The sequence below is a fragment of the Dreissena polymorpha genome, chromosome 1, assembly GCF_020536995.1.
Source record: "Dreissena polymorpha isolate Duluth1 chromosome 1, UMN_Dpol_1.0, whole genome shotgun sequence".
NCBI lineage: Eukaryota > Metazoa > Mollusca > Bivalvia > Myida > Dreissenidae > Dreissena > Dreissena polymorpha.
This window is the reverse complement of record NC_068355.1, coordinates 192,133,079-192,258,219: the sequence shown is the minus strand read 5'-3', so window position 1 is coordinate 192,258,219 and position 125,141 is coordinate 192,133,079. Positions and strand designations below refer to the sequence as shown.

General features: G+C 34.6%; 7 protein-coding genes across 11 annotated transcripts; 1 reads left to right on the top strand and 6 right to left on the bottom strand.

Annotated features, from left to right (window-relative positions):
• Nucleotides 1–16,850: 16,850 nt before the first annotated feature.
• Nucleotides 16,851–19,689, bottom strand: LOC127864376 (tyrosine-protein phosphatase 10D-like). Its single transcript, XM_052404032.1, has 7 exons — nucleotides 19,562–19,689; nucleotides 19,327–19,456; nucleotides 18,480–18,547; nucleotides 18,162–18,264; nucleotides 17,749–17,838; nucleotides 17,354–17,441; nucleotides 16,851–17,055 (listed from the first exon to the last, which is right to left on the bottom strand). Exons 1-7 carry the CDS (start codon nucleotides 19,620–19,622, stop codon nucleotides 16,918–16,920), a joined length of 678 nt encoding a protein of 225 aa, XP_052259992.1. The 5' UTR covers nucleotides 19,623–19,689; the 3' UTR covers nucleotides 16,851–16,917.
• A 316-nt stretch (nucleotides 19,690–20,005) lies between these two features.
• LOC127865307 (uncharacterized) lies at nucleotides 20,006–22,302 on the bottom strand. The gene is made up of 6 exons (XM_052405315.1): nucleotides 22,139–22,302; nucleotides 21,649–21,792; nucleotides 20,875–21,026; nucleotides 20,596–20,670; nucleotides 20,346–20,412; nucleotides 20,006–20,190 (listed from the first exon to the last, which is right to left on the bottom strand). Exons 3-6 carry the CDS (start codon nucleotides 20,965–20,967, stop codon nucleotides 20,006–20,008), a joined length of 420 nt encoding a protein of 139 aa, XP_052261275.1. The 5' UTR covers nucleotides 20,968–21,026; nucleotides 21,649–21,792; nucleotides 22,139–22,302.
• Nucleotides 22,303–23,539: 1,237 nt separating this feature from the next.
• On the bottom strand, nucleotides 23,540–26,026 carry LOC127864373 (uncharacterized). Its single transcript, XM_052404030.1, has 5 exons — nucleotides 25,878–26,026; nucleotides 25,411–25,755; nucleotides 24,599–24,795; nucleotides 24,244–24,403; nucleotides 23,540–23,894 (listed from the first exon to the last, which is right to left on the bottom strand). Exons 1-5 carry the CDS (start codon nucleotides 26,020–26,022, stop codon nucleotides 23,884–23,886), a joined length of 858 nt encoding a protein of 285 aa, XP_052259990.1. The 5' UTR covers nucleotides 26,023–26,026; the 3' UTR covers nucleotides 23,540–23,883.
• A 526-nt stretch (nucleotides 26,027–26,552) lies between these two features.
• On the bottom strand, nucleotides 26,553–42,554 carry LOC127864375 (uncharacterized). Its single transcript, XM_052404031.1, has 8 exons — nucleotides 41,973–42,554; nucleotides 40,246–40,410; nucleotides 30,950–31,120; nucleotides 30,413–30,583; nucleotides 28,610–28,741; nucleotides 27,916–28,200; nucleotides 26,861–27,174; nucleotides 26,553–26,665 (listed from the first exon to the last, which is right to left on the bottom strand). Exons 3-7 carry the CDS (start codon nucleotides 30,954–30,956, stop codon nucleotides 27,059–27,061), a joined length of 711 nt encoding a protein of 236 aa, XP_052259991.1. The 5' UTR covers nucleotides 30,957–31,120; nucleotides 40,246–40,410; nucleotides 41,973–42,554; the 3' UTR covers nucleotides 26,553–26,665; nucleotides 26,861–27,058.
• On the bottom strand, nucleotides 42,125–56,029 carry LOC127865271 (TATA-binding protein-associated factor 2N-like). The gene is made up of 3 exons (XM_052405294.1): nucleotides 56,002–56,029; nucleotides 54,819–54,955; nucleotides 42,125–42,550 (listed from the first exon to the last, which is right to left on the bottom strand). The coding sequence occupies exons 1-3, from the start codon at nucleotides 56,027–56,029 to the stop codon at nucleotides 42,125–42,127; spliced, it is 591 nt and encodes a 196-aa protein (XP_052261254.1).
• A 15,162-nt stretch (nucleotides 56,030–71,191) lies between these two features.
• LOC127864378 (uncharacterized) lies at nucleotides 71,192–74,674 on the bottom strand. 5 transcript variants are annotated; one of them, XR_008041821.1, is made up of 5 exons: nucleotides 74,556–74,674; nucleotides 74,282–74,335; nucleotides 73,280–73,853; nucleotides 72,662–72,806; nucleotides 71,192–72,460 (listed from the first exon to the last, which is right to left on the bottom strand). XR_008041821.1 is itself a non-coding variant. In XM_052404035.1 (3 exons), exons 1-3 carry the CDS (start codon nucleotides 73,666–73,668, stop codon nucleotides 72,208–72,210), a joined length of 528 nt encoding a protein of 175 aa, XP_052259995.1. In that variant the 5' UTR covers nucleotides 73,669–73,821; the 3' UTR covers nucleotides 71,192–72,207. The 5 variants fall into 5 exon arrangements, 1 of the variants encoding a protein (XP_052259995.1); XR_008041820.1 differs by lacking the exon at nucleotides 74,556–74,674 and adding an exon at nucleotides 74,424–74,524; XR_008041822.1 differs by lacking the exons at nucleotides 74,282–74,335; nucleotides 74,556–74,674 and adding an exon at nucleotides 74,370–74,543.
• Nucleotides 74,675–102,304: 27,630 nt separating this feature from the next.
• LOC127864377 (uncharacterized) lies at nucleotides 102,305–106,897 on the top strand. The gene is made up of 6 exons (XM_052404033.1): nucleotides 102,305–102,488; nucleotides 103,273–103,339; nucleotides 103,809–103,899; nucleotides 105,790–105,841; nucleotides 106,036–106,092; nucleotides 106,490–106,897. Exons 3-6 carry the CDS (start codon nucleotides 103,831–103,833, stop codon nucleotides 106,669–106,671), a joined length of 360 nt encoding a protein of 119 aa, XP_052259993.1. The 5' UTR covers nucleotides 102,305–102,488; nucleotides 103,273–103,339; nucleotides 103,809–103,830; the 3' UTR covers nucleotides 106,672–106,897.
• The last annotated feature ends 18,244 nt before the right edge of the window (nucleotides 106,898–125,141 follow it).

Here is a 125,141-nt window from a genome sequence, read left to right as displayed (position 1 = left end):
CCAGAATAAGCATCGTGAGAATGAGTCCGTCAGCTGGAAACAACAAAGCAGCTTGTAACAGATGGATTAAGAGCATGGGCGAAATGCCTGCCAACTGTTTACGACACTACGTTAGTGATTGTGTGTCATACGTGCAAAAACTTTTTTTCGATGGTGAACTTTTGCCGTAGATGCGAGGCCCTCAGCTGTGTGTCATGTACGCGGATCGACGATCGCTGCGAATGGTGTGGCGAAATTCAGGGTACGGCCAAAACAGAGGAGTGAGGCTTTTGCATCTGTGATGGACTGATCGAGTGGACTATGTGGGCTGATCTAGTGGACTATGTAAACTGTTGTACGTTGTTGTTGCGAAAGATTGAATGTTTGAAATATTGATTGTTGCAGAATAAAATCGTTTGAAACTACATATACATAGTTGTTTGTATTTGCTTTGATTAGAGTTGGATAATATAGTTTGAGAAAACATACGACACTGGGTTTATCAATAACTAACGCAATAGCGAAATCAAACATTCGTGCACACAATAGTACTTGTTTTTCAACTCTGCGTTTGGTAGTTGCATGAATAAGTATATGTTACTACAAGAATAAGAACAAAACGAATTGAACGGTTCATGATATTTATTTACAACACGATCATACAAAACATACTCATGTGTCTATCAATAGTCTTGTACCTGGACCCACCATTCGCAAAAACTGGCAATTCGGTGAATGTTTATGGTGTTCAAAGAACGCATCGTCTGTAGATTTCCAATGATACAACACAATGCCACAACGAAAACATTTGCAACGGTCGTGTTGTCCCAAGTAGTACAACCCGCAAGAAGCAAGCTGGTATTTGTTTGGTTGTATTTGGGGAGACCAATGCTCAAACGTTTTCAGTCTATCGATATAGTTTTCCATGTACATACTTGTTTGATACGTGCAGAAAGCGTCGGTATCATCCATGATATGATATGATATTATATTACACATGCAATTGGTTATTTCAACATCTTTATACATTTTTTGTCTCAAAAATACTCTTGGTCAAACGTTACGAGTTTTGTTCTCTTGGCTTTTGAGCTCAACAAAATCCCATTAATGGTTTGAAGTCGTTTTGTGGGATCTTGGTGTGTCCAGCACAAATCATATTTCGGATTGATCAGAATAACCTCAATATCGACATAGTACACAATTTCCGTATCTGTCGCTTTCCAACATTGATCTCGCGTCGAAAATGTAAACTTCACATCTGGATAGAGATCCATGATGTACATTTCGACAGCTTTGTTCCACTGTTCGAGGTTTAAACGTAACATGTTGTCGAAAAAAACCTAAATCTTTGAGTTCGACGGCTAGCATTGTTTTGTGTGAAGTGTACTAAGTCAAATTACTGCTATATTACATTTTTCTACAAAACAAACAAACACCTGTGAACGTTTCAACAATTTTATTCAATACTTTGAACATGTACAATTGACCGGCACGCAGCGACAGGTCCAGCATCGGTTTAGTCTGTTAATTTGTCTCTGCGTCATTTTGCCCACGCTGAGAAAGAATGGAGGACGTTTCGCCACCGCAATTTCGGCATCCCAGTCCTCAGTTTTTGGAGTGACGGTTTCTGAAACAGAACAAGCAAAAGTTAGTTACAGCATTCAACGTTTACAATCAAACCTCCAACACTAACATATGAAATTCTTAACAACATACTTTTTATCTCAGACAGCCTAATCTCCATATCCCAGTCCTCAGTTTTTGGAACCCGGAATGTAGTTGCTGGCACAGACATGTTATCGCTTTGAAGGTTAGATCAAGAATGATTTGATCTACCAGTCATGTAGCGCCTTTTATTTGCAGCGACTCTTTGACAACCACTAACCCAAAGCTGTTGTTACTTGTTTCAGTATACAGAATATTTAGGTTTTTGTTGGCCGTATTGTATTCACAAGAAACGAAGTTGTACTTTGATTGCATCAAACGCTCAATTTCCTCACGAAGTGTCGCTGAGTCATCTTGCTGCGAGACCTCAAGAATGCTTCTCATGCGAAATGAGTCAAGTTGTTTGTTCCAAAAATCAGTAGTGCATTTGGGTACGAGTGTTTGACCATAACGTTTGATTAGACACGAAGCCAGTTTGTCATGCGTATTCTTTGAAAATGTTAGTACTCCAATCATACTTAAGGCTTGTGTCAAGTAATAGCTCGTAGCTGCCATATCTTTGGTACATGTTCTTGAAAAATAAAGGTGACACTGATGAACCTCATTGCCGTAGTTATCTTCGTAATCGGTTTGTTCGCAAAGCAGAAAATCAGACCCATTGCTTTGAGAACCAGTAAACCTGAGCTTCACAAACTGTATGTATTCAGGTTTAGATATATGAATGACAACTTGTTCTAGGTCTGTTTGTGTGAAATCAACAGGCAAAACATGTTTTTCTTTGATAACAATGTAACACGATGAATCGAAACCAAAGTTTTGATTAATGTGTGTTGCTAACAACTCGGGTTGGTTTGATTTGATGAGTGCATTTAATTTGCTTTCGCCTTTCCTTTCGATGCAACGAGCCATATCTGTTTTCAAAACCTACTTTTTCAAGCTTATAACACTAACTTTGTAACATGACGGGTTGTATATAAAGCCATGCAACTTATTCAATGCGTCTCATTGACAATCTGACAACCGAAGCGACAACATGTTCGTCCAAACATTGTGCGAAAAATTCATTCGCGAGAAAAGAAATTTCAATGCGAATGGTCACCAGAAGAAGTACATGTTTAGCGTTACATGTCCTTTCACAGATGTCGAGGGACTGCGTTTTACGTCGATAACTAACAGTCCGTATGACTACTTGAACTACAAGCCAACGCTGGACCATGTGTTTCTCGATGAACCGACACTAGCTGCGTTTGAACGATATGTTGACTTGATGTTTTCTGTTGCCGATGAAAAGATTGATATGTGCTACTTCAAAATATTGAAAACATTAGTACCAGAACATTTCGCAACTCTTAACGAGCGCATAAAGAAGGGTAGATACATGCAGTCGAATCCCACGTTAAACTACAGACTGCCGATATGCATAATACCAGTGTTGGAGTTGCATGGAATCGAGGAGTTCAGCAAAGTTTATTCTGTGAAATCGACTTGTCTTTCTTTGGAAAGGACTCAGATACGATTGAAGCTGAACACCTACTTTCGAGCAGTCATGACATTACTCGATTGTACGGAAAACGATATCGTGGAAATATTGGTGAAAAAAGGAGTGCTACCGAGTAAAAACTTTCAGCTTGTCAGTACACAGAAAGAGCTCACAATAGGTCTGAAAATTGTGAGAAGCTGTGGTGAAATATACGAAGCGTTGCAAACTGGCATCGAAATGAGAGAGATGAATGCTAACGTATACTCACTGCAACCAAAATATGGATATCCAAATACAAATTTGTGTCAGGCGTTAGAGGTTTTGTTTGTGATGCATCCTTTGTACCGCAAGCACATCAACAGTCTTCACATTGAAACGGAGCTGATCGATGGGGGAAAAGGTAGACTAGTCAATGCTATTCCTAATCGTAAACGCAAATTTGCTGAACATTCAAAGGATCAGTCCAGTCTCCCCAAAAAGATGCTTTGCAAAACACAAGAACAAACATGGAATGACTTGCCTTGTTCTGATAAGAAGGCGTGTTCGGAGCAAAACGAGATAATCAGTATGCCGGTCGATTTGGCAGTCGTGAAAGAAGAAATCGTGGAAACGTTCACCCCAGAACAAGAGGTACAAGAAAACCCGATGCCCGTAAGCGATATGTTGCCCGAAGAAGACCCATGTAAAGTTTACTTCATCAATCAGTGTCAAAACGAAGAACACGAAGATATGCTCTCTCAAGCGGTTAGAACATGCATTCCCAACATTCACATCCCACCGAACTTTGTCGCATTTTGTGTGTCGAAGGAATTGCTGACAAACGGCCTCGTTTTGTACATTCCTGCAGATTTTGTGTTGTAGTCTGTTGTGTGCAAATTTTTTGTTATATAGCTATTTCATGTGTTTTGTTAGATGAATGAAATAAAAACCAGCTATGTTGCGCTTCATACTATTTGTCTTGTTTGTGTCTCTATGTAGCTGTAACGATAACTGCTTCAAGAAATCGCCAGAGCGCGATCTGGGTATATACAATGGTGCATTCTCGATCGTTTCCTATGATGATGCGCTAGACAAGTTACGCAAAATTGTATATATTCCTGAGAGAATGTACACAACGCAATATGATATTCTCGAGGCCATACGAAAAGTCATAAATCAAAATTTGGGCGTGAAAGACAATTATTTGACCATTGAAAATCACAGGGACAGGTTTTGTTTCCAAATCAAAGGCAAACTCTTTTTGATTTTGACCCCGAATATAGGTAGGATGCTAGCTACTGATTCTCTATGGCGATTCTTGGTACCAGACAATACATCTAATCATGTTGCAGACATCGAAAAACGCAGTAGCGATAATGATTTCGTTACATCGACAGTTTCGAACGAAATTGACACACACACAAACAGCGAAATGGAAAACACAACGCTTGCTTATATCCCCAACAATGGTTCGACAACCACAAAGGTTAACAAAAAAAGCACGCAAGCAACACTGAGAGTTGCACACGAAAATACCACTAAAACATTAAGTAAAAAACATAACACATCAGTTGTCAATGCCCTTAGCGATGGTTCAACAACCACAAAGGTTGAAGAAAATAGCGATCTTGGCACATCGATAGTTGCAAACGAAACTAGCACACAACAAAACTACAGTAAAATCCATAACATAACGAGTGGTAATATCACAAATAATGGCTCAACAACCACAAAGGCTAACGAAAATAGCGAAACAGGATCTGTCCTTGTTATAATCGAAGTTGTGTTTTGCATTCTAGCCGTGTTTGCAATCGTTCTTGGACTAATAGGATTTGTGTATAACGTTATAAAAAAAACAAAGGAACTAAAATAAATATAAAACACACTCATATAAACGGATCTTGTCATTCTTGATGTTCTAAGCCAACCATGCGGTCGTTTATCATTTTGTGTTTTTTCATTGTTGTCCGCGCAGACACAACAGTTCAAAGCGTTTCTTCAACAACCACATCGAGAGTTGCAAACAAAACTAGCACACAACAGAACTACAGTAAAATCGATAACATAACGAGTGGTAATATCACCACCAATGGCTCAACAACCACAAAGGCTAACGAACATGGCGAAAAAGGATCTGTCGACGTTGTGTTTTGCATTCTAGTCGTGTTTGCAATCGTTTTTGGAATAATAGGATTTATGTCGTACGTAATAAAAAGATCATAAGAACTAAAATAAATATAAAACACACTTAAACAAACGGATCTTGTCATTCTTGATGTTCTGAGCCAAGCATGCGGGCGTTTATCATTTTGTGTTTTTTCATTGTTGTCCGCGCAAACACAACAGTTCAAAGCGTTTCTTCTTACGGTTTACAAAACTGTTATTGCAATGTGTGTGATCCGACTAAAAGTATTGGTAAAATATATGATGGATCTTGCTACTTTATCAGTATTGAGCAACAGTTCAAAGTTGGAAACCAGTTTTCAACGCACGTCAATGTACGTAAAACTGTAAACAGTACCGACTATAATGCATACGATGTGGTCATTTTTGGACATAAAAACATTCATCTAAAAACGGTTTTCACTCAAGTAAGCAACGAATTTATTTTGAACAACATTCAAGGTTCTATCAAGATAGCGCTGTTCAACAACAAAGATAGGCCTGCTCAATGCGTTCATTTGTTCAAACGAAAATATTTGGGCATTTCATGCGAAACGGCTAACGTAGCGCTGTTAAAAGCGGATCGAGGAGAGTTTGTGACTGTGTCACCTTTCAATCCGCGTGCGTACAAGACATGTTCATTTGACGAAAACGCAGCAGCGTCGATCACATCTCTTAAAACTTGTTTCGTGGTGAATGAAGATGGCCAGTGCTTACCAGCAGTGCTGCAAACAGAAGAAGAGTTTCAAAACGCTTTTGACTATCTGATTAACAGAACGCACGACCCGAAGGTGAATGCAATATCTCAAAATTTGATGTTCAAAATTGACAGTCTGAACGAAACGCTCGAATTAAACGATTACGCGATAGTCTATTCGCGAGTGTCATATGATGAGAACAATACGTGCTTGTATATCGACGTGAATGAAAAATCTATTTCGTATGAAGATTGTACAACAAAACGAACTCTGTGTCAGATTAGAATTCCTGGTATGGGACTGGATTCACCGAGTGACGATGATTCCAAAATAAACAGCTTTTGGGTCTTATTTATTGCACTAACATTTGTGGTTGTTTCTTTGGTTATAGTTATAGTTATTGCGTATGTGTTGCAAGGATTTCAATCTAGACGTTTACAAACTACTACAACAGTTCAAATAACAAGCGCCTAACTCGAGTATAAAAACCATTCACGCAAAGTCAGTAGTTGTCATAACGTAAAAAAATGTTCAGCTGTGAGTTTGTGGCTGCGATGGTAGCAAATTACTTGGAATGCAAGCAGTTTGAGGACTCAAATGACACTCTTTGTGACATCGTCGAATGTGTGATTTTGCTTGTAAATAGCACTGTTACGATGCATGTTCTTACAAAAGATGAACTGACCATAGCTTGTTTTGATGAAGACTATTTCGCCGAATTGCTTGAACAAAAGCTGAACAACGTTTTGAGCTGGGATGTGTTTGTGACTGCATTTGTTTTGTTTGCGGCCGTCGTACGTGAAATATCGAATTACAACGCTGAAGGCTTCTACCACCTGAATAAACTACAGAACGTGTTCCGTAAATATAGACTTACTGACTGGGTTGCAAATCAACCTGGTAAATGGACATCGTTTATACAGTATTGTAAGCGAGTTTGTTGAATAAAAAGTAGAAAACAGAAAAATACGTTTTTGGTTGTTTTATTCATATGTTCAATCATCACATTCACGGTCGCTCTGTAAACTAAACGATACATTTGATTCCAACTCTACAAACAAATCGTTTTTATCAAAAATGTTTTTGATACCAATCATATCGATGATTTCCTTGCACATAGCACAGCCGTTGGATTTCAGTAAATCATATTTCTTTTCAGTCTCGCCATCTCGATCAGAAATACTGAAAAGCAGTTTCGTTTCATCTAGTGTATCCCGTATTATTAGATCGACATCGGCGTAATTATCGTCGTTGATTTCGACGTTTCCAACAACATCTTCAACAAGCATTAAGTACACGCTAAGATGAACTGTGATTCCAAAGCACGTTAGTTTAATTTCGTACTTAAACTCAGGTCTTGGCTCGAAATAACAATTTGACCAACCCGGTTGAAACGTTTCAGATCTATACGCATAGAACTTCTTAACTTTGGGCTTTTCCGTTGATGTGATGCTCAAATACTTCGATACTATTTCCCACAACTGTTTTGCATCAGCTTGTGACTTGATTTTCCTTTTCCTTTTTTCAATGCGATCATACTTCGACATTTGCGGACGAGCATAAGATGACCATCTGCGTCCAAAGTACATGTTTTGAAATGTAACACTTTCCGATATTAACTGACACTTAAATGGTTTGTGATCGAAATCGTTACAAAATGTGCATATATATTAGCGCTACGCAGAGTTAACTTCATTTGTTGATGTTTGCGACTATATTTCTTGGCATTTTGCTTATTCAATTAATCATCGAAGAACGAAACCCAGATTTTTGGGATCGCAAAAAGACTAAACTTGACAACAACAAGAAGCCATGATCGGTGTTACAATGCTTGCGATTATCTGTATTCAAGACTTACGATGGTGGTTTTCTGTTAGAAAAATACGAAAAGAATGCATACAGGTTATGAAAGAACTTCGTGAACGCTTTCAAGCAAATAGTTGCTGTGATTGCAAAGACTGCAAAAAACGTATGGCTCAACTTCACCTGGAAAAAGAGCAAGCAGTGAAAGACTCGCGTACTTGTATAATTTGCTGCAATGAAGAGAAAACCTTTGCCGTAGCACCATGCATGCACCTTTTCTGCGTACACTGTTGCTGGCACATGCATATATACGGGAACAAATGCGCTGTTTGTAGATCTGAAATATTTGATTGGAAGCGGATTCATTGGACTGATTAGTGTTATGACTTTTAGTGCATGCTTGTGTGTGTATTTGTTTGAATAGTATCGTCAAATAAAATGTTGAAATGCATTTTATGTTTTGGTTGTTAGTTTGGTAGAGAAGATGCAAGTATATTGACGTTTTGGGTTTTATCTTGCTGCGTGAAGAAAACAAACACGCGTGTTTACTGTTTTTGCTCTTTATTTTCAACATACAACAAACAAAATACGACATTTAGTTCATAACATTTTCTTCTCTGCGCTTTCGGCTCAAACTACGACTGAACACTTTTGTAAAGCTTCTCTTTCTAGTTCTCGACCGCTTTTCATCGTTTTCGCTAGGTTCGTTGACAGACATTGGTTTTTGGTTTTCCTTAGACTCGTTTTCTCGTCTTAACAATTCGTTATCATACGCGGTTTTGTTGTGAAATGTAAGAAGTTGTGGAATGCGTTTAAGAAACATCACCACTTCTGTCATGCCTAGGTGCTCAGCGAGTTCGATCATGTTTACCAGACTAGAGATTGACTGCCAATCCGAGTAATCTAGCGTGAGACCGTTACATTGGTACTCAGACAGGTTCATGAGAATTTCAAACACGTTCATCAATTCTTGAACACTGTACTTCGGCTGAATCTTGACATGATTTGTCTTAACGTTAGTGAACATTTTCACAATTGCTGCTGGGTATGATCTTTGTTCTTTGCCCACATAAAATACAACCCTGTCTTTGCTTTGTTTAAGCGACTGAATGAGCTTTGAAGAGATTTCAATACCAATATCGTACTTCAGTTTAGTGAACAAGCGATTAGTGGCTTCGGTGTCAGTGACACGATTAATATCTTTAATGTTTATGGTTGACATGGTTGTTGGTTGTGTGCGGGTTTAGCGTTTCTATAGAAAAAACTATCCTTAAATAGATTTTTATCTCAATTTTCCAAACCGTAATTTGTGATTGCATAGACAGTTAAACATCCACAAAAAGTCGTGTTTTTTCTTAAGCTGGGCATCACCTCCTATAGTGTTGATCATGACAAGAAAAACATAAACGCCTAGAAGCGAATAAGGACATAGTGACGTGTTTCTCGAATGTTTGTATGTATCGTAAATAAACTTGATGTATGTGGAATTGTTAACCGTACTTTCGTCAAACAGAGAGAAAAAATTGTAAGCTTTAAGTCGGTTGTATCCACAAATAGGATCGCCAAATACTGAATCAAAATGGCTTGTAATTTCGCTAGTTGTCAATTTTTTGAACAACGACATGCGTTCATCGTCTTTGAACTCATTGAGAACCATTGTGACACACGTTTGAATTCCACACCCGAGTTTTGAGTTCATTTCTACTAGCTTGCTTTCGAATATTCGTATTGGTTCTTCATATTCTGTTATGTATTGAAAAATGCATAGCGAGCATTCGTGGTGATGTCTAGAGTACATGGGTGAAAGCAAGTAGGTGTTTTGTGCTAACTGTTCGTCTTCGTCAACAATCAAAACCTCGTCAATATCCATTGATAAGGCAACAAATGTTTACAGTTCATTGATACAATTTATTTACAACATATACAAAAAATGTAACACACACAAGTCAACATAATCATACAATATTGCAACAACGTAGTCATTCGTCATCATCGCTCAATTCTAGATCACTGAGTATAGTCTTTTCCTTTTTCGGTTTCTTTGCAGCTTTCGTTTCACCAGATTTGCGCATTCTTTTAACAGCCAGACCGTTCATAATTTCCTTTTCATCATCGTTTAGCGTATCTGAGATTTCTGTATCGGAGATGTCGATATCGGCATATTTGCGTTTTTCCTCAACATTGGAAGATTTTATTCGCTCTATTAGCGCAAACATGTTTTCGTCTTCCCCAGAACCGAGTATTTTGTTAATCACATCAATTGGAATTCGATCGAAAACGTTAGAGCTCACAGTCTTCACAACATCGTCCTGCAGGTTTTTTGTTTTCTTGATGCCCTTTATCAGATTCTGCGTTCTTACTTTGAGGCTTTTGTACTGCGCTAGTTTGGCATCAATCTGTTTTAGTTTCTCTGAAAGTTCTTTTATTTTCAAATAATCGTTAGGCGACAAGAAGACACCTGACTCGACTTCAGAAACCAAATTCCTTTTTACGCCGTGATTGAGTACAGTGTTCGCAAACTGCTGTATTCGTTCTCGGTTGTTCGTTTTTATAGCATAGCTCGAGGTCAACATTGCTTGTGCCATCGTAGAAAGTGATTGCGAGTGTGCTTATTTTGTTAACTGCAGCTATATATATACGCTTGAAAAATAATGCACGCCTTACTTGTTCATCATTGGCTTGAATAATCGAATGTAGTACGCCTCTTTGGCTTTACGCACGTGCTTGTCTCGCTCTGTCTCCAAAACGAATACAGTGTACCGTTCCTTAACATCGCACAAGTGTTTCCCACATTCTATCAAATGGTCAGTAGCTCGACACAAATGCTGCTCTGTTCGAATATGAGAGTTGTGTGTGTGAATGCGTTTTCTCAGATTAACGGTCTCGCCAATATACTCACCGCCGCAAGTGTTGCACTTCAGAACATATATAACATCTTTTGATTTACAAGTCAAGTTCTCTCCATCTTCCACCTTATACACAAAACCACATTTAAACTGAAAACTATTTCCACTCTTTATTTGAGAACATAGAGTGCAGCGCTCACCGTTACATGGTTTAACTTTGTAGTCCATCAACAACTCGAAATAGTGAAATTATGACTAAACATGTGTTTATGCGTTTTTTGTTACAAAAACATGAAGATGAGCTGGTGCTGTGAAATTGATTCTTTGTTCCTGCATAGCACAAGTAATGTCAAAACACGAACAGTTTTGCGAATTTAGCTGACTGATATGTAGAATTTTACTTATTGTTGTGAAACAAAACTCGATTGTCAAGTCGAATATGAACACGTTTTCGTCTCCAATATCGTCTAGTATGGTTTCAAAAATGCTTTCGAGCAGTTCTTGTTCATTGATCAAAACGCTGATGCATTTAAAAACGTGGATGGAAAATTCTTGAGTGTTACCAATGCTCTCGCGTTCAATGGTATACATGTTGTTATACGAAGTCATTGTGAGTTATGACAATAGCGGATACAAACGCTTTGATATATGTTAACTCTTTACAACAGTATCGTTATGCCGAGCTATGCTGTGTAGTACAATTATGAAGCAAATAGCAGCTATCACAAGCACAATGAATCCACCAACGCTAACAGCGACAGTTTCCCACAACGTTAGTTTTTTAAGTCCCGGTTCGTCATTCGATGCACTTTTACCAAACAATACCTCGCAAATTGTGAGTCCTTTTTTGCATTTTTCGAATGAAATTGTCTTTGATCGCATGTCGACAAACGTGCATTCGTGTTCACTGATTGCTTTTTTGTTGTACACAATGAAGTGTTCGCTTGTGACAGAACTGTCATCTATATTTTTTATTTGAAACTTTGCCTCACTCATATTGTGTGCCGTGTTCTGAGTAATGCTAACCAAATATGAAACTAACTTATCATCCAAATCGTAAACACTCGCAATACTTGAGTGCGAACAATTTGCATCAATCCGAAAACATTTGCCATTTTCCGCTTTCACAGCACCAATATCGCAGTATGTGAAATTAGCCAATTGTATTTGTGGTACGCGAATGAAATGACCATTTCTCGCTATAAGCACAGCATTCGTGCTCTCGGTACAATTCTCAATTTGATACGTATTTCTGAATAACGACATACAAATCTTATCAACAGTTGTGCCATCTTTGGTGCTGAAGACAGTAAGTCGATATGATGAAGCCTTTTTCGCGAGAATAACTTCGTTACTCACTTGTTTCACTATTTGACTTAGCATCGCACGTAAAGCATGATTACGTTCGTTGATAATCAAGAGTGTGTATTCACGAAACGGAGAAAAATGCGTATTAGAGGAAATCTTGAATGATGAATCCAAGTCGATGAAATAGCAACGATTGTTATGTACTTTGCCAATTGTAGTAGAACGATTACATGCTATGCAGTAACAATTTTGCAATCCATACGTAGATACTTCTGCAACGGTCTGCTTGTTGTGCTTAATTCCCATTTTATGCTTGTTGATAGCATCTTGCATATTTTGAAATTGTTGGTTAACGATGTTATCGTTTTTAACTGGCAGACTAACGTTGAGTTTTGGCTTGTTAAGAGCATTTTGAATTTTGTGAGAAGTTTGGTTAACAACAGTATTTTTTTTAACTGGCGGACTTATTTTGTTTTTTGGCTTGTTGGTAGAAGTTTGAATATCGTAAAATGTTTGGCTAACGAAAGTATTGGCATTTTGAATATCGTGAATTTTTTGGCTTACGATAGGGTCAACGATAGGTTTGTTTGTTACTGACAGTACTTTAGTGTTTTTGAAAAAAAAGTCAGAAAAATCGATAATTGGAACATTTTCAGCGCTTTGCTTTTCATCCAAATTATCGTCAGAGTAATCCTCATCAAAGTTATCCTCGTCAGAGTAATTCTCGTCAGATTGATCATAGTCAAAGTCGAACTTATCATCGATTTTTAAGCGGATCTCACTCATTTCTTGCTCTATTTGTGTAATTGTGTCTCGCAATTCTTTGGACTTAGAAGGGATTATTTCCAAACCTAGATCATATTCTTTGATATACTTGGCGACTGACAAATCATTCATTTTTCTCTTCAATAACGCATTTTTGATTCGTGTTAACGCATGATCCTGTTTCTCGGGACTAGCACCTTCTAAATTCACATCGCACCATGTTCCGAACGTTGTACACAGTTCAATATTAAATCTGATGAAGGCATGACCGTGCATCCCATTTGCACAAATTTCACTTCCATCATATGTCAATGAAAAATTGTACGGAAACAAAGGTATCCAAGCGTGTGTGTAAATTTCAGTAAACACAGATTCTACAAACTCACTGATAGAGTACGTTTTCGGCTCAATTTGCAATCTAACTAAAAGACTTGGTAAGTCGTAAGTGATAAACATTGATCCCGCTACAAAACCATCAACTACACTGTATACCGGTTTTGAAAACGCTTTTTTCTTGTTCGGACATCTAGATAGACCTATGGATTTGCATTGTTGCTCATGACCTTCTAAACTAAACTCTGGGTTTTTCATCCATTTGTTGAAAAATTGTAAATTTTCTTTGACATCGTCGTATAATGACAAATACTCATAGGTTACGTTTATCAACACATAAAATAAACCATTCGTAACGTCAATCGGTGTGTCCTGTACATGCTTGAAACAAGACGGTTCATAAAAATTTGGTTTAGGACGTCCTAACGCATTTGTATGTAAAACTAAGGGAAAAAACAGGGCAACTATATGCACAAACATATACATGACGAGTTTTTGATGCATTGTCATTTTGGAAAGTTCCTATATAAGTATTTTCAAACAACAAATTGAAGTTATTTGTCTTTCAGTCATTCACATGGATTACACCACAAATAGCATTCCTATGTGTCTGTGGACAGATTTCCAGCATGTAGAAATAAATACAAGAGAACATTTTGCACATCAATTCGAAACGTACGCAAAACTCAAAGCTTCTCTACAACCAACAAAGTTGATAATGTGTCTATTTGATGAAATTGTTGAATTCGTTTGCAGCAAAACAAACATAAGCAAAATCAAGATTCAACATGCGCTGATGGACTCTTGTACTTCAAGAAAAACCTTTTCAATTTGGTCGTTTCTGATCAAAGATGTGACAAAAGAAACCTTGAACGTTCTTGCTACGAAAGCGAACCGGTGCAGATTCGATTTATTGTATGGTTTCATTCATGCCGAAAACTGGATATGTGGTGCAATTGATTTTCGAGGTGCTGAAAAGTCAAAAGATATTGCCAAAGATATTCTTGAAACAGAGCACGTTTTTGAAATGTTTAGCGCGAATGCGATGACAAAATTTACCCATCAAATTGTGTCACATCGTGATTGTTGAATAAAATGTATTGTATTATAGCTTGTGTTTTTGTGTTTATTTTTTGATACTTCTCGAAAAACAAACAATACGCAAAATCGTTTTAGGGTTTTTTATTGACACATACATGCACAATCGAACACAAAAGAACAAACATGCCATAACTGTCAATGCCTGAGTCTTACATCTTCTTTGTTCATTTTCAATATCCATGTTATGATTGCTTATATTCAAATGTTTTGAGTCGTAGCGTTATCGAAAATACACCTAAACTTCCTATACAAATACATGGATGTTGCCTCTCATATTCATCCATGTATTGAACGAATGCCTCATAGTCAGAAAAATAAATATACTCGGTCTCTTCATCCCATAGACGTTCAACCTGATTTTGTTTTTCATCATCGATGCCACTGATTTCGTCCGCAAAACAATTGTCGAATTCTTCTTTATATTTTTCCTCCAAAAAACTTTCGTAAGATTGCAAAAACTGATCTTCTATCATATCATCGATATCACGGCTTCTGCAAACCCAACACATTTTTCTATCATGTATCTCTGCATCTTGATCATTGGAACCCTTTTGAAATATGTGATTATCATCGTCGATTTCGCCCCGGTAATATTTTTGCTTTTGATAAAACTGTTCGTAAGATTCGAAAACCTGTTCTTCCAGTATATCGCCAGCATCATTAGTTCTGCAAACCCAACACATTTTTCTATCATGTTTCTTTACATCTTGATCATTGGAACCTTTTTGAGGTATGTAATTATCATCGTCGATTCTGTCCTGGTAATATGTTTGCTTTTGATCTCGTTTTGCATTGCGTATTTTTGTTCTTCGTTTCTTTTTCAGCCTGTTTTCAGCCTTTTTACGCTGCTTTTCAGTTTGTTTTTGATAAGATTTGTAGCGGGTACGAGTACAAGTCTTGTCAATTTTCGCCATTAGCAGCTCATCCAAATCACTATAATTATCGTATTCGTCATACTTTTGGTCATCTTTTGTTTGAAGACTTTCTACCGATTTATTTGAATATTTTTGGTTATCATCGCTAGAATGAACATCTTGATCGCTTTCTGTTTCCACAATTCCATAATTATCTCTTTCATATTGCTTTTCAAACTCGTTTTCCAAGTACCTATCGCATAACTCATAGTCAAGAAATTCAAATTCAAAAGGACAAGCACGACCAAACCGTCGATGACTGAGTCTCACTATTTCTTCTTTGTTCATGTTCCAATCGAACACAAAAGGACAAGCGGGGCACAGCTGTCGATGCCTAACTCTCACATCTACTTTGTCCATGTTCCAAATGGAAATGTGCGCATTGCAAAACACGCATCTAACGCAATTAAAAATAGTGTCGGAGAAATTCTCTCTCGTGTCGGAGATGACACAAGGGTCGTAGATGAACCCTTGGCTAGCCAGGTCTTCCTTTGACACGCTGCGTTTGGATGGCCTGTCTTCAAAGGTTTGAAGTCTCTGGTCCATAGTTTGATAGCGACTGAAGGCTCGTGGTTCAGATTTTCTAAGCCTCGCAAAACGACTGTACACAGACATGTTTGCAAACAAACGTTCTTAGACTTACTAACGTATTCATCTCCTATTTATACCATTTTTTTGTAATGACTTATGCGATACAACTCTCGTAGTACAATTAGTGTTTGACATTGTATATTGAAAACAAAATTAGCCCGGCAAAATTAGCGGGGGGGTCTTTTTTAAAACCCCACCCCCCTTATTAAACCGTCAGAACATTTTCCGGGCATATCATATAGCGCCGCATCCCGCACCAAAAATGCACACAAGAAAAAAGTGGCTGTGGTATTTATATTCAGCAATGTGCGCATATGACACAAAATCGGATGTAACAGTAATTTGAAACAATTATACATCTACATACCCGTCCTTTCTCTACCAGTCTTGTCAGCATGACGATCGTGTCCACATTTTGCTCCCAGATCATGCGCCAGAAGTCATCAAACGTCATCTGCATAGGACCCTGTGTCGCTATGTATTCTATGCGAGAGGTGTATCAAGTCATCAAACGTCATCTGCATAGGACCCTGTGTCGCTATGTATTCTCTGCGAGAGGTTTATCCCTGTCATCTGCATAGGACCCTGTGTTGCTATGTATTCTCTGCGAGAGGTGTATCCCTGCAATTTGTTTTCTATGAGTCCAAAGCGATATTTTGTTATTTTATGTATAAACCAGTGCCAATCGTCATTTTGGAATATGTTAAGTTGTCAATAAACAAAAAGTGGGAACGATCCTTTAGACAAGAAGATAGACGTAGCATTCATAACGCCAGTAAGATTTAACACAGCAAAATCTAATTAACGAAACTAATTACAGGAATTCATGAATAAGTTCAATGTTTTACGGATATAACTGTGCTAGTTTAGAGCATTTAATGACACATACTGGAATATAGTTGGCATTGACAAAATCTGAACCTTCCACGTCATCAAGTGGACGAAGTTTAACTCTTGACTGATCATCTGATGAAATAACAGTAAATGTTAGGACATGGACATGTGTTTTGTATATCAAAAAACAAATTTAAATTAGTAATATGAATATAGTATTTAGTATGTAGGTTTTATGGAGTTAAAATATAATAGAAGTATGTGTATCGATGACGCTCATATAGCAAAAGTATTCCATATTCTTGGACTTAAACATTTGTTATACTACTGTATACATTCTGCACTCACGACATCATAGGGGTATTAGAAGTCGAATATTGAAAAGGTAAGGATCAATTAAAAACTGCTTGAATTTAAAAACACTATATTATTTTGACACGTTAAACACATGACAAATTCTATGTCTTGAGACACAGAACAGTAATCAATGTAAGCGAACACTCACAAGGCATGATGTTGGTGTAACGGTTCTTTGGCCTACTATTCTCGGAATTTGCGGCCGTCACAGGATGAGATGGACTTTGTTCTTTCAGCAGCTAGATACCATGTATATAAACACATTGAATACTACTACTGAATATTTCATTGATTGTATTATGTGTGGGTTTACTAAGTATATTGCTTTCTAAAGAAAAGCAACTACAAATCGTATACATGTTGAAACTGTAATTCCTTGGTTATATGCTGTAGTATATTAATATCCGAACATGCTGTAGTATATGAATATATACAAACATATTATTCATTTACAATTTGCTTCCAAATTCTTTTTTAATAATACGGTATACAGCAAAACATGTAGGTTAACAGTTATTACCACGACTAAATATTTACCTTGTAAGCCTCCGCGAATAAAAGATTACTGTCCTTGTGCATGTTTTCCACGTAAGCGGGGAACTCCGATAATTTCACTGGACACGGTCTGTAATTTAGCCTCAATCGTATCATTGTTGCATATAGATATAAAAATAATAGTCATATTTTATGATGCGGCTTATATATTAATGTCACAACTGATAGAAAGTAACTGATTATGTCATGAGTTAATTACAGCTTACCATCGCTATTAAATGAATCAAAAATTTAAATATAATTGTATGTTAAAGCCATAGGTTACACATTTCAGAAAGAATTATGCAATAAAGCCTTCTATTACAATCGAATACGTTCATTTGTAAAACGCTACACATGTTTGCATACATATAATAATTATTTAAAAAAATACTTGCTTGAAAATATGATCTGTATCAGTGTCTATATTTTGCATATCAACAACTCCTTTTCTGGTGCCATTTTCAACTTCCTTTCCGGCGAAACATCTGCGAACAAATTGAATTGGTGTATACTGACATATGATAATTAATGGCCGAAACACACAAAACAATCCATATAAAACCTAATTCAATTTAAAAGAAACAACACAATCGGACAAAGAACATAAACAATTCGGCAAGTACCGTGTTTGCTTTTAAAATATATGTTTACTAAAAAATTCGCTTAAAGGGGGCAAATTATAAAGCTAACAAGCTCTGGCGTTTTTCATTGAGTTTGTTTAAACACGACGTCCGTAGAATTTTAAATGTAATTGGTTTAAATAAAATAGTGTCACGTATTTGAATCGTTACACTTAAACGACTCTTACAGTCGCTTTTTCCGTTTCATGAAGATGATAACAACTCCTGCAATGACAATGGCTACAACAGCTGCCACAGCTCCGCCTATTATTCCTGCCGTTGGGTCAGGAGCTTAAACACAAAAAAGTATGTACACATATCCCTTGCAATATTTTTTTTTCTGTTTTTCGTTAAATTATTTTTCGGCCAGACCGTGTGTTGTGATAAGGTATTCATTAACTTTTTTTAACAGTTTTTGCATTATAAAATTGTTGTCGAAGGTGAATCATCAGTTATATTTATTCATTATTATAGTAAGTATTGAGACAATAAGTAATGTCACGTACCTGTCCTACTCGGTTGTGAATATAGTGTTTCTGTACATCCGGATGTCGTGCATGCAAATGATTTCACTCTGATAATAAACACATTGTAACGTAATCCATGAGGTTAGGTGCATTATGCACATCTTTTCGATATACTAATACAAAATGTCTACGAATGCAAAGACAAAGACGACTCTGCAGACAATAAGTTGTACAGTTTTACGAAACTGCTGGTGAAAAGAATGGAAATGTTGGAACAACGATTGAATGTGTCATATCGAAATCCTTAATTGCCAATGTTTAATTAGAGGGGTTTGTTCACAGGTTGGCTCAATGGCAAAATGACAAAGAATGTTTACATCACATTCAGACAAACGAAATAACACTACTGACTAAGATATCATTAAAATATCGTCAATATAAAGAAGTGAAACTCCACAAGCTGCAGCAGTATTGCATTTCTATCATTTATTTATGACAAGGAACCAATCGCCAAAACGGTTAAGTACGGCACAAAACGAAACAACATATACACATAGTAGAATAAAGCTTGGGTCACCGCCTTGGAACGGTCATATAGCGCTCAACCTCACACTTGGCCCAGCAATATGCATAATACATATAAGTGTAAATACAATTTAACCTCATAGCATTGCAACTTAAATTAAACAGCATTAAAAGGGAATTAAGACGCATTCAATTTAATTACTATTGAGTTACTCAGTGGATGGAATGAGACCAGAGCAACAGAGTTACAACTTTTTGAGGCACGATGAAATGAAATTACGAACACGTATCAACAACATCCCTTTTTTACAAAAAGATTGAAGCATATAGCATCATATAGTTAATAATTTAGAAAACCAACTTGTATGCTCTTCCTGCTTTCAGTGGCCCGTTGCAGTACTCTTGATTATTGGAACAGTCTTCGGTGCCTATGATGAAGTTCAACGGTTCTATTTCTGCAACAGCAGCACGTCGTCGGCGTTTGTTACCACCTAGAAAGTATTCGATCTCCATGTTAACCGCACTGATCAAGATGTATTGCTAAAGAACTACTTTTTCCTTGGTTGCAAAATAGTTTGAAACCGTACATTGTTTACCTTTAGGACATGAAGGGCTCCAATTAGGACCAGTTGCTAAATATGGTGGAATGTCATCCATGTTCTTAACTTCGGACCACTTCTTGTAAAGGGTATTTTTTCTGGCTTTGTACTCGCCGCGACTCCCAACGAAAGAAAGGTCTTGAAAAACAATGTTCATTGACATTTTCTTATGAAAGAAAACAGCTTTTGATAAGGCAAACGTCGACAATTTATATGTATAACGAAATTGCAGAAACATTACAGGAGGAACAATCTTGTAAACACCCGATAGATCATTTTACAATTAAATTGATAAATTGCCTATACAATACAGGACAATAACATACAACACGACACTAAGGATTTAATTATAAAAGCTGTGGTCAGCGCCTTTGAATGGTTTATACAAAGCATTGGAGGTTTAAATCGGTTGAGATACATACTAAAACTGATATGATGTGATCACTCACCTGTTGCGTTACTTTCCTGTGCAATAATTATCCTCCAGTGAACAAGTGTGCCAGTTTTATTATTACACAGGAAAGTCTTTGACAGTTGTACAGCAATCATCTGTTTGTCATCAGCGACCGTAACATGATCCTTTTTCGTCAGAGGATTTGACGGGGTCTCTGGAGGCTCTTCCGGTGCTGAAATAAGTAAAACTTGAAATGAACTATGAACTGTCAAATTGGTAGGTATAGCTTTAACTCAATATCGATTCTTTAATTGTGTATTGTTGTATAGCTTTATTTAAATTTAACAAGCGGAATAAATATAAGTCATGTGTTTAACGTGTGTATACCCCCTGGTTTAACTTCGACCGTCACGCTGAACGACTCTCCATGTCCAACACTCGTTGCGGCGCGAACCTTTGAATAATACATTAACATACAATGAAATTGAAGACTCCTGCGAAACAAATAAAACGTTCAGTAAATGCAGACAGGCCAGAAGCTTGGGTATGTGAGTCATTAGAAATATTGAGATAATGAAACTCTGATGAACTGAAATGAATTTTTAACCATTATTGTCAAAAACTTCAAAAATAGTACCTCAACGGTCAAGTTTGATTTGTTGTCGATGTATATCGGAATAGTATGATTCAGTGTTGAAGCGGTAACGTTAATCTGAAAAGAACACGGCCGAATGTTGCTTAAAGTATCACTGTGTGTGTGTGTGTAATTCATTGTTTATGCATGTTTGTTGATACAATGGTATGACTAAAATTGAAATGAATATATATTCTGAGTATCTAAGATATAAAGCAAACTAAATTATTACGGCGTACAAGACAATTTAAAGAAAATGCACTCAATTTAATATGTTTGTACCTGTTGGTTTCCATTTGAACAATATATTTCGTATCTAACAAGTATGCCATTAAGATCTCTATCTTTGGGAGCCTGCCACTTCACGTACAACATTGGCGGTTTCGTCACGTCTTGCTCAGATACGGCGATCAGACTCTGGAGTCTTCCCGGAACTGACATTTCAAAGAAAAAAACACACAATATTATACGATAGTTTGCATTGTTTGGTGTTTTTATTTGATTTGAATATAAATTTTAATCAGTAAATGTACTTTTCGTTTCTTCTTTCCTTGCATCAGGGGATAAATAGCAGAAGCAGCAGACGCAGCAGCAGTAAAAGAAGCAGTAGCAGTAGTAGCAGTGGTAGCAGTAGTAGTAGTAGTAGTAGTAGTAGTAGTAGTAGTAGTAGTAGTAGTAGTAGTAGTAGTAGCAGTAGTAGTAGTAGTAGTAGTAGTAGTGGTAGTACTAGTAGTAGAAGTAGTAGAAGTAGTAGTAGTAGTAGTAGTAGTAGTAGAAGTAGTAGTTGTAGTAGTAGTAGAAGTAGTAGTAGTAGTAGTAGTAGTAGTAGTAGTAGTAGTAGTAGTAGTAGTAGAAGTTGTAGTAGTGGTAGTAGTAGTAGTAGAAGTAGAAGTAGTAGCAGCTGAGTACTACATTTGTGGTAGTATATGTTTTGTTGTTGTACACGTTATAGTTGTAATTGTTTTAATTATAGGATTAGCAGTAATATGAGTAGTTGTAGTAGTTATTGTTGCCTGTTATGTGTGGATGTTGTCGTTTTGTGGTATCGAGTCTTACCGCTTTCAGCAGTCTGAACGATGATTGTAGAGGATTCACTTCGTAGAGGTCCCTGAGTTCCATACGATGTCTCCGCAGTGACTGCTATGGAGTAATTCCAGTAAGCATCGAGGTCAAAGAGATCGGCGTATGTAGCCAGTTGATCTGTTTATATTATCATAAACACACATAAGAAATATATAAAGCTGTCTTAATGACCTTAATTGGAAACATATACAACCTGAACATTAAAAGTGCAAAAATCTTATCCTTGACATTACACACGCATATACAACGTATTTGTTTCGAAACTATACATTGAGACAGCCTGTCATAAGTTTTATAGTGGCTGACCTATTTAGTTGTTTTTGTTATATTTAAAATATGTATAGAAGCGTTGTATGTTTTATGATTAAACGCATATAATGTTCTAAATAGCTGTTTTTCTTCCATAATTTTACAGCAAACAAGTGATCAGCGCCAATAAATGCCAAACAACACGAACGCTCACCGATCCACCATCCTTCGTTTGTGACATAACTCTTCAATTGTGAGTTATTACTAACGTCAGTTACACTAATGATATATTTGGTCGGTCCAGTAAACTGGATTGTACTGTTCCAATGAATCCTTACGGCGGACGATTCGATTTTGCCTTGGCGTAACTCACTTGGGGCAATCGGAACTGAAAAGTAGTATATATAATCTTTACAATCTAACGAGCAGTGTTTTCCTGTAAAGTAAAGTGGTAACTTGCCTTCAATAAACGAGCTTTTATCCTGAAAATTACTTTGTTTATATTTTAATTATTCTAGTTATATTGAGCTGTGATTTGATGATTAAAAATGGCAAAACATTAAATTTAATGCATCTTGTGTTAGCGCTTTAACAACGTGACATATCGGTAGTTATAAACACATTACCGTCGATTTTTGACGTGAAATTGAGTGAGATGTCATACGTGCCGTTACCAGCGTGTGTTGCCGCCTTTACACGTACAGAATTATTTCTAAACGGAAGCAAATCATTACAAAAATGTTCGTGTATGGAAGCGTTCGTTGCGAATGTAGAAACCCAAGTTTCATTTATGAAATCCACACTTGATGAATTCAACAGTTCCACGTAAAATCGTGTCAGTATTCCGTTTACATAACATGGATCCATCCACTGTATCGTGGCATTGCGTGCATGAACTGAACTGCTGTTGGTGGTACTCATACCACTGGGAGCTGTTTAAGACAAACACATTTTAATATAATTACACAATCCACTACAATAAAATTAACGTTTTGTTAAATTAGCTTCAAGTAAATTAAAACAACTATTTAAAGGGACTGTCAACCACGAATGACGAAAAATAAAAAAGTTCTAAAATGCCGTATTTTTTTTTTACAAGTATTAGTTTATATTGATTAAAATATCACGACTGGTATATTACATTACTTGAAAAAAGTTCATTTTTTCAGTATATTCGGTAATACAATTTCGCGATGTGAAATCGAAAGTACATCGCGAAAATAGGTGACATAACGATATACACACTATAAATAACGCAAGTAGATTGAACATTTTATATATAAAATATATGCAATTCACTACGCATGTACAATTTGCATTCCTGGGTTTACCACGTGACGATGATTATCAATCGACTTGCGTTATTTAAAGTTCACTGGTAGTTACCTGTTATGCATACCCAGTAAAAATAAATAAATACAAAAATAAAGTAAAAATAAAAAAAAACTTTTTTCATGTAATGATATATACCAATATAAACTAATAATTGTAAAAAAATACGGTCTTTTAAAACTTTTCTTTCTTTGTCATTCGTGGTTTACAGTCTGATTAAGACATTTGTTATTATTAAAACACGTGTTATAATTCTATTCAAATATAAATTACCTACGCAATTAAATTATTTTAAAGACGTTCAGTGTTCTTTTAAAAGACGACGTTCTTACTTGATTCGTGTGTTTGAACAACCAGCACATCGGAAAAATTCCCTGCCCCGATATTATTTGTTGCTCGGACTGATATATCGTTCCTCCAAAATGGAAATATATTTTCCGTCATGTTACTCTCGTGTGTGAGAGTATGTAGTATAGCTTCTTTTATGTCACCAATGTCACGACACTTTCGTTCTTTGTAAGCATACTTTACTGTGTAGTTCCTCACGATTCCATTGCGCTCATATGGTGGCAACCAATCCAGATCAATGAAGTGAGCATACAGTTTAGTGTATTTTAAATCTACGGGTTAACCTGGAACTATATAAGAATTGATTATTATTTCCAAATATTTTTTTGTATCGCACATCCTTAAATCTGCGTTTATTAATTTGTAGAATTAAATAGTTGTATACTAGTATTATTATTAAATTAATGTAGAATAAACATCATCTATTTGCACAAACAATTCCTTTACACACAGATTTACTGTATCACTTTATAACACTAAAAGAGGAAATAGTCTATATGTTATGAAGACGTTGTTTTGGCTTTGAAGTATATAGATACTCTGTTTAAATAAGGATAAATGTATATATGTCCTGTATATACACATAGTTATAGATATATATCCGTAAGCAAATGTTGTACATGTATGAGTTGTACTTACTATCTTCAAGAGTGGAAATGTTTACATCGGAGTACGACCCTATCATAATTGTATAGGCAGCTATATACACCGTGTAATTTCTGAACGGATGCAAGTTTGTTATGGACCAAGACAGCGGTTCCTCTGCTGAAAAGTTATAGGTGTTGACGACCTCACACGCCTGTATCCAGAAACAAATACTTTGAAGTTACTCAATTATCCTGAAAAGCACATAATATCTACTGCACAACTCGCCAGCATCTATACATGATGCATTCTAAACAACTTACCGAGTTTGTGATGAACACATAAATTAAACATCGAAATTAATTTCTTACATATTTGTTAAACTAAGACACTTTGGCTTTCTACTTACAAAGTTTGAATTAGGCGACTGATCACTACAATTAGAACACTTCCACACTGCACTTTGTACGCACGTGTTGTTTGTGTCATTAACCCACGCAATATAAAAGCGAAGAATACCGTTTCTAATGCTCGGTGGTGACCATTGAAGAGTCTTTGAGTTAGATGTTACATTGGTACTCCTCAGATTGTGTACATTCTCAGGAGCTAAATGGAAATATATACTTAAAATAAGATTTTCGGTAATATACAATAATGAGAATTCTCAAACACTTAGTAAGGCTTGAACACTTTTTCTTTGTTATTTTGAAAATAATTTTACTTTAATTACAATCATTACCTACAAAGTCCGCTTAAGTTGTGAATTAAATCAATTAGTCTTCGAAAACGACACGGGTATGATGCCGTATATGTACGTGCAACTTATAACTCGTGCATTTATATAGTTTTAATTTAGTTTCATCCGGCCCTACTCATAACAATATATAACGGATTCACGTTATAGCAATATAATTTAAACTTTGATTGTATGGTAATGTATCAATCCGTCACGTTCCTATAACTTAGGACAAATATGTTTATACTATAAAGTATGCAACATGTCATTAACAGACATCGACATGTACAGACCCCTTGGCATGCACTATGTACAGCGCACTTGCCATTGTCATTTTACAATCGTCTTCTTAGCTTAATGGGCTCGAGAGCTGAACTATCCCTGTACAGACCTCGTGTGAAATCAAAGGGAAGTTAATGCAAACAAAAATATTGCGAAGCATCTATCTGAACCAAACGACGAACACTTATACTGTTTAATAAAACCTGTTAAACGTGTCGTTGAAACTTGTCGATTGCCTGCTTTAATTGAGCTTTCCGGGAGTTCATTCGTCACCACTTCACCATAGAGTGTTCCAACATTCCCATTAATCAGATACGTTTGAACAGCTTGAAAACATAATGTCCCCGGGTCAAGGCCGTCAACGGTGGCTTCGTTTGCCGTCACCGTTGAGTTGAAACTCTGTGTATATGTGTTGAAGTTCGGGCTTTGGCACGTAAACATTACAATGTATCCGCTGATCGAGCCATTTACAGAAAGCCATGTCGTCTTTAACAAACGCGTTGTCTTTTCCATGATCTCAACATTTTCCTTACTTATACTGTTGGGTGCTGATGAAAAACCAATGTGTAATAATCAATGACATTGAAAGTACACCACATAAATTTCATCTTAATTCAATGCTAAAAAAAGCTACACCGTGTTGAATAAATGAGCAAAACCAGATACTTACCGGTATATGATAAAATAGTCTGTGGTTCTTTGCTTTCCATCCCACCAAATGCGGTAAATATGCGTATGCTATATAATGTCTCAGGTGTCAGATTTGACAAGTGTAGCTCTGATTTATTAGTTGGTTTAGCAAACGTGCAAGACATTACTGTTGTGTTGCATTGACCATTAAATTCAGCATTAGAATAATTGACAAGAACAGTAATATGTGTAAACGAAACATTAAATCGCCAGGTTTCAAAGGTCAGTGTTATTGTGTTTGTGGACACATTCCCAAGTAGAGCTGGCGATAAGTCCAGAGGCCCTGTAAACGTTAACATTTTATTTATTTATACACTGCAAAATAATATTTTTATCAATACTTAATTTGTAATGAGTGTAACAGAATAAATATGGTACAAGATTCAAATATAAAACACTTCAAATATAAAACTTGAAAATTCCTGTGAATGAAGAGTAAATACAAATTTTGTTTTGATTCAATGTTGTTGTGAAGTCAGAGCAGTGAGATTGTCACTACTCACTAGTATAAATGGTCCTATTTCTTGGTGTGCTTCTCTGTCCCGGCACGAGAGGAAACACGATACGTGGTAGCTGGGTTAATATGGTCGGATATGTTCATTTTGTTAGTGGTATTTGACTTAATCATATTGGTAACAAAACCAGCTTCATGGTACACGTCTACACGCCATTCAAAGAACTTTTTTGTTGAATTTGTTGCAAACTGGACCATAAAACTTGACGCAGTTATAGTGTCATTCGGTATGTCAATGTCCGGAAGTTCGGGCACTGAAAAGCGCCATGATGTAAAATAATGAAAATGCAATTTACATTACGTTAGTAAATTTTTTTTATAAGAAAGAAAGTTTTGTATGAGATATTGTGATGATACTTATAATTATACTTTCACTTCTAGTGTTAATTAATTCTAAACTTGGTATAACTATTTTAATTTATACGGATAATTATTGAGTGAATAAGTACCTGTATATCCGGTGAACGTCTGACAAGCAGTACTGCTAACTGCATAACGTGTATTTGACATTTTCCCATTGCCGTTTTAGATGAAAATCCACATTGTGATCCCGAGACAAGATCACTAACTTCTAACTCTGAAACATTCTTAGGGAACGCACAAGTCTGTGCCTGGTAACAAATATGTCCATTGACTGTGAATGTGGCTTAAGTAGGCACCTCTATGGCGGTAAACTCAAAACTATCAAATGTCGAGTTTTGATAAAATCTGAACGTTGTTTCTGTCACACTTTTTATATTCCATGCATGCTCGCAATTGGGCGCTACAAATAAAAAAAATGATGAAACGTTATATTAACATTACATTTATTGTCTTTATAAATTTGTAAATTACATGTGTCCGAACGCTTTTTATCAAATGTATTGGTTTCCTTATTGTTAAATTGTTCATAATTGTGCATGTTTTGCCCATTTGATACTTGTTGTTCTGTGATTATTGACATTATTTTGAGACAAATTATACATTGAAGACGAATTTCATAAAATGCAGCAAAGACAAATAAGATGCCTTCACATAGCGAGTGTGAAGATATTTCGTACATATTTTCCTACAATAACCGAAGCATTTGTCTTTTTATTAGGATATGAGTTAGTTTTCATGTGTCGTATAACAGATTTCGTTGCGGGAAATTAAAATCTGCACTTAAATAAACTTAGATTCACATCGTATATGCATGGTTAACATGCTGGCGAATTCGACTGTACAGACATTTTCAGAATTTAATATCTGGCTTATTTTGCATTTTTCATTACATGTTCGTCTTACTTTTTATTTTAATTTATATTGACATATATGTATACTAAGTTGTTTTCACATTTTATATAAATTCATAAATATTTGACAAAATCGTGCAGTCTCACTTTAACACATACACTTAAATCAAATTTTCAATTGATTCATTTTATCTTCTAATAAGAAAATGCAAAAATAATTTATATTTACTTTTACTCACGAATAAAATGTAAAGTGCTGTAAAAATGTATAGAGAATAGATAAATATTACCTGTGACAACAGCGACTGTTTCGCTTTCATTACTAGGAACTCCATTTTTTGAAAGAGACACGACGATGTTGTAGCGCTGAGCCGGCATCAGATCACGAAAGCGAATGGTTGAAGAACCGTTTGTAATTTTGAAATAATCAGTCCGGTTGTTTGGGTCATCAATGAGTTTCGCATAGAATTGGACGCCATCGGACGAGTTTTGGACGGATAGAGAAGCATTTATTTCAACTGAATCATTTCTTTCATTAATAACGTTCAAGTCAAAGTTGATCCCAAGCGCAGGTTCTGGAATAAAAATAAGAGTACCTCACGTTTGATAATAGTGATATTTCCCAAAGCTGTAGTAATCCATGTGTAATAACGATTTTTATCCATGCCAGATAATAGTAACCATCATATTTCGAACACAAAATCGCATTACAAGTTAACTGAAATTCATTTATACTTATACCTTTCAGGGTCCAATACATTACAGATATGTATCATTATGACACCAGAACATGCAACCTATATACATTTATTCGATAAATGTACACTTTTCAATTGTTGAATATAAACGCCGTGAAACTTACCAATGCATGAGCAAACAAACAACAATAATGCACGCGTTGTTTTTAAATATAAAATGATTGTTAATTGTAAGCCATTAAATAACACAAATTAACAAAGAAAAGAGGTGAAAATGAACACTCACTAGTCTGACAAGAGTCATTTCCATTCAAATAAAAGTCATGTAATTGTGGGCACTCACAATGGTTGTTGAGGCAATCCGCATTTAACGTCAGACATTGAATAGTCACATTGCACTGGCCCTTATACGGCACACCTGAAATAAAAGGTAGGGCGCAAGATACGAGTAGTAATTTACTGTGCGCAATATGCGATTGGTTATTTGCTTTTAATTACAGCCTCAAGTAAAACGTAGGTTATTATAATACAACAATCAATCTACGAATAGGAGAATAGAACTGAATGTTGAGAAGTACCAAAAATATGGTGTTGCATCCCATGTGTTAAACTATTGTATAGCGAAAACATATTTCCGAATTAATTACGAGATGTGCAGCCTGCATACATTAATACAAATTGACGTTATTTGTCGACATATAATAAACCTTTATGATTGTGAATTAATATGAAAACATTGATAGCAAGATACTTCAAATATATAAACCATTAAAACAAGTACATATGTGTTGCAATAACCTTCCATGCAATCGTGTATCACTTTAATCGCATCTTTGAAATAAACGAGATCAGTTTATGTCGCTGGTCTATGGGAGGAAATTGCTATTACATCTCATAAACAACCAGCACATATGTAACAACAAATGAACATATAATAGGACATGTAGTGTCACATTATGTTAGGAAACAAAGTGCAGATATGTACAAATAAGCTTATCGATGAGGGAGAGATTAAAGAATAGTATAGTTGACACTTGGCCGGGTATCTTTGTATTGGTCAAGCAAAAGTGTTTATACAGAAAAATCTCTCATCAAAAGGTTTGATAAAGCTTGTAAATATTTGGGTGGTTTGTTTATCCCGTTTCCAGGGCTTCATTGATTCAGTATCTTTAGTAATCTAGCCAACCAACAATAAGCACGGATAGAACACTGACCAATGGAATTCATAACTGAGTTTCACGGGGCAAATGTTAGAGGAAAATAGTCAGTAAGCATTTAGATCTAGAGTCGGACAGATGGAAAAAGACACAATCATGTAGCAATCACAACGTATTTGCACAACTGAAAATATTAATTATGTCAGACATTAAACTGGATTAGAAACTGATATATGTGTTGTTAAATATGTTATCCTACGTTATGCAGAGAAACCAACATTAAAAGAGAGGGACGGACTTGTCCCATGCGCAACACGAGAAAATGGTGGTTAATGCAAATCTCGTCATCATCGCAATACGCGCATGACGAGATATCGAATGATAGGCTAAACACCAGTTATTTAAGAGTAATGAACATTGTTATAACTATGTGTCGTTCATGAATTATGAGCGATTACGTGACAGTAGGTCTCGTCGAGCGACGAACGATTTTAAACGAGATGTGCAACCTCAGGGTACAAACATATCAAGTCAGTATTGTACCTAATCCAGAACATCGCTTCCCGTGTTATATCAAAAAATACTTGGCAAAAAATTGATCGTTTAAACTTGATTGATCCATCTGAGAGTTGCAATTATAATTCATATGCATATGTACACGAAAGGTCAAAACCAAAAGTTAAAGTAAACCAAGACTTACAAACCATATAAGTGTACGTTATTTGTCACAAATGTGATCTAATTAAAGTTTTCTAAACCCCTAAAGCGTTCGTTAGATAACTTACTAAATAAGAGAATAGCCCTTACCATTGTCTAAATTATATCATACAAATTTACCAACAGAAGACATCAACCTCATGTTTCTGAGCTGGCATTCGATGAATAAACCGTATGGAGATGCGAATCAAATACTGCACTACCTAACAACCTACTTATAAGAGCGAATGTCGGGAAACTGTCAAATCGCCCTGTGGTGTTACATAAAGCTGTTGAATTCCCTTCCATGGCAAATCCTGGTTTGCAAGTGAACGCTACTGTTGAATTCGCAGGAACTGGATTGTTGATGTTCACACTTCCGTTTACAAGAACGGGTACTGAACAATCTACAACAATGTACAATATGTATGATTTAAAACTTTTATTTGTTTATTTAAGAAATAATATACATCACACTTGTTATGCTAGTGCATTTCTTCAATAAAAAATTCACATAAAAAAAGATAATGCACATAATAAAGAAAGCGGAACAAAGTAAGAAGCTATGTTTTATACGCACCATTAACCTACATGCATATTTGGTATAAGCATATATAATAATATCATAAAGTATAGCGGAACTTTATAGGTACAATAAAGAACGTCCTTCACAACGATATGAGGCGCATACTAAACAAAGTCTGCCATATTTTGAGCTTTTTAAGTAAGCGTTCAGTAAACAGAAAAATACATTTTGTATAAGATAAACTTACTTATCATCTCTCACATGGGTGGATAAGTCCAGTTTCCGTTTTCTTGACACGTAATGGTTTTACCACCAGTTATATTGAAACCTGGGAAGCATGTGATCTCAGTCGTTCCGTTTAAGTATGCTGAGTTGATCTTCATGTTACCGAAGACGATAGGGGATGGTGTTCGGCAATCTTGAATAATTGCAATAAGATTTGTAAATATAGTGTTGTTATTTTTGCACTCCGGGTCATGATCTATTACGAACATTTTATAATAAACACAAGTTGTTTTATTTGAAATAACGTTGTTCTGGTATAATCCTCTTTTGATACACATCTTGTCTGTATATAGCTTTTAGAAAAAAGCATAAACAAAGACATAAACAGTTTAGTGTTCGTTATTTAGACAATAACACACGGCTGAGCTGGGCCGGACGTCTATAATCGGCCCGCTGCCGTCATAACGGCCCGAGCGCCTTTGGCCAGAGGGCCATTTTGCGGCTAGGGCCGATTGTAGACGTCCGGCACAGCTCAGCTGTGTGTTGTCGTTTATATTACATATCGTTCTATTATGTTTCCACACTAACATTTATTACAAAACCAGCTTTCCGTACTTTTACTTTCATTCCAATGATAACGCAATTTATGACGTATCTCGTGTGACGTAATTTCTGTGACGAAACACATAAGTTTAGGCTAGACTCTGGATTTAAGGACAAAAATTCTGACGTGATGGTTTATTTTACAATAAAATATTGTTTAAAGTATCAAACGAATCCAAAACGTATTTCGGATTGTATGTATGTCATGCATAATTGGAAACTTCGATAGGAATGAAAAAAAGAAAATCGCTCCGACCGGTCATTGACATTCTATTATGTAAAACGGTGATCAGAATAGTAAGCATTCGATACAAACACGTTTCGAACCAATAGAGTGGTTTTTATTTTAAAATAAATGTGTAGAAGAATGGATGGAAGAACGGAAAAAATGAAGTGCATTTCGTTATTATTTTATTGTTTTTAGCATTGGATTAACGTTGTTATTGAGGTAAGCGTGTCGGTAACAAAATTGTGTGCATTGATGACTCGTGTTAAATTTCAAAGAGTGTCATTAATCTAATTAACAGTACGGTTTCAGTTGCAATCGATAGTTTAATTATTCCACTTGTTTGCTACATTTTATTAGCATCATTTTCAATTCTTTCAAAGATGTGTGGCTAAATTTTAGTTATCACCGTTTGCCAAGATTAAATGTGGACGCCATTTTGTAACGTTGACGTCGCGCGATCCGATTCTTTTCTGATATAAAATCGGCCTGCGTAAGCGGGCCAATACAAATTATATTGACCCGCAAGATACGAATAACGGCCCGCTCGCGACGTCATTTTGTAACTTTTTATAATAACGATATGTAATATATGCCAAACATACCATATATAATTTCAAGTAGAGAAAATGACCAATTGAGAAATAATATGTATTTTTTTCTGTTTATATCAATACAATTTAATCATGATACATAATAGTCACCATCGTCGGAACATGCGTTTACTTCAATACAATATGATTATTGATTGGCCGGCGTGGGTGATAAGGTGAGAAAAAGTTTGCATTCCGTAATAAGTTTTCGCAAATGGTTTCAGCTTCTTAACATGACACATTTATGAAATAATTTGGAGTAGAACGGAATTAATTATACAAATGATTACACTTTTATGCGGAATGCTAAATTATTAAAATGACAGCAAATGTAGTTTATCATTTATTATTTGCCTAAGCTTAGTCTGTCGGTTAGATAAAAATCACACGTTAAAAAACAAGGTTGTTTATACTTCACGACAAAGGATGTTAAATCAAATAATAAATTTTAATCTGTAACACCTTCGGCCATGTTACAGTAATTTGTTATAATAGCTCACAATCGTATGCACGCACCTATCCTATTTATTAAATGTGTCTGCCAAACACGAAACTTGATAGTCAATACAATAATATATAATCAACGGTGTGTGTACAGCTAACGAATGCTGAGAATTAGTTAACCAAATGATGCCCCCATTACACGACATACTGCTGATATTGCCCGTTGTTTTTGTTTTAAAGGAGACACATTTAAGGTCATCATAATAGTGTTTCCTTCATAATGTGTCGCAGGATCAATTCATGTAAGATTATTATTTGAAAAGGAATGTCTATACAATACCTAAAACTTACGGGTACGAACGTTCAAAATGTTTGTATATTTTCGTGATTAAAAAGTCTATTAAAACACTTATAAGGTCATACGTATAAAACAAATACACAGAGTTCTTGTTGACGCTGTATTTAAAACATATTTCAAAGAACTAACGTATCAATGTATGCACATGATTCGTGTTCTGACTGTAGTGTTGTGTGTAAATGAATAGTTGAATGTAACCTGTGGTGTTTTGTACGACTAAAAGAGTTTGGGTAATGAACGCTTTCTGAGTAGCATGGTCTTGTTGTCTTTAAACCCGTAATTGGCCATTTATAACGTGCTTGTACGAGCTACAACACTAAACTGGCGACGAGGATGGCCAACCTTCCTCCATTTCCTTCGTTCAACATCCATGACAGCGGCGACACGTCAAATTCTTCGTCAAATTCAGCCGGCGTACGGTGGCGTAAGTGGACGGAAAAATTAGACAATTTAAACTGTGCACTGGACATTGATATTGACAAGCGCAAAAAGGCTCTCCTTCTGCATTACTGTGGCGAAGAGTGTTTCGACATATATGACTCGTTCACTGATGAACAAAAAGGGGTAGGTTCTACTAAAACTGTACAGAATGAAAACGGTGATAACATAGAAACCGCTGACGAATATGGAAAATTGTGTTCCTCATTCAAAAACTATTTCACTCCGAAACAGAATCTCACCTACGAAGTCTATAAGTTAAGGCAGTCGAAACAAGAATCTGGTGAGTCGATCGACACCTTTTACACAAGGCTAAGAACCCTTGCAGCGACATGTGAATTTCACAACAAGGACACTGAGATCCTTAACCAAGTTATACAAGGATGCACGTCTACACGCATCAGACGTCGAGCTCTGCGAGATAACTTTACTCTTGACAGACTTATTGAAGAGGCTCGCGCATTGGAGGTTTCCGAGGTTAGAGCGTCTGACATGGAGGGACGGCAAACAGCTAACGCTAACGCTATCCACACTATCCCTGGTGGTTCGCGTGGTCGTGGTGTATCTTCGCGTGGTCGTGGTGTATCTTCGCGTGGTCGTGGTGTGTCTTCGAGTGGTCGTAGTGTATCTTCACGAGGTCGTGGTTCCTACAACAACCCATCCCAGGCATCAAGAACTGGCACTGACTGTCGTAACTGTGGTGGCAAACATGTAGACCGGGGGTGTCCGGCATTTGGGAAGAAGTGTCATCATTGTGGCAAATTAAATCATTTTCAAACAGTTTGCAGATCAAGATTACAACATGTGAACTATACAGAAGCCAGTACTTCAGAAGCTACACAAAATAGTTCTAGTGATGAATCTGTATTTAACCTTTGTTGTACAAATTCTAGCATACCCTCTGTTTGTGTTAATATTTTTAACAGTGATGTTAAATTTTTGATTGATACTGGTTCTAGTGTAAATATAATGAATGAAAATATTTACAATAACATGGGCAGCAAACCTTCTCTTCAACAGCCTGTACCATTGATTTTTGCATACGGTGCATCTCAACCTTTAGATGTTAAGGGTTATTTTAGAACAACCATCAATTATAAGGGTAAAACAGTTACTGCTGACATGTATGTTGTAGGTAACACTGACTCTGGGCAGTCCAGCTGTCTCCTTGGGGCCAAAACTGCTCAAGCTCTGGATATTGTTCAGTTTGCATTTTCTTCGTTTGCAGCTTCAAGTTCTATTCCAGATCAGTACCCTTCTCTGTTTGATGGCAAGATGGGCAAGATAGAGGGCATCTCTGTGAAACCGCACATTGATCATGATGTTCCCCCAGTGACACAGCGTCATAGGCGAATTCCATTCCATGTACGCAAAGATGTTGAGGCTGAACTCAAGCGTCTTGAAGACCTTGATGTTATTGAGCCTATTTCAGGTCCCACACCCTGGGTAAGCCCCGTTGTAGTTGTCCCCAAAAAGTCAAAAGGTGTTCGTGTTTGCATTGACATGCGTGAGGCTAACAAGGCTATCTCTAGGGAGAAACACCCTATGCCAACTGTGGAAGAACTTATGTCAGATTTGAATAGTTCTACAGTATTCAGCAAACTTGATCTGTCCAACGCATATCACCAACTTGAACTTGATGAGTCCAGCAGGTACATCACTACTTTTGTCACTCATGTTGGTTTACGGCGCTACAAACGTCTATTGTTTGGTGTGAATGCTGCATCTGAAATTTTCCAGAAGACGGTTGCAGACCTCCTTGCTGACATCCCCGGTGCAAAGAACTTGGCAGACGACATCATTATTCATGGTAAATCTCAGTCAGATCATGATCGAGCACTTAGCCTTACATTGGAGCGACTGAACAGATGTGGTGCCAAACTCAACAGAGATAAATGTGTCTTTTCTGTAAACAAAATCTCTTTCTTTGGCCATGTTTTCAGCGATACAGGTGTTTCGGCTGATCCAGAAAAAATTAAGGCTATTGTAGGTCACTCAGCTCCTCAAAACCCAGCTGAAGTAAGATCTTTCCTTGGCATGACGCAGTATGTTTCTCGATACATACCTCACTATACAACCATGACTGAGCCACTCAGACGTCTCACTAGGCAAGATGTTCCTTGGGATTGGTCAAGTGATGCCCAAAATGCTTTTGATAGTTTGCGATCTGCTCTGTCTAGTACTAAGGTGATGGCTTACTTTGACCAGAACAAGTCAACTGAGGTTCTTGTTGATGCATCCCCTGTTGGAGTCGGAGCGATTCTCACTCAGGAAGGTAGAGTTATATGTTACGGAAGCCGTGCACTCACAGACGTGGAACAGCGATATTCACAAACAGATCGTGAGATGTTAGCTGTTGTTTATGGTGTTGAGCACTTCCATCTGTATCTCTTTGCTTCTGAATTCAAGGTGATCACAGATCACAAACCCCTTCTAGGTCTTGTGAACAGTCGTAAACCTGCTTCTGCGCGCATTGAGAGATGGCGTCTTCGGTTGATGCCGTATCAGTTCACACTCGAGTATCGTCCAGGTAAAGATGACCTGAATCCTGCTGACTATATGAGCAGGCACCCATTCACGAAGCCAAAACGTGATAATGCAGCTGAGGCTCATGTTGCTTTCATTGTCCAGAAGGCAGTACCGAAAGCTATGTCCTTACAGGAGATTCAAACCGCAACCAGAGAGGATGCTACACTGCAGAAAGTTATGACAGCCATTCAGTCCGGCAACTGGTCTCACTCCGATTGTACGTCCTTTGTCAGGTTTCGAGATGAGTTTTCGATAGTAGATGGTGTTATTTTGCGTGACCACCGCATTGTTGTTCCCACTTCCTTGCAGCAGCATGTTGTCGAAATTGCTCACCATACCCACCAAGGCATGGTTAAGACAAAGCAACTAGTTAGGGAGAAGGTGTGGTTCCCCGGCATTGATAAGATGGTTGAGGATGCGGTTAGATCTTGTATCCCATGTCAGGCTTCATATCCCGGTCCAAACAAACGAGAACCTATCTGTCCTACAAAGCTTCCTTCTAAGCCATGGGAAGAAGTTGCTGTTGACTTTGCAGGTCCTTTCCCATCTGGCCAATACTTGCTTGTTGTAATGGATGAACACAGCCGGTTCCCAGAAGTGGAGATTGTTTATTCGACAGCTGCCAGAGTTGTTGTACCTAGATTGAAGTCTATCTTTGCTCGACAAGGATTTCCCTCTGTCCTGAAGTCAGACAATGGTCCTCCATTTCAGGGACAGGAATTTGCAGAGTTTGCTTCTACCTGTGGGTTCAAACACCGAAGAATTACTCCTCTTTGGCCTGAGGCCAACGGAACTGTAGAAAGATTTATGGCCACACTTAACAAGTTTGTTAGGGCTGCAGTTGCTGCGAACCGTGATTGGAGAGATGAACTTCATGATTTTCTCATGCACTATAGAGCAACTCCCCATGCATCCACTCAGATATCCCCCTTTGAAGCCCTTGTTGGGAGAAAGATGAGTATGGGACTACCTGAAATCTCAAAGCCTGTCTATCCTGTTTTTGTCTCTACTCGTTTGGCGATAAATGATGCAAACAGTAAGCAAAAGATGAAACAGTATGCAGACAGCAGACGTCACACAAGTCCGTGTACATTGATAGCAGGTGACCAAGTGCTGGTCAAACAGCGTAAGGTTGACAAACTTACACCTCCATATAACCCTGACCCTTACACAGTCAAAGAGAGACGTGGAAGCATGGTTATCGCTGATAGGAATGGTCATACCATTACTCGCAATTCCTCACATTTCAGACCTGTTAATGCTAGTATTCCTGATCCTGATCCTGATCCTGAGGGTGAACCTGAAAGCATTGTTGAATGTCCAGTCCCTCAGTTACCTGACCTTGGTTCGAGTCAATCTGATTTGTCTCCTACAATGACTCCTGTTCCCTTGCGCAGAAATCCACCTAGAGCAGCGGGAATGCCTAAGAGACTCTGTGATTTTGAACTGACATAGGTTAGCAGTGTCTGTTTTATTCAAGATCATGGTATTTGAAAAACCATTGGAAGTTTTGATATAAGTTTAATTTTTGTTTAAATTGTTAACATTGTTAAATGATTGTTTTATCAATGTAAAATAATAATCATTTTACGCCATGATCATTTATAGGCAATGACAAGCTATTAAACTTAAGACATTAGGATTAAGTTAATAACATTATATTGTTGTATAATAATTAAACAAAGTATCAAAAGGATTTCCCATTAAGCATATGGCTGCTAATGTTTATTGTCTAGTCAAGTAATCTTTGATTATATGCCTGAACCATGAGTGTATGTTGAATGTGAGTTGTTTATTATTACCATTATGACTTACCTCCCACATAAATACTTATGCTTTGAACAATTGTGTGAAACTTTAGATTTCCTTGATATGTTTAAGTAAAGAAACTTTTATCAGAGTTATTATGAGAGTGGAGATTTGATTAATCTATAAGGACTGTGAAGTTTTGTGTTTTATTTACATGGACATTGAAACAAATTACTTTGATTACTTATTCCTTTAAAATGTTGCTCAGTAATTTGTTTAATTTAACTTTATGCAAGTTTTCTTTAAAGGTGGGGAGGAATGTAGTGTTGTGTGTAAATGAATAGTTGAATGTAACCTGTGGTGTTTTGTACGACTAAAAGAGTTTGGGTAATGAACGCTTTCTGAGTAGCATGGTCTTGTTGTCTTTAAACCCGTAATTGGCCATTTATAACGTGCTTGTACGAGCTACAACACTAAACTGACCATGCTCCATTTTAATTTCAGTCAATTTAGTGTGCGATTCTGTATTGTATTATACTCGTAGCTACATTTTACAGCAACGTTAGCGTAACTATTATAGTAATTGCCTATAGGTGGTGATTGGAGCTTCACGCACTATATAAATTATGCGGCAAAGAATTTATAACATAAGAGTTATATTATATTCATTGACACGATGCTGACAAATATCGGTGTATCATACAATAATTATAATAATAACAGTAACATAGGAAAACGATTGCTTAATTGATAAGACTAAATTTTCATGGAAAATGATCTGCTGGTTAGTCATCTATTGTACTTAATCCGACTGTTTTAATAGGAATCTTCCCGAAAACCCGCAACAATTAATAAGAGACGTTGGTTCAATTGCCTTGTAGTGACTGAGTTAGAAAAATAATTAAGAGAAGGCTAAAAAAAGAACCAATACTTTTGTTTGATGCGAAATGTTTAAGAAAAGGAAATTTCTTTTGTATGTGTTTGTCTCTAAAATTAAGTCCGTTAGTATAACAACAAGCTCATATTAAAGGCTCTTATACCTCATCCCCAAAACATATCAGATCAAAGAGTATATTAACCCTGTCGTATGACCGTTCGTTTTGTACAAATATAACACCACGTGATTACTTTTAGATTGTACGCTATCAGTTTCTCCAAATATGCTTGCGTTCGTAACATGTTCAAACCAAAATAATGTAAAGCCATATCTTGAAAATTGAAATATTTAACAATTAAAAGCATGTACATAATTAAAAAAATATAAGATCAAACGTCTCTATTAAATATGCACAAGGTGTGTTGTTCACAGTTTATTTTGATAAAATATGCAGAACCAACTTACCGATAAGTTCACACGCTGTGTGTCTTGACCACGTTTCATTTTTCTGGCAGGTTATTGTCTGTGTCTCGGTCGGTTAATACCCGTAGTTACATTGTACAGTAACGTTTGCGTTCATCGTGTAGTTTCTATATTGGTTCCGTTCGTGATATTTTGAGCTCCACAGACTGTAAATCATGCGCAAATCTTTTACTATTTATATGATGTATACATGACTGTTAAGGACATGATGCCGACATGATCTGCTAGCTTGAAATAATAACGTATTCATGATTAATTAGGAAGACAGTTAACTTGTCGAGACTGAATTTGCACGCAGAATGATCCACCCATTTAGTACATATCAACTGCGAAGTAATTACAATCTTTTCAAGAATATCTATTGTTACTATTGTTTAAATGATTTATAGGCGTTATCCTATTTAGTCTGCTGATTTTATAACATTCAAAAGCAAATGTTTAAGAATGTTTATACCTCACAACAGTATCATGCAGAACTTAACACTGAACAAGAAATAAACCCACGTGCTATGAACATTGGTATAATATACATATATAACTAAATGATTTCTGGCGAAATGCAGAATATCGTTATCTCCAAAACAGGATTGCGTTCGTATAATATAACTCAACACGTGTCTTCAAAAAATGAATGAAACAGAAACTTATATTTAAATATCAATTTATATAATCTACTATGGTGTTTATACAACGAAAGAAGCTTAGACTAAGTAAACATTAAGCAAACACGGCCCATATGAAAACAAACTACCGTCTCGTATTGTTCGTTGTTGCTTTCATTAAACCAAATAGATTTTAGGCCCCTTATAATAAATTGACATAGATAAAAAAGATAGGTTTTACCACATTTTATGGAGACAAGAGGTAATATTGATCCGTATGGAGTATGTCACATTGCTAATATGTGTGATAGTTAGTTAAAAATGCGTGCCAAAAAGAACAACTTTCATAACAAAACAACGATCATATTATTCTCCATGGTGCATTTAGACTTAATTTCCAGAAACAGCTTTAATACCGATAGATTCACATGCTGTGTGCCCTGACCACGTTCCATTTTTCTGGCAGGTGATTGTCTGATTCTCGGTCGGTTTATACCCGTAGTTACATTTTACAATAACGTTCGCGCCCATCGTGTTATTTTCTATATGAGGTCCGTTCGTGATGTTTACAACTCTACATTCTGTAAACCATGTGGCAATCTATTATTATTGATATAATTTCTACATAATTTTAATGGCATGATGCCGACATGATATACTAGCTTGAAATAATAATTTATTCATGATTAATTTAGACCACAGTTAAATTGTTGAGACTAAATATGCACGCAGAATGATCCTCTCTTTAAGTACATATCAATCGCGCAAAGTAACTACTTTAAGTTAACAAAAACACACGCGTGTGACTAAAACAAATGGCATGACGATGAATGGATCCAAGTGGTTATAGTCTTGTGAAGTATGATTAGTCCTGTATTAAATAGGCAACATGGAACTTGCTTTAACTAAAAAAAATAGCGCATGGCAAGAATTATTTACCTCCTTATAAATCATAGAAAATATAATATACTTACCAGTAATGTAATTGATCATTAATATCATTTTAATCACAAATAATGTATACGTGTTTTTTGTTTACTTTTTTCCGCGATAATTTGTAATGTTTTTAAAAGGTTTTTTCTTTGTCATTGTCAACTATTCTGTGTCAAAGTTGTATTGCTATTAACAATATAAAATTGCTGTTATTATATCAATACAATATATAACATTTAGATAGGGTTGTAACATCATCAACAAACACAACTATATTCAACCACTGTCTACATTGTGTTGTGTCATCTGTAACTGCGGTGTCAAAACAAATACTTCAGAATAAATTAATTGCAGGACAAAGTTGCTGCGAAAGAAAAGGTACATTTAAAAATTAAGAATTTTCAATTGCTTCATACTTTGAATAATCTACCAAATTATACAAATTATCTACATGAAATTACGATATATGTTGACACCGAGGAAGAGAGTCTCTGTCGAAGCCTTTAAACAAGGCATATTTGGATTGTCATATTTGGAAAATCGTGCGAATATTTGTTGTTGTTTCATATATTACCAATATCATAAAATTGATTAGTAAGAACATATTTATCTCATTAAATTATGACAGACCTGACATCTTGATGATTAAATATTCAAATTAGTTGATCACAAATCGACAGCTCGCGTCTTTAAAGCCAGTTGATGAACGAACGCTTAGCAAAGAAGTTTAAATTTGTTAATATGTATGTATAGAAACAGATTGTAACGAAACAAAGTTTTTAACATTTTTTAAATGTTATGGCGAACAAAATGTTACGCAATAGATGAAAAGATCAAAAATGCATCTACGCAGACACCACCAACGTACGTACACTAACGGGGACGATTTTTTTGCTCAAGCCCAATTAGACAATATACACCAGTTTGAGTACGTGGGTTTTCGCCTTTGCGTGAATACTAATGCATACTCTAAAGCTTCATACTTTCTCAGCCTAAACCAGCTTAAACATGCAAACGTATGCAACCGTACGTGCAAAAAAACAACGTATGCCCAAAGTATGCCCAGCGTTATAGTATACCTGCGTGTACAATATTGTGTTTATATACGCAGGTATATGCTGGTATCATATACATAGTGTGGCCTTTGTAACAAGGATACATATGCATAATTAATTACAATTTAATTTAAGGTTATATGTTTTAGTTTTACCTAACGGATTTGCGGTGGTCACCGTTGTAGGACTGGTGGTTGCTGTCGTAGGACTGGTGATTTCTGTCGTAGGACTGGTGGTTACTGTCGTAGGACTAGTGGTTGCTGTCGTAGGACTGGTGGTTTCTGTCGTAGGACTGGTGGTAGGTTCCTTACGACTGGTGGTTTCTGTCGTAGGACTGGTGGTTGCTGTCGTAGGACTGTTGGTTACTGTCGTAGGAATAGTTGTTTCTGTCGTAGGACTGGTGGTTTCTGTCGTAGGACTGGTGGATTCTGTCATAGTTGTGGAGGTTACTGTCGCACGGCTGGTGGTTACTGTCGTAGGACTGGTGGATTCTGTCGTAGGACTGGTGGTTTCTGTCGTAGGACTGGTGGTTTCTGTCATAGTTGTGGAGGTTACTGTCGTAGGACTGGTGGATTCTGTCATAGTTGTGCAGGTTACTGTCGTAGGACTGGTGGTTACTGCCGTAGGACTGGTGGTTTCTGTCGTAGGACTGGTGGTTTCTGTCGTAGGACTGGTGGATTCTGTCATAGTTGTGGAGGTTACTGTCATAGGACTGGTCGTTCCTGTCGTAGGACTGATGGATTATAGGGCATAATAAAACAATAATATGTACATGTAAAAAAAAGACATTTTCCAGTATGTATGGATATTTTAAGTTTGTATAAATTGTAATTAAGCAGATAGTTTCTGCATATTCAGATGAAAAAAGGCATAGAAAAAACGTAATAGTTCCTACCTTTAATTTCTTTAAAAATAGCAGGTTGGTTATTTGAGTTAAAAATATTATATGTACAAAGCTGTAAAGAACTACAATAATCATTACATTTAAATACTAAGTTTGTTCTACAATGGTATAAAACAATTTCCATTCACTGTCAAATAATTATTTTTTTAAATTGATGTTTTTCTTTAATTATCATATTCATACTTTATGTATTTCTTGGCTCCTCTATTGTTTGAGATAAATGTATTCATTTTCACTTGTATAATAATGGCTTCACAAATAAAAATCACAGTATTTATGGCTGTAGCTGACTTCGTTAAATACCCAAGGAGAAAATTTGTCTTATTCATGAAAGGAAACAATTGTCCTTGTAATATCTCATCGATTGATGCTTTAGATATCTGACATTCTCAGAATAAACGTGCTTAATTGTCTTCAGTTTGTTTGCAAAAAGAACATGACGGATCAACAGTATTTTTATTTTGTTCAAATAACTATTTGTTACAAGTATCCTATGAATTATTCTGTATTGGAACCACTGTACCTTTAAATCATTTGTTATTAAAACGGGTAGTTAAAAAATGCAGTTCCATTCATTTTTATTAATTATGGTTATGAGTTTTTATCCCAGTTTGCTTTAACTGAAGGTTTTTCATTTTTGTATTTACAATATTGTAAAGTATGTTAGTACCAGGTTCCATAAGTTGTAAATATGGGGGCAAAACGGGTTTGATAATTTGGAGGGTAGGATAGAGTAAACAACATTTTTTCACAAATTTATTTATTGCTATTGTCACCCCTACAGTTATATATAATTAATGAAATTTATTTTCACATTGTACATTTCATTTAATTCATCAACAGAACTGAAGATCATATTTTTTAATATATCACCTTTACAGTGAATTCCAGCATCAAACCAATAATGAAAGAAAACACGCTGTTTCCTATCAATAAATTTGGATTATAGAAAAGTGGAGAATACAACAATTCTTCTGCTTTTACTTCTCATTTACAAAAACAAAGTGACAAGCTTTATAAAAACATCTACCCAAAAAGGGTTTAACATTCTGTTAGATATATTTAAAGCAAAAAGATAACTGCAATTAAAAACATAATAAGTATCAAAATGTAGTTGTGTGATATATATCCAATTTCCTCTTAAGGATTGAATTTTTTGTAACCGGGTAAGTTCCATTGCTGGAATAAATGCATCCACGTTTTATCATTTTTTAACCTCCTTCACTATATTCTTTTACTATTTTTGTAAACTTTATTCTTCTATGCCCGTCAAAACTAAACGTAAGAAAAGAAGATTTTATTGAATTTAAAATGGTAGTGGGTGGGTTAGGAAGTGATATGAACAAGTGATTGAATAATGACACAATACGTATTTTCACAATAACAATCTTTCCATTTGTGTTAGAATTCTTCTTTACTAATTTTTCAGGATATTTTCCATTTTAACATTTATTTTCATTGTAATTTATTTGAAATATGTTTGACAGGTCAACATTGAAATTTATTCCAAACATTTTAAAGCTGTGTTGCATCCAGTTTAATTTCCATTTAGTTGTTATGGTATAAGAACTATATATAACTTGAGCTTGCCAATCCATACAACATTTGTTTTATCAAAATTAACCTTAAGACCTGAAATATTTGCCAAATCTTGTATAAAAGTAAATGTTTAATTTAAGGACTATTCAGTACCGTCTAATAAAAAAGTAATATCGTCCGCAAACTGAAACAATTTATGTTCAATGCCATGTATTGTTATACCTTTTATATTCTTGTTTTCTCTCAATACAAGTGACAAAACCTCAGCAGAGGATAAAAATATAACATGAGAAGGGATCTCCTTATCTGCAGCCCCTTTGAATAGGGAAAAAATAGATGAGTAACCACACTGAGAAACAGCCGAATCTTTATATAAAATTTGAAACCAACGCTTTATGTCTGGACAAAAATTAAAGAGAGTTTATTTGTACAAATGACCACGATAATGAATCGAAGGCCTTTTCAAAGTGCATTATGTCATTAATAAACCTTCTATTTTCACCTATGTATCTCCCTTTAATGAACCAGTCTGGTCGTTATGAATTAACGTGTCCATAAATAATTTAAATCTTTAAGCTATTACTCCAGAGGCAATTTTATAAACAGTATTTAAAAGATTCAAAGGTCGCCAATTTTGTATAAAAAACCTAGATGTATCCCCCTTTGCAATTCGGGTTATGATAGCTTGAATTTGTGTTAAAGATAATTTTCCACACTTGAAAGCTTCATTTAAGGATCTGAAAACAAAGGAACCAATTGTTTTCCAGAACATTTTTATAAAAATCTGCATTGAAGCCAAAACTTACTGGGCGTTTATTATTTGACTTTTCTTTTAAACTGTTGAAGCTTCCTCTAAGATTATGATACCTTCAATTGAAATGGACTCAGCCTGGTTAATTTTGGACAATTTATTCCTTTTTTCGTGGTTATTAAATTCTTCACAACAACATTTGTTTTTACTTATTAAGAGCCTGAAAATAAGATGCTATTGTATATAGGATACATGTTTGGTCAGTTACTTCACTTTCATCTTCAATTTTTAGTTTATATATTGTTTTTGTTATTGCATTGTTTTTTTCTAGGCTGCAAAAATATTAAGATGGCAATTCACCTTGTAAATTCTACTGAAATTTGGACCTTATCATAAATCATTTTAATTGTGTGCTCTGAGTATTTTTATTTCAATTTTCAAATTTTCTAAATTGTGTTTCCTTTTTTATAAGACTGTTATAAAATAGAGATATCTCTAAGTTCCATCAGAAGAATTTCTAAACAAAGTTGATCACGTATAGTCAATTGTAATTCGCTGTCAGCAATAAATATTTAGATAATTGTAAATGGCTTGTGCGTATTAAAGTGTTATATCATAATGTTTTTGCTTATTTCCTGCTTATTTCCTGTAATTACACAATATCTGACAACAAAAATTATTATGTTTCCAACAACCTGATAAATGAGAAAAAATGCTTAAAGTTATTTTTGTTTAAAGTATCGCGTGATCCGATTGATGATTTTTTTTGAATTTCAGTGGATTTAAAGTGTCGCAAAAATCAGATGTGGTTAAAAATAGCTCCAGGCTAGTCTATTGTATTAGATGTGTTCTACGCCAGGTAAAACTTTGTTTTGACTGATTATTAACTTTCTTACCAAAGTGAAAGTATGGTGTCCGCCATACGAAGCAATTGAATACATGTATCGTATTAGTGGAGAGAGGATAGTGCGGTATATGAGAAATGAACTTGTATGTGCCCTTTATACAATCAACCAAGTTAAGGGACTAATGACCGCCTTGCAGTATGAGGAAGTAACTAATATCAAATGACCTAACGTCCGTGCATCGATAAGATAAACTGAAGTTATTCTACCACTTGATTTGCATTTTATAACCTCTTCTTCTCTGTGTAATTTGCAATCAGATAATCCTGCCTAAATATGTGCCCGAATATTCGATATGAATATGTGATAATTAGACTTTTAGAAAACATGGACTATAACTATAACCTCGTCTTTATTTTTTAGACGCATAAATAATTCTTAACTTAAAAGCTGACACTATTGACCGGATATTAAAAAATATAAGGTTATTCGATAAAGTTGTCACATATAGTGATCCACAAAATTAACCCGTTCTCGATTTTATACAGAAGTTGTTGCAAACATTTACATAAAATTGGAATTTAAATAGCAATATAAATATATTGCAGAATACTTGGGACTCAATCGAAGCCAATCATGAAAGTTCGAAGTAAGTCCAAACTATTGTGGAATACATTTTTATTGCTATCTTAATTTCAACGCATGAGATGTGGTAGTTTTTTCAACATTCCATGAGCAGGAATTCCATAGGTATATCTTTACGTTGCTGGTTAAATGTTAATATATGTTTAAAATTATAAAATGTGTATGTGGCTAAAGTATAAATACGGATAGTCGAAATTATAACAATCGATATGTCGAAATATTAGGAAAATAATATGGGGATATGTACACACGCCATGGAGGTTCGACGCGAGGAGACAATATATATTGCGTACTATGCACTCGCGAAATGAATTTACAACTTTATTTTTTTTTGTAAATATTAAAAATCAAACTAATAACACCTTTAAATAGATGCGTTAACTGTTCACTGATGTAAAGTAGTAACATGCCTGTATGTCCAAATAATCAAGTGTAAACCCAAAAGGGTCCGTTGGACATCACGGTTTTAACTTCCAACAGTATACTCATAAAATGAGTTAACGCCCGCGTGCATTAGAAGATGATAGTATCGCATAATTAGAACCCTGCGAACGTCCCGCTGTATTTAAAACACATTGGTGTTATAACATGCAATTTTCCGGAAAAAATAAACAAAACAAAGAGCATCTTTAAAGTTGGTAAACAATATTTTGAAATACTTCAAGTGTAAAAAACATTTGTGAACTGTAAGCCGATATCGAAGTATTCCGCTTAATTATTCTATTTTTCTCGTACACGGAAGAAATCTAAGTGACAAAATAATGAAAATAAAATCAGGTTGAAAGTTCTAATATTTTTTCCTTGACGTATGTACCAAAAACTGTTCATGCGGCGGATTGTGAATTTGAGAATAAAAATTGAATATAATGTTAATGAAACACAGGCTACATTAATAACCAAAACACTGGTAGTAAGTTAAACTTGATATGCCTATCATTAATAAAGCAAATCTATGCTTTTTACGCTGTTATAAAACATTCTAGGACGCCACGGACTGACTCCGATGGTGGAAGAGACCGCAATGTCTCACTCGACAGCTACCGCCCGTCTCAAGCTGGGCAATCCCCGGTCACTAAAATGCCGACCCACCAACATCCGCCTGCTTCAATGGGTGCTTGAAGCTCAGTGTGAATGCACGACAAGCGAATGGAAACCACTTATTGTCTTCGGTCTTCGCTGTTTGCTTAAATGAATTTCTTTATGAATTATTCTAAATATAGAAATAAATATACTTGACACCCCTAATTTTGGAAATAAATTGATCCAATTTAGAAGGATGGGAGAGTCCACTGGGCATTAATGGGTTAATTAAGAGATGAAACGAATCGGTTGAAACATATCATCTATACTCTGCGGCATAAGCCGGTTTTCGAAATCACGTGGAAAGACAGATATTCTTATAATTCCGCATGTAATTAAAAATGACTGCTTGAAATAAAACAATAAATTAAACGTATACGTTATGAAATTTGCTTTAACGGTTGCCTTACTGGTAAGAACAAAAATACATGGTCTATAACTTTTAACAATATGGGGTGAGGTAGAAAATAATAAAAGTGGTAAAACGTTTTAATTAAAATGTTCATAATTAGACCCTGTAACTACTTGTGCTATGCCTGTTTTGGGAGCCCAAGTCCCATTACTTATCACAATTTATTTTTCCATGTATATACATAACTTGAAGATTATTGTCTTCACAACGTTCACTACAGTATGCCGATGACATCGTTATTTTCTCGGACACCGAAAAAAAAACAAGACTAAATACTGTAAAAGAATACTATGATTGGTTCAAATTAGTAGTTTATGTTGTAAAAGCAAAAATCATTATCTTTATAATACATTTATAATTGTGACTCACTATTTCGCCGAATTATTGTCGGCGAAATCTGTGTTTTGACTCACGGCACACATTATAAAAAAATGTTTTGAGATTCACTTCTTTATCAACAGAATTATGTTCAGCTAAATTGTAACAGTTGTGCGAATTGCATAGGCTAATCAAGGTAGAACATTTTACGAACAATTATGCAAAACCATCATGTTTTTTTAACAGCCTGTGTAGTCAGCCTGTGTGGACTGCGCAGGCTAATCTGGGACGACACTTTACGCATAATTATGCAGAACTATCATGTTTTATTGCAAAAAATAAAAACAATAAGAATTAACCTGTGCAGTCAGCCTGTGTATAAATTTTTACAAATTGTACTGAAATATAACAGCAAACTGCACACAAAAGACGACTGACAATAAAGAAGTCCCTTCACAACAGCTAGTTTATCGCAACCAACGACCAGGAAGTTTGGGGTATCACGTGGCCAGTTAACTTAAGATCGAAAAATTCAGGGTTTAAAACGGACAGGAATTATTGTCGGCGAAATCTGTGTTTTGTCTCACGGCACACATTATAAAAAATGTTTTGAGATTCACTTCTTTATCAACAGAATTATTTGCAGCTAAATTGAATCAGTTGCTCTTGTTTATTAATCGTTCAACGTTCAAAGAGAAATACCGTAAAACATAATTTACAATCAAATGCAATTGTAAATTACATGTGCTTATAAGTCTGTCAAGGCTTTTAGTCACTATTTCTAAATTAAATCAAACGTATATGTAACGAGCCAAAGTAATTTACATTCGGGAAAAACAATACGCGAAGTTCTTAAAAAATATTTTTTCAATTTTTACAAAACGCCAAATGTACAACTAGACGTTACATGTCATTCACTGAGTGAAAACATTGCTCTGGAAGGTTGAAACTTTGCTGATATTTAAAATGTAATGCTTATACGTATGTTGTTAGTGATATTTTTCATAATTGTTTGCATCCAGATATTCTGATTCATTATAATTAGAGTTGTGTGACCGACGGAAAATACGAATAATAATAATGATAACACTCGATATATCAAAATATAAGGGATAAGATGGGGATGTGAACACCCCCCGGATACTCGTTGTGAGGAGACAATGTGCATTGAGTACTATACACTAACATGAAATTTCAATTGTATTGTTTTATCTTAATATTAAACATTGAACCCATTAAACCTTTAAATATTTGCGTTATATACTCAATTGTAAAACATGGTTACATACCAGTATGTCCAAATAATCAGGTGTAAACTAAAAAGGTTCATTTGGACATCACGGTTTAACTTCCAACAGTACACCCCACTTGCAGACAAATACTTGAAATCGAAGTGCACTATTATAAAGGACGGCTATCCACTGACACATCCACTTTTAAAGTCTGAACAGAGTCGGAAAAAAAATTGTGCTTTCAGGGTTTAAAGCGCACTAGGATTATTTTCGGCAATAGCTCAATTATGGAAATTCGCATAGACTTAAATTCCTTAAGGGAAGTGTATGCGGCTAAAAAGTCCGGCAATAATATCAATTTTGAAGTGAACAAGACTATAGTGTTAAGTATAATAACACAGCAGCGTACATATTTAAAAAAAAAAACAAAAAAAAAACAAGCGTGTGTACTGTTTTCGTTAATAATCATTGCCAACAATTCTTCTTCTTAATGCTTGTTAATAAATCGTTCTTTGTGAAATACCTTTTAACATAATAAGATACGGATGATGTTATGATGACTCCTAAAAGTTAACAAATCCGTAGGATTCAACTAGTAAATCACTTATAATGAATTTCAACTATAGTGCAGGTCGCTTGTTACAGTGATATTGCACATGTTTAGTGGCCGTCCATGCTCTCAGACACCCATAAAATGAGTTAACACCCGCGTGCATAAGAAGATGATAGTATCGCATAATTAGAACCCTGCGAACGTGGTTTTATAACATGCCCTTTGCCGGTAAAAAAATTAAAAACAAAACATAGAGCATCTTTAAAGTTGGTAAACAAGATTTTGAAATACTTTGAGTGTTAAAAACATCTGTGAACTGTAAGCCGATATCTACGTTTCCACTTAGTTATTCTATTTTTATCGTACACGGACGAAATCCAAATGACAAAATAATGCAAATAAAATCAGGTTGATAGTTCTAATATTTTGTTCTTGACGTATGTTACCATAACTGTTCATGCGACGGATTGTTAATTTGAGAATAAAAATTTAATATAATGTCAATGTAACACAGGCTACATAAATAACTAAAACACTGGTATTAAGTTAAACTTGATATGCTTATCATAAATAAAGCAATTCTACACTTTCACGCTGTTAAAAACATTGTAATTTTTTATATATAGTATGCAGTTTCCCATACTTGATCTGCCGTTTAAGCCATAATGTGAGAAGGAAGTGTGTACAAAGTTTGTAACATGCATATAACAACTTAAGTTGACTTAATGTTAAGGGATTGAACGATGCGTTAGGCTTAATCACGTTTCAAATATGGCCCAATGCTTTCATTTCAATGTGTTCCTTTTAAAACCCATTCATCAAACAGAGACGAGAATACGTGATACACAAGAAGAAAATGCTCTGAGCCATTCAAGTTTGAAGAAAGATCGTAACAATATTAAAACGAATATCCCACGATAAAACAATAAGCAAGAACTGTGATACCGGAAATGCAATTATTGTGCTAATTATTTGGGCTTTATAAACGCATTTTTTTGTAACAAAACCAGTGAGTTGTCAATCAATTTTACCACGTTGTACATTCAAATATATTGTATCTCAAAAGAACCCATATCGCATACATAAACGATTAATGCGTACGCACAGTTCTTATGTAAGTGAACGAGAAAGGTCTAAAGACTTCCATGCACGTTAACACATTTAATTACATGAAGTACTTAAGGCCACTAAGCTTTCGTTTGCTAAGTGACAATGCACCGGAACAATTAGAGGCTTATTTATAGGGAGGGAAGACGCTGTTAGATTTGATCGCGTAACACGAAGTATTTCTAATGGTCGAAGTCTTTTAGTGCAGACATAAAACACAAACAAGTTCGTTATATAATACATGCAAATGGGTCTTGTGCAACGTAAGACATTAAAGGGACTGTCCAACAGATAAAGCGTCGCGAGACGCGAAAAGATATTTTGGGAAACTACAAGGATCGCTAATATAGCTCAAAGATACCTCCGTTACGAGCATGTACTTGGATATTCGAGTGGTCTAAGCGGATAGATTTTTAATCCAGGACTGCAGGGGTCAGTGGTGCGAGCCCTCTGGAGGGTTACTTTTTTTCCTTTGTATTCTTGTTGTTTTTACTGGATATGTTTAGTTCAAATGTTTAATTTTATCAATATAAAGATTTTAAAGCTTTTATTGACAAGCTTCAATACATGCCCAAATCTGTTGGACGGCCCCTTTGAAACTGTAAGTGATCCTGTTTAGAAACAGAAAAAAAAATAACAAAAAATAACGATCATTTCAAAGAAAAAGAGTGTTGTTGAGTTTCAATATCCATTTCTAATTAAAAAAACGTATATGAAATTGGTCAAAATATTCGATATTTGGGAAAAACTAAACGCTTAAAGTGTAAAAACAACTAGTTTTTTACATTTGTTTTTTCTTAGGCGTTAAATGCATTGCATTGAGCGAAAACATTGCTCTGGAAATGTGAACATTTGCTAATATTTTAATTGCGATGGACATACGTATGCTTTTGGTGGTATTCATCATTGTTTGCACCGAGAAAAGTTGATTTATTGTAATAAGAGCTGTGTGACCGACATTACAGTTATCTCTGACTAATCAATTTAAAACGCATGGCGATAAATAGCTGCCTTGATAATGAAGATACTAGTATTTTAACGACATATTTTTTGCAATCTTTGTTTCGTGTATTTCTTATGATTCCAAAAGTAACGTTTAATACGCGTAGTCAACAAAACAATTGATAAATTAGGAATGTCACTCTGCGTGTACACTTACGTGTTGCCATTTTGGTAAATTAAAGTGGAATTTGAAGAGATGCCGCTTTTAAAACGTTTATGTCAACTACAGGTTGTTAATAGTGTCAGAGGTTTAGAATTACAAGGCTATTGTTGGTGGCGTTAAAATAGAGTAGGAAGTTGACGGCACAAGTACAGGATGTAATAGTTTTTATTTCATTTGAAGTATGCTGCATTGGCAGAAAGTGTTATTGACAAAGGCACTTTACTACATATGAAAGCTTCATTGCATGATGGTTGGGGTGGTCGTGGCTGTGAGAGGTTGCGGTGGTGGTGGTTATGGTTAGGGTGGTGATAGTGGTTGTTATTGTTGTGTTGAGGGAGGTGGTGATAGCGGTTGCTATGATAATTATGATGATGATGATGTTGATGAAAATGATGATGATGATGATGATGATGATTATAATGATGATGATGATAGCGATGATGATAATGATGATGATGATGATGATGGAGATGATGTTGATGACGATGATGTTGATGATGATGATGCTGCTGCTGCTGATGATGATGATGATGGTAATGATGATGATGATGATGATGATGATGATGATGGCGAAGATGTTGTTGATGATGATGATGCTGAGGATGATGAGAATGATAAAGATAATGATAGTGATGATGAGAATGATTATGATAATGCTAGTGATGATGATGATGATGATGATGTTTATGATGATTTCAGTTATCTTTCCATGTGTATATTTGCTATTTGTGCCCTTTTATGTTCAGTGTAATAAAAGTACTACCAATTACAGGAAAGTTGTCGCAAAGAAACCCTAAGGATGAGCGTACTTGGTATCACCGTCCGGGGACACTTCCTTCATACGCATGTCTATCCGAGTCCGCCAAGACCGTCTTTTATTGCCGCCATTTGTGAAGCTGTTCCCAACCTGCTTTCTCCTTGCCTTCGTGCTATGGTGCATTCCGAAACGTAAATGCGTGAACCATTGACATCCGAAGGTTGTATGTCATCACCATACTCAAGGTGATGAAAGTGGTGCGGGGAGGAATATTGATATTGACCAGCTTGTTGATGTCATTGACGCATACATACCTGGCTTTGGAGACATCGACAAGTAGTGGATGAAAAGACAGGCCTTCTTTTTTCATGTTGCTGATTGTATACACAGGGTGAAAGATGTAGTGCGTAAATTTGAGCCTGTCTCTCGGAAAAGAGGGCTTAATACATCTGCGTAAATTGTTATCCCAGATAAGCCTGTGAAGTCTACTTTAATTGTATGTTTCGTTTACAGAAAGTGTCTCCTTAGCGAAAATCCAGTCAAGGCGAAAAGTGTTGCCCCTGATTGCAGATGCGTTAATCTGGGACAACACTTAATCCGTTTTCCAAGGGCAAGGCCGATTTGTATTCAAAGTCAATGTGTTCTTCATAATTCTGACCATAAACCCCGACAGACAAAATAAAGTATTAAATCTCGTTCTTATATTTGGATCCATACTTAAAGGAATAAAGTTTTCATACGTATTTACAAATTAAATATAAAATTATACTTTTAAATGTAGGAAACGAATATTTTGTTCCATTAACAATAATATCATGTATGCCATCGTTGTTTAATATCAGTGTTACCAGGTTTCGCGTTAATAACTTGATTACAATACTATTTTGGAATGTTATACTAGTAAATCATTGACATGACTTCCTGTGATATTATAGTGTGGCGGTGTGTGACTGGCTGTTTGTGCTGGCTTTAGACATGATTCAAGGTGTGATATTAAAATAGTAATGTACAGTCAAGTTATCTTCCTATGTTAGCTTTTAAACTATGAGTTAAATACTTGAGTTATTATTTACATTTATTCTTTTCTTGCTGTGTCATCGCTGTATTAAGCATGAAATAATTCAATATACTGATCAAGCATCTATCTTTTGCAATGCCATCAGTTTTAATACGGTTATGTACTCCATTTTAGTTTGAATCATGAGTGTATTACCATCAATGAAATAAGCTTTTTGGCTAAGCTAGCGCAATATTTTAAACATATATATTTTAGCCGCGTTCTGGGAAAACTGGGCTCAACACAAGTGCGTAGTCTGCACAGACTTATCAGGGACGGTATTTTCCCCTTATATATAATTTTTCGTATACAGAAGGTCTCTTCTTAGCAAACACAAGTGTAGTCCCTGATTAGCCTGTGTGCACTGCACGGACTAATCTGGAACAACACTGTATGCACTTGCATTAATTCCCAGTTTTCACAAAACACGGCTAATATATATATATATATATATATATATATATATATATATATATATATATATATATATATATATATATATATATATATATATATATATATATATATATATGTTCAAAATATTGGGCTTATATTTGTTCAAGCAAGAAATATTGTTACAATCAATTCTATATAAATCCGAGAATGTGGGCAAGCCCAATTTAGAATTCAAGGCACCTTTCCTGAGCCCACGTCTCCCACTGTGGCCCCTGACCTGGCTTCTACACTGACCCCTGACCTGGTGCAGGGCGCATGCAGCAAATTGGAACCTGAGTTAGAGACTTGAACCTCAAGCAGCAGGAATGCGAGCTCCGCTGGGGACAGTAAGAGGGTGAGAATAATAGGAACATCGCAGTGGGTAAACGGGGCTTAATGCATGTGTGTTAAGTGTTGTCCCAGATTAGCCAGTGCGGACTAATAAGGGACGACACGTTAAGCCTTAACTGAATCTTTGTTTAGAAACTTCTTTATTTAAACGAAACAATCCTTAAGAGTGGAAAGTGTCGTCCCTGATCTGAGGCAACACTTAACGCCCATTCATTAAACCCCATTTTCCGAGCGGGGAAAACAAAGTTTGGGAAAGGCATACACGATTTACAAACACATCTTTTAATTTGTTAATTATACAGCATACCATTAAATATTATTTTGAAATACACTGTTAACTTTTAGACAGTAATACGAATCAATACAAAAAATAATTAAGCCAGTTATTCTTTGGATGTTTTTGTGTAAATCTATGTCGACATATATCGGTTACTAAATATAATTTATTTAATTTAATATATATCTTCATGTTTCTGTACAGAGTTCATCCGAGTCATCAAGTGAGGATATTGATGCACAGGTGGATCAACTGTCTAAGCTGTTCCCGGACTCAGTACGGGTGAAGTTCGAAAATTGTGTACGTGGGGCGCTGATGATTTCGAGGGGGCGGTGCATATTGTTCTCACCAGACAGGAGACTGGGGCAGCTATCCTACAGGACAAGACGGTATGGTCACCTTAAAATCCAGGAGGAAAGTGTTGTTCCTGATTAACCTGTGCAGACTGCACAGACTTATCTGGGACAAAACATTTTTGCACATGCATTGAGCCACTATTTGTTCTTAATAGACAAGAGACTGGGGCTGCTATCCTGAATAATGCAGCTGGCTTTTATTTGCGATTGGTCAGTCAAATGAATTATTTTGATTAACACAATTTTGTACAATAAAGTAGCTCAACTCTATGTGTGTTAATGAATAACAAACAAATATGTACAAGTGTGTATGATATACTAATAAGGCCAATAATGACATGAGTATTTCCGCCAAGTTATGCCTTCATAGATTTAAATGAAGACAAGAAGCAATACAAACCCAAGGCGTCAAAAGCAGTAAGTGGCATGATTGTACTGACTTATATGTAATATATATAATTTGTTAAATATCATTATTATTTTAAGTATATTTATATTTGAGTGGATCACCATTTTATCCTACCTTTAAATGATTGTATGGAAGTAAACTTTGGTGTCATGTAAACGTTTGCTTACAATCAAAAGTAGGTTTGTTTAACATCCTCATTAACATGCTATTGACATACTTACTTTTTCAGTAAAGTCAATCTTTGATGGAAGTAAGTCAATAATCCTTAAGTAAATTAATTTGAATATATAGATTACCGGGGAAATGAAACTAAATCTACAGTCTAAGAATCAAAACATTGAGCTGCCTGAACAACACACACTTACTATTGCTGCATCCAAAACAAATCGCTCAAATGCATGATTGCATCATTAAGTTCAAAGGACTCGAATATTTTGAAATGCAATAAGCTTAAAATATGAAGTTTGTTTGTGTTTTAAATGGATTATAATAATACAATATGATTAAACTTGTTTTGGTTGTATGAATTTAATAAAATAGGTGAGTTTTAATTGTTTTTGAGTCTTATGACCAGAATTACCTACGTACAAAAAAGAAAGTTAAATGTAAACAATTTGGTATGTTTTTATTAATATTGTCAAACCATTGGCGTATCTAGATTCAAATATGCGTTTTAACGTTAGGAATCAACAAAATATTGTTTCTAAATTATATTCTAATGTCCAGAAACAACATAATGACCAATAATTCCTACCGAAATTTGTCTCATTGCAGCCTTAAACATTAGTCTCTCTTATTTTTTTTTTGAAACCAACAAAGCTTGTGCGTTACCTTGAAAACCAGGTGGTGAACACGAAGGGTAAAAATTCACAGAGATTAAGAAGAAGGAAAGTAAGGAATCTTAGAAAACCTACCCCAACCTGAAACCAGCCAAGAAATACAGATACCATAAATGAGATATGTAGATCTACATAAACCAAAAACTGACCAGAAAATACAGGTTTTCTAAGTGGGAGTCTGGTTCTTTGTAAGTTTGAAACAATCATTAAAACAGAGATTCCATATTTGATATTTGTATGACTATATTAACCTCACACAAGCCAGAAAATACAGATTCCACTAATGAGATATATAGACCTTTATCAACCTAAAACTGACCAAAAAAAAGGTTCCGTTAGTGTGCTTTTTGTTCTATATGAGTTTGAAACCAGCCAAAAATACAGATCCCATCAGTGATTTATGCAAACTTACATTAATTTAAATCTGCCAACAAATACGGATTTCATTATGTGGATATGTGGATCTGTATTAACCCACACCTGCCAGAAAATACAGATTCCAAGAGTGAGATATTTAGACCTATTTCAACCTCAAACCGACAAAATACAGGTTCCGTTAGTGGGAATCTGGTTCTGTACAGGCTTGACGCAGTCCTTTAAATACAGCTTCCATTTGTGAGATATATAGACCTGATATCAACCTGAAACCAATCAAAAAAGCACAGGAACATTTGTGGGATATGTGACCTTTATAACCATTGAATGAACTAGAAAATAAAGGTTCTACAAGTGAAATATTTGCAAACATATAGATATCTAAAACTGGCTAAGAAATACAGATTAACTGTGTTGGATATTTAATTTATTATATTGACCAAAGAAATCAAAACTGTCATTTAACAGTCGAAAATTGAAAGTTGGTCTCAATTCAGTATTGCTCTTTCCTTCAGGTTAATACAATTGTCCATTACATTCATAGCAATTTTTCAATGATTTATGTCTTGGCTACATCTGAAAGTTCTAAACATTGTTCATTATTTCGCCTTCATGTTGTATTGTCTCCTTGAGCTTCATTTCAAATAAGTTATTAGAGGGCCACAGTTGTCTACATAAAATGTATGTAATTTATTCAACATAATACAAATTCATATACAATTTTGGAACTTTAATGTTTAGTTTTATTCATAAAAAGCTATAATGAGATGAATGCAATGGTGAAATGAAAAACCTTGACATTGTACTTCAAAATATTAAGAATCATTTCACAAATTCAACAGATATTTTAATTATACACATGGTTTAATAATAAAGAATAATTGTTAAAAGTTGAAGTATAAATGATAAACCCCATGATATCGCAATATGATTATTATAATATAAAGGATGGCATTGAATACCTTAATCAGCATTCAAATATGAGGATTTTCTGTCAATCGAATATTTACATGATTTGCATTTATTATGCCCCCCCTTCGAAGAAGAGGGGGTATAGTGTTTTGCTGGAGGAAGGTCGGTCTGTTTGTCGGTCCGTCTGTCGGTCTGTCTGTGTGTCTGTCGGTACACCAGTTCGATTCCGATCAATAACTTTTGAACGGATTGACCGATTGGCCTGATACTTCACATGTGCATTTTTTTTGGACAGTGGATGACCCCTATTAAAATTTGTGTCACTAGGTCAAAGATCAAGGTCACTGTCACAAAAAGTGTGAAAATCATTTCCGATCAATAACTCGTCAACGAATTGACCGATTTACTTGATACTTCACATGTGCATTGGCCTTGGACAGTATATGACCCCTATTGAAATTGGGGTCACTAGGTTAAAGGTCAAGGTCACTGTTACAATTAGTGTGAAAATCGTTTGCGATCAATAACTCGTCAACCAATTGACCGATTAACTTGAAAATTCACACGTGCATTGGACTTATACAGTAGATGACCCATATTGCAATTGGGGTCACTAGGTCAAAGGACAAGGTCACTGTCACAATAAGGGTGAAAATCATTTTCGATTAATCACTCGTCAACCAACTGACCGATTGACTTGATACTTCATATGTGCATTGGCCTTGGACAGTAGATAACCCCTTTTGGAATTGATGTAAGTAGGTTAAATGTCAAAGTCACTGTCAGAATAAGTGTGAAAATCTAGGCCCTGTTTTGGGGGCATACGTCTCCGACCGTGTTATTTCTGTTTTAATTAATATAACACTTGTTTTGCCATTGCTAATGACTATGTTTACTAGTCTTTTGCACATTATTGATATTTTTGTTTTTTTGGTATATGATTCTAGAATATGTTATTCTGCTGTTCCATCCATACAATTCATTATTTGTTTATTAATGTAAATATTTGTATGATGTAGAATTGTTTTTATGTACATTTTATTTTATACTCTTTTTTTATGTATGAAACCATTATTTTCTACTTAAAGAATCATCACTCAAATTCTGGGGTCTTAAAAACATTTCTATAAATATTATTTCCAGGCAATGAACTATCAAGCTTTCCCGCTAATATCTTTATAATAATTAGGAATGTATATATAGTTTTGTAATTTCATACATACATTCTATACAGTTTATTTATAACACAAAGACATTGAAGCGTAATGAGATGTTAACAATAATGTGCCATTGCGCCGTAAATGTGTTCACATTACACTAGAAATCGTATTTAAACATGTAACAAGTACCATCTGTTTTTCTTTTTTATTTTTTTGTAATATTTAGAGTATAATTTTATTGCAGATTGTATACATACATATGAATGTTTTCATTTGCAAGTTGGCTTATCAATTCTTTTTAAAACGACAATGCACGGCCATTTCCCACTTGGTATATAATGAAGGGAAAATGCAATATAAACTGCAGGCTTCGGTATTGAACAGCTGGGAAGCAGAGTACTTTTATGGGGTTGTTGATGGTCATAATCTATAAGTTCAGAGCGACATTAGGATGACCTGTTCCATTTTAGACACCTATTAAGTACGTTTGAAGTATAGATACACGTCAAATATTTGTTTTTAAGAAATTTTTTTATTTGTTTTTATTCTAAGGAGATATGTTATAAATGGGGGACTGGTGTTCTGCTGCATTGTATCGCACGTGTTGATTGTGTGACGTCTCATTCCTCTCTCCCTGCGGGCGGATGGAATACAACATCACACAATCAACTTGTTGGAACAAAGCCACTATAACGCCACAGTTATATTACGTGCCCTATGTTTCCATCTTTTTTTAAATATTTAATCTCAGGTGTATGCTTTTGTTCATTTGCAGTTTATACTCACTATTGCCATTCTATTTGAATTTCATATTATGTCAAATCATTAAACAAGTGAAGAGTGGTTTTATTATTGCAAAAAACGCAAAAAAGCACATATGTTCATAGATTGACATAATTGGTAATATAACAATGCCAATAGAACAATGTTGTAAATACACATGTGGGAAATATGGAGGGAAACTAATGTACCTATCTTGTATGAATCAGACACTATATACCTTGCAATCAACCCTATATTAAACATTTTGTATCAAATCATTTTAGTTTTAGGTAGCCTTAATGGGCACCTTTCCATATATAATCTAATGTTTTATTTTCTTAATCAGCATCATTTCACTTACCTACATGCAAATGTTAAGGTAGGCTTTCCATGCTTAAAAAAAATATATACTGATTTTTTTTCAAAACCACCCCCACGCTCGGCTTTTGTCCAGTTTATTTGCAACCCTGGGGTATATGAAAGTTCCATAATTAATCCAGATATCCAAATATGGGCATGCAGCTGGTGTGTACAGATGCAGTAAAGCTGTTTAAAGTTTAAACAAGATGAAATAAGTATTCTTTTACAGACATTTATTTTTAATAACTTGTTATCTATGGAAGAGCGCCATGAAATGCAAGCTGTTTCAGCCAAGCAGAAATTGGGTTGGTTTAAAAGTGTCATACAATTCTAAATAGCTTCATTTAAGTAATATTTTGAAATTTGTTTTTATAGATACACTATATACAGCAAAACAAAACAAGAAATAGACAGATTTACCGTTTACTTTTTGAAACAAAAATAAAAATGCAACATGCATGATTCGTATTTTCAGCAGAAAATCACCAAATTTAACCATAACGTTTTTTTTTTTTTTTCAAATTGAAGAATGTGCATTAAAATTCCAACATAATTAACAATAAACATAGCTTATATGCTATATTAAATCAAATTACGTTAGAAAAGAAGTAACACGCGTCGCAAAAAGTATGCGGTGTCGGCAGGATTCGAACTTGCGCGGGAAGATCCCAAAATATTTCTAGTTTAACGCCTTAACCACTAGGCCACGACGGCTTCACATTAGTTCCTGCTTAAATTAGATATCCATAAGCAAACAGGTAAAAAATCTCTTCGATCTTCGAAGAAATCGCGGGAAATCATTACGGGTGCGCTACCTTGAGGGAAACGTTTTGTGGTATGCTGCTGTTTGGCAATATACATGAACGCTTCATGCAAATAGCTTTTATCCAAACATGAGGTATCCGACTCAATCTAAAAGAATAGTTATTTGGTGTGACTTCAATTTGTATCATACGTTACCAAGAGTCTGTGTCATATGCCTTCCACCCAATTATCAAAATGTTAAGCAAAACAAAATCAAAACTATTTTATTTTATCAAAATTAATATGCACTTAGAAGTGACAACTCTGATTTTTTATTCGCTTGTCGTTTGGATTGAATATTTTTATCATGTTTCCTTGTCGTTAATTCCACAGAGTTTTCATATATCGTAAACATCTTATTATGTTGTTGCTATTAATAACTAAAAATAGTCATATTTGGTTGATGAGTAGTTTAATGTAAGCGACCTCCAGAGGTTTAGTGTTAAAATACCGTTATTTAATAAAAAATATCAATGTTTAATAAATCAACTGTTTACTTGATTTGCATGGATGAATGTTGATTTTGGTTATTGACCTTTTTTTCAAAACTTGATTTACCCTGTATGTCATGAAAGATGATAACCGACAAAAGTTTTATATATACTAAGAACGAACTAACCAAATGTCTGTCACGGACAAGGCTTGATAAATATTTCGTCAAAAATATTGGATGACTGTGTCACGAAAGTAAACACTCCGAAAATTTTTATCAGACCGAGCGGTTCTACCACGAAACAAACAATTGCCATATGAGAACTAAACCAACAAATATCTTAACTATACAAGAGTTTCAAACTTTGATATCTGCGATCAAAATTTATCCATCTTGTGTTTCAATGTAACGCACATTTGGTTATACAGCATGCGTGAGGGCCATTCCCTCTAACATAATTTATGTGAAAAAGTGATGACATAAACAACATTGGAATACGGACATCGGAACGATTTTTACGTTCCGCGTATTTACTGGGTTTTTGTTTGCTCTATTGAGTTTACGATTATCTTTGTTTTCCGCAAGGTGTATTAATAAGTCTGCAGTTGTGTAATCCCCCTTATGTTCGTTCCGGCAAATGTGATTCTTTAAACTTTTTTATAGCGTTGTAACAGCAATTATAAATGAATGGAGGGCAGTAATAAACAAGTTGCATGCCGAGAATCGTTTACTGTTTACAGCATAAACAATTACACAAAATTCAATATGAAAAACACAAAAAGGAAAAAAAGGCATTTGGGGTTAAAGTATTTCATAATGTAATTATCTTGCAATGTCAAAGGGTTTCAGGAATCATCATGGTGTATATGCAGCAACTGTATGGCCTTAGGACGTCAAATGTGATGACAACTTTGACGATACGTACGACTCTCTGACCAGTCGTCTAACGCGTTTGGTGCTTAAACATCCTAGAGCAATGAACAGCCCTTGCAAAGACTTGAATGCAATAAAAAGATACCAAAGAACTTCAGAGTCGAAAAATGATGAAACATCTGCCAGTGCCCAAGTGAGTCCCATGATGATTGACAATTTAAAACCACAATAACTGTGCACGGGTTTTTTTCCATTGTCAGCCCCTTGATTTGCGCCTGGCGGATGCGATATGACCTGTGGTAACAATGAATGATACGATGTCGAACGAAGTGCAAGCGGGCCCAAAAAGAACAACAGCAGTGCATCCCGATATGTTATCCAGCATAGACCTTTTCCGTACGTCGGTCTTAGCTGAGAATCTGCATCGACTAGATTAGAAAAGTCTACAATTAATGCGGATATTAACATTACTCCGGGCGTAATCAATGTATAACAAACATTTTATGTATCGCTTTAACAATATACCCTTTGGGTTTTGGATGAAATTTGCCCTTGCGAAGGTGTTCCATAGATTGAACGACATCGTGTTCATCCAACAGAACGAAGGCATTTAGTTCTTAATAATTATTTATTCTGTCCATTACGGTCTTAGTGAATGTTGTTTCTATCGTATTTCATTTTTAATTAGCTTTAAATTCTTCCATTCTTCGACTTATGCGAATTAGCGTTAAGCGCTAATATTCTTTGATCCATAATAGATGTAAATAATTAAAGAAGTCGATAGTATAAACAGCCCATTTTATTCTCTGTAAAATATCCAGAAAACACTGTGTTAATTTATTAAAACAAGATAAATATTTGCATGCAAAAATATCATTTATGATGTATACGTACATATGCAACGATATTGATTCTTATTATATATTAATAAATCACACAGAATATTATTCAATTTCACTAATAGTTTTCAAGCATTAACATTGTTTTATCAAATCCTAAAATAAAGACATTATTTATTTATGAGAAAACCGTACTATTTGTTTTACTAATATGATACTTATAAAATAGCAATTATCATGAATACACAATATATATTTATTTGGATATAATGCAGTCAAACAACTTTTCTAAATACCCTACATTGAATGTAGATGAAACAAATTAAAGTAGTAAACAATAATTTAAGTATGAAAATATTTATTTGCCGCAAACAATAATTTAGGTTCGATAATAAATAAGTAGCAACATCTCACCTGTAAAATATCCAGAAAACACTGTGCTCAAGTCCGCACAGCGTTTTCTTAAATATTCTTTCGGTGGCTGCTTTCTGAAACTTGATCAGACTTTTCCAAATACGTTTCTCACGGGATCCTTCGTGGTCTCACGTTGTACGCTGATTCACCTACTTTTTTATATTTGTTCGGGTCAGAGCTGTGAACCCTTAGTCATGGAACTTTCTGGAAGTTTCTATTGCTTACGTGTGCGTTCTTGATTTTGTAACAATTTAGATTGGAATGTGCTATTCTTTGTTTTAGCTTTCTAAGCTGTTTTCTTATAGTACATCAAGGTAGTTTTTTAATAGATAGAGTTTGTAGCTCACCTGGCACAAAAAGTGTACCGATATGGTTTTGTAAAAACTGGGCTTAATGCGTGATATGAATTTCTTAATTCCTTAAGTATTTCTAACAATATATAATAGTTATTCTAAACAATATGCAATAGTTATGTTAAACAATATGCACTAGTTATTTTAAACAACATGCAATAGTTATTTTAAACAATATGCACTAGTTATTTTAAACCATATGCAATAGTTATTTTAAACAATATGCAATAGTAATTATAAAATTGTGTTAGTTGAAATTAATTAAAACTTTATTAATTATGATTAATTAAAATTATTAAATAAGTTAAAATGAAAATTTAAATATTACAAATATTTCATAAGATTGTGATTTTAATTGGATTACAATTTCCTCAAAGCCCGTTTTACCTCTCCCACCAGTCGTTCTTAGAATCCTCCCATCCAAAGAGATTATAATGTAATGAATCGCCACTGAAATCGTTTCTCCGACACATACGTTTGCACATCAACACTTTTCGCTATTGTATGCCAAACTGTTTCTATTACTTTAATTGCCAATTTGAACTGCGCCGCATTATCACTGACGCACATCACTGGTATTCCTCTTACACTAATGAAACGTTTGAGACACAGAATAAATTCCTCAGCAGTCATGTCTTGAATTACTTCCGATTGAATAGCCCGACTCACCATACACGTGTATAAACAAAATAAAAACAATCAATTTAAATCGAAACGTTTGCGACAATGATAACTTAACAAATGTTCCATGCTCCCACACGTATAGTAATATATAACACATGGAAAAGAGTACAGCAGGTGAAAATTGGAATATAAGCTCCGAGCAAAACACATATTCAATATTATATACTATAACGTTACCAAAAACAAAAAATGTCCGTAAATACGCGTATACAGGATGTTCACGTCTCAGTGACGTCTGAAGATGTGCAAAATATACCTCTTGATTAAAGGATGAACAATCGACAATATATTTTACTTCAAATTACCCTGGTCGAAATTTAATTATTAATTGCATGGTAATGTGTCTTCCAGGTATTAACTGTTAACGTTATTTGATATCAGGACAAATAATTGATTCCCCTGCCAAGGTGATATAAGTGATATTTTCTTACGTTTACGAAATACAAAAGTACATCATACACATGTTTAAGCGTAGTTGTAAACTGGTCTACGGTAACAATCAAACATTACCCATCAATCGTAGAGGGTTTTGTCATCCGTTTCGTGAAATGTTTTGATTAAAATCGCATGAAGTCATTAATTCGAAGGATTTAAATAAAACCGATGTTTCATAGGAGACGTGTGTTAAATTCGTAAAGCTGAAAAAATAAACACTTGGTATATTAATTTGCTAATTTTTATCTATACTGTTTTTGTCAAATATCAACGAAATCAAATTATCCGACAAACACCATAAGGTTATATCTTTTGCCAGTAGTTCGTCACCCTCGAGGTTAAATTAGTAATTGCGCGTGAACAATAAATGAAAACGCCTTCGGACAACTTTCCTTCTACGGAAAGACGGATAGACAGATACATAGACCGACTGACAGATACAAATAAAATAAAACGGGACATTACTTCAGTAAATGTCATCGTAGAGCAATACAAATGGCAAATGGACACCATCATAAAATACAAAAAAGGCGTGCACGTTTAAATGTTGTAAGTTGAATAGTGTATTTAAAACCCCGACGGATAACTTTAAGTTTACGAAACAGACACACGGACAGACAGGTAGGAAGACAAACGGACATATGTCAATGGTGAATCCAGTTTACCACCATTAACCTCGTAATGGGAGGTATAAAAAGTATAACGATATTAGCTCACATAATTGGTAAGGGAAATAAATTATTGCGTTCGCGAACGTAAACATCACAAATATTTCGGCATAAGTCAAATACGTTATAGTAAGTAATATTGAATAAACGATAAAAAAAATCTCAACTCAATGAATGTTTGTTGCATTTAGAAAATTGTAAACATACCCGCTAACTTTAAAACATAGAAGTCAACGATTAGATTAAACAGTACGGTGACGGTTTTCAAATTATTATTTTTTTAAACATGAAGCTATAAGTCCCACGAAAATCAGGCTTTACAAGTTTAAAATGTGTAAAAACATGATGTTTATATTTCATAAACAATATACATTGCAAGTTTCAAATTTATTTGGCAATCCGGCATTCTGACTTTTGCTAAGTACTTATATACAACAGAAATATGACTATGACAGGGATTCATACAATTTAACGTTTTTAAAAATTAACAAATATTACAGCCAAGAAACGTTTGAATAATAACAAATATGATGAAAGAGAAGTTAGTACATTTATGTGCGTAACACTTGCAATTATACAGCAATTAGAGGATTTACATTATCACATCTTAGTTTGAAAGCTTCTACCAAACATTGAGTTATGGTTCTAAGCTTGACACAATTTGTGCAAAAGATCATTGATATGTATTAACATCTGGTAGGCCTGGATGTCCTGATTTGATACAGTACATAGTACAAAGAAATGCTCTGTTTCATATACATTTTGTTTACACAGTTTGCACTTTCGTTCTTTTCGGGATAAACTGCCAACTTCTATTTCAAGACAATCGGAACTTAATCAAAATAAGCTCATTTGGATTTTGGAAATTTCATTTGATAAGTATGTTTTCATATTCGAAGCTTTTTTTAAAATCCATTTTGGGGGGCAAAGCTTATGAATCATTCCATTATTTTACACATTGATCTGTCAGTCTTTTAGTTACCATGTATGTAATGTCACATGCGACTGGAGGTATATGAAGCATATAGCTATAGCTAATTTTGTCACATATTGATTTCAAAGCTTATCACAATAGATAAAGTTTTGTACAATCTTAATTGGTAACAATATTCAGCTGTACTATAAACTTTTTGTATAACATTCAATTTAGGTTATTTACTATTTTCATCAAAAAACACTATGCCCTTAGTTTGCAAAACACGGCTGAAGGGAATCTACTCTATTTAATAAGTACAGCATAATTAGAAGTAGATTGTTTTACACAAAGGATATTTTTGTATTTGTAAACTTGAAATGTAACATACCAATATCAGAGTTGTCTTAAATTCCCCAAACGTCTGAAACATATGATATGATATGTCACCATTGAATTAAATACAGCTAGTTTGGTTTTGATATCTAATTTGACACGGCTACAATAGATAAAAGGTGATGATAAGGTCTAAGTGCTTATTCATTTGATATGTTTACAGTATAATACATATTTTTAATGTATTGCAATTTTATACCAAACTACACAAAATTATCAACAATTAAATTGCACTCGTTATTTATTGACCATGAATAGTAGCAACTGTTTTTAAATAGATATTTTCGTTTTATGTACAGCCATTTTAAGACCCTATTTAGATGAGTAAAGGTATATATCGTTAAGTTGGTTGTAAAGGCTTACTGGGTTAGTAGTAAACAATACAATATTACAGTAAATAATAGCATAAAAAAGCTAGCAAATGGAGTTCTCATTTGTTACAATTTGGACATTAATACAATATTTAATATAATTTTTTAACAGTAGAAAAAGTAGAGGCGACAAGGGTTTCGCTTGCTGAACACCAAAATAGAAATAAAGGAACTCCGAATATTACGTGTCCTGAGTATTTTTACACATGATCTAACATTTGAATATATACTTTGTATCATTGTTATCATTGTGCAACTTAGATCTTATTAAATCAGTTTTATCCATTATGCCTCATGCATTTCTGTTTCAAATGACTTTTCGTAGTCAATGAAGCAAAATATAATTTAAGTTTCTGCAAAAGAACATTTTGTATAAAAGTTCAATAGAAGGCGACGAATTCAGGTCATAAATGTCTTCAAAATTAAATCTACTGCTATGTGCAGTAGTCAATGAAAGTACAAAATGGTTTGAAAAATTGATCAATAATGTTATCATAACTGTTTACAATAATTGTGTTTGTATATTTATTTATATATTGCAAAACATGTTTTGAATTATTTATTTTCAACTTTGCTTATGTATGTTGTTATTGTAATATTCGAGTTGCGTCTCCTTTTAAACGCTGAAAATTATGGATGATTTGGCCACTCGGGTTCATGAAACTAACTTGTTTAATTCATGGGTGCAAATTAATTTCTTTGATAACTCGTGAATTAAAAGCGATAATCCACCGGAACCAGTAAACGATTCAGAGTACACTACACGACAATGTATAATGGATAAAAGTCCGTTACTTACAAAGCATTACCGATTTTATAAAACAATGCCTACCATTTAGATAGCAAGGCAGACGTGTGTAACACACGAATACACTTGCTATGTATTACCCCGTTACACCAGCACTGACGTTTTAGTGAACCAGGACGTGGTAGGATCGTCAAAGACGCCATGGTGTCTTCGTGAGAACGCACGAATACGGCGTCCACACGCCAAAAAACGCCAAGGGTAGCGACCTATCGGCGACTACTATAGACATATTCAACGTAAACGCCGGGGTCGGCAATGTAACGGCGTATTGGCAAGAACGCTGCAGGGTCGTCCCGAGAACGTCATCAACGTAGTAGCAATGCGATGGAAACGATAGGAACGTGCGAGGAAAGTAACGAAGTCGTACTGACGTTGACGCTGAACTCGACTCATTTGTTCATAGCCGCCCGTGGACTGTGTGTCGATCTTACTTTAATCCGAGTACATTTACTTTCTATATGGTTGACCTGTGGCGTAATTGGTCGGGTCGTAATGAAGTCGTAGTGCAAATGCCAAGGTCGCACGAGAGTCGTGAAGGACACGCCGATAACGTATTTTGGACGCCATGACAACGCATATAAACATGCTTAAAAATTGGTCATAACGAAGCACATGAGAAACACCACGAAAACCGGCGTTTTCCCCGAAGAAACATTGCTTTGTAAGGCCGTTGTTAAGACATCAGTCCGGTGTGACGGATGTAGTAACAATCATATTAAGTAATATTCCATAACACAATTGATCTCAAAACATTCACTGTGTATCGTGTAATAACGCATGTGTTTAAATGGCACATGTGTGAAGAAATACTTGATCAGACTTATCGCATGACGTTATTTTGGTGACAAAAGATAGTTGAATGTCTCAAGAAAAAAGGGGAATTACGATAATTGATGGCGCTTAAAGGAATCCATACCAAGAGGGTCATAATGCCCTTACGCGCTCAGCTTAGTTCGCTGGCAACAATTGTTGACCTGATAGGAGGTAAACACTTAGTTAATGAACAAAAAGTTAGACCCAAAGGAACAAGACATGTGTCCCTCGAGCACATATACTCCAACATTCCACTTTTGTATCAAACTTCACTTATGTCAAACACCAGCTGTTTATGGCCAAACTTGGCTTTTGACCCCTACGTGAGACCATGCCCTTCAAGGAAAAGAGACGGTTGTTAAACACGACATGGTGTCTTATGATTGTGGACATTTTTGTCTAGTCAATAACAAATCACTCAATGTTTGGCCAAGCTATGGCTGATACAAAACACATGCAAGTTGTTGTATGACTCGATTTAACGTTTAAAACCTAATTATGTCCTTGACCTAAAATATAGGGAGACGGGTTCTTAACGCAACATGTGTTTCTTATAATACTGGACATGTGTGAAAGGTTATGAAAAATCAAACGACATATAGCAGTTTTTGCTTAGACAGGACATTTCCCTAAGACATCCAGACACAGAGACGTGCAAATGAAGAGTGTCCCTGATGTATACCGCCTTTATCGAATGGGGGCATACACGTAATCGAACCTCGAATTAAAATCAAAAACACACATGATGCACCATGACTCAATCCTTCGTTTAATATTAATAAGAGTTGACTTATACGTTACATGATCTTAATTTATGAGTTGTCACATGTTTATTCTAACATTTGACCTGTTTTGTGACCGCTCATTACCCGGATTGCACCTTCGTGCAGATGTTGCTAAGATTAACATTCTTACAAACTTTCATCAATATTGAGTCAAGTTTATGTCCTTTAGAATGGTTATATGTTTTTTTTTCTAAGATTTGACCTTGTGACTAGTTAGACGCACGTAGATTCAAATTCGGCTTATTGCACAACAGTTTGATGTGTGCTGCGTGGATGCAGAAGCGTGTATCCCCGTACATATCTTCAATGTTGTTATATTTTCAGCCTTCAGAGGCTGGTGGCGGTATTGTGTTTTTATTATTTTTTAAGAAATTGTTTTTAATGAAAATTCAATACTGCTCCAGCAGCTGGAGTTTCACTTCTTTATATTGCATTGCACAACAGTTTGATGTGTGCTGCGTGGATGCAGTAGCGTGTATCCCCGTACATATCTTCGATGTTGTTATATTTTCAGCCTTCAGAGGCTGGTGGCGGTATTGTGTTTTTATTATTTTTTAAGAAATTGTTTTTAATGAAAATTCAATACTGCTCCAGCAGCTGGAGTTTCACTTCTTTATATTATATATTGTCCAGATAAACATTCTGACGAATTTCCTTTAAGATTGGATGCAAATTGTGGCCTCTCGAGTGGTAAAGACCTAGCAGTTGATGTTTCACCACACCGACCTCACACCGGACGACGACGGACAACGGACGTTGGGTGATCATGATTACTCACATTGGGCTTTTTTGCCCAGGTGAGCTAAAAGGCACAAGATTTATCTTAAAGGGAACATATTAAAAGATATAATAATTTCATGTTTGGTTAACGCATTCCCTAAAATGTTAAATACTTATATGCATTTCTACAATTTGTAATGTACTGCTATATGTCATGCGAGCCGTCACAGAACAGCCAGCACTAGTTCATCTTTATGTCACATTGCCAACAACGTTGTATTTGTTTGTGTTGTTGTAGTCAATGTGGCTGTCATTTTTTTCTATGACCGATACATTTGCTTTAATCTTTGTGTTGAGACAACATTTTGTTTTGTTTGCACTTTGAAGTTATACGCTATTAAAAAACACAGAATTAAACGACTTTACAATATAGAGAAGTGAAACTCCAGAAGCTGCAGCAGTATTGCATTTCTATCATACACAACTTCGTGGTCCTTTATTTATGGCAAGGAATCAATCGCCAAAACGGTAACAGCCAAAACGAAACAACATATACACATAGTATAATAAAGCTAGGTAAGCCTTGAAACGGTCAATGCTAAGCACTGGGGGTTAAAACCGGTTATAGAGCGCTCAACCACATACTTGGCCCAGCAATATTCATGATACATATAAGTGTAAATGAAAGTTAACCTCACAGCATTGCAACTCAAAATAAACAGTAATACAAGGGAATTACAAGGGACAAAATTTTCACAAAACCAGGTTTTCATTGTGAAAAAAAATCTGATAAAGGGAGAAAACTCAAACTGAACTTTTGAAATGAACAAACAAAATTAACCCCCTTTGTAAGTTTTTAAAAAATAATATATTTTTAGTCGTGGCGACCTTGACATTGGAGATATTGACGTGATTCGTTCGTGCGACACACCGTCCCATGATGGTGAACAAATGTGCCAAATGATTTTAAAATCTCACAATGAATGACATAGTTATGGCAAGGACAAGCTCATTTATGGCCATTTTTGACCTTTGAACTCAAAGTGAGACCTTGACCTTGGAGATATCGACGTAATTATTTCGCGCGACACACCGTCCAATGATGGTGAACAAATGTGCCAAATGATTTTAAAATCTGACAATGAACGACATAGTTATGGCCCGGACAATGCTTGTTCCGCCCGCCCGCCAGCCAGCCAGCCCGCCAGCCCGCCCGCATTCGCCAATCTAATAACCAGTTTTTTCCCTCGGAAAACCTGGTTAAAAACGCATTCAATTTAATTACTATTTAATTACTCAATGGTAGGAAGGAGACCAGAGCAACAGAGTTACAACTTTTTGAGGTACGATGAAATGAAATTACTAACACGCATCAACTACATCCATTATGATTATGTTTACAAAAAGATTTAAGAACATAGCATCATATAGTTAATATTACAAGTTTTCATATCTGTCTGAGTCGTTTTGGTTTCCGTTTCTATGCTCTAAGTCGTTGAACAAATGACCATCCGGTTGACGACCAGTAACCGGTAGTTTCAAAACCAACTAACTCTCGATCTGTGCTGTCGGCTTGGATAATGCCATGGTAAACATGGTCATCATGGTCACCATCTCTACAAGGGTACTCGTAGACATGTGCGTAATGTGCTTTGATGTGAGATGACGCAGTATGTGTATCGTCTAAGGTATGGTTCACAGGACGATGACACTCATCAGATTTTCGTGATTTCCTGAAATGTGGTGCATGTTTGCTGTCAATGGATGTGAGCAGCAAAATAATAAACAACATTAATGAAACATCCTTAACATTTAATAGGAAAAAAGTCTGTATATGCATTTGAATTGCTAACGCTGTTACAAGCCTATATCTTTTAGCATTGCTATCTGAAAATTAACTTGTTATTTTTATGTTATAGTTTTTATCACAATACCTTATGCGCAGAGAGCGAAACAACTTGAAAGACACTGCAACGACGATGAGGGTAGAGATGACCCCACTGCCAGCGGAAATGGCAATGATAGCACCAGTAGAAAGATTCCCATCACTGGACACCGCATTTGCCAGTGTTGTATCGGCTGTAATAAGAAGGCGTCCGCACATGTGGTTAACGTATTTTATGTAATGGCTAGTACAAATACAGATATTTATTTTCTGGTTTACGTTACTATAATACATACTCGCTTTTTCATATTTTCTCCGCAAATTGGAATACTGGTTACTAATCAGATAAATATTTATTATCAAAATTATATTAATATAAGTTCATGCTTGATGACAGCGAATGCTCTAAAATGTATGAGGCGATTGTGAATGCAAAAAAAATCAACACTAAAATAGTGATTGCCACACACAATTGAACTTGTCTTGGTCATACACGTTTGATGGAGTGTTTAATATCCACCATACAATAAATTCAATAATACATTAACACTGAAAAACATCGAAGATGGCTGGCACCAAAGCGGATATGCCCATTAATCGCTAAAATATTAATACCTTTTACTGCGTTACCGATTACAACAAATCTTTATTTGCATATAAAAATAACCTCTTGTTGGAGTAGTTGTATCTCTGTGGTTGAAATAATGGGACTCGTGTATTTGTTGATTCGTCTGAAGCATACCCATGCTAGTTGCACATATCAATGGTCCGTAATATATACACATACCCGTTAAACACAAACGATGTCGCCAAAAGAAAGGAAAGGAAACTAATCACGTCAAAGCAGAAATACTTTACATCGAATGAATAATATAAGTTTATAGTATACGCAAGTGTTGTTTCCAAAATGCCATTTCGCTATGCACCTTCCAATTGGAAACATGATTGCAACAGTGTTGTATCGTCTATGCTTGTGTATTTTAACAACCATAGTGGTTCACCAAAAATCAAGCTACTATGCTCATTTGACAACGAGTTTTCATTAGGTAGAGCCATTGTTCTGTTCTCAGTTGTGGATCCGATGACAAAGGAAATCTGTACTAACGTCCCTGCATCAGACGTGATTGGCGCCACGAAGCAAAGGCATTCTGTTGTGTCATTGGCTGCCGAGCCCGTATCGATGACAACACTCGATATATCGGTGATATGACTTCACCGTCCAATAGGACATGCGTCTACAACTTAAATGATTAATTTATTCACTTACTTGAGTACACTTGTACTTTATCAATTCTAATAAACACGCGAAGCTATGGGTATGCATCGTGTTTTTGTTATGCAAAATAACGAATATGTTATGTTATGTTTATTGGTATGATAATGATTCCAAAAATGAAAAATTTAAGGAATTCGAAAAAAAATATAATGATGCATTAACAAAATAAATTGTTTTTGCTAGCGAAGGTTTGGAAAACACTATATTTCGAAACCATGGTTATCACTTTCTGCAAATCGTTGTTTTCTCTTATTCTTAAAATTGTGTCGAAATTTATCTATATTTTTAGCTACAATTTGGTGTGAACATTTACTTGAAAATGTTGTGTCGTTGTGGTCCTGAGCAGAGAGAACCGTTAAGAAGAAGATATTTGAACAATAATAAACTATTTACCTATAACGCCGTTTAAACTTGACGTACATACACCATGGTTGCCGGAAACACTCTCTGAAAATACCAAAAACATGATTTTAGTCATTACCTTTATTTAGAATGGGAAATGTCCACAACACATAGATATTGGTATTTTACTAACGGATAATGTTTCAAACTAAAACCAAAGTCACAACGATGTAAAGTCCTTGAACGTCCATGACCGTTTTAATACGAAAAGATATCAAATGACACTATCCATGCATAAACTCAGATTTAAATTATCGCAACATACCAACACTGATAAGCGCTGGTAGTTATAATCTATTTTTTAACGCGCAAAACGCTGAATAAACAATATCGACATTTTTGGTTTGATAATTTTAATAATGTTCCTATCTTCTATCGTTGAAAGGCAAATAAAACATTTATCGACTAGCAATTCAGGAAGATAAATTGAATCGATTGTTCGAAATGCTTGTTCGAATTTTATTTTGTCGAAACAAGTTTAAAATAATAATTATGTGGTACTTTGGAGACATCGTCTGTACAGTTAATACTAATCCCCTATCTAATACATACTGTTTATAATGTTTTTAATTTGAGCTTCATGCGATTGTGACTAATTATAATAAACAAATACCTGTTGAGGATTTCTCTCTCTTTTGCTTTCAAACGAACAGATCATTTATCTTTTTTGATTATAGCTGATCATTAAACGAAAACATATTATGATTGAGTTTAAGTAAAGTTTGTTCTTTCGCGTGTTGGAATGTAATGGCACATTCGTTTTTGATAATACGATAAATATGTTGTTGAAATGTCCCTTTAAAGACCTTGATTAAGCCTACAATTTTGACCCTAATCCGCAATCCCCGTGTAATATAAACGCGTGTACTAGCGGTGATCATTTCACAGAGAAAATGGTTACGTTAATCACTAATAAGTTTCCCGATTGGAAGTAGTATATATAAATATTAGATAATGGATGGTGAGTACCTTAACTCCTTCCATTCTATAAACTTACATTATTATGATCTTAAATCAATGAGGAAAAAATCATTGACATTAAGTACACATACATTTTTAAACAATGACATCTCTGTTGGGAGCCACTTGTGACTGACGCATTTATATGCATGCAGGGGATGATTGGATTGTTTGATCAGCATGCTTGAACAATTATTCTTCTAAAATTAAATGTATACACAAAGATTTGAAATAGTAAGGAAATGCAAAAGTTCGTTTAATTCATGGAACGTAAGCTACACATGGATGTTATTTTAAAACAATTAAGTGTACCAGTTGCTAGGAAATCAATAATATATTTAACAGCAAATTATTTTAACGGAGAGAAAATTGAAAGATACCTTAGAATCGATCTTTTACTTTTATCAACCGCTTGTAGGTGTTTTTATTTGTCCGTATTATCCGAATTCAATTTTATGAAGGTTTATGAGAAGTTTAAGTAGAATGAAATATATGATAAAATATGTTGCATGCAAAAAGATGCATGTAAGTAACTATATCTAGATATTAACTCCGTCCGTCTGTGTGCCCGTCTCGATCTTAATCCTGTGATTAGTCAATGATGTACATGACATTTGGTATGTCGATAGAGGGCCATTTGGGGAAAGGCACGCTATTTCAGTTTATTCCACACAAACATTTGTATCATCAGCATAATCAGAATAATCATCATCATCATCATCATCGTTTTAAGCATCATCATCCTCATCTGCATCATTATCATCTACATCAACATCATCACCATTACCTTAACCGGTCTTGTCTTTGGGTATAAATGAGGGAAGACGACACAGAGATCCTCCGCAAGGAAGGTATTTTGTGGGCTACTGAGAGTAGCTCATCCATGGGGAATGACGTCCAATCTTTCACATTATTATCCAGCTTTTCTTCATTCGGAGAGCTCCCTCTTCTGTACCCTGGAGCACAGTTTTGAACAAAGAGTCGTATCTGGGGACGTGCCCAAACCAAGCCAAGCCAGATTTCTTCGTTTGATGATCATCAGGAGGGGTTCTTATGGGGGATTCAATATTTGCTGTAATGAATATGGCGTTCGTTGTTCTTGTGGTCTATGTAGAAAATCCGAGACAAGCGTATACAAAGGTCTGTATCCTTCTTATGTGTCCAGGTCTCTCTGCCGTACAGTAGGATGGAGAATACGAGTACCTTGTAGAAGTTTTACTCGGTGGGGGAAGCGCATAGAGCTGCTTGTCCAAAACTTGCTCAGTCTGGCCATTGCTACCGAAGTCAACCATATGTCGATTAAGGAGTACTGCGTAGCTGGCGTTTCTGAAGAGTTTTCAATGAATTGCACCACGCCTTCGGCAATGTTGAATCCTCTCAGAACGTGCAAACGGTTATCGTGCCACACGCGGTCGAAGTCGATGAAGTTGTGGAAGAACTAACGTTCGTGTTGCATGTGTTTCTAAATTATTACTCTGCAATTGACGATTTGTTCAACTGAGATCCGCACAGCTCTGAATCCAGTAGTTCATCGGCCTTACTTGTCAGTCGGCAGAGTATATTGCGTAGCATGAATTTGCTGGGATGACTGATGAGGCTATGCTTGCAATAATTCTTGCACATCTTTAGGTGGCCTTTTTCAGTAGGAGACTCGTCCACTCGTTTCGCAACTTCTTCGAAAGGTATGTTCTTGCACATCTTTAGGTGGCCTTTTTCAGTAGGAGACTCGTCCACTCGTTTCGCAACTTCTTCGAAAGGTATGTTCTTGCACATCTTTAGGTGGCCTTTTTCAGTAGGAGACTCGTCCACTCGTTTCGCAACTTCTTCGAAAGGTATGTTCGTATAAAAATTATTGATATTTTCCGTACACGTCAATATAATCGAGGTTGTGTGACATTTTTAATTATATACGTATTAACCCTGTTCACGTTTTAGTAAAAAATAGATCAATTTTCAGATTGTAAGCATCATGTGGCCGTCCAAGTGTCCGTGTGTCTTGCAATCTGCAAATCAATCATATGTTTAAGTACTAACTATAATGAATGAATACATCACTTTAAGGAATGTACTATCAGAAAAACCAGCTCGGACGCCACTATTGATTCGATAAAAGTAGTCTACACGCCGAAAATTATCATTCGCCTGCCAATGTTGTATTCCAGTATAATAATTGACACTTTGAACGACATATCCATTATTGGTTCCATGTAATACAATAACGCAATATTTTCATAGAAAGATAATCGAGGCAGCAACAAAGTCAAATGCGCTTCCGCGAGCAGAAACGGTAAATAAAAGCAGTATGAATACATAATTCAATATCGCAAATGTTAACGCACATGTACATTACAATAAACACATGCTATCAATACAGTGACGAAATAATTGGAATTAATGAAAATGCACGATGACTTGTTTCTACAGCAAATTCACAAACAACATGTGAAATGTAATATAATTCAAATGCAGGTTGTAATATGTGAACATGGAGTTATCAATAAACAATATACAATTGTCATTAAGCAATATGCAATTGCATTTAGCAACATGAATGTAGTGAATGTAGTGGCGGATAAACCCTTTCATAGATATTACAATGAACTTTGTACCTTGCTCATAACGACATAGCAGTACTTTAATGTTCATTACACTCATTAAGATTGACTTACCAACACCATAAAAAGCATGGACAATTTATTACAATAAGAACAAGAGATGTGTTTGTCAGAAGCACAATGCCCCCTTCTGCGCCGCTTTGAAGCCATATATTTGACCTTTGACCTTGAATGATGACCTTGACATTTTACCACTCAAAATGTGCAGCTGCATGAGATACACATGCATGCCAAATTTCAAGTTGCTATCTTCAATATTGCAACAGTTATGACCCATGTTACAGTTTGCAATAAATAGCCGTCTAAAAAAACTTTAATAACATAACTGCTGGACATTGTCCAGAAATAAATATTACATAATATATTGAGCTAAATTGAATTCGGGTTTTAGAGATAACCGTAGTACGGTTGATCGCATTATAAGACTACAATCTTTAATTCAAAACGTTTAAGCAAATAGTATGACATTCTACTGCGCAATTTTAGATTATGAAAACGCATTCGACACGGTCATACATAACCTATAATCGGTACAATTAGTTCAGTCGGGTATAAGTTGTGATGGTAAAAAGTCAGTCTATCAAAATGACAGATCATGTGTTAAAGATACTGATAATAATTCCTTCTCACAATTTTTGATATTTAAGTAGGGGTGAAGCAAGGGTAGCCGTTTTCTCTTTTCCTCTTTATTATGTATATAAATACAATTAATGACATTTCCGATTTTGAAATGCTCACCAGTCAAAATATAAATGAACATTACCTGTATATGTAATTGTCCCATTGTCATCGTTTCACGTTGTCAACACGTTCACATCTATAATTCCCAGTTCTAACACTAAACAATTATATGTACACATGAAAGTGCAATTCTATCTTATAAATTAAAGTATGACATTGCTAGTTAGCTACCTTGTAAATAAGAAGAAGGAAAAGAGCTCTGAATAACAGAAACAAAAACGTCAAATTTGCAAAGTGGGCTTATAAGATGGATGAACGTTAGGTTGAAATAAGGGAATTAAAGACGTACGGCCGAGGTTACTGAATACCTACTTACCACCATGCAAAACAAATTATAAGCTGTTATTGACCCTTGATAGGATAATTTGGATGAAAAATCCCAGGTTATCGATGCATTTATATTAAGCAAAGATCCGAACAATAGAAGTCTGTACAAAAACACAATCTCAATCAATCTCCCTAAAACTCATTGATATAAATATGTTATTAATTAATTATAACAAACTGATTTTGATTAAGTTTTAGACTTTGTGACAACGAGTGTGAATCCACTTGCATGCATATTGTTTGCCTCTTATATACCATGATTTGTTCTGACAATATATGTTGCATGTGTGTGAACTATTATGAATGATTGCACTATATATCGACTGTTTTACAATTGTGCAATCTCCAACAACTCGAATGCGTGTGCCATGTTATATTACCAATGTTATATGTATTCAAATGAAACTGATGTTTATATAAATGTCAAACGTTGTATAAACATGAAAATAAGTTGTAGACTAATTAATTGGACTTTCACAAACATTTCATATTGATAGGCTGTCTATTTATGATAATGTACATATATATACCACTACTAATCTTATACGCGAATACTGGTAAAAAGGTAGTACAGGAACACAAACAAATGCAGAGTGTCGATACAATCACAAAGCACATGTGTCTTAAATAACTAACAACGTATGAATGTATCCGTAAATATCAATATCTCAGGAAACATATGTCTGAACTGGCGATGTAATTAATATACTTTAATCTGCAAAAGGAATATTATCTTACTCAACGATCTGATTATTGCGACTTCTTTGCTTGTTCGGGACAAGGCCCACAAGTACACACATAAAAGTCACCACAGAAACCTCGTGCTTCTCGTGAAATGACTGTAGTTATATAACGCATCGTTGAGGCCCGTGCAACAAACTACATAATTACTTAAATAATTTATTGTGCAGTGAAACCGATCATTTTTACAGAGGCTAAGAACAATCTCAACACATGCAATTATTATTAATAAAACACAATAGAAAGCAAATATGGAAGAAATCCCTGACACAATTGTGAATGATTAACGATCGTAAGACAATAAGATATAAATAGTAGTGATATTTGTTTCTGAATTAACATAAGCATCATAATGACGACGACAAGTTCATTTGTACACATCGGTATGACTTTAGAATTTCATTGTGTGAATATATTCCTGGAAAATACCCCATTCAGGGGGGCACGCGTATACGGGAGCTTACCGCGTTTTAGTGAGAAAGTTGTTGCAAAACTTCAAAGATGGCGTCGTTTGTTGGATTTTCTTATAGCAAGGGAGGATACTTTCACCCGGTAAGCCCCTTTGTATTAATAATTATTTTAAATGAATACGCCGTTTCGGCTCTCCGGTGTGTGCTTCCCTCGGTTTTTTGTTTCAAGATCGTAGACGTCGGGATAAAAAATTATTGAAGGAAAACCGTCCACAAATCTGTTGTCTACTTACGGGACGATCGAGAAATTGGATGTACAAATATAATTTTCTCTTATAATACACAGTATTGACACACGTGAACAGTAAAATATAAATAAAATCATGATTATTTCATTTTACCGACGCCGTTGTATCACTGATAATTAATTTATTGGCAAACATTATTGGTTTAACCCCCTTATTTGGAACTGACTTCCTTTTAAGCACATTGTGGGACCTAACTTCCAAATGACAAACAGCTCTTTCATAGGTAAAAGAGCTTGACATGATATACCTACCCATCTTAAATAAAGTGTATATGTGTACTTCAATATTATAGTTTTATAGCATGTTACGTGGTGCAATATAAGTGTTTTCTTAATCACGTTACTAACTGTAGAATAATAATAATGCTGTTTGAAAAACCTGCCGACCAATTGAATCAATTCACCTATTTTCAAGAAGATGGGTTGTGTTGTGGCTGATGTACGAGATAATAGAACGTTTATCTTTCAGTAATATTATAATTAATTTCATGTATTTTATGACGTGTCGACCTTATTCTGCTATGAACTTTTTTTAACCATTATTTTACTGTCTTTTCAGATGATGCAGGTTAAAGGGCGAAAATAAGTGCATGTTTCGTTGCAGTATATGTAATGAGGAATTTTACATCAGGGGAGGATTGAGATATCGTGCCCCATTCATGGACCACATGAGTTTAAATGTAGAATATGCAAGAAAGAATCCTTAAACAGAGCCGGACTAAAACAGCAAATAAAAAACACGAACATAACAAAACATGTACAGCTGAGGTTTGTAGTGTTTTTGTTTTATTTATAAAGTCTACATAGACACGTCTGATATATAATTTCTATGAGTGCTACTTACTTACACGTTTTATTCCGTATATGTCATGATGCTAGTTTCTCACTTTGTTATGACAATAAACCATTATCTGTGTTACGTAATTTCTTCCTACGATGTCTCTGCATAGATTTTCAATTGTATTCAGCACTTTCTTACATGATAAAAAAAGATTTGGGTCGGATTTAATTCGTTATGCATTTGACATATTAACATTACTCACGATAAGAAGGCAATGTTAGGAACAAACGAAATAATCTTTCTAAGTGAACCAATACTTTATTCCCTCAATACAAAAGTCATAAATAATATGTATTCACATAGGTATAAAAGAGAAAAAACATACATGTATAAATATTATATTGATCACTTTTTACTGAAATCATATCGTGTATTGCATTTGCACAAATCTTTCTATCCACTACAAATTCACTTTTTGCGATTATAATATAGTGACTAACTCAGAACTGGTTTAAAAGAAGGTCGTCCAAAATGTGTCACATCAAAGTCACATACATGTATCAGTTTCGTTATGGTAAAACGCGTCAAATGTCATTGTATTAAATAAACAATTCATATTTAAGTATCATAAAAAAACCATCCACCGATATACATCTTCTAACCAGATGTCAGGTATTCCAAATTGCTTCATGTATTCCGAATCGCGACAATGGCAGTATTTGGTTACATCAACCTTATACTAGTATCAAATCGGCTTTACCCTCTTCTGTTCTTCATTACACTTTTATTGCACGTATATTTGATTGTTTGGCAAGGTACTTCGACTTAATCTTTTTTGTTTGATTGGTGGGTTTTCATGTACCTATCGCATTCTAGAGCGGTACACACTTCGTTACGCCGTCTTTTTTAATCTTGGCATCCTCAACATATATAACTGGCGTCTAGCTATCTGGAAATAGTAAGCACAGTATTCCGTTGGATGCATATTCAAACATAAGTATGTCCATATGTGTTAAAATAAACAGGTAAGAATTACACTGTGTTTATAATACCGTCGAATGTCTTATATTACACACACTAAATGTTAGCGTTAAGTACGCGATAAAACATATAATAATACAAATTAATAATAAAACAATTAATAGAAAAAAGAAAACTCTTGATTTCTTCAAGTGAAAATGTTTTGCAAGACATTCGCACCAATGCGGAATTCATTCACGAAAGTTATTTCGCATAAAACCTTGTAACATAGGAAAAAGCTGTTAATCATTTGGAAGCCAGGTCCCAAAATGTGCTTAAAAGGAAGTTTAGTTCCAAAAATTGGGGTTAACCCGTTATAATTCGGCATTAAATGAATTAATAGACATAACAACGCGTCGAGATAATAAAATATTAGTGATTTATATTATATGTTACTGTACACATGCATAAATACTGTTTATTATGAGAGAAAATGATATTCGAACATCCATCATCTCGAAGGACAAGAAATTAAACAACAAATTTGTCGACGGTTTTGCTTCAATAACTTTTTTATTCCGACGTCTACGGTTTTGAAACAAAAAAAACGAGGGGAGCACAAACACCGTAGAAGCGAAAGGGCTTATTCATTTAAAAGAAATATTAATATAAACTGGCTTACCGGACGAAAATATCCGCTATTCCTTCACGAAAAACACTTAAACGACGCCATCTTTGAAGTTTTGCAACAACTTTCTCACTTAAACGCGGTGAGCTCCCGTATACGCGTGCCCCCCTGCCATTGGGCGCGGCAGGTATTGGGAGTGTTCTGGTTGGATCATACGACACATGGACATGATTTTGTCTCTATTTAGCTATATGTTTGGTATTATGAAACGATCCAAAAAAACATGAACAAAAAGAAAGTTTAACTTTTGATATAATTATATCCCTTAATTGTACCTATCACTTTTACATTTCTGGTAGCATTTGGATTCTTGAAATACTGAGTAAATGAACTGTTGACAGGCTTATCTTTTTTTCCTATTGATACATTTAACGATATATTGGCATATTGACGATAGTTCGCATCGATATAGTTACGTACTTAATTAACGATGCCTTTTCCCTCCGTACACACGCAATCTCATCTAGTGAAAATACTAAATTTATGAATCGAACAGAATATTATATAAAATGCCTTAATCACGTTTTGTTATGAACGCTGTCCGGGGACTAAATAACTCGAAGTCATATATAAATAATTCGCACAACAAAATTCAGTACCGTTTATCGATAGTGCGCATTCTTTCTTCAAGTAAATTTGAAACACCTACGTTTTCCCCGCGCTCGCGGTTCAACTGGTATTTTAACAGTCACTGAGCTTTTCCAATGACAAGATGAATGTGCTAGATAACAATACAGTACAGAGTTAATAAAAGATCAATCTCAATCAGCGTAACAGTCCAAGATGGGTGTACATTTAGACTGCTTGCAAACGCTATATGGAGCGGATAACTTGCAGTATATATGTATACGTATTTTCATAATACACATGTTTATGTTGTTTTAGGAATACAAACTTACACCAACGGTATTATTTATATATTAACAATTTAAGGCGAGTATATACACTCTTGATAATAATTTCCTATAAACAAATTATTTATGTCGCAAAAAGTCTTCGTCTGTACAGTAAAACATTGTTCAAATCCCTCTTTTTTCAGAACATTTCATACGGAACATTGACACTATTTTTGGTTGTACAACAAATACGAGTCAACGGGTCGGTATCGGCAAACACTGTGGCGTTCTGTATTTTATCAACCTTATTAAAGCGAGTATATGCAATCGTATTCCTTTTTTACACAACAAACACACATTATAATAATAATAATAATCCATATACGGGCAGAAGAAGATAAACGAATGAAAAGTTGCAGTCTGGCTAAAAGCAGCAACTTCCGCAAGACGTGTACACTATTGGAAAATCCCCATTATTCTGTGGATTTTCGTTCATACGACACACATACACTTTTTGGAGTCCAGATAAAATAAGAGTAATCAAGCCGATATCTATGGAGGCTATTCGTTCAATCGTGTTACATCGACCATCTCCGGATAGCTCCGGAAGAGTGAACTCGTGCATTTCAGTCGCCACCTTGTATTCATTTACCTTCCTAACGGTGATCCGTCTTTTGTTGTGAGGCTGTATAAGACACGGTTAAACTAGCGCTTAAATGTTTTCCGAAATTTTGATATTAAAATCACTGTAAACGTTCATTTTGTTTGCATGTTGACCTGTTTTCCAAAAGATTTACTTTTGCAACACTATTTTTGCACGTTATCGTCCAATATTGAATAATAATTTACGGTGTTAACAAAACTGTCTAAACCGAAAGTGAGAATTGATTCATATTACATTTTGCGATATAAACACTAATATTTGTCGAGTTTGAGGAAGATAATCGAAAAATAGGGTATTAATGCAATACAGACTATCATTGCTGAGTGTAGTACTTGCTAAAAAGACCTATGATGCCAGGGCATCATTATCATCTACATCAACATCATCACCATTACCTTAACCGGTCTTGTCTTTGGGTATAAATGAGGGAAGACGACACAGAGATCCTCCGCTAAGGCAGGTATTTTGTGGGCTGCTGAGAGTAGCTCATCCATGGGGAATGACGTCTAATCTTTCACATTATTATCCAGCTTTTCTCCATACGGAGAGCTCCCTCTTCTGTACCCTGGAGCACAGTTTTGAACAAAGAGTCGTATCTGGGGACGTGTCCAAACCAAGCCAAGCCAGATTTCTTCGTTTGATGATCATCAGGAGGGGTTCTTATGGGGGATTCAATATTTGCTGTAATGAATATGGCGTTCGTTGGTCTTGTGGTCTATGTAGAAATTGCGAGACAAGCGTATACAAAGGTCTGTATCCTTCTTATGTGTCCAGGTCTCTCTGCCGTACAGTAGGATGGAGAATATTTTGTGTATTTTTTATGACTAGAATTTATAATTATACTTATTAAATAGTATTTAATTATCATTATTATTTTTGTATATATATTTGATGTCCTAATTGTGTTAATAAATTTTAATTAGTGTCCACATTTTCTTGAAATAAAAATAAAATGTATTAATCAGGGTGTTTGAATTTTAGCATTATATATAATATAATATTGCTTCAAAAATGAAGATTTAGGAAATGATTCATCATCTCATGTGCACTACTATATATAAATAAGTCTTAATGCTTACATGTTTAATTGTGCATTCCTCTACATATGCATGCGTGTAACTACATTTACTTGTCATTGATTATAATTTGCAAGATGTCTTTTTACAGGTGAACTGGATTATGAACGACTGATGAGCATCAAGTCATCTCCTCTGTTATACCTTGTGGGGCTCATAATCAGGTAAGACCACAATCAGTGAGAAAACTGCAGTGTATAAACACCTGAATTTAGACAATTCTGGATGACCAAACAAATGTTATCATTAAATATAAAAAAACACTTCCAGTTTGTTATACATGATGTTACATAAATTATGATATTTCTTTTCTTGTACTTTTACTCTTTTTGTACTCATCTGACTGTCTTTTGACTCGCTTATGTATTCTTTCGTGCTCTCTATTTTTAGAAGAAATTTTATTTCTTATATTTTCTGTTTGTTTACATGTAAACTCAGCTGACTGTCTTTTCTTTTGCTTTCGTTCTCTATCTTTTTCTCTCACCACAGCTAAATTTCTTGAGTTGTTTAGCCTTTGCTTCGGACAATTGAAGCTGACGTAGAATTTCTTTTTGTAGAAAGTCTGTTCTTGTAAGACTAAAACTGTTTTGTTGTACACTCATCACAGGCTGATTTGTATTTCTATGTTTTATATATAAAGCTACATTTGGCAATCTTACAGACGTTCTTTGTAAATAGGCATTCTTATATTCTGCCCATTTCCAATATTCACCAACTTTAGTGTACATGTATATATTTGTTTGTAACAGATTTGCTGCAGCAAATATTTCCACCTCTGTTGCCCACTGACCAATTTGTTCCATTTTGGATGTCATTAGGTACTCATGAATTGTGAGCACCAACTGCCTTTCTCACCTGGAAGTGCTGGCTCTCACTACCGGTTATTATGTAGGACAGTGAACGGAAGAAACAGTTTTCATCCCCAATAATACTCTCCGTTGCCAGTGGTTGTGTATCACGAAGCATGAGCAAGCTCCTTGCAGTTTAGTAGACTGTTTAAAAAGTTGCAACTTAAGTTTTGAGCAAAAGGATGACTGCCACTCAACATCAATAGGTGAAAATGTTCTTGTTTGGAATTCATTAATTTCTTCTTCATTATTTACTGCTCTGAGATCAACACCGGAATCATTGTTACATTTGTGTGTTGAAAGTTTTTGGTATGTGCTATATAGCAGCTTACAATTTTTGCAGAATGTACATTTGTGCTTTTCTAAAAGATGCTCACTTGAAAATGTTCTATTACAAAAAATACATGAAAACTGGCCTTTACAAACATGTGTCTTCAGTCGTAGGGTAGAGGAACAGATAGTATTTCACGTTTCACATCGGGGGCATGTATGTTTGGATAGTCCCTTTTCTGTAGTGAATTCTTTGAAACATGTCCTGCACCGATAGATGTTTCCATTATACATGTAACTCCACGGTTTCCAAGAAGAAAATTCATGTCTGGAATAAACAAGAGCACCACATAACGGGTGCCACGCTCGGCTACGGGTTCGATTTTAAATAAATGACAGCTTGTCAGAAGATTTTTTTTTAGGTCACAGTGCCCTTGACCTTTGACCTAAGTACCCCAAAATGGTTATGGCGTGTAGAACTCATCAAGGTGCATATACATATGAAGTTTAAAAGTTATAGGTGGAAGGACTTTGATTTTATAGCCAATGTTAAGGTTTTAGCACGATGCGGACGGTGGACGGCGGACGTCAGACGGCAGAAGACATAACGTGCTGGCTATGACGAAACCTCAGGTTTTCTCCGAAAACGCCCAGCTAAAAATTAATACACTTTTTAAACTACCATATGTTATTGCAAGGCATCAGCAGGGACAGAACTTTAATTTGTGCTCTCACAAAATGCAAGAAAGATTTATGTATAGCGAATTGAAAATATGTGTAACAGGGTGATATTACCTCCCTTTAAAATGTTCTTTCTTAGATTAATTATACTTATTGTTAATATATAATGTTGGTGTGATCATATAGTACTTATTTTCTAATTGTGTATTAATTTGAAGTATTTATTGTAGTTTAATAAAGTTTATATATTTTCTTTTATAATTTTTATTTAATAATATAAGCTCTGGTCAACCGTCCCACCAGTTGGGAAAGATAAATCCCGATGAACAGTTATCTGTTACAAGTTCTGAGTGGAACAATGTCCTAGAACTGTTCAAGAACATCTTTAGAACTGTCTAAAACGTTTGTTGCAGACTTATCTGAAGCAAACTTCGGAACTGTTCTAAAACATTTCTAGAGTTGTACTGGAACATACCGAATAGAACTGTTTTGTAATCATAGTGAAGATGTGTTAGAATTTTGAAGGAACAGTTGTTAAATGTTACATGAGAAAAATTTCTAGAACAATTGTTCTAAAATGAACTAATATGGGATAGTTATAGAACAATGGTTCAATATTTGTTCTAGAACAAACCTTCAGAACTGTTTTATAACAGTTGATCTATAAAGTATTCTCATTTAACGTTCAACAACTGTTCTCAAATCATTGTAGAACATTTAAAGGATGATTCCAGAACACTTATAGTCATTTGTTCCAGTACATTTATAGAAATTTCATAGAACAGGTATAAAACGTTTTACAGGGGAGGAGCTTGCTCATGCTTCGTGATACACAACCACTGGCAACAGAGAATATTATTGGGGATGGAAAATGTTTCTTCCGTCCACTGTCGTACATAACAACTGGTAGTGAGAGCCAGCACGTTTTTTATCAATCTTTTTTGAAAAGTATTTGGAATTGTGAGATGTAATATTGAATAAATGTAAGCACCATAAATGCTCGACTTACCTGGGGGTGCCGCAATGACGAGCATGTTTCAAAGCCGGATTACTTATCCACCACATTTAAAAGCCGGAGTACACGTAAAACGCCGCGCCATTCCAGGCTTGCAAAACCACGATTTTAAAATAAGCGGGAGGGGTACATTATCTTAAAAAAATGTGTTGGTGGGGTTGGGGTATTATTGGGTGGAATGGTTTGACGGAATTAAAAAAAATAAAGTAATAAGAATATTTAATTTTTTAAAAGCATGTTTTTAAAAAAATGGGGTGGGGGGGGGCGGTGGCCAAGGGGGGTGGATGAGAGGGGGTTATAGTTAGGGGGTGTGGTGATATATGAGGTGATACTTAAAAAAGAAGACAAAAAGGAAAAAAATATTTTTTTGGAGGGGGGATGTGATTCTGGGCTGGGGCGTGGTGGATGGTTTGGGTGGAGTGTATTGTGGTATGCAACTTAAGGGTTGTTTTGTGAAAGCATGAATCAAATATGATCATAAATAAAGAAGTTCTGGCAAATTATAGAAATTATTCATAGTTTGACCTGGAGAGTCAAGGTAATTTTAAAATCAAGGTAAAATTAAACTTGCCAGGTACAGTAACGTCATAATAGTAAGAAAGTATATTAATCTTTAAAGCAATAGCCTTGATACTTTAGAAACAAAGTGCATATTCATAAACAATTTAAAAAATATTCAAAGTTACTAAGTAAAAAAGTTCAATAATTTTGTCAAAATGACAACCAGAGTTATGCAACTTGTCCTGTACTGTCCCCTTAGGATAGTGCGCGAGTGTTTCAAATATGAGAGTAATATCTATGATACTTGAAGAGTAAAGTGGACCAAAACACAAAATAGAACCAAATTTTCAATTTTCTAAGTATAAAGGGCCCATAATTATGTGGTTTGGGTGGGGTCTATTGTAGTGTGTCAGGTAAGAGTTGTTTTGTCAAAGTATCAATCAAATCTGATCATAAATAACGAAGTCATGGCAATTTTAGATAAATTTTGTTATTTGACCTTTAGGATCAGGGTCATTCAAAGGTCAAGGTAAAATTAAACTTGCCAGGTACAGTACCCTCATGATAGTATGAATGTATTTGAAATTTGAAAGCAATAGCATTGGTACTTTAGAAGTAAAGTGGATGTAAACACACAATTTAACCATATATTGAAAGTTATTAGTAAAAAAGGGCCATAATTTCGTCAAATTGACAACAAGAGTTATGCAACTTGTCCTGTACCGTCCCCTTATGATAGTTTGTGAGTGTTCCAAGTCGAAAAGCAATATTTATGATACTTCAGGATTAAAGTGGACCAAACCTCAAAACTTAACGAAATTTTCAATTTTCTAAGTATAAAGTGGCCATAATTCTGTCAAAATGCCAGTCAGAGTTACATTACTTTGCCTGCACAGTCCCCGAATGATAGTTAGTAAGTGTTGAAAGTATGAAAGCAATAGTTTGATACTGTAGGAATAAAGTGGACCTAACACAAAACTTAACCAAATTTTCAATTTTTAAGTATAATTAGGGCACATAGTTCTTTCAAAATGCACGTCAGAGTTATCTAACTTTGCCTTCCCAGTCCCCTCATGATAGTAAGTAAGTGTACCAAGTTTGAATGCAATAGCTTTAATAGTTAGGGAATAAAATGGACCTAAACACAAAACTTAACCAAATTTTCAATTTTTCAAGTATAAAAGGGCACATATTTCTGTGAAAATGCACACCAGAGTTATCAAACTGTGCCTGCCCAGTACTCTCATGATAGTAAGTAAGTGTACCAAGTTTGAATGCAATAGCTTTGATACTTAAGGAATAAAATGGACCTAAACACAAAACTTAAACAATTTTTCATTTTTTTAAGTATAAAAAGGGCACATAATTGTGTCAAAATGCACACTAGAGTTATCAAACTTTGTCTGCCCAGTCCCCTCATGATGGTAAGTGTTCCAAGTATGAAAGCTATATCTATGATACTTTAGGGGTAAAGTGGACCAAAACACAAAACTTAACCAAATTTTCAAGTATAAAGGTCCCATAATTCCGTCAAAATGCCAGTCAGAGTTACATAACTTTGCCTGCACAGTCCCCTTACGATAGTTAGTAAGTGTTGCAAGTATGAAAGCAATGGCTTTGATACTTTAGGAAAAAAGTGGAAATTTCAATTTTCCAAGTATAAAAAGGGCACATAATTCTGTCAAAATGCCAGTCAGAGTTACATAACTTTGCCTGCGCAGTCGCCTTACGATAGTTGGTAAGTGTTGCAAGTATGAAAGCAATGGCTTTGATACTTTAGGAAAAAAGTGGACCTGAACACAAAACTTAACCAAATTTTCAATTTTCTAAGTATAAAAAGGTCACATAATTCCGTCTAAATGCCAGTCAGAGTTACATTACTTTTCCTGCACAGTCCCCTTACGATAGTTAGTAAGTGTTGCAAGTATGAAAGCAATAGCTTTGATACTTTAGTAAAAAAGTGGACCTAAACACAAAACTTAACCAAAATTTTCAATTTTCTAAGTATAAAAAGGGCACATAATTCTGTCAAAATGCCAGCCAGAATTATCTAACTTTGCCTGCCCAGTCCCCTCATGATAGTAAGTAAGTGTACCAAGTTTGAATGCAATAGCATTGATACTTTATGAGAAAAGTGTATCTAAACGCAAAACTTAACAGGACGCCGACGCCAACGCCGACGCCAAGGTGATGACAATAGCTCATATTTTTTTTTTCAAAAAATAGATGAGCTAAAAATGTAAATAAAGTATAAAACCAAATACTACAAAAAATAGTAGTAGACTTAACCTTGTATATACTTAATTATAGTCACATCATCGCTCTTAATCTGATTGTATGGGATGTAAATAATGAACTATAAATGAAAATTAAAAGAAGGAAGGCCCGTCTCAGATGCCCAAGAACAAAGTCAAGAAGGCACTTAGAACGGAGCCATTGCAAGAATATACAGGACTTTTGGTTATGTTCACGGATTCCATTATGGACGAGGTGTTGTCGTTGCAGTCTCCTCAGCATACTTAATTAAATATAATATAAATATGATTTAACTAGTACAATAAAAATGCAAAAAATAAACGGCGGCGCAAACAAACTGATAAAAGTCTAAGATCAAAGTCGTTTTTTTCGGTGACCGAGGTTATGTAATTATTACAAAAAAGCATTTGAAACGGCGATACAAAACGAATTATGGGTAAAAAAAGTTCAGTTGTGTTTAAGTTGTAAGGTGCTTAATATACTAAAGTAAAACTATGAAAATATCACATTTGTAAAAGATATTGATAGGAATTCATGCTCACTATTCTTTGATATTTAAGTAGGGGTCAAGCAAGGGGAGCCAGTTTATCCGGTCTTTTTAATTCTGTCAATAAATGACATAATGATAATTTAGATTTTGAATATTTCACATGTAAATAGATAGACTTTCCTTGCATATGTTATTTTGTTTATCGATATCGTGTTATACTGTCAACAAGTTCACATCTATTATGGCTAGTACTAACACTAGACAATCTATTCTATGATAACACCAATTATTACCTCGCTAGTTAGCTCATTTGTTGCTTATTGGTAACACTAATAATGTAATCTAGTTATGAAAACAAAAAGAACAAAGGTGACGAGCCCTGCAAAAAAAGAAAAAAGAGCGTCACATTTATGGAGAGGGTTGACAAGAAAAGCCGAGGTCCCTGAAGACCTAACAATACTGAGTTTGCCTACCCGGTGAAGATTTTATGAGTATACTTCTCTAAACGAACAAAGAATCCTTTGAACGTACAACTGTTGATATCGTCATCGTCACAAAAATAAACACTTCGGCCTCACAGGTGTGCTGCGAATTGCTTGAGTTTAAACAACACACCGTGGTATTCTTCTAACACCCAGTTGTTTTCGAAGGAAGACCTCGTATAACAGTAACTTATCGCTGAATGCATAATGTTTTATTGAAGCTATGCATTTATACTATGCATTATAATTAATTTTGCATAAACCGTATTTAAAATTACAATGACCGTTTTGTGAAAGCTAAATTTACAACCTACTAATAGATACAGTTGTATCAGTGTTGCGGCGTGTAACGTTCAGTCTATAATATGCACTGTGCCTTCAAACCTGTGTATAGTCGATCTCCAATGTTACAGTCAGCATTGAACGACACGTCCATGGAAATAGTGAACCTCGTGCTATTCGTGCGTGGTGTCGAGAAGTGCAGCGACGAGGCCCGTAAATGTGACTACTTAAAATAACATGTACGAATACGTTTATAGATGATAAAAACGAAATAAATGCTGCAAAACATGTCTGAGTGTTTTTTTTTTATACGAAACTACTTTTAAAGCCAATTACTACTCAAAATCAACGCAACTTTCGTACAATATTTCGCGAAATAAAATAATCAGTGTTCTTTTTGCTTTTTTTGTTGGTGTTAAATCGTTAATAAAGTTGGTTGAATTTCCGCAGCAAAGAACTATTTTGTTGTGCACATGCAGTGCTTTTCAATGGCGGTTCTACGGTCAAGTACTTTTAAAGGCACTGTACCAAGTTTCAGATGCTTAATAACTGATTGTGACTATAATTAAGATAAAATCAAGTTGAAACAGGATACATAGAATATATGGTAGATGCCGGGATGGATAAAGTTTTTCCGGTTTGGCACGAAAATGAAAATATGGCTGGCTAAAGCTCGCCGTATTTTCATTTTCAAAGCCTCACCGGATAAACTTTCTCCATCCCGGCACCAATCATGTATTCTCTATCAGTGTTCCTTAAAGCAATTGCAGAAATTTCAACGCCCGATGAGGTCTTTAAACACCACCCCGTAACATTCCCACAAACGCCTACTTTTTTTGGAAGAAAGAACTCTTTCTGTATTTTCTGTCAGAAAATTACCTATCGCTGATGACATAATGTAATATTTAAGCCATGCATTTATAGTATATTATACTTAACTTTGCATATTAAAGATTCGAACACCATTACCGTTGTTTTTAATAAGATAACTTCACAATGTACTATATAGAACCAATTGTATCAGTGTTACGGCATGTAACGTTCAGTCGACAATATGCACTAATACTTAAAAAAACAAAACGGTGTGTAGTCGATCTCTATTGCTACTGTCAGCACTCAACAACCCAGTCCAAGATTACGGCGAACCTTGTGCACTTCGTGCCTTGTGTCGAGACATTCAGAGACGAGGCCCGTAAACGAGGCTTCTTACATTATTTAAAAAAAAACGTTCATAGATAATATCCACTTGATACATATGGCCGAAATATGTCTGGTAGTGTTTAATACGAAACAAAAATACCTCTGAAGCAAATAACTATTATAGCCCCATTAACACTCGAAATAAATATAAATATTTCGTTGAGAATTTTATTTAAAAAAAGTTAAACCATAAACATCAGTGTTCTTTAGCCAACATTCCAACGCTTGATGTGGTAATGTAACATAGATTTAACAAGATAAACAATGTTCTTTTTTATTTTAGTGTGGTGCAATATAAACTGTTTATTTAATTAGAAATACGTTGATTATGTAGAATAAGATAATATAACTAAATGTTTAAACGGTCTAGAGCGAGATAAGTCATTCGACAGTGTCTCTTGACCCTACCCTACTTTGATAATACACGTGCATCATTTGGCTTTACAGATACATTCATAGCATGGATAATAGTTGTATACCAATATAGCAAATCCTTTGTTATTGTAAACGGTCATATTTCTGATTCTTGTTATTATTTCGCTAGTTTCGTCAGAACTGTTTTCTATCGCCCCTGTTTAATGTTTTGTTGTGAACCTTTTGCAAACGGTATTCAGAATGATAATATTATAAATGTAGTTCAGACACCTGATAAATGTCACTGTGTGCAGATAACAATATTTATATTTTATCTGACAAAGACATATATCATTTTCGAGCATATACAAACAAAGTGCGGCACTTTTATAGGAAAATGGAAAACCAGACAAAAGCACCCGTTTGGTATATCTTGGATGAACAATTCTAAATTTTAAGTTGAATTTATCCGTAAATATAAATATCTCTTGAAACATTTTGCTGAAAAGGCGATGGAACATATATCCTTTTAATTATTATCATCTGACTAGTCGATCTACTTATTGCAGGATCTTGCTTATTTGTGACATGACCAACACAACCAGCTTTGACGCACATGAACGTCACAATTTAGACCTCGTGCGCTCGTGGACTGTTTGTAGTTTCATGAAGCAGTCATCGTTAAGGCCCGTGCAACAACTAACATGTAATGTATAACACATTGCGCAATGAAATCGCTCTATGTTAAAGAGGTTAAGTATGATCGCAACACATATACATACACAAATATTGATGAAACACAATACATAGAAAAAATGATATGAAAGAAACGAAGAACCACCAAAAATCAAATGATCAGAGAGCTTGAGATAATAAGATGAAATATGGTAGTGATAATGTTTAATTTACATAAGAATCGTACTGAGAAAAGTTTATTATACACTGTGTCACTCCATGATAAAAACACATACCTACGTTATGAACATTTCGCCACATCGACGTTTTTTTCCCCCGCGCGGGCGGAGTGTCACGTTCCGTTTGTTCCAATTGTAAATATTTTTTTTCACACGTCGCTGTGGCGTTATTGAAATGGTGTCCGCCTAGCGATCGGTAGGTCGTGAGTTCGATCCCCACGGGACGCGTTACTTCGATCTCCCCCAAAGACACCAAGTGCTTGTTCTAGTCCCAGGAAACGGACTCGAGAGCATTTCAATAAGCCCTCGGCTTCCGATGCAATCGAGCTAAAATAAATAGGTTTAAACTAAAAAAATGCTTTTTAAAAAGAAGAGTAAATGAGCATTTACGCTTACCAGACCTATGTGTAAGGTAACAAAACAATACATTGTTCATAAAAGATCGATCTCCTTCAGCGCAACAGTCCAAGATGTGTTTACATAAATCCCATTATTCAGTGCATAATTGTTCATACGACACATACACACTAGTTTAGTTCCAAACAAAATACGAGTAAATGGCGTTATCAATTGATATGAAGTACACAATATTTGATTGATGGTACCATGAACAGATTGAAAAGTGTGGCCGCGCTGTATGATTTTTTTCATTGCACCTGTGTAATAACGTCTTGAGTTGTAAACCTTCTGTTAGTAAATAACGGTAACATGAGTGTTGTCATACAGTTTTAGTCATATGTTTGTGTTTGTTGAGTATGCGTTTGTTGAGAATGCGTTTGTTGAATATGTATGTTGTTTGGTGCTGTTTCGCACCGTTTGTTGAGTATGTGTGTTGTTTGGTGCTGTGTCGCACCGTTTGTTGAGTATGTGTGTTGTGCGGTGCTGTGTCGCACCGTTTGTTGAGTAAGTGTGTTGTTTGGTGCTGTGTCGCACCGTTTGTGGAGTATGTGTATTGTTTGGTGCTGTGTCGCACCGTTTGTTGAGTATGTGTGTTGTTTGGTGCTGTGTCGCACCGTTTGTCGAGTATGTATGTTGTTTGGTGCTGTGTCGCACCGTTTGATAATTGGGTCCTTGTAATTAACAAAGCACCACGTGTCACTGTACGGATGATCTCCTGGTGGAGTTGAAGAGTATCGTTGTGTATAGGTTGAAGAGTATCTTTGTGTATAGGTTTAAATCGTCAATACAAATGATTCGTATGAACAGAACAGACATTTTATTTAGACTTATACATACGTACATCGTCTGAATACATACAATATATAAGTAATTATGTCACGTTTTCAATACAAGTTCAGAACAAAAACAACTGAAAAAGATGCATATAGTAAACTTTCAAAGCATATACTATTTAAATGACATAATGATTATGTAAATGATACCGGTTATATGGTATTATTTATCAATGAGTTTCGAATTACAAATGCTTCTTTTATATATTTACATAACTCAACACGTTCGGTTTTTTCGGATGAAGTCAGTAGTGTGTGATACTTAAACACAGACGGATTTACATATACATAACGTTTTAGGTATTTTTGTCATAAAACACTCAAACATGGACAAACACAAACGAAGTGAAACTCATCTTCAATGTCTCTTCTATTGCAACATAGACAATATCTTTCATTGCGTGGAATATTATTGCGGGCGTATCTCCCTGTTTGGATTATTAATGGGTGAACAGACATTTTTAACTTAACAAAGTTTCAAGTTTCAATGTTTATTGCTATATGGCCTCCGGCCCTTGCAAGTACAAATAACATCGAATAACCTTAACATTTAAAAAAAAAACACCGACAACGTATAAGCAAACATACATATGTAATGGTACAGCTATTTATAATTAACTGCTATTTAGTAACGCATTTCTTATTTCAAAAGCATAACACAAGAACATAGAAGTACCCCTGATCACCTTTTCCTTCCGGGAGCTCATGATTATATTAAATTGATTTATAGTAGCGGGTGTATAATACTTAATTGGGTTATACCTTTCTCGGAGGTCTAAGTATATCGTGCATATTAATAGAAAATGAAATTTATTTTCAGTAACAGTTTTGCAAAAAGGACAGAACCTTTGGTTGCTGTCGATATTCAAATAGCGGCCCTTTTCAACCATGAGCTTATGGGAAGAAATTCGAAAACATACATATGCATTTCGAAATTTTCGAATTGTTATTTTTTTTTTGAAATATACCTCAAAATCAAAGTTACTTTTAAATCCATTGTATGTTTTAAGTTTGGGGGAACTATTATACTTTTCTATCCACTGCTGTACAAAAATATCTTTCAATCGTTCAGAATAATAATACAAGAACAATGGTTTATTAACAACCGATTGTTGTTCCCACACATATCCAAAACCTATGGATTGCAAATGATTGCGTAATGAGGTGACCCAGTTTGTATGTCCTATGCCATCAAAGCATTTCAACATTTCATAGCACTTTTTAATATGACGGGAGTGAGGTGTATCCAGTATTCGTAACCAATATTTTATAACTCTCATAGATGAATAAATATGTACTAAATATCTGCCACAATTACCTAAAATGGCATAATTAACAGAGTACATTGGTGCTGACATAAATCTTTTACATGCATATGTGTAAACTCTTTCTACAACTTCAAAATATTTGAGCCCCCATATTTCCGATCCATATAATAAAATAGGCATCACTTTAGCATCAACAATCTCAAAGTAACAATCATATGGCATAGGCATATAGTCGTATAGGGACGAAAGCATAGATACAATGACGCGTTTTGCTTTACAAGACATGTTTTCTGCCATTTTAAGCATAGACAGGCTAGACGAAAAATGAACACCTACATAATTAAATCCTTGCACACATTCCAATAATGTATTATTGTAATACCATTTTTCATTCAAAGCAGGTCGACCACCATTTTTAAATACAACAATTTTTGTTTTATCAACATTTACATATAATTTTGAGACAACACAAAATTCATGTAGATAATTTAGCTGCTGTTGTAGACCTAAAACAGTATCCGAAGCAAGTGCTACGTCGTCAGCAAATAATAACATAAATATTTCTTCAAAATCTGGTGTAAGTTGTATACCTCTTATATTTTTGCTTTTTAAATATTCATATAAATCATTGATATACATACAAAATAGGATAGGGCTTAAATTACAGCCTTGTCGCAGTCCCATATTGCATTCAATAACATCACTTAATGTATTATTTGACCTAACTTGTGTTTTAACGTTCTTGTAAAGAGCCTTTATAGCCAGAAATAGATTGCCTCCAACATTATTTTTCATTAAAGTTAAGAGTAGCCGTCTCCTATTAACGTAATCAAATGCTTTTTTAAAATCTACAAAAGCGACATATATTTTTCGTGTTTTACGACATAAATATTTACTTATTATTGAATATAAAACAAACGCATTGTCAATAGTCGAATATCCTTTTTGGAAACCTGCTTGCGACTCTGTTATTTTATCATATGCTTCGAGATAAAACGTAAGTCTTTTGTTCAATATGTATATATAAATTTTGCTTAAAACATCTATAAGTGATATCCCCCTATAGTTATCTGGATTATTTGTAGGTCCTTTTTTAAGTGAACACGCAAACTACTTGGTAACATATCCAAATAAGGTTCGTATACTAGTGTAGATTTAAAAACTCTATACATGTCCAAAACAGGGCTATTATTTAATATACCATACCAGTTTTGCTAAAATTTATCTATAAGCCTGTCTCTAAACTGGCCTATAAAAGAAGTAACACACACAGAGCTAGGGTCATTTAAAACATATCCATAGCCCATAAGCGGGCTCCCCACTTTATCCCATTAAAAATGGTGAAATATTTAAAAAGAAAACCTTGAAAATGTTACCAGAGTCGCTCTGAGGCGATTCCTTACAGTCTGTGGAGTAACATGACGATTGTTCATTGCGTTATTTTGCCTTGCAGTTTCTGTAGCAGGTATAAATATGTTACGTAAATGTGTAAGTACAATGTACCTAACCTGGCGATGAGTTGTAACTCTCAGGCGAGGACGGCGGTGAATGTTAGCAACACTTCCGGTTCGTTGAAATTTTAGCCAAAGCGCACTGATAGTCGATTTGCTCCTGTTCAAGACTCTAGAAACCTGAAAACATATGAAAAATACTAAACACCATGCTTAACAAATATAAGTTTATATTAAGTGAAAAACCCCAAAAATAAACAACGGTTGCGATAGACACCTTTAAACCGTTAGATGCGTCTAATATCACTTTAATCTCAAACTAAGTATGGGTCATGGTGGCCGAAAAATGTGATATCATTTTGAGAATTCTCGTTAGTCGCTAGATATCGAAAATCGGGAATATAATATATATACTGTAATTGTAAGTAAATACCAATTGGCTTTTTAGAGACCATTTTTAAGTCGATATGTTTCTTAACAGATAAAACCCAAGAAATGTTTAATATAGAATTAAAAAAATAAAATAAATAAAACCACTGCTTAAAGTGAGACTACACGATAGTTTATATGTGTTCAATTGTAAGATATTGATACAAATATATTACAATAACGCAAAATAGGCAAGACAAATTATACATTGAAGGAAGACGAATTTCATAAAATGCAGCAAAGACAAATTGGCGCCCAAGTCTATTGTGACGAAGATATACCGTACATATTTTCCTACAATAACCGAAGCATTCGTCTTTTTATTAGGATCGGAGTTAGTGTTCGTGTGTCGTATAATATATATCGTTGCAGAAAATTACAATGATTCGTAAAACAATATTGTGTCGTATGAACGAATCTGCACTTAAACTAAATTTAGATTTCACATCGTACATGCATGATAAACATGCTGGTGAATTCGACTGAACATAATTAAATAACTGGCTTATTTCGCTTTTTATCCCCCGCCAGAGGCGGTGGGATATTGTTTTGACGCTGTCCGTCCGTCCGTCCGGCACTTTTGTGTCCGAAGCCATATCTTGAAAGTGCTTCGGCGAATTTCATTGAAACTTGGTATGAATATATATATGGATATGACGATGATGCACGCCGAATGGCATTGTACACCATTTGTTAATAACGGAGTTATGGCCCTTTGTATCTTGCAAAAATGCTTTTTACTATAATAGGCACTTTTGTGTCCGGAGCAATATCTTGGACGTGCTTTTGCGGATTTCATTGAAACTTGGTATGAGTGTATATATGGATAAGACGATGATGCACGCTAAATGGCATTGTACCCCATCATGTTTATAACATAGTTATGACCCTTTTTATCTTGAAAAAATGCATTTTACTGTAGGCACATTTGTCTCCGGAGCCATATCTTGGAAGTGATTTGGTGGACTTCATTGAAACTTGGTATGAGTATATATTTGAATAAGACAATGATGCACACCAAATAACATTTTACATATGTTAATAATGGAGTTATGGCCCTTTTTATCTTGAAAAAAAATGCTTTTTACTATAGGCACTTTTGTGTCAGGGGCCATATCTTGAAAGTTCTTCGGCGGATTTCATTGAAACTTGGTATGAGTATATATATGGATAAAAGGATAATGCACGCCAAATGGCATTGTACACCATCTGTTTATAATGGAGTAATAGCCCTTTGTATAGTAGTATGTTCATCCGTCCGATTTGCACCCATCCTTAAACAAAATATATGTTGCAGGGGATATCAATTCTACGAATTTGCTTGTTCGACACATGTTGTTCTTAACTTTTATTTTAAATTATATTGAAATATATGTATAAATTTTTTTTACAAACTTAATAAAAATTCCTAAATGTTTGACAAAATTCCGCAGTCTCACTTTAATGTAGAAATAAAATAGTGTTTTTGTGTCGTATGAACGAATATGCACTGAATAAGGATTTATATAAACCCCTCTTGAACTGTTGCGCTGAAGGATATCGATCGTTTATTAACAATGTTTTGTATTGTTACCTTACACATAGGTCTGGTAAGCGTAAACGCTCATTGCCTTTTTTTAATATTTACAATTGTTCCGTGACACTCCGCGCGCGCGGGAACAATCACGTTGATGTGGCAAAATGCACATTACGTAAGTATGTGCTCTTTCGGCAAACGGTACCGAGTTGTGTTTATATGCGCGATTTATTGAAGAATTACTAAGTGTCTTGTCGTCTGACGCAGTATATTGCAACAATATATGACGGAATTGTATATAATATATTTTGGGATTCATTAATGAAGTATTTTCACTAGATGATACAGCGTGTTCACAGAGAAAAAAGGCATTGACTCTAATTGATGCGAACTATCGTCAATATGCCCCTTTAAAGGAATCTTTTCACGCTTTGGTAAATTGACAAAATTGAAAAAAGTTGTTTCAGATTCGTAAGTTTTCGTTTTAGTTATGATATTTGTGAGGAAACAGTAATACTGAACATTAACCATGCTCTAATATAGCCATTGTATGCATCTTTTGACGATTTTAAAACCTAAAAATTATAAAGCGTTGCAACGCGAAACGATTGAATAATTTGGAGAGTTCTGTTTTTGTCGTTAAATTTTGTGAAACTACGAAGATTGCCTATATAAGGTATAAAATACGTCAATAATGTGTACACGGCGGAATAGCTCAGTAGGTCAAAGCGTTTTTACTTCAGGACTCTGGCAGGACTCCAGAGGTCACTGGTTCGAAACCTGCTCCGGGCAATGTTCTTTTCCTTTTTTTAATTTTTTTCTTGATTTTTTACTGGAGCTTTTATGATCCAATGTTTACATTTATCAATATAAAGCATTTAATGAATAAGTTAAAAAATGCCAAAATCTGTGAAAAGGCCCCTTTAAATGTAATTATAGGATATAAAAAATTAGCCTGTCAACATTTCATTTTCTCGGTACTTACTCAATCCAAATAACACAAGAAATTTTAAAGTGATACATACAAAAAGGGGATATATACATATATATATATATATATATATATATATATATACTATAACTATATATATATATATATATATATATATATATATATATATATATATATATATATATATACATTCTTCGTCAAAACGATGTTTATGTAAATTCAGAAACCAATATTACAACCATTTATATCTTATTGTCATTCGCTCGTTAATCATTCACAATTGTTTCAATGATTCTACCAAACAGATTACTAACAAAGACAAAATCATGTTCATGTGTCGAATGATCAACACAGAACACTTCCGATCAGGTCTTTACCACGCCCAATTGGGTATTTTCCAGGAATATATTCGCATAATGTGAATAGGGCTTAACGAGTTATTTGCTTCAAAAGTATTTTTGTTTCGTATTGAACACTGCTAAACATATTTCGGCAATATGTGTATTATCTAAGGATCAAATGATGAAAGAAGATTGTATTGACGTACATCGGCCAGTAGTTCAGAGCCCGTCTTATTATCGATCGTACGATTCCTAGAATCGCAGTGATAAAAAAGAGCGTACGACCACCTTAAGATTTCCCGTACGACTGTATTATCAAACACATCGTACGAACTTGACAAGTTACGAATCGTAAGGAAATCACGCATGCGCACTGAGTCATCGCTAAACTCTTCACTATGAAGGTATTACGCGAGTAACTGTCATAACAACCAGACGAACATAGTTGACAATCGCAGAAAAGAAAAGGAAAATTCAACTGTACAGAAGAAGAAAAAGAGATTTTAATAGAACAGTGCAACAGCGAAACTCGCCGGAAGTTCAACCTAAAATTAAGCAACGAAATATCGGCAAAAGAGAAAGCCATTTTCTGGGAAAAGACAGCAGAAAGGTATCGTATCAAAACGATTTGAATACTGTCATGAACACTCTAATTCCTTTTTTAATCACATAATTCCTATTACAATTTAAAAACAAAACGTGTTTTGCAATTGATAGTGGTTTTATCGTTCATAGTCTCATTACCATTTATAAAGGGACCATAGTCAATATTACATGTATAGGTTACTTGCTAGCCTAAAGTTACTTGCAGGCCTTGACACAAACAGTGTCCGGGGAAACCGAGACCCCAAAATTTTGGTTAAGGACACCAGTTTTTCCCAGGATTTTGCTCCAGTTTTAATAGGCAGGGTTCCCTCTGGACACCAACCTGTAAAATTTAGGGTCAAGCCCACATATGGCTATTTTTTTTAAAGAATTATAAGGAATGATAATTCTAATCAAATGGTAAACATTTAATATTAGTATATCTTGTGATTAGTTTCCTCTATACTATGCGATAAAATGCTACATCAGGCTCGATAATTTATTGTAGTTGTACATGATGAACGAATGGCAAAGACGCTTCAATGATTTGTATCTGTGAATCAAAGACCTAGAATAAATTCTAGGTCATTGTGTGAAAATAGTGGATAAATTGTGAATTATGTGGTAGGTTTTACTAATTTGAAAAGATAGTTTATGATTCATCATATATCATCTTGAATGATATTTTTCATTTAACTTTTTGTCAGATACCAACATTTTTTATTATGTTTGATGAACTTAAATTTTATGAAAAAGTATCAAATGTGTAATTCCTGTGTTTTTATTTTCTTTGTTTGCTCTTTTGATAGGATTAACAGCATATCAATGTGTCAGCGCACTGCTGATGAAGTGAAAAAGAAATGGATAGACACAAAGGTATACATTTTAGTTTTTACTTCATGCTTAATTTCATAAAATATGCTGCATATTAATAAATATATTTCCACATACATTTTTAGTCAGTTTTTACTGGTGAGAACAAATGGACAAACACAATACAAGATATCAGTTTTTTAGTCGATTTGCTAAAAATTGTCCTAATCCCAGAGTCACAACATGCAAAAACAATGTTATGTAGTCTTAAAAACCTAGAATGTTTAAAAAAAGGATTTCTGAGATGTTAGTTTTGCAATACATAGTATAGAATTATTAATGACAATGTGATTGTTTAACCCTTAGATTTTAATTCAAAAGATTCTTTATTTAATAAAACAATAGTTTATGGTATATAAATGACCCATGATAATTCATATTGGTTCAATATATGATGAAATTGAGTAACATGGGGTCATTATTTTTTCAGTTAGAACATCAATCTGATAATTATTTTATTATTTCAATCTAGTGCAAAGAAGAAGGCACAATATATGAAAAAAGAGCTGGGCAGAACAGGCGGTGCGCCCTATCCAGGTGGTCTTACAAACCTGGAAGAGAAGGTATTTATGCATGTTTTTTTTTCTTAATTATTTCAGGAATGATGACATTAAACATTAAATAGTTTTTTTCTACCGAAATGATAACATTTATTTTGTTAGCTGAAGTGATTATTTAATAATAATTTCTATTTAACAACTTTTAACAACTTTTTGGATCATTCCATTGACATTGTGTTATCATTACTTAAATCCTTAAGTTAACATTTCTTTGAATTGAATTGTTGTCATATGACATATTTTTATATATTACTTTAATGTATCCGTTGAATCTAACACTCTATATCAAAAGAAAATTAGAAATTAAGTTATTGATTTATAATAATAATTTTTAGTCGTAACAGTTATTCCAAAGTGTTCCATAGATGCAATAGTGAATTCTATTGATATATTTGCTGGTAAATATGCTATTTACTTTACTAAGCAAATTTCATAATAATATGTGAATCTTGATAAGTACTTTGCCTGTGATATAGGGTCTATTGTAAACACATTTAATTGCAATTGTACATTATGTTTTGGATTATTATATTAGTTCAAGCATTGTATATCATATTGTGTCTAAAACTGGCGATAAATGTTTCATTTTTAGCTTGACTATTATATTTGAAATATATATACTGGAGCTATCCTACTCACCCCGGGTTCGGCGTTCCCATTCCCGTGAGCGTTTGAATGTTAAAGTTTGCGTACCACCTCAAATATTTCCTATGTCCCATGACATATGGCTTTAATAATTTGCATACTTCTTTACCAACATGACCTCAACAAATTAACAAGAGCAGACAATTGCATAAAGTATTTTGTAAGAATTATGGCCCTTTTTACACTTAGAATATGCATATTATTGATTAATTTATTTTACAGTTTGCGTACCACCTCAAATATTGTCTATGTACCTTGACATATTGCTTTCATATTTTGCACACTTCTTTACCAACATGACCATAATCTATCAACAGGAGCAGAAAACTGTATCAAGCATTTTGTAAGACTTATGTTTCCTTTTTGTAAAATGCAAATTTTGGTTAAGTTTTGTGTATAGGTTAACTTTATTCCTAAAGAATCAAAGGCATTGCTGTCATGCTTGTTCAAAAAATTGTGGAAAAAATACCTGAACTCAGAATTGTCTATAAAGTGCACTTTCTTCAAAACATACACAATCAATACGTTTTTCTTATGGTTCTTTTCCACTTAGAATATGACTATATTACCTTGACCTTATTGAATATGAACGATTTCCCCATGATGGCTTACATTATATTGTTCAAGCACTCGAATAGTAGAGCGCGCTGATCTCTGACAGGTCTTGTTTTTGTGATAATTACAAGTTTTTATATTAACAAATGTATCATGAAATATTGTTTGAAAACTCATATTTGTATTTTAATATTTTTAAATTTTGATATTTAATGGTGTAATATTTCCATTTTGTAATGGTATTTTCATTCAATTGTTCTTATGCATTTAAATTGAACTGTTTGTTGTAAATGCTCACGAAGGAGATGTTCCATCAATATCTAACAGTATTAGTGGTATGTTTCTTATTTAAACAAGATGCAAGGAAAAATAATAATAATGATACAGAATAACAATAACAACTTTTGAAGTTTTATAATGGGTATATGTATGCAGCAATAAAAGTACATTGTTTATTCAGTCGTCATTAATGAACATATGTAAAATAAAATGATTCATGTTTATGATATTGATGATCTATACCTTATAGTCAAAAAATCACGTTTTGTATTTTTTTCCACTTACATTTTCCCTAATGAGATCCAAAAATATTTATGAAAATAAAAAATATATATATAATTCAAGTTTTAAACCATAAACTTGATTAACTTGCCTCTGCATTAAAACAATATACAATTTCAAATTTATTTCCAGAAATACTTCCAAGGGGCATCATGTACAGCAAGAGAAGTATCCAATGAGCCAGGTGAATTTTGTTTTTAAGTATTAGCATGTAATAGAATTGCAAGAGAATGTATGGTAAATATATTGGAAAAATTAATCATGTAGTTCTTTAAAATGTATATGATTAACAACTGTTTGCCTTCTAACTTGACAATTCGAACAAATCAGTTATTTATATGTACATGTTTTTAATAAATACATTTTATTAATTTGTAGAAACAGAAAGTAAAGCATCAGTGTCTGAAAAAATCAAGAAAAGACAGAATATGGAAGGTAAATAGTAATTAATGTAATATTTTATAATTGAAATACAGTTCTATATAAAAGATGTCTTTTAGGAATTGATAACCATAATTCAGCCTCAAAAAATGGATATATTTCGTTTCGACTTGATTGTCGGTTCAACATTCTGTCAGACTTGTTTTTAATCATTAAATTGAACATGTTTGTTATCTTACATGTACTTCAGTGATTCCTGTATTATTCGCATACTCTAGTTGTGTGCCTTTATCCTTTTATAGGCATGACAGTTTCCATTAACATTTAACATGTTTTAATGATACTGCTGTTGATTACAAAATAGTTTCTGTCTGTAGAAATATAACAATTTTCAGGTGACCTTCATCGGGCCATCATTGACTATCTTGTAATGGAATTGTTGACTTTACAGATGTATCAGCAAGCAGTCAACGGGACATGATCGTCAAACTTGAGGAAGAAAACGTTTTCCTACTCAAAGAACTGATCTGTGCCCAACGTGCACAGACTGCGCACTTGCAACAGCTAACAGCATCTGTTAACAAGCTGACCGCCATAATCAGCAACAATGTTATGTCAAGTTTTTGTAACTGATATTTTATTATAAGTTAAAGCTGCCTAAAAAGATTGTTACAACAGATGCCTCTTAGCTGTTGCAAGTGCCCACGTGCATATACACAATGTTATATGCCAATTTTTTAAGCTCTAGGCCTTGTGGCACAATGTGCACAGGTTAGATACAATTTTTTTTCCATTAATAATGAGTTATTGTTAGTAGAAAAGCAAACACATACATAATTATGGTTTAAAGTTATATATTTGCTGGCATAATACTTATAGATAAAAAATGGCAACTCTTTTTTATCTAAAGATCACTAATTATAAGTTAATAACTAAATGTCATATTGTGAAAGGTCATTTGAAAAATGTGTTATTATAACAAGGGCTGTTTGTAAATCATGCATGCCCCCCATATGGGCTGTCAGTTGTAGTGGTAGCCATTGTTTGAATAATTTGTTTAAACATGTGAACTGAAAATCAATAGGTCGAACCTACACATAATCTAGACACAACTTCTGATCAAGTTTGGTGAAGCTCTGATGAAAACGACTTGAATTAGAGAGCGGACACCATGCTCAATGTTTAAAACGCACTGACGCAAGTGACGCTGTGACCTAGTTTTTGACCAGGCATGGCCCATGTTCGAACTTGAACTTAAGATCAAATATATACAACTTCTGAACAAGTTTGGTGAAGATCGGATGAACACTTATTGAATTAGAGAGAGGACACTTAATACGGACTTACCGACCGGCAGACAAGTTTACATTTATATACCTCCCTAAACTTCGTTTGTGGGTGAATAATAAATCCATGGACAGCAAAGAAAATTTATAATTGTGTATATATCAAATGCACCCTTAGTGTTGCTGATTACATGTAGATATGATTTCGAAGAACCATAAGTATGGTACAAGGAGTGCAAGATAAAAAAACAATTATTTCAGTACAATTTATTTTCTGGTTAAAGCATATATTCTTATAAACTGAAGTCTGAAATAAAACTTTCTTTTTGTATGCCCTGCAATTCAAAGCATGTTTAAGGGGCATTTAAATTCATCTTTGTCTGTTCATCAATATACACTATAAATATAACCTGTTGTAAATACATTAACAGACAGTTAGTATTAATATGCAAAAGTGTTTATTAATGTTCCTTTGTTATTTGTATTTTATTTAAAAGTTGGCCTACAATGTTAAATGAAATGATCTTCAGAGGGGCATCCCTGTCCTGTGGAAACATTTCAAAAAATATCTGAAAGGACACAGTAGTTATGAGTCTTTTTTGAAACTCGGATGCAGGAAAATCTCTGACGCAGCCCCACCCCAACCCCCATTACTTTTGACCCAGGGGTAAGATCATAATAACATCACTGTCACCGCCGCACATATGCTCATAGCTACCATGTGTGCAAGTTTCAAGGTTCTTGTTCTAAAAGTATAGGAGGAGATAGCGGCCAGGACTGACGTAGGGACGGACAGACAGGCGGATATCACCACATAATCTCCACTTTTTCTCCTAAAAGCGTGGGGATAACAAATGAATTTACATACAGTGACAAAATGAACAATTGAATTTGTGTTTTTAGAATTAATACCTTTAGACCACAGGTGTTGAAAATGGAAGCATTATGCTGCGAACCTGGCCACTTTGCATCTACATCTATGAAACTGTAATCAATAATACTAACATATTTTCACGCCATGTACAAATGTGACCTATAGCCTATTACAAAATTCCAAACATGATGTAGAATTAAAACATAAAAATGTACATATTGCTAAAATCTTTTGCAATTAGTTGTTAAAAGTTGCAAGGAAAGATAATATTTCAGTGTTCACATGGTGACAACACGGTGCAAGAAGGACAAACAATGATCATCAAAGGTTAACCATGCATTTGATTTTTTCAACAGCACAATCATCAAAACGATAATTATTTAAAGTTCATAACAAAAAATATGTATCAATTGCTTTAAAAATAGTAAAATATAAGTATAGGATTATAGTGAAGAAAAGAAATCATTCTTCATTCGATAATTACAAACAGCTTGCACATTGATGGCGTGAAACCCCTTTTTACAAATATATGCCTTTTCATTTTCCGAAGGGCCTAGAATTGGGACCAAAGCCCCAGCAACAGCACCGAGAACGTTTGGAATCCTACACCGCCGGTAGAAGTCTTGTTTTGAGAGTGCCATAGCGCCATTTTCAGTCAGGAATCTGGAATTATTCAGCTGCTCAATATAGTGTGTTTCTTTATATATATTTATATACATTTATGTATATATAAGTGTATTTATATTAAAGTGAATATATTACTCTTTCTTAAACTTTCTTTTTTTTTTAAGTTGTATGATTAGCTTACATGAATTACAGGACAGTCTTTTCATAATTGGCGATATTAGTGCAAACAAAATACTTTTTTGACGCCTAGTCAGTCCGCAATCATTATTTACTACAATGCGCGTACAAATGCTACTGTATATGTGCATAGAACGTTCAAGCAATAATACATGTAGAATAACACGCATTAAATAAAAGACGACGTTTGTTACTTATTTTCAATTCCATTAAACAAATCAATCGGGTTAGTCTGTTTTGTTGAAATGCGAACGGTATTCAATGTATTTGGGACTTGTATTTCGTTCCACTTTTTCCGTCCTTAATTTTTACGTTTTGCATGTGGTATGATCTTTCGTTCATTAATCCGTATAGTACCTCATTAACAGGCAATCTGTCTCAAACTCCCTGTGAATCGCCGTATTTACGGTTTGCCTGATAAAGCATATATTCGCGGAAAACTTGCGTAAGTTATGCTATTGCATATATACCGGAATCTAGTATCATTCTCACACATGCAAAACGTGAGGCTGAGGACCGTCGCGGTTGTCTTGCATGTTAATGCAATATACTAAAACAATATCCCGGAAATAGAAAAATAATACATTTGAATATCAACCGTACTTTCCTTTTGACAACTGACGATGCGAATCTAAATGACGTTTTGATGCAGATTCGTTAATACGAAACAAAGACACTATTTAGTTTTACGGATCATTTCGGCTTACAGGACTCACCAGTCATGTATAATATCGAATATAATATATATTTTTTATAAACAACTGGAAGCAAGATGAGTTGCAGATATTGGTCAGTAATCATATTTTAACTAACTTTTTTGACCAGTTAATTCTTTTCAGCTCAATTCCACAGTAAAAATGTCCATAATAGTCATTTTCATATTATATTACATAAATATTTCAGCAAAATGATACAATCTACACACCACACTTAACGTGTGTTTAATATGTCTGAATATTCGTTTTCTGACCAGAAAGGATTGCACTAAATGGTGAAACATTCCCACTTAATACAAATAGTAATGTGTTTAGTACATGCACTGATATTTTATGTTGGAATATGATTTATGTTTATATCAGTTCATATACATCAACACATATTTCACAAAGGATGGTATTTTAAAAATCAAAAGTATATAATAATAAACAAAAGACTATCCTTATGATATCTATGCGCGAAGCAATATTTTCTTTTAAAAATAATATATTGAACCGGCGCTCCTTACATTCAAGATTATTATGAAGATTTCCCGCGGTGAGAATTGGAAATAAACACTTGTATGTGTAGGCAAACATTGTATTAGTGTTTTGACGTTTTAAGTTGTATCACTATAAAAATCGATACGACCTTATTTGAAGTGTTATTAATAATAATCAAGATAGTTTATAATTGTATCATTGTATTTATGCCTCCAAACGTGCAGTTTGGGATACATATTGGGTGCGTGTAACATGCGCACACTGTACATTTCTCTTTATAACAACGAATTGTGCTGAGTGGTTTACTTATTATTGATGTTTGTACTAAAAGTATAGTATAATATGCGAACGTTTTTAAGATGGCTTACATTACGTTAATGCTTGCATTATTCACAAACGTCTTCACTGTATATATGTTGATCATGTACCGGAACGACATTTGTTATAACTGCAACACTAACGTACAAAAATGGGCAAATCGCGTACAATGTTTAAATAGACTGATAACCTCAAATAAACCATGATCAGCTGAAAAATATACAGTGCAGACACAATGTGCTAATATAAATCAAGGTTATTTACTTTTTTTAAGTAAAACAAAACTAGTTTCGGTTATTGTTAATATTGTTAATGTGTATTGTGACCTACGTTATAAAGCATTAAAACCTCATACGCAAATCAAGCTGCGCAATAATTTTATTAAAGAGCCATTAAATACATCTACATTCAAAAACCATTTGAAGAATGCTGATTTTGCAGTTGTATACACTGTGTTCTTGAAACCTGCTGTGGTGATATCTATCTAATAATTATGATGCAAAGAGCGACTGGCAAATGTGGAAAATAAAACATTTCTGTCAAAATCTCTTATTGCTTTTAAATGAAGATTGTGTTTGTAGAATAAACAACTTTGGTTTTAAGCAAATATTTAGACTACACTACTTATGGTATAACAACATAAAAACAACTAATACGAACAATAAAGGCAATTCTTCTACAACTACTTATGGTAAGAATACTTATTATTATTATTATCACTATTATTATGACAAATAGTATTGCTTAATCATGTAGTGTTATTAATATAATTTTGTGTATAATTATTATTATCTTTATTTTTATTATTATTAGTAGTAGTAGTAGTTGTAGCAATAGTAGTAGTAGTATTTCGATATTATTATTATAAGTATTATTATTATTATTAGTTGTTGTAGTATAATAATAATTATATTCATATTAAATTTATATTTATAATGATTACTGTTATTATGCATGCTTATACTTGTCTTCTGATGAATGCTCGCAGTTGGGATCGAATCCATGAAATACCGGTCGCTAAGCGGACACCATATCCACTACGCCATAAAGGCCGTTGCAAATATGGCATGCATCAAAAACAACAAAACAAACAAACAATTTCGATTGGTTATTCACTTTCCCATTTTACGAATTCCGGTACAATGCGTATGTGTATGGCTGGCGGTATGCGAAGTCGTCTTATACAAATGTATTGCTTAAGTTTAGAAATACTTAAATATGAAAGGTTATCATAGTTTATTGACAATTACAACACAATTAGAAGAATGTCATTGCAAAGCATCATATTAGGCCAGTAAAAATAGAATTTGAGGTACAACTAATTACAACAGAAACTTGTTTTACATAAACCTTATAATAAAGTCATACTGTTTTACGGAAAAAAGTCCTCGAAAAAATTCATTGTATTTAATCCATTTAATTTGTTTTTTAAAATTCCACAAATATTCTGAATCGGCATTGCCCACTCAGCACGCCTATACATCTTGCTGTTTCATCTCAAATTGGTGTTACCTGATACAAAGAACTGATAGCACAGCCACACAACAGAGATAACTGTATATTTAGCACTAAAATAATTAACACTTACCAGATTTCCTAGGTGTCCCAAATATAGGACACTGGTCATTAATGGGTATTAAACTTTATATTAAACCGCGTTCATTTCAAAACATAACATTATGGTTCTATAAATATGGATGCGAGTTCTGCTGCTGTCAGGTAAGACATTTTACTGTGTTTTTCTTGCATTTAGTCGTAAATGGTCTTTAATTTGATCATAATTGCCATTATTTTCATAATGCTAGTCTTACATTTTAAGGGATATATTTACCGGGCAATGGTAATAAAATGACGAATTATCATGAAGAACATTGGTTTTAACATTTTTGCAGTGCCTAAATAATGAGAATGTATATACATGCTTAACAAATTTTTGTCATTTTTTTAAAGTACGGTAGGCCGTTTCTTCCTTCTTGTTAATAGTTGTTAATGCTATTTAGAACAGTTCACTTCCTTAAACAATTGCAATTCGAATGCATTCGTATGTCCATAGTATTGCCTGTGTGTGCAAATGTCAATTTATCTGTCAATCAATAAAGAACTGCAACAATAACTGAAAACAAAAATTATTTATCATTTAATTTATTAAGAAAAGCTTCACGATGGATTTATGGCAAAGCAGTTTCCAGGGCAGTCAGATCACACATTCTGGTTGATGATGCACTCCATACGCTTATATTGGAAAATATACTGCCAGCTGCGTTTCAACCGGGAGACATTGTTTCAACCGAAATTTCATCAAACGACATAGACGAACTTAAGATTGTTGAAGACTTGAAGGCCTTGTTTGACGGTGTACATTCAAGGATGTGGAAGTGCCATTAGTAAATGAAAATGGAGCATTGAATGAAGTACTAAGAAGACGTACAGAGTTAAAATCTTCTCTCGAATGTTACCGAACAGCAAAACTTTGGATTCAGTATATGAACATGATAGAAATTTTGAAAGCCTTTATTAAAGCTGAGAGAACGGGCGATTGGGACCTTCATCTGAAGACAATGAAAGAAATGCTTCGAAGTGGTTATCATGTAGTGAGGAGGATTGATCGTTTCTGGGTTGGACTTTCAACCCATTTAGTTATAGAACAGGCACTCATGCGAAGTGTAAATAGCACAGGTGGGCTGACTAGAGGACGAGGCATGACAGAAACACAACGGACCCAATGGATTCTTTCAATGCCTGCATGCACTGACATAAACGCTGTCATGCAATAATTTACAGGTCAGACATACGAGACCAATGAGCAGCATAAGGACACGGATAATGCAAGGATTGAACGTGACATCAAAGATGTTGATACCTTTGTTTCTTTTTTGCGGTCTAGAAATCCTTTCACAAATGAACCTGATCTAAGAAATATTGAAACTGGTATTGTAACAGATGAACGTGTCAATGTCGATAGGGCAAAGGAGTTGGGTTTGATACTTATTGAAGAAATGAAAAACAAAAGTGTGTCAAGCTATTCATTCAAGAAGTCAAACAAATATGTTACCCTAGGAACAAAGAATTCGGTAAACATAGGTGAAGACGAAATACAAATTGATCCACAGCTTCTTTTTCAAAGCCTCTTGTGTCAGATATGTCATTGGACAATTCCTCTGAAGTTTTTAAATATGAACTGTGTAGCCATCCAGCTTCTTTGTTTGATTCCTTGGGATTAATGCGCGAAGCTCAGAAACCTTCTCTAGCTAACTCTATATGGGAATCTGGACCCTGTGGAGGAGAATTTTGGTCGGACCCAATTTCATACGTCTTGGATGGGGGGTCTTTGATTCACAGACTACCGTGGCAACATGGGGACAAATTTCACGATGTTTGTGATCGCTACTGCAAATTGGTTCGCAATCAGTATGGATGCGCTAAAATAGTATTTGATGGGTACAGTTCAACGCCAACATCAATAGATCAACCACATCAGAGGCGGTCCAAAGGTATAAAAGGCACAAACATACTGTTTGACCAAAGCACGGTTTTCAAAACAAAAAAAGAAAAGTTCCTTTCTAATGCTGAAAACAAACAGAACTTCATTAACTTGCTGGCTTCATATCTTTCATCATCTGGTTGCACAATAATGCATGCTGAAGCGGATGCAGATGTTTAAATTGAGGAAATAGCTATCATTGAAGCAGATAAATCCGATGTTGTTGTCATAGATGAAGACACTTATCTGCTAGTGTTGCTTTGTGCTCATGCAAAAGTTGAAGCAAACAACATCTACTTCACCTCTGATACTAAAGCTTCACATAAATTTAAGAAGATATGGGACATAAAAAAACATGAAAGTAATAGGAAGTGATGTTTGCAAGCTTATACTATTATGTGCACGCATTTACCGGCTGTGATACCACTTCTTAAATGTATGGAATTGTAAAGGGAAGTGTATTAAAGAAAGTCATGACAGATGCAACTTTCAGACAACAAAATAGTGTTTTTCTGATGGATTCCTTACATGAGGATGTTGCACATGCTGGAGAAGCTTTAATCGCAAGTGTGTATGGTGGAATGCCAGATCAAGGTTTGAATCATTTAAGATACTTGAAGTTTTTGAAAAGAGTCCAAACTAGGAAGACTGCTGTATTGGAAGAGTCTATTCCACTAACATCGTGTGGTGCTAAATATCATAGTTATAGAGTATATCTTCAAGTGCAGGCGTGGCTGGCGAAAAAAACTTTCCCCAATTGAATGGGGCTGGATTGAAGTCAATAATAAACTCATTCCAGTAAGAATGACTTTACCAGCAGCTCCTGATAGACTACTGAAAATTATTCGGTGCTGCTGTAAGCAAAATTGTGACTCCAGTAGATGTACATGCACAAAATACGGACTACATTGTACGCCAGCATGTGGGGACTGCCATGGTGTAAGCTGCAGCAACAGGGATGAACTATCTGAGGACGCACTGCAAGAATAATATGTTTCCTGTAACTGTATAAGTGATACAAAACGTTGCACCGTTTAAGTGTTTGCTATAATAAAACTTATTACAATTGCAATTAATTAATTAATTGTAATTAGTTTCTGTTTCAATACTGTATTAAACTTCGTTTTTTGACAGTATCTATGATTATGATGTTTTCAAAGTTATTGCCATACCCTGATAATGTCAATTATTTTTGCATTTATTAATATAGTTACACAGCATGAATATTGTATATTATTGCATAATTAGTTGAATTATTAACATTAATTGTATAAATGAATACATTACCAGTGGCGATTGTTGTTAAAGATATTATTTTTGGATGTTACATAACTATACGTAACAAAAATTAATTTGTAGTTAAACTACAATTTTGTTTATTGGATGATTTAACGTTGGACTCACATCGATTTTTTTATCGATCTCATTAATATTCATAAATATGCAAATAATCAAGTTGACCTTGATCATTTCATCTGAATATAAATTACTCAAGTTTATGTTTGGTGACATAGTTTATACCTTAATCTTTATCGTTAAGACATGTATAACGATTTTATTAAGAAACACATGCTTTTATGCATTTCCCGATTGTTACCATGGAAACACGTGATTTTAAGAACTTTCCCATCATTAGATTTTTGAGGACTTTTTTTCTGTGTACAAGCAATCATTTTTGATAACAAATAAGTAAGTTTCGTTTCTGTTGTAATTTGTTCAGGTTGAGGCTAATTTTGATCTAATTTGACTGGCCTAAGTGGCATCCTTTTACAGTTCATGTTACAACACAAGTGTAGTGGATTTGGGTGATGGAATGAATTATGCACACAAATAAACAGTACTATATAAACAAACATTCTAAGTGGAGTAACTGCGTTCATCCTTTATTAAATATAACTGCGAGTTGTACCCCATGCTCCAACCGCCTTAGTCATGACAATTTACATAATGAGAAGACGAAAAATATTTGTTTTAATGTATAGAAACTTGATGATCTGAAAACATCTGAAGCACTAATAATATGGTTTTCAAATAATATAAATTGAAATTGCATTATTGAAGGAAACGAAAATTGAACAAATAAAACATGAGACTTTCATCAGTTTCAACACAAGTATTTTTTATAAAATATGTATAGTTATTAAATATACAAATATATTGTTTTCTTTTGAATTTCAAATACATTTCGACAAATATATTGCGCAAATAAAGTTGAAAAATTGCTCTATTAAACGGTTTGCCTTTTAACAAAGGTTACATAGAAAATTTAAGGTACATTTAAGGATTTAAGAAAATAAATCGATTTTATGTTCTGCATTTGCTTTAAAAAAATGTTTTATCATGACGAGGAAATAAGCTTGGAATTAATTTTCATTAAATGCAAATGCTAGAATTTTCTTAACCTGAAAGTGCACGATGAATCTCTTTATATTAATACTCAATATGACGAACAAAAACATACTTTCAATTTTACATGCATCGATTTTCGGCGATACAATAACAAACTCAAAAAACTGAAAATTGAAGTAATATGAGTACCTACTACAAAATGTGCGACATGAAGCGGCCTGATGGGCGTCGTTTTTGATCGGGTTTGCTATGTGATTTACTCTCCTATCCTGACGAAGTCGGAATAACATTACTGATAGAGCTAGATATATGTTAGACATAACACACGTTAAAAGGTTATCTTCAGTTGTGACAATAAAAGTCTTGGCATACAAAAGTCCAGAACTTGAAAAAATACATGCCCTCATCCAGAAGAGTGTGTCAGTATGCAAAATAAAGGCATTGTGGTAGTCTGCAAAATCAAAAAAGGTAAAGTGGTAATGGGGAAATATGTAAAAGACAACTTGTTGTTCTTGACCTCTATCTTATAGAGCTATCTAAGCTATATTATCCTTTTTGGCTGACCAATGATCTTCAAAGGAATACAGCTTACAGGTTGGCCTATTTTAGCATAACCTTAGATAATAAGGTTCTCTGGCATTATCTTATTCTGAAGTGATATTTAACCAGATATGTTGCTAAGTTTTGAAAAACACGGACTTATAATATGTGTACTTGATAGAATCAGTTTCAATTTTCAGGACCACAGTCGCTCAAACTAAGTTCCAAGCGTCAAGAAATTGTACATAAAAACAAGGAATGCATGCAACAGAAGACCGGATTAATTGTCCCCCATATAATTTTGTTATGTTTTTGAACTAACATAACCTATGGAATACGCTTGCATTCTTAATACCCCTTGATTTTCTACTGAAAATTGAGTTTTGGCATTGTCTTATTCTGCCATCTCGTTTTGTAGATCGAAGATATTGCTCTGAAAAGAACTAAGAACCCACTTATAGGCCAACTGTGTTATCAAAGCGGGGACGCAGAAGAGCATTTATTTGGGTCTGGAAGTTAAGCATACTTAAATGAAGACAGAAACAATGAGCATTGACTTTCTTTCGGAATGAACCAAAGGATGATGAGTATGATAAACTAATCTCCCGTATAGCAACTCAATCCAGCAACCCTTCGACGTGTTGGCAGAATTTAAAGTATATTAGATATCATACGGTGGGGCTGCTTGAAGGGCTGGTAAAAGGAATAAGTATCTCATCGCTTCGTAATGTCATATTTATGAACAATTTATTAATATATATATTTGTTGTCTGTTAAGACTGAATTACTTGAAACTTGTTTAAAGGGAAAATATCGTATTAAATATTTAATTAATGCAAACATTTTGAGAAGAAGGCCATGCAAACAATAGATGATCGAAATCGTGATTGACTCAGTTGGTATGGTCACGATTTGCAGTCGACCGTGAACAATTGCCTGTCGATTCTTAAGTCTGCTGTCCATGCAGTGTGTGATGTAGGTCAATAAGTAGAAAATCAAACAGTCGTATTGCATGGTTATATGCTTCTGAAAACCATTAACATAACCTATAAAACCTAAATTGTATTATCTACAAACGATGATGTAAAATACCATTACATTTTTTTAGGTTGAAGTATTGCACTGTTAGTCGGTTTATTGAATAAAGTGTTATTTTCAATAAGAAAATTATTTATCTCTTGCAATTTAATGCACCACAACCACCAAAAGCCGCGGAACAAGCTTGTGCGATCTGTAAACATCTCGCGTGGGATTCTCTTTGTTTCTGGACATTTTTATTATTTTAAGAGATACGAAAATCGCAATTCATTTAAAGATCCAATACCACTTGTTTGTTATTTATATAACTAAATAGTTTTCTGCTATCAATTTGTCTTTGTTTATATCATTATTTTTTTTGTTTATCCTTAATTCAAACCTTGATATTCTAAAAGAAAAAAAAACATGAGGTACGCGATACACAACCCTTAATGACTTAATGACTTAAAATGGCTAATGCATGTGCTCCATTCAAAAAGAGTCATTACAAATGCGTTTATTTAAGTATACTTAGATTATTTGACAAAAATGACCTGTTTTTAACGATCAGCGTTGAAAATATACACATATACCAAGTGCATACATAATCCTGAAGCATATGTATTCATAGTTTAAAATCGACAGCTTTAACATTAAAACAAAAGGAAGCCGTTCTTTGTTGGTGATTACCATTATGTTTATATAACAAACTGTATTTTGAAATGAACTCCCACATCGCATGATCAGGCGGTAATGTATGTTTGTTAATATTTTCATTTTATAGTGTTAAAAACCCCTATGTTTCATAATATTTAGAGTGCAGATCATTTCGAAACTCAATTACGAAAGTCCTACGTAATGACCGGTCGAACCGATTTCAAAATCGTATGCCTATTTACAGACAATAAGCAAATTATTTGTTGTCCCATGTATACTCAGCTGATGCTATTTTTGCAGCTCATTGAAGAAAGTAAATACTTGATGGGTTAATGTATTCATACTACGATACTTTCATACTGTGAGCACATTAAGTTACTTATGTAGAAAGAGGTCTGTTAAAGACTTACTGTAAACAAATTCACATTTGCACGTCAAACACAATACATCAGTGGTTTTTCTTTCTCATGGCATGTTCAGTAAGTAAAAACGTCGTGATGATGTCCAATTATATGAAAAGCATATCGCTACAAACTTATCGCACTATACTACGGCCCTGACTCAAGAAATTTAGATTCAATTCCCATACCTAACGCTTACGTTGCATATCCTTTATGTAACTTATAGTATTTTCAACAGCAACTCCTCTGCTTGTTCATAATAGATTTCTAGCACAATTCATTGAACACATTACATACATTCAAACACGTTCTCCTTACAGCGTATTGCATAGTTCACTCATTTGTACGGTGTCTCATATGAATGAGAACGTTCTTAATGCAAACTAAGCGAGTTCCTAGTGAATGTTATGCTACTTGATTGTGTACCCTCTCCGTACACTTGTTTGTTCGCAATGATATGTCTTGGAATTTTAAATTTTAATCATAATGTTTGCTGCTTGATTGATGTGCACACTGTATAGTTTTTGTTTAAAATCAATAGTGTATAATGTGATTGAACAAAGAACACGTACTGCTGTCTCATAGTGTACATGCATATTGTGCTAGATCCCAGTGTATTGATTGGTATCTCGTAGACCAGTGTATGAAAGCCATAGTGCATATTGTTCAAGTTCACACGGCGTACTTTGCTGGCCGATTCAACAATAGTTAAGTAATATACAGATTATCAGCTTAAACTACCCTTACTAATAAAGGAAATTTGGGTAACTAGTACATGTACTACGTGTACATACTTATGCAAGTAATTAGCAACTGCTAAAAATAATCAGGGTTACGGGATTGTGCCTTTGTTTACAATATTAAAATCGTATAACGACATTTATTTAACAAACTCATACATTTTTATGGTAATGTGATGGCATATTACTACGTGCTAAAGTGTAAAATGTATACAACTTGCCACCGGCCTCAAGGATCCATAGATATGGGATTTTCGGCTGTGTCAACAATATATCCGTCTTCAACGGCTTTCGTAAAACATATTGGCACGTTTCCAAGTTAATTTGGTTTATTAGTATACGATCCAAGGCAATGAACAGACAACTGTCTTCCTTGATCATAGATAGAGGTATATGACCTTAAATTTCATAACATAATTTATGTGTCAGGTCTGATAAAAACATGCCATCATCTTATTTGAAGTATCGTGCCTGTAACACGCGTCTCAATTAAATCATATGCGTTAGGCTCGCACGTGCATATGATGAGAGAAGACGAAACACTCTAAATAATTAAAGTATAGTTTAGGAGATGCAAATTGGGCTAAATCTGATATGAACTTAACGAGAGGCACAGGTTCATTGCATTCGTTTTCGTTCCTGCGAATACCAGTAAATACATAATACTGCACTTCTTTGAAATAATTTTGCGAAATGAGAATTTATAATGTTTACAGTACTTTTGCATACGGCATACTGACAAACATTTTTTAATGTACATGTGTAATCTATGTCGGGCCTCTGGCAGGTCCAAGTATTTTGCAATCTAATATTGACATGGGTGAACAGAAAATCAACAAAAAGCTCCAAAATTACTTGTATTTGAATAAACATAACAACCGCACTCCTGCCTGGAGGGCTATAAATTGAGCACCTTTCACCCGTTGTCATCAATCTTGGTTGAGATTTGAAACACAAACCATGAAGGCTACTCTGGCAGGTTTGGAACTCGCTCTGTTCGCTGTCCTTGCGGAATGCAAGCTCGCGGAAAAGCCCGCACAAAATCTGCGGAGAGAACGAATTCTGGAGAAACTTGCTGAGCATGGTACGTTGCTTAAGCTGGTATTAATTATTTTTAATTTAACCACTAAGCTGATGTTAATTGTAATTGAAAAAATGGGTTCGTAATAACAAATACATTTTTGGATATTATATTTTCATAGTTTAAACTGACATTTTGACACTTAATTGGCATAATAAAGTGACTTTAGAATCAATATTTAGTTGCGCGTATTAAGTATTCTAAATTAAGTTTGCATGGAAAATTGTGTTGAATCGAGATTATACGCAATCAGGAACACATGAAATAGTATTCTGTTTGTTTTGTTAAAATATAACCGAAATTGGTATGTTACATTTTACAGGGTTATTGAGTTAGTGAAAAAGGCTTTATTAATGAAGAATATGATTGTAAATAAATAACTCAAACATACTTGCATTGTTTAACTCAATGCGAGTTATTGATATATAGAACAGCTCTTAGTTGAAACCTTACTTTGTTTATTCATGGATTGTACAGTCTCATGATTTTTAAATAAATAAAAACAACAACCACAAAGCATCGTATTTAAACGCGTATTATCACTTATACGAGAACACTCAATTTGTTTAAAATTGACCTTAAAATTGGTTATAGTTATGACTGCATTATTAGTTATGGAAAAGTTATAAAAAAATCGAATGACACAGTTTGTAAAATTAGTGTTTATTTGTTGATAGCATTATAAATGCGATTAGTACCACATGAAGTGTCTGAATACTATTATTTGAAGTATGACCAACAATTACACAGAATATGTGTAGTAATTAGTACCATAACGATGTTGGTAGCAGATATTTACAAGACGATAAAGCATCTGTCAGAATACGTGTGATGATTACCACGTAGGTCTTCAGAGTGTATTTGAAAATAATATAGATCACAAAATATCAATAAGCTCTTGCCTTTTGTCTAACTTTACTTTTGTAGTTGTATTGTCGATGGGTATCATATCAGCTCAAGCGAGCACATGTTCATATTATCGTCTCCAACAGGTGAGTTGTGTAATTCAATGTCATATGCATTTAAGGTCTGAACAATGGCGGGCGCAAACCAGAAGGTGCAGACGGCCAAGTCTGGCCATATGGCTTGATGGAACGTACAATTTAAGCACATTTTGTCATTATCATACACAGGTTCTCGGTATAAACATTTAGTGTACTAGTCGATACCTCAATTTAGGTCTTGGTTTAAACCAACCGCCCATATTATTGTACATTAAACTGTTGATGTAAAACCATAGCTTGCAAATCTTTACTCTTCTGAGTTAGGAACAGCCCAATATTATTGCTTTTACAAACTTCAAACTCCATTTTAACCGCTGTTGGTTGAAGCAAAATTGCTCGAACGACGAATTCACATTGATTTCAAACGGCTTTATTTGATGATAACAAATTATTAAGATGTTTGCTAAATTGCATGTAATTAATGTTATGTTGTATACCGTTAAAAAAATATCGAGTTTATATCGATAAGTGATATATTTAATAAGTTTTTTGTCGAATGTTTTTCCAATATGCGTATGTAGATCCCTTACTTAACAAATGCTTAAACTAATCAAAATGCGGAATAATAACACTTTTGGTTACAAAATTCATTTATAATTGTCGCATTGTGGTCGTTCTAATGTGTTGTCTTTCTTTAACCCGAAGGCTGTTAAACGAGATTTAAAGCACTACAAACTCTGAATTCGTTAAAGTTTATTAACGTTTATGTTTCAAATTAGTTGCTGCTCTTTTCGCCAAGTGCGAGAGTGGTAAAGTACTGGTTGAACAGTCGGGAGAGCACATACAGGCGGCTCTCGAAGAAGTTGGAGTGTACGGTTAGTTATACACTGCGACTTACTGAGGTTTATTTCATCGTGGCGACAATCGCATATGTCGGAGTTGAAGGTACGTATAACACGGCTGCTGATTTGGTGATTTCATCAAAGCGACAATGAAACCACTCAGAGCTGACCATGTGTATTATTCAGGTGTTAGTAGTGCGCTTACATCAATGTTCCCCAGCATTCACTTGAAGTTAATGTTACATATTATACAGCATTAGTTGAAATAACATCCATTTGGCCAAAGAATTAGACAAAGTTGATAGTGCGTATTATACAAGAGCTAGTTGGAGTTAATGGTTTGTTTGGCACAATGACACTTTTCCAATAAATCACTGCTTGTGTATAAAAAAACTTCAATTTATTGCATGATTAAATAATACGTGACAATACAACGAGTGACAAAAAACAACAATGGTACAGACATAAAACAAATAACAACGCAAAAAGATTAAAAACAATCACATTTTATTAAATTGTAGATTAAGTCAACACCATCTAGTGTTGGGATATAAATGATATTTTCCGTATTAGTCAATTCTGAATATTTATTGTTACGCCCCAGTACATAACGTGTTTACTGAAAACTATGTATAGCGTCAAACACGGCAACACGACAAATATTTAATACATATTGTTTGTTAATTTTCAGACGAAGAATCGGTGCTGGCGAACGCATGCCCTCATCTCATGGAGGCGGGTAGAAAGTTGGTGGTAAGACCCGAATTATAGTTTCTCAGCCAGTAAACTTATTTGTTTAATAAATCGCGTGAAAAGGGAAAATAATAATACGAAAGTGTTCATAAGCACATAAACAAAACATAATGTTTTTTCTTGTATAGACGACGAAATACATGATCAATACATCAGACAAGTCCCGGCTGCATTACTTTAAAAATGTCATAAAACAAAAGAACTTTGAATTTGAGAGTATTAAAACAGTAAAATGACTAGAATTTCCTTAATGCGACGATATTGCATATTGTCACATTCCACATACCAATTTATGAAATATGTTCTAATGTCATGACGTTGGATGTTGATAAACTTTCAACATAATCAAATGTATTCAATATTTTGCAAATATGTGTCTTACTAATATCTTGCATGTATTTTTCTTAAAAAGTTATTTCGCCTAGGTTGCTGCTTTCTATTCGAAATAAACAGTTTCCTAACCTTTGCGGCAACAAAGACGCAGCATATTTTCTGCCCTATGTTACAGCTATTCTTTTTAAAAATAACAAGTTGCTTTCTGTTTGTAACAGATATTCTTTTCAACAATAACCAACTGCCCCCTCAATGCTACTGCTATTCATTTTAAAATAAGCAGTTTCCTCCTCTATCTTACAGTGTTTTTTTTAAATAACCAGTTACCTCCCCTATATTACAGCTATTCGTTTTTAAATAACTAGTTGCCTCGCCTATTTTACACCTATTTTTTAAATATCCAGTTGCCTTCTCTATATTACAGCTATTCTGTTCTAAATAAACAGTTGTCTCCTCTAAATTACAGCTATTCTTTTTTTTAAATAGCCGGTTTCCTCCGCTATATTAGGGCTATTCTTTTTAATTGTATAGTTGTTACCCTATGTTACAGCTATTCTTTTTGAATAACCAGTTGCCTCCTCTATATTACAGCTATTCTTTTTTCAATAACCCGCTGCCTCCTCTATATTACAGCTATTCTTTTTTTCAATAACCCGTTGCCTCCTCTATATTACAGCTATTCTTTTTTAAATAACTAGTTGCATCATCTATATCACAGCTATTCTTTTTTTAAATAACAAGTTGCCTCCTCTATGTCACAGCTATTCTTTTTCAAATAACTAGTTGCATCCCTTTATATCACAGCTATTCTTTTTTTAAATAAGAAGGTGCCTCCTCTATGTCACAGCTATACTTTTTTTTACACCACTTGCCCCCCCCCCCCTATTAAACAGCTATTATTTTTAAAATAGCCAGTAACCTCCCATATGTTTCAGGAAGCCGATGAGGAGGAGAGGAAAGCCACGGAATAGTACTTAGCTTTGGGATTCCCTCTCATGTAGTGTAAAACTGATTAAAGCTTGTATTCTGAGTGTATTCAATATAATATGTAATATAAAAACATAAAATGAAATCATAAAAAATAAGATAAAACAGCTGATTGCAATTATTTTTTATTATTATGATTGTTAGTATTATTATCATTTTATTACGAATAAATTAAAATGTTCATTAGCATAATACATGTATTTATAAACATTTAAATAAAATAAATAGAAATATCGAGCATAAGTTGTGTTATCTTCATTTATTTATTTTACTTTACTATAATTTATTTATTATTACTATAATTCTTATTAAATCAGTATCATAATTTTTATTATATCTATCACTATTTTTTTGTTTCTGCAGGCGCAAACCTGATGGCCGACAAGGAATCCCTGAGCCTGATCATCCTTCTGTCTGGTGGGAACACAGAGGGTACATTAACTGGTTGGGGGTTACCTAACCATAGCCCCTTTTTATGTGCACTTAATAATTTAATT

Coding starts and splice junctions, on each gene's coding strand:
- LOC127864376 (XM_052404032.1), bottom strand. CDS start 19,622: ATGGATGACATTCCACCATATTTAGCAACTGGTCCTAATTGGAGCCCT. Junction 18,548..19,326: donor AAAGCAGGAAGAGCATACAA/GTTGGTTTTCTA, acceptor GTTTATTATCAG/AGTGAAATCATTTGCATGCA. Junction 17,056..17,353: donor TATTCGCGGAGGCTTACAAG/GTAAATATTTAG, acceptor CATGGTATCTAG/CTGCTGAAAGAACAAAGTCC.
- LOC127865307 (XM_052405315.1), bottom strand. CDS start 20,967: ATGTTGTACGTGAAGTGGCAGGCTCCCAAAGATAGAGATCTTAATGGC. Junction 20,671..20,874: donor GTTCAAATGGAAACCAACAG/GTACAAACATAT, acceptor TGTTCTTTTCAG/ATTAACGTTACCGCTTCAAC. Junction 20,191..20,345: donor GGTCGAAGTTAAACCAGGGG/GTATACACACGT, acceptor TACTTATTTCAG/CACCGGAAGAGCCTCCAGAG.
- LOC127864377 (XM_052404033.1), top strand. CDS start 103,831: ATGAAAAAAGAGCTGGGCAGAACAGGCGGTGCGCCCTATCCAGGTGGT. Junction 105,842..106,035: donor AGAAGTATCCAATGAGCCAG/GTGAATTTTGTT, acceptor ATTAATTTGTAG/AAACAGAAAGTAAAGCATCA. Junction 106,093..106,489: donor GAAAAGACAGAATATGGAAG/GTAAATAGTAAT, acceptor TTGACTTTACAG/ATGTATCAGCAAGCAGTCAA.
- LOC127864375 (XM_052404031.1), bottom strand. Junction 28,742..30,412: donor CCCGACATTCGCTCTTATAA/GTAGGTTGTTAG, acceptor CTTTTATTTCAG/GTGTGCCGTATAAGGGCCAG. Junction 28,201..28,609: donor AAATGACTCTTGTCAGACTA/GTGAGTGTTCAT, acceptor TTTTTATTCCAG/AACCTGCGCTTGGGATCAAC.
- LOC127865271 (XM_052405294.1), bottom strand. CDS start 56,029: ATGCCACTTACTGCTTTTGACGCCTTGG. Junction 54,956..56,001: donor TACTGCTTTTGACGCCTTGG/GTTTGTATTGCT, acceptor TACTGTCCCCAG/CGGAGCTCGCATTCCTGCTG. Junction 42,551..54,818: donor GAGACGTGGGCTCAGGAAAG/GTGCCTTGAATT, acceptor ATAATCCATCAG/TCCTACGACAGGAACGACCA.
- LOC127864373 (XM_052404030.1), bottom strand. CDS start 26,022: ATGTCTTGCACGTTTGCTAAACCAACTAATAAATCAGAGCTACACTTG. Junction 24,796..25,410: donor TTCAACGACACGTTTAACAG/GTTTTATTAAAC, acceptor ATTTCCATTTAG/CTCCTGAGAATGTACACAAT. Junction 24,404..24,598: donor AGTCGCCTAATTCAAACTTT/GTAAGTAGAAAG, acceptor TTCTGGATACAG/GCGTGTGAGGTCGTCAACAC.
- LOC127864378 (XM_052404035.1), bottom strand. CDS start 73,668: ATGGCTCTACCTAATGAAAACTCGTTGTCAAATGAGCATAGTAGCTTG. Junction 72,807..73,538: donor ATCATGTTTCCAATTGGAAG/GTGCATAGCGAA, acceptor TTCTTATTACAG/CCGATACAACACTGGCAAAT. Junction 72,461..72,661: donor TTTCGCTCTCTGCGCATAAG/GTATTGTGATAA, acceptor ACCACATTTCAG/GAAATCACGAAAATCTGATG.